This window comes from Balaenoptera musculus, chromosome X (genome assembly GCF_009873245.2).
Source record: "Balaenoptera musculus isolate JJ_BM4_2016_0621 chromosome X, mBalMus1.pri.v3, whole genome shotgun sequence".
Classification (NCBI taxonomy): domain Eukaryota; kingdom Metazoa; phylum Chordata; class Mammalia; order Artiodactyla; family Balaenopteridae; genus Balaenoptera; species Balaenoptera musculus.
The window spans coordinates 41,274,985-41,419,163 of record NC_045806.1 but is presented as its reverse complement, the minus strand read 5'-3'; the positions used below and the strand labels follow the sequence as shown (position 1 = coordinate 41,419,163).

Sequence of the window (144,179 nt, the reverse complement as noted above, 5' to 3'; positions counted from 1 at the left end):
CATGTGTCACCTATTTATCCCTTTCCTCCCTTACCCCGAACCCTAGGCAACCACTGATCTTTTATTGTCTCTATAGTAGTTTTGCCTTTTCCAAAATATCACATACTGGGAATCATACATTATGTAGCTTTTCAGACTGGCTTCTTTCACTTGGCAATGTGTGTTTAAAATTCATCTATATCTTTTCATGGCTCAGTTCTTCTTATCACTGAATCATATTCTATTATATGAATGTACTATGGTTTGTTTGCCTATTCACCTATAGAAAGACAGTTTGATTCCTTTTAGTTTTTGGCAGTTATGAATACAGATGCTAAAAACATCCACGTGCAGGGATTTTTTTTGTGTGGACATAAGTTTTCAACTCAATTGGGTAGTATGGTAAATCTATGTTTACCTTTGTAAGAAACTGCCAAACTGTCTTCCAAAGTGGCACCACTTTGCATTCCCACTAGCAATGAATGAGCATTCCTGTTGTTCTGCATTCTCACCAGTATTTGATGGTGTCAGTTTCTGGATTTTAGCCATTCTAATAGGTATGTAGTGGTATCTCACTATTGTTTTAATTTGCAATTCCCTAATAACATATGATGTTGAGTATCTTCTCATATGCTTATTTGTCAACTGTGTATTTTCTTTGTTCTTTATTCTGCTCAGATATTTTGCCCATTTTTAACTGAGGTGCTTGTTTTCTCATTGTTGAGGTTTAAGAGTTGTTAGTATATTTTAGATACAAGTCTTTTATCAGATATGTGTTTTGCAAATATTTTCTCTGAGTCTGTGGCTTGTCTCTTCATTCTCTTAACAGTGTCTTTTGCAGAGCAGAAGTTTTAAATTTTAACGAAGCCCAACAAAGATTTTTTCTTTCTTTTTTAAATATTTTATTTATTTATTATTTATTTATTTATTTATTTATTTATTTATGGCTGTGCCCGGTCTTCGTTGCGGCATGTGGTATCTTTAGTTGTGGCATGTGGGCTTCTTAGTTGTGGCATGCATGTGGGATCTAGTTCCCTGACCAGGGGTCAAACCCGGGTGCCCTGCATTGGGAGTGTGGAGTCTTACCCACTGGACCACCAGGGAAGTCCCCCATTTTTTCTTTCATGGATCATGCTTTCGGTATTATATTTTAAAACTCACTGCTAGGCCGAAGGTCACTTAGATTTTTCTCCCATGTTATCTTCTAGAGGTTTTATAGTTTTGCATTTTACACTTAGGTCTAAGGTCCATTTTGAGTTAATTTTTGTGAAAGGTATAAGGACTGTATCTAGATTTTTTTTTCATATTGATGTCCAATTGTTCCAGCACCATTTGTTGCAAAGACTATCCTTTCTCCGTTGAATTGCCTTTATTCCTTTTCCAAAGATCAATTGACTATATTTGTATGGGTTTATTTCTGGGATCTCTATCTATTCTGTTCCATTGACCAATTTGCCTATGCTTTCACTGATACCACACTATCTTAATTAATGTAGCTTTATATTAAGTCTTAAAGTTTGGGAGTCAGTCTTTGACTTTGTTCTTCTTCAGTATTGTGTTGGCTATTCTGGGTCTTTTGCCTCTCCATATAAACTTTAGAATCAGTTTGTCAATATCCACAAAATAACTTGCAGGGATTTTGATTAAGATTGTGTTGAATCTATAAATCAAGTTGCAGAGAATTGACATCTTAACAACATTGATTCTTCCAATCCATGAACACAGAATATCTCTTCATCTATTTATATTTTCTTTGATTTTTTCGTCAGAGTTTTGTAGTTTTCCTCATATACATTCTGTCCGTATGTATATTGTTAGGTTTATGCCTAAGTATTTTTTGATGTTAATGTAAATGGTATTGTGTTTCTAATTTCAAATACCAATTGTTCATTGCTGGTACATAGAAAAGCAATTGACTTTTATATGTTAATTTTTAAAAAAAATTATTAGCACCTTTAATTATTATTTATTTAGTTATTTATTTTTTTGGCTGTGTTGGGTCTTCATTTCTGTGCGAGGGCTTCCTCTAGTTGCGGCAAGCGGGGGCCACTCTTCATTGCGGTGCACGGGCCTCTCACTATCGTGGCCTCTCTTGTTGCGGAGCACAGGCTCCAGACGCGCAGGCTCAGTAGTTGTGGCTCACGGGCCTAGTTGCTCCACGGCATGTGGGATCTTCCCAGACCAAGGCTCGAACCCGTGTCCCCTGCATTAGCAGGCAGATTCTCAACCACTGCGCCACCAGGGAAGCCCTATATGTTAATTTTATATTCTGTGACCTTGTTTAACTGCTTATGAGTTCCAGGGTTTTTTTGTTGATTCTTTGGGATTTTCTACATAGATAATCATATCATCTGTGAACAAAGAGTTTATTTCATTTTTCCCAATCAGTATAACTTTTATTTCCTTTCCTTACTGCATTAGCTAGGACTTCCAGTACAAACTTGAAAAGGAGTAGTGAGAGGGGACATCCTTGCCTTGTTCTTGATCTTAATGGGAAAGTTCTAGTTTCTCACTCTTAAGTATGATGTTATCTGTAGGTTTTTGTAGATGTTCTTTATCAAGTTGAAGAAATACCCCTCTGTTCCTATCTTGCTGAGAGCTTTTATCATGAATGAGTGTTGGGTTTTGTCAAATGCTTTTTCTGCATCTAGCAATATGGTCATATGATTTTTCCTCTTAGGCTGTTGATGTGATGAATTACATTAATTGATTTTCAAATATTGAACCAGTCTTACATACCTGACATAAATCCTACTTGGTCATGGTGTATAATTCTTTCCTGGATTCAGTTTGCTAATATTTTGTTGAGGATATTAGCATGTATGTTTATGAGAGACATTGGTCTATAGTTTTCTTTTATTGTAATGTTTTTATTTGGTTTGGGTATTAGGGTAATGATGACCTCGCTGAATGAATTAGGAAGTATTCCCTCTGCTTCTATTTTCCTGAAGAGATGATAAAGAATTGATGTCATTTCTTCTTTAAATGTTTGGTGGAATTTGCCAGGGAAACCATTTGGGCTTGGTGCTTTCTGTTTTGGAGGGTTATTAATTATTGACTCAATTTCTTTAATAGAAAGAGCCTATTCAGATTATCTCACTTAGTGTGAGTTTTGGTAGATTGTGTTTTTTAAGGCATTTGTCCATTTCATCTAAGTTATCAAATTTGTGGGCATAGAGTGATTCATAACATTCCTTTATTACCCTTTTAATGTCCATGCGGTTGGTAGTGATGGTCCCTCTTTCATTCCTAATATTAGTAATTTGTTTCTTTTTTTCTTAGTTAGTCTGGCTAGAGATGTATCAATTTTTTTAATTAATTAATTTATTAATTAATTAATTTATTTATTTATGGCTGTGTTGGGTCTTCATTTCTGTGCAAGGGCTTTCTCTAGTTGCGGCAAGCAGGGGCCACTCTTCATTGCGGTGCGCGGGCCATTCACTATCGCGGCCTCTCTTGTTGCGGAGCACAGGCTCCAGACGTGCAGGCTCAGTAGTTGTGGCTCACGGGCCTAGTTGCTCCGCGGCATGTGGGATCTTCCCAGACCAGGGCTTGAACCCGTGTCCCCCGCATTAGCAGGCAGATTCTCAACCACTGCGCCACCAGGGAAGCCCAAGATGTATCAATTTTATTGATCTTTTCAAAGAACAAGGTTTTGGTTTTGTCATTTTTCTCTATTGCTTTACTGTTTTCAATCTCATTGAATTCTGCTCTAATTTTTATTATTCTTTTTCTTTTACTTGCTTTAGGTTTATATTGCTTTTCTTTGTCTAGTTTTTTAAGATGGAGGCTTAGTTTATTGATTTTAGATCTTTATTCTTCTCTAATATATGCATTTAATGTTATAAATTTCCCTCTAAGCACTGATTTTACAGCATCCCATAAATTTTGATAAGGTGTTTTTTTCATTTTCATTTAATTCAAAATATTTTAAAATTTCTCTTGAGAATTCTTTTTTTTGACCCATGTGTTATGTAGAAGTGTGTTTTTTAATTTGCAAATATTTTGTCGTTTTCTAGCTATCTCTGTTATTGGTTTCTATTTTAATCTGCTGTAGCCTGAGAGTATACTTTATATGATTTCTGTTCTTCTAAATTTGGTCAGGTGTGTTTTATGGCTCAGAACGTGGTCTATCTTGGTGAATGTTCTATGTGAGCTTGAGAAGAATGTATATTCTCCTGTAGCTTGATGAAGTAGTCTATAGATGTCAATTGGATCCAGTTGATTAATGATGTTCAACTATGTCCTTACTGATTTTCTGCCTGCTGGGTCAATTACTGGTAAAAGGGTATTAAAGTCTCAACTATAATAGTGGATTTGTCTATTTCTCCTTGCAGTTCTATCAGTTTTTACCTCATGTATCTTGATGCTCTGTTCTTAGGAGCATTCACAGTAAGGATATCTTCTCACAGAATTGACTCCTTTATCATTATGTAATGTCCCTCTTTGTCCCTGATAATTTTTTGTGCTCTGAAGTCAGTTTTGACGGAAATTAATATAGCTTCTTCACCTTTCTTTTGAATAGTGTTAGTTTGATTTATCTTTCTCCATCCCTTTACTTTTATTCTGTATGTATCTTTATATTTAAAATGAGTTTCTTTTAGACAACATATGGTGGAGTCTTGGTTTTTTTCATCCATTCTGACATTCTTTTAATTGGTATATTTAGACCATTCACGTAAAAATTATTATTGAAGTAGTTGGACTAATACCTACCATGTTTGTAATTTTTGTATTTGTTGCACTTGTTCTTTGTTTCTTTTTAAAAAATATTCCCCTCTTTTTTCTGCCTTCTCTGGTCTTAGTTGGGCATTTTTTATGATTCCATTCTCTCTCTTTCTTCACATATCAGTTATGCATCTTTTTAAAATTTTATTTTAGTGGTTACCTTAGAGTTTGCAATATACATTTACAACTAGTCCAAGTCCACTTTCAAATAAAGCTATAGTGCTTCACAGGTAGTGCAGGTACCTTATAATAGAGTATTTCCAATTTTTCCCTCCCATCCTTTATGGCATTGCTGCCATTCCTTTCACTTATTATTCATGCTTTAATCACCTAATACGTTGTTGCTATTATCACTTTGAATAGTTATCTATTAGATAATAATAAGAAAAATATTTTCTTTTGATTTCATTTATTCTTTCTCTGATGCTCTTCGTTTCTTTATATATATCCAAATTTGTGACCTATATAATTTTCCATCTCTCTGAAGAATTTCTTTTGACATTTCTTGCAAGTCAAGTCTACTGGCAACAAAGTCCCTCTGTTTTTGTTTACCTGATAAAGTTTATTTTTCCTTCACTTTTGAAGGACAATTTCATTGGATACAGAATTCTAGGTTAATGGGTTTTTTCTTTTGAGATTTTGAATATTTCACTCCACTCTCTTCTTGGTTGCATGGTTGATGATATGCCTAGGTATAAATGTTTTGGGGTATTTATCTTGCTTGGTAGTCTCTGAACTTCCTGGATTTGTGGTTTGGTTTATATCAATAAATTTGGGAAATTCTCAGCCATTATTATCTCAAATATTTCTTCAGCTTCTTTATTCTCCTTCTGATATTCCCATTACATTTATCTTACATCTTTCATAATCGACCTACAGTTATTGGATATTCTGTTCTGTTTTTCTCACTCTTTTTCTTCTCTTTGCATTTCAGTTTGGGAAGTTTCTACTGACATATCTTCAAGCTCACTGCTTCTTTCCTTGGTCCTGTCCAGTCTACTGATCAGTGCGTCAAAGGAATTCATTTCTATTACAATGTTTTTGATTTCTAACATTTCCTTTTGAGTCCTTCTACAGTTTTTATCTCTCTGCTTACATTACCTATCTGTCCTTTCATGTTGTCCACTTTTTCCATTAGAGTCCTTAGCATGTTATCAGAGCTATTTTAAATTCGTGGTCTGATCATTCCAAATCTATGCCATATTTGAGTCTAGTTCTGTTGCATGTTTTGTCTCTTCAGACCATGTTTCTTCTTGCCTTTTAGCATGCCTTGTAATTTTTTTGCTAAAAGCCATACAGATATAATGAGTAATTATACTCAGGAACTGAGGTAGACAGACCTTTAGTGTGAGGTTTTATGCTGACCTGGCTAGGAAGTAAGCTGTGTTTACAGTTTCTTGTAGCTTCAGGTTTCAGTGTCTTCAATTTCCTCTAGTGTCCTTGTTTTACCTCTCTTGTTGTCTTTGGGTTTCCCTAGAAACTTCTTCTTAAATGAAGACTAAGGCTCGAAGTTCTTTCAGCTTAATCCACTATTATTATACAGGAATGCTGTTTATGTGGTGGTTAGGTGTGGGAGGAAGAGAAACATTCTATAATCATATGATTAGGTCTCTGTCTTTTAGTGACCCGGTGCCCCTGGCCTGTGACATACACAAGTGTTTCTCAGCTCCCCACCCGCAACCCTTAGTCGAGACAGAAAACCTGGAGGGGACTGAAGTTGGGTAATTTCCCTTCCTCCAAGTTGGATAAGGCTCTGGCAAAGACTTTTCCATTGTGGGGTAGTTCTTTGCTATGGGACTAACATTATGGGAGAACATTCATGGGAGAACATTCTGGAATTATTTCTGAATGGTTACTTTTTGCCCTCCCCTGGCCAAACACAAATTATTTATTTGCTCCAGTGGCTTCTGCTTCAGGTAAACTGACTTGAATTCTCTGTATTCATGGGTCTCTCCAGTTTGGGGGGTGGAAGTTTGTCCTGTGACTTCAGTTCTCTGATGGATCTAAGAAAAGTCATTGATTTTCAGTTTGACCAACTTTTTTCTTGTTGTGAGTATGAGAGAGATGTCTTCCAGTTCTTACAGATTGGAACAGCTGTAGTTTTATTATGACTGAAATTCAGCAAAATATTATAGGTGACTAAATGTAATTGTCATTGCCCATATGTATTCTGTTGATGGATAGCTGATATTTGGATGAATACTAAAATATGAATTCACATAAAATGTTTAAATTATTACATGTACCTTCCATATAATTTTCCTTCATTTTAGCAAAAATACTAAAATCAAGATTTTGTGAAATTTTGGTTGTATTGATAGTAATGAACTAAAGGATTAAAAATAAAATGCAATTGAAATAAGTGTACAGAATTTTATGTATATTCCATCACAATATAAATTAAATGAAATAGAAAAAGAAAACTTTTTTTACATTTAAAATTATTTGCTTCAAAAATACTCAATATTAACTGTTAAAAGGAAAATGTAAATTATAACTGATAAATTATAAATAAAAAGCTTTAATGTGCATACAAATCTTGATTTCTAAATTTCATTCCCCATTAAAAGGAACCCGGGGAAGGGGAAACAAATGAAGTTGAAACATCTTGTTGTGCAATTAAGTAAGGATGTGCTCAAACAATGATGAAGACATGTCAAAAGGACACAAAAGCCAGCTTGCAGGGGCTCCCACGGGCCAAATATGGGATCATTTGAGCAAATATGGGATCATATGAGCATCAAAATAGATGCTCATCATAATAGATTATAACCATTTAAGTAAAATAAGAATCCATGAATCCATACTATATATATATATTATATAACATATATTATATATATATATATTATATATATATATATATATTTGTGTGTGTGTGTGTGTGTGTGTGTATATATATGTTATCTTAGTCAGTTTGGGCTGCTAAAGCAAAATACCACAGACTGGGTGGCTTACAAATAACAGAAATTTATCTCTCGCCATTCTGGAGACTGGAAGTCCAAGCATGGGTGCCAGCATGGTTGGGTTCTGGTGAAGGCCTTCTTCTGAGTTACAGACTGCCAACTTCTCTCTGTGTCTTCACTCGGTGGAAGTGAAGAAGGAGCTCTCCGGGGTCTCGTTTATTCCATTCATGAGGGCTCCACCCTCATGACCTAATCACCTCCTAAAGGCTCCACTTCCAATACAATCACATTGGGTGTTAGGTTTTCAACATATGAATTTAGGGGTATGCAAACATTCAATCTATACCAGGTGCCTTACATTAGAAAGCAATTGTTAAATGTAGGAAAATAATGACAGAGTTAGAAAATCATCATTTTCAACCATTCTTGATTTAGGTAAGAGTAATCAATGAATACTAAATGGGAGGGGAGGAGTTTGAGTCTACAAAATATCCTATTCATCATCAAAGTGTCTCCCTACAAGATGCTTATTAATTAGGAAGAGAGAAACAGTAACTTTATAATAGAGAAACCTGGCAATCATCACCTTACCCATGTGATCAAAGCTAATATTGCAACAAATATATTGTTCCAGATTAAATGTAACTAAAAAGAATTTGACAATTAAGGCAATATGTGATTCTGGATTGTATCCTGGACCAGGAAAAAATTGCTTTAAAAGGCATTATTAGGAAAATTGGCAAAGTTTGAATAAGGACTGAAGATTAGATAATATTCGTATCAATGTTAAATTTCCTGAATTTAATAATAGAATTGTGATTTTGTAAGAAAATGCCCTTGTTAATAGGATATACACTCTGAAGTATTTGATAAAATTTTAATATCTGTATTTATTCATATTATATTGAAAGTAAATATAAGATTTCAGGCAGGTTACTATTACTTACAGGAATAACTACATCAGTTTCCCTTTGCCCCAATCCTTCCCCCTTCTGGGGCAATGCATTCAGAGCCAGATGGACAGACCTGCAACATAGGAGTTGAACTCTAAGGGAGGCGCACCAAAATTAGGAATGTTGGAGCTTACATAGGAATAGGACAGCTGCGCAGCCACTTCCTTTCTGAGAGAGACAGGGAGAACCCATTGCACCATAGTCCCAGTCTTTCAGAATCCTCTGGAATGTAAACAACTGGCTCTGGGTTTCATCTCACTTTGAAATGTAAACACATACCTTTGGGATGCCAAATTTCTCCCTATGATTTCCTACTATCTATTCACCCTTTAGCTTCCAAGTCTTGTCTTTTAGCCCAAATTTCTTTTCTCAGAAAACCCTAACTATGCAGAAACATGGAAATATTTTCTTTACAGTCCCACAGTATTTAAGGGTAAATGGAAATCATGCCAAAATATTATATATACAAATGGAGGGGGTGGAAAGAGAGAAGGATAAAGCAAATGGGACAAAATGTTAACAAGTGAGGTATCTGGATGAAGGGTATACAAGAGTTCTTTGTACTATTCTTGCAAGTTTTCTGTTAAGTTTGAAATAATTTCAAAATAAACATTTAAAAATGTAAAATAGAAAGCAAACTTATGGTTACAAAAAGGGAAAGGGGGAGGAGGAGGGATAAATTAGGAGGTATGGATTAATGGATGTAAACTACAATACATAAAGTAGATAAGCAAGAAGGATTTACTGTATAGCACAGGGAACTATATTCAATACCTTGTAATAACCTGTAATGGAAAATAATCTGAAATATCTATATCTATATCTATATATATGTATATAACTGAATCATTTTGCTGTACACCTGATGTACATGTTGTAAATAAACTATACTTCGATTTTTAAAAAGTAAAATAAAATATGGTGGGAAAGAGAAGAAAGACCCCATATCGGAACTAGAGAATGCTTACAAACCTACTTATTCTATAAGTACAGTTCACTTACACATACATGGGACTTCCATGTCAGCAGGTTTGGCTCAAGTGTTTCCTGGTCCTTCCTTCCTGGTGCCCGCAGTTCAGCAAATGACCTGGTGGTATCTGCAAGGAGTTTGATAAGGGCACGCATCCAAGAATACTGAGGAAGCCAATGTCCAGAGGGCAGAAGCCAGTTGCAGTGGCGGGGAGAAGATCTCCCTGAAGAATAGAGAGTGAAATCTAAAAAGTAAAACAAATGAATACAGCAAAAGAGAAACAAGCTCACAGATATAGAGAACAAACTAGTGGTTACCAGTGGGGAGAGGGAAGGGGGGAGGTACAAGATAGGGGTAGGGGATTAAGAGGTACAAACTACTATGTATAAAATAAATAAGCAACAGATATATACTGTACAGCACAGGGAAATATAGCCATTATTTTACAATAACTTTAAATGGAGTATAATCTATAAAAATATTGAATCACTATGTTGTACACCTGAAACTAATAAAATATTGCAAATCAACTATACTTCAATTAAAAAAAAAAGAATAGTTGGAGAACTTAAGAATGAAGGAGGCCTAGCTAAGTCACAGTTGGAGTTGGGGAGATAGGGGACCTACCTAGAGGGGATAAGATAGTTCTAGTTTCCTGATAACAAGGGCTTGTGATCTAGATTAGTGAGGCAAACATTTTTTGTGGGTTTGATGGGGGAGCTGTTCAGGGTGTGAAAAGTGCTTGGCACATAAAAGGAATCTAAATATTCGTGGAATAAAGGAGTAAATGATCCTTTAATTCAAAATATACTTTAATGACAGAAAGTCATCAGACAGGGTTTTCCCGCCTCCTTGAAATCGAGATAAAAACAACAGCAGTTTTTAAACTTTGTTTCTGGAAAAGAGATCCATTCCTTCTTCAAATAAGTGGATTCTTCCACTTTTTTTTGCTGAAAGGATAAAAATGACCAATTAGAGAAAGGCTAAATGAATCATTTTCATGTACACCATTTTATACTGTTCTAAAAACTCTTTCAATAAAGATTGCTTAAAGTTGCTCCAAATGGTTTTGTTTTGTTTTGTGGTTTTTTTGTTTTGTTTTTTTGGCTGCATGGTGGGATCTTAGTTCCCCAACCAGGGACTGAACCTAGGCCCCTGCAGTGAAAGTGCTGAGTCCTAACCACTGGCCCACCAGGGAATTCCCAAAGTTGCTCCAAATGTTTTGAATCTTTTTGATAAGCATTTACTTCCTGTCTCTTGCTTTTTCATTCTTCTATATTTTCCCTTTTTGAGAATGGAGCATTCAAAACAAAAGAACTGCACAAACTGTAAAATCCGGGAAAAAAAAGAATGTAGCAAAATCAGCCATAATCTCTTCGTTAATAACCATTGTTTACCACAGTGACGTATTTCTTTTTAATGTATTTTTCCTGAGCATTTATGTTATATGTCTGTATATCTTTCAAATACATTTTTAAATTAAAATAGGAATCTTAGGGGAATAAAAGCTGCAATATAAAACACTTGCATGGCAATTCACATAATAGGGATACTTTTCCAAGCCGCTAGTTATTCTTAGAAACTATTTCTTCTGCCTCCTTGGTTAAATAAGGAAGTGCAGACACCATCTGTTGTTCCCTGAACAGCTGTAACTGGAAGCTGATAGTCCCGAGGGTGGTGTGTGGGAGGTAGGAGCCCTCATTCCTGATTCCCTAACTGGTGTCTGCAGTGTCTTCTATGTATGCCTGATTGTGGCTCAGAACACAGAGCCCTCTGCTGGGCTATGTGCAAAATTCCATCCAGGGAACTTTCTGGAAGGAAAAAAGCCAAGGAGAAGGTAGGGAAAACTTTTTCTGAGAACCAAAGAAAACAACTAAGTATACATTTGATTTTGTATACAATTTGGAAACTGCTTGGAAGATACAATATTTAGATCATGAAATTAGAAATCTCATTTTTCCTCTCCTTTTTGTTAGCAACACCTGAGATGTATTGCTGTGTTAAGTTTATTTATTTATTTTTTAACATCTTTATTGGAGTATAATTGCTTTACAATGGTGTGTTAGTTTCTGCTTTACAACAAAGTGAATCATATACACATATCCCAATATGTCCTCCCTCTTGCGTCTCCCTCCCACCCTCCCTATCCCACCCCTCTAGGTGGTCACAAAGCACCGAGCTGATCTCCCTGTGCTATGAGGCTGCTTCCCACTAGCTATCTATTTTACATTTGGTAGTGTATATACGTCCATGCCACTCTCTCACTTCGTCCCAGCTTACCCTTCTCCCTCCCCGTTTAAAAGTTAACTACTAGCATGGTGCATTTTATCATCACTCTGAAAAGCAAAACTATGTAATTTTCAACATGTATAACTTTATAGTCTTCAGAATCTTAATTACTTTTTAAAAATATTAAACTTCATATCCACCTGTGGGTGGTGTAAAAAAATTATGCTCCATGACTCAGCAGTTTTCTTTTCAGAATCACTTATCTCCAGCCACTTGCTGGAGCAGAGGATGTCATGAAAGCATTGGATTAGTGCTTTGAAACCCTTTGATAAGAATCTCTAGGCGTTATAAGTGTTGGTATAGGCTTACTCTTTGTTCCTCCTATAACCTAGTTAGTTAAGATATTAACAAAAGAGAAGAATACAAAAGAGAATACATTATAGATTTCCATATAATGAGATACTTACACATTCATTAAAACAAAGGCACTGATTTGGAAAGATGCCTTTATTTTATTGCCTAGTGAATAAAAATAAGTTGCAGAGCAATAAGCATTCACTGATCTCATTTTTTGTTAAAAAAAATGGCGTTGATATAAGAATAGCAAGATGTCCAGAAGCACACACAAACAATTATATTTTTAGGAGGCTTAATTTATCAATATTTTTTCTTTCATGACATCTGATTTGTCAATTATAAAAATATTCAGCCTTGTTTTTTTTGTTGTTGTTGTTTTTTAATTAATTAATTAATCTATTTTTGGCTGTGTTGGGTCCTCGTTCCCGTGCCAGGGCTTTCTCCAGTTGCGGCGAGCGGGGGCCACTCCTCATCGCGGTGCGCGGGCCTCTCACTGTTGCGGCCTCTGTTATTGGGGAGCACGGGCTCAAGACGCGCAGACTCAGTAGCTGTGGCTCACGGGCTTAGTTGCTCCGCGGCATGTGGGATCCTCCCAGACCAGGACTCGAGCCCGTGTTCCCTGCAGTGGCAGGCAGACTCTCAACCACTGCGCCACCAGGGAAGCCTCAGCCGTGTTTTAAATTAACACTTTCAAAGACTTTTTCTTTCCTTTAGTTTTCTTTTTTTTTTTTTTGTCTTTAACATTTAAAGCTTCAAACCAGATGGAATTTCTTTTTTGGTACAAGGAGAAGACAGATCTCAAGTTTTCATTTTTTTCCCCAAATAACTACTAGATACCCTAGAAGTATTGGAAATATTTCATGTATTTTTTATTTAAAAATCTGCAGTTTTATAAGTAGTGAGCTACGGAGAAAGAAAATGCCATAGAACAGGAAATTAAAATAATCACTACCAAAAGTAGAACTCTGTCAGGACATTACTTGAATAGGGAAAAGCCACAGCACCTGGAAATCATGATACATGCTATTTTGACATCAAAATCTCCAAGTTGGTAGGGAAGGAAAAGGTTTTCATTGCCTTCATCTTAAGTTTATAAGAGAAGAGTTGTTTAAAATGATTAATAGTACAAGTAAATTTTGTCTCTGGCTTTGAGCCAACAGAATGTAAGACAGCTAACTGAAATATATGTTTCTTTTATCCATTTGTTGGGTAAAACAATATTGCTGAACATACACCACTCACAAAAAATGGACTCAAAATGGATTAAAGACTTAATTTAAGACCTGAAACCATAGAACTCCTAGAAGAAAACATGGGGGAAAAGCTCCTTGACATTGTTCTGGGCAGCAATTTCCTGGATATGTCAGCACAAGCAACAAAGGTAAAAATAAATAAGTGGGACTATATCACAGAGAGGAAACCATCAACAGAATGAAAAAGCAACCTATGGAATGGGAGATGATATTTGCAAATCATTTATATGATAAGGGGTTAATATCCAAAATATATTAAAAACTCAAACAACTTAATAGCAAAACCTCCAAATGGGCAGAGGAAATGAATAGACAGTTTTCCAAAGACATACAAATGGCCAACAGGTACATGAAAAGATGCTCAACGTCACTAATCATGAGGGAAATGCAAACCAAAACCACAATGAGATATCACCTCACACCTGTTAGAATGGCTATCATCAAAAAGGCAAGAGATAACAAGTGTTGGTGAGGGTGTGGAGAAAAGGGAACCCCAGTGCACCATTGGTGGTAATGCAAATTGGTATAGCCACTATGGAAAACAGTGTGGAGTTTCCTCAAAAATTAAAAATAAAACTATCATATGATCCAGCAATCCCACTTCTGGGTATATATCCAAAGGAATGGAAATCAGGATCCTGTAGAGATAACTGAACTCTCATGTTCAATGCAGCATTATTCACAATAGCCAGGATATGGAAATAGCCTAAGTGTCTGCCAACAGATGAATGGTTAAAGAAGATACACACACACACACGCGCACACACGCACACACACAATGGAATATTATTCAGCCATGAGTAAGAAGGACTTTTTGTGATGACTTGGATGGACCTTGAGGGCATTATGTTAAATGAAATAAGCCAGACAGAGAAAGACAAATACTGAATGATATCACTTATATGTAGAATGTAAAAAAGCCAAACGCAGAAACAGAGAGTAGAGTGGTGGTTATCCAGAGCTGGGGGTAGAAAAATGGAGAAGTAGTGGTCAAAGGGCACAAACTTCAAGCTTTAAGATGAACAAGTTCTGGGGGTTCTAATATACAGCATGATGAATATAGCTAATGATACTGTTTCGTATACTTGAATGTTGCCTAGAAAGTTGATCTTAAATGTTCTCACCACAAAACAGAAATGGTAACTATGCGACAGGATGGAGGTGGTACCTAACACTATGTTATGTGCCAGTTGTTGACTGAAGAAAAAAGCACAACCTGAAAGTTGTGAGTTATGTGTTATTCAGGGACCTTACTGAGGACTATAGCCTGGGACGCAGCCTCTCAGATAGCTCAGAGGAACTGCCCCAAAGAGGTAAGGGAGGAGCCGGGATATATAGGAGTTTTTTGTTAGGGGGAAAAAAACATGTAATAGAACATCAAAAGATTACGATTAACCAGAAAAACAGACATCTCAAGTTAACTATTTTAGTGCTTTTCTATGTATGGGGAGATGCAAGAATCTAGATTCATTAAAATTATTCCTTAGATATGCATCTTAACTATCTAGGGCCACTGTCCTATTTTTCTCCATCCTGAATTCCCCTCAAGGCGCCCCGGTGGTGGTGGATGCAGTGGCTGATGGCTAGATGGCAGGCAACATTTGTTGTTTCCTGGAATGCCAGGTAACATTTTTTGTCTGCACAATTATATCTCAATAAAGCTGTTAAATAAATAAATAAATAAATAAATAAATTTTAAAATATTGCTGAACAGGTTTGAATCACTATGAAGATTAAACTGTGGATTGTATTCTCAGACACTTTAGCTACAGTTACTCATATGATATTGAATATACTAGTTACAAATCATTTTTATATGTACGATAAGGAAAACAATCCTTTTCTCATTAAATAGATTTCACAGTATTGGAAAATCTCCAGTATTGGATTAATAGCACAATGATACCACCTCCGGTTCTTTATGAGGTTCTATTCATGAGGCTGAGCATCTTTTATATGATTATTTGCCTCTTTTCTCAATTGCCTGCTTAAATTTCTTACTCTTTTTTCTATGTAGTTGTCCATCTTTTTTCTTAATGATATTTTATATTCTGGATACTAATCCTTTGTCCATTATATGCATAGAAAATATCTTTTCCTGGTCTGTGTCTTTTCTTTTCACTTTCTGATGGCGTGTGTCGATGAGAAATTAATCAGTCGATCTAAGAAAGAAATGGAAAATTTTATTCGAGCCAAATTTGAGGTTATAACCCAGGAAGAGCATCTCAGAAAGCCCTGAGAACTGTTCTGCCAGTTAGAAGTCACGGCACAGTTATATAAGTTTTTTGAGACAGAGGGTTGTACATCAAATGACGTATTACTGACAGTTTACATAATCCAGATCTAAGCAGCATCGTGGTGGGTCATGTATCCCTTACAAGATCAAGAAGGAATGTTATCTTTTAAGGAGTTGTCTTGTTGGTGCTGGGAGAATATTGCTCTTTATGGTTGAGCAGGTATTCCTGCCGATGGGGCAGGTCTGGTCAATGCATAATGCAGATACGCAATGCACAGTGGGGGAAGTGAGGAGGCCAAAGGGCAGAGAAGATTTTTTTGTTTAAATTTATCTTGTCTTGCCATAAAAATATGGCTTTTATTTCATATGTGTTTAGATGAATAATTTTATTTTGCTCTGTTTTAATAGTTTTTATGTGAAACTATCTCAAGCATACAGAAAAGTTCCAAGTACAATAAAAGTAATTTTTTTTCTGAACTGCTTGAAAGTATGTTGCCAACCTGATACCCCATCATCCCCGAATACTTCAGTGTTTTCTACAAACAAGGACCATCTCCTAGATAACCATAGGACAACCAACAAAATCAAGGAATTAACATCCCTACCATCTAATCCTCAGACCCCATTCAGGTTTCACCTATTGTCCCAACAGTGTTCATTATAGCAAAAGAATCCCATTGGGGATTATGTTTAGCCTTTAGTTTTCATATCTCTTTAGTATTCTGCGATCGGGAATAGTTCCTCAGTCTTTCTTTATCTTTCATAACCTTTTGAAGGGCAGTTATTTTGTAGAATGTCCCTCAATTTGGATTTGTCTGATGTTTTCTCATGATTAGACTCAGGTAATGAATCTGTCAGGGATAGCACAGAAGTGATGCTGTGTCCTGAGTGCATCCAATCAGATGGCACATAATGTAAATTTGCCCTGTAACCAATGATATTCATTATGATCACTTGATTAAGGTGGGTCTGCCAGCCTTCTCTACTGTAAAGTTACTCTCTTCCCCCTTTGTAGTTAACACGCAATTTATGGAGAGGCACTTTGAGATCATGTAAATATCCAGTTCCTCATCAAATTTTCAATGTATTCATTTATATCAGTATGGACTCATAATTCCCTATTTTATTCTGTGGGTTATAATCTTACTGTTATTTATTTTTATTTTAAAAATTTATATTATTTTTATTATACAAATTAGGATAAAGATGGAGGAGAATGAAGTAATAAAAAAAAGAACCCAGCAAATCTGAAGTCATTCAAATGATTACATAGATGTTAGTTATCCCCAGAGCATAAATAGTGAAATTCTCATGAGTTAAATATTCATGTGATATGATTTTATGGAATTATATTTTAAGATGTCAACCTAGTATTTCTTTAGCAATGTCAGAAGTTGAGCATATCCTTCCTAGAATAGAAATAATAAACCTTTGGGTGCTAACTATGTGTCAGTTGCTGTTCTAAGTGATTTGTGCATATTAATTCATCCACATTTTACAGTGAGGAAACTGAGGCACAGAGGAAGTGAGTAACTTAGCCAGGGCTGTAGATCTAGTATGTGGCAGAGTCAGGATTCTAGCCCAGGTAGTGTGGCTCTCGCCACCAAGTGCTTGCTTGTTCTTCTCTTCTGCCTCCGGAAAATTTCCTCCTTCTTTGCCTTATTCTCACTGCCCTCTGTCATTACATTAGATCATTACTACTTTGTAGCCATAATCTAAACCAGAGATACACAGCTATCATGTGTGAGCTGTGCATTTTTAAAAATGAAACTTTTTTACTTCGAGATCATTGTAGAATCACATGCAATTGTAAGAAATAATACACAGAGAACCTATATACCCTTTATCCAGTTTCACCTAATGGTAACACCTTCCAAAATGACAGTACAATATCATAACCAGGGAATGAACATTGATACAATCCACAGGATCTCTCCTGCTACCCTCTTACAACCACACCCACTACCCTTTCACCGTCCATCCCTTCCTCCATGACCCTAACCCCTGACATTAATTTGTTCTCTATCTCTATCATTTTCTCATTTCAAGACTGTTATATAAATGGAATCATATACTATATGACTTTTGGATTTGGCTTTTTTCACTCAGCACAATTCCCTGGAGATTCATTCAAGTTGTTGTGTGTATCAACATTTTGTTCCTTTTTTTTTTAATTAATTTTATTTTTGGCTGTGTTGGGTCTTCGTTTCTGTGCGAGGGCTTTCTCTAGTTGTGGCAAGCGGGAGCCACTCTTCATCGCGGTGCGCGGGCCTCTCACTATCGCGGCCTCTCTTGTTGTGGAGCACAGGCTCTAGATGCACAGGCTCAGTAGTTGTGGCTCACGGGCCTAGTTGCTCCGTGGCATGTGGGATCTTCCCAGACCAGGGCTCGAACCCGTGTCCCCTGCATTGGCAGGCAGATTCTCAACCACTGCACCACCAGGGAAGCCCCCTTTTTATTGCTGAATAGTATTCTAGAGTATGGATATACCACAGTTTGTTTTCCCATTTACCTGTTGAAAGACATCTGGTTTGTTTCCAGGTTTTCACTATAACTAATAAGGCTGCTATGAACATTCACGTACAGGTTTTTGTATGAACAGAAGTTTTCATTTGTCTGGGATAAATGCCCAAGAGTACAACTGTTGGGTCATTTGGCAATTGCATGTTTAGTTTATATGAAACTGCCAAACTTTTTCAAAGTGCTTGTACCATTTTACATTCCCACTTGCAATGTATGAGTAATGCAGTTTCTCTGCATACTCGACAGCATTTGGCATTATGATTTTGTATTTTAGCTATTCTGAGTGTGTAGTGATAGCTCATTGTAGTGATAGCTCATAGGTTTTAATTTTCATTTCCTTAACGGTTAATAATGTTGAATATCTTCTCATGTGGTTATTTGCCATTGTGTATCCTGTTCAGCAAAATGTCTCTTTATACCCTTTGCCCATTTTCTAAAGAAATTGTTTGTTTCTTTAATGCTGAGTTTTAAGAGTTCTTTATTCTAGCATATTATTGGATCGTGTTTTTTAATCCACTCTGCCAATCTCTTTTAATTGATGAATTTAGACCATTTATATTTGAGGTAACTATTCATATGTTAGAGTTTGTTTGCCATTTTAATAGTTATTTCCTGCTTGTCTCCTCTGTTTCTCATTCATTTTTCTTACCTTCCTGTGGGTTACTTGAGCATGTTTTGGATTCCATCTTCATTTATTTATAGTGTTTTGAGTGTACTGCTTTGTATAGATTTCTTTGAGTATATCTCTTTGTATAGATTTCTTAGTGGTTGCTCTAGGTAACCAGTAGATATGTAACTTATCTATTGGTATCAATGTTTACCACTCTGACCGAAGTGCAGAAACGTTATTTCCTTTACCCTCCCCACTTTAAAAATATAATTGTCTTAAATATCCCCTCTACATAAATTGAGGACCACATCAGATATTATCTACAAGAAACTCACTTCAAATACAATGGCATAAGTAGATTGAATATTAATCTTTAAAAAGGCAGCAGTGGCTCTATTAATATCAGATAAAGTAGACTTCAGAGTAAAAAAACAAAAACAAAAACAAAAAACAACCTTACTAGAAACAAAGAGGGACATTGCATAATGATAAAAGGATCAATCTACCGGTAAGACATGACAATCCTCAATGTGCACATTTCAAACAAAAGAGCCTCAAAATACCTACAGGCCTCCATGTAGGTGGGTGGGACACAGACGGACACCATCTCCTTACCTCTGTGTGTGGGTGTAAGCTCACTTGCCTTCTGGGCCCTGCTGACGTCAGAGGTGAGGGGAATGGGAAATCCTGATTAGACTAACGGGTACTGCCTTGTTTAGTCTGTGGATGCTGGGTGAGGCAGAGGCTCAGCACTGAGGGGTGGGGTGGAATACCAGCTCCCTGCTCTCCTGATGAAACATGGTAGCGTTGGGGGGGATGTTGATTTTTCCATTGGTGTTTGGCTGGTGTAGGGCTGGTATTATCTAAAAGGTTTTTCTGTTGTTAAGCCACCCTTTGCCCCGACCTTTGGCGAAACAGACTTTCTTTGTAGCTTTTTTTTTTTTTTTTGTCTGTGCCTGTTGGCAGTTCCAGATTGGAGACTTCTGGAGCCCCTTGTCCAGGATTTATGAGCGGCAATAAGGAAGCTGAGGAAATTCACTGCTGTGTTATTCCTCAAGTCCTGAGGTCCCTAGACCATCTATCTGCCTTCTTTCCACCTTCCAGAGTCTTCCTGTGCTTATTTGTTGTGTCGTGTACAGGGGGTTTTAGTTGTAAGAGGGAGGGTTTGCGAGGGACGGCCTACTCCCTCTTGACCGGAACTGGAAGTCGTTATTTATTTCGGGGCTCGAACTGTCCAAACTTGGCCCAGTGAGAGCCCCTTCAAGCTGCCTCCTGTATCATTCTGATATGTCCCCGTTATTCTCTGAGCAATTCACTACTTTCTGGCGCAAGATGGTCGAAGCACATCTTGTACTTTCCCTGCTCCAGCCATAGAATAAGCCATTTCTTTGAAGAACCCTGTATCCTTTAGCGGAGAGTGGTAGTACTCAGAAACCATTAACGATGGGGGCTAGCAGACACTTTCCTCATCCCTCCGGGACTCCAACACTCAGCTTTTCCCGAATGAAGATGTGTGAAGGACAAGGTAAGATGTACCTCTGATCACAGTAAATGCTCCTCTTGCAGCACCTGAGGTCCCCACCAGGCGCTCAGTCACTCTGGCTTTGGTCGCTAAGAAGGTATGAACTTGGCTTTAGGGGGATGAGCTTTGCACTTTGCCAACTACAGACAAAGCTGGAGAGTTCGGGAAAGATCTAAAGGCTGAACCAATGAACGCCTTAGTTTGCTGGGGGGTGGCGGAGGGCAGAGGGCGGGGACAGGTTACATATGCAAGGAGACTGCTCGAGGGATTGGTGCGTTGCGCCGGGTCAGGAGTTTGCAACCTGTCAAGCCACTGCCGGCTGTTGGGCCCAGAGGGATCTGACTGGGAGCAGCCAAGAACGCTGGCCCGGAACCTGCTCCCGCCGTGGGCGCCCTGTCGCCCTCTCCAGGATCTTCCCCTCTCTCGGCCCCTCTGCCATCCTTCTCTCCCAGCCTCTCGGTCTCCGGCTTCTCCGCCGGCTCTTTAGTCCTTTCCAGGTCGTCTCCTGCCCTTCCCGATTCCCTGCCCTTTCGAGACTATGGGCGCCTCTCATTGGTGCTGCTTGAGCCGCAGAGACAGGCTGGGACGCGCCTTCTCTGCACTTGTTCCCTCGGCAACAGGGGCGGGGTTTGTGGGACCTCAGGGAGCTGCGGGGACATTGAGTTAGTCCTTATCCTCTAGTTAATAAACGGGAGTGTATTGAGGGCTTACTAAGTGCCGGCCACCATGTAGGCAGCGGATACAAATCCGGTCCTTTAAGACCTCATGAAGTCTCATGTAATTACCCGCATTTTCTTTAAGCTTTATTAAAGGATAATTGATATATAAAATGCACATATTTAATGTACACATCTTGATGAGTTTGGATATATGCATACACCAGTGCTGCCATCACCACAAGCAAGGTACTAAACGTATCTATCACCTATAAAAGTTTCCTTGTGTTCTTTTGTGGGTTTTTTTTTTTCTTTTGGTGATAGGAACATTTAACATGAGATCTAGACTCAGTATATTTTAAAGTGTACAGTGCCTTATTGTTAATTACATATGGTGTATATGCTTAACTATATATTGGTACTGTGTTGTACAGATCTCTAGAATTTATTCGTCTTCCATAACTGAAACTTTATATCCATTGAGCAACAATTCCCCATTTTCCCCTCCTCTCAGCCCCCAGCAACCACCATTCTATTCTCTGCTTCTATGAGTTTGACTACTTTACATACCTCATATAAGTGGAGCCATGCCGTGTTTATACTTCTGCAACTGGCTTATTTCACTTAGCATAAATTCCTCTAGGTTCATCCATGTTCTTGCAAATGGCAGGATTTCCTTCTTTTTTAAGGCTGAATAATATTCCACTATATGCATATACCACATTCTCTTTATCCATTCATCTGTCATGAGTGTTTGGGTTGTTTCCATGTCTTCAGTACTGTGAATAATGCAGCAGTGAATATGAGAGTGCAGATATCTCTTTGAGATCCTGATTTCCATTCTTTTGGATATATACCCAGAAGTGGGATTGCTGGATAATATGGTAGTTGCTATTTTTAGTATTTTGAGAAACCTCCATACTGTTTTCCCTAGTGGATGCACCATTCTACACTCCCATCAACAGTGTACAAGGGTTTCAATTTCTCCACATCCTTGCTAGTACTTGTTTTCTTTTGTTTTGTTTGATAATAGTCATCCTGACAGGTGTGAGGTGATATCTCAGTGTGGTTTTGATTTGCATTTCCCTGATGATTAGTGATGTTGAGCACATTTTCAGGTACTATATATATATATATATATATATATATATATGGTGGCCATTTGTGTGTCTTCTTTGGAGAAATATCTATTAAAGTCCTTTGTCCATTTTAAAACCGGATTATTTGGGGTTTTCTTTAAAACATCTTTATTGAGATATACTTGACATACAATAAATTGCACATATTAGAGTGTACTATTTGCTAAGTTTGTTGTATACATCTGTGAAACCATCACCACAGTCAAGAGTGTGAACATATCCTTTGCCCCCAAATTTTCCTCTTGCCCCCTTTTTAATCACTACTTTCTGCTCCTCTCTGTTCCCACAATCCCCCAGGCAACCACTGACCTGCTTTCTGTCACCATAGATTAGCTTGCGTTTTTTAGAATTTTATATAAATGGAATCATACGATATGTACTCTTTTTTGCGTAACTTCTTTCATGCAACTCTATTATTTTGAGATTCACCGATGTCATTGTGTGTATCAGTATGAATTCCTTTGTACTGCTGATTAGTGTTCTGTTGTCTGGCACAGTTTGTTTATTCATTCACCGAGACGTTTGGGTTGTTACAAATAAAGTTGCTGTAAACATCTGTGTTCCAAACGGTATATAATAGTTTTATTACTCTGATCATTCTTGTGGGTTAACATGTAAGACTTAGCATTTGAAAGACAGTATCTAGTTTATTTACAACATCTATTTTAACACCATGCACAAATATTTTTTTGTAGAAGTTTTTTATGATGTTACAAATCAAGTTTAGGAACCTTTTACAAACAGCTCATTTTTGAAAGTCACTGGAGTCAATAACGTATAAGAATGATATTTTTGAAGTGAGGCATGGTAGGGGTGATAGAATCACTCCCAGGGCTCCTGGGACACTGAACTCTTGATTTTTCTTACACCTCTCTGAGTTGCTCATTCAACGTTTTATTCATCAAATAATTATTGGACAGCTACTCTGTACCAGACATTGTTCTAGGTAGTTGAGTAGATAGCAGTGAGCAAATCAGACAGAGTCCCTTTTCTCATGGATCTAACATTCCCATGGAAGGTAGCTCCTCCTTGGAATTATTATTATTATTATTATCTTTGCTGGTAATGTTTCTTTTTAAAAAATTTTTAAATTGAAGTATAGTTAATTTACAATGTTGTGTTAGTTTCAAGTGTACAGCAAAGTGATTCAGTTATATATATGTATATATATATATACATGTATATATACTTTTTCAGATTCTTTTCCATTGTAGGTTATTACAAGATATTGAGTATACTTGCCTGTGCTATACAGTAGGTCCTTATTGTTTACCTATTTAATATATGGTAGTTTGTATATGTTAATCCCAAACTCCTAATTTATCTCTCCCCAACCCCTCCTTGGAATTTTTTAATGAACTTCTCATACTAAGCACCGTCCTTATACCCTTATACATGGTGTTCCCTAGCCTTCTGTTCTTGACCCTCTATCTTTCCTCTGCTTTCCTTGGGCAATCACTTCCTTGCTCATTACTTTAAACTTCCACCTACATGCTTCTCACTACCAAATGTATGTCTCCAGCTCTGATCTCTCTTCTGCTTGACTGATGGGAACGTCCCACAGATCTTTCAAGCTTAATGTATCTAGCATGATCTTGTCACCTTACAGTCCAATCTTCTCTACTCCCCTTCCCCATCCTCCTCCTCTGGTACTAATACCCAAATAACCCTGAAATGGAAGTACTCCAAACCTGGAAATTGAACTCTCCTTCCCCTACATTTCATGAAACAGCAAGACTTGTGGATTTTACATCCACAAATGAATTCTGTCCTAGCCCCTCTATTTTGTCTGTCCTTCCGCAGTTCAAGTCCTAGGCTCCTAATCTATTCTCCCCTTTTGTTATGGGCTAAATTGTGTCCTTGCAAAATTTGTTTGTTGAAGTCCTAAGCCCCAGTACCTCAGGATGTGATCTTATTTGGAGGTAGGGTCTTTACAGAGGTAATCAAGTTTAAATGAGGTCATTAAGGTGGGCTCTAATCCAATATCATGTCCTTATAAAAAGGTATCCTTATAAGAAGGGGAGATTTGAACACAGAGACATGTACACAGGGAGAACACCATGTGAGGATAAAGCCAGAGATCAGGTTCATGCTTCTACAAACTAAGGAACGCCAAAGATTGCCAGCAAACTACCAGAAGCTGGGCAAGAGGCATGGAACAGATTCTCCCTCACAGCGCTCAGAAGGAACCAACCCTGCTGATACTTTGATCTTAGACTTCTAGCCTCTGAGACAATAAATTTCTGTTGATAAGCCACCCAGTTTGTGTTATTTTGTTACAGCAGCCCTAGCAAACTCATACACCCCTCTATTTTGGATCTCTGTCCTATTCACTGTAAACACTGCAGCCGGGAGGAATCAAATCTGAAGACAAATATTCCCATGTCATTCTCCCGCTAAAAGCCGTTCACTAGCTCTTCCTCATCTCCGAAAAGTTGTCCAAACTTCTTCAAGTGGAGTTCAAGGCTATTCATACTCTGACCCCTCCTAGCCCCAACTGCCCCATCTTTCAAGCCCTCTTGCTCTCCCACCTCAGCCTTAAGCATCTGCTTTTCGGGCTCTTCACCACCTACTATTGGTTCCTGCCCCTGGGCCTTTATCCCTGTGGTTCTTTCCGCCTGTGAATTCCTCCGTGTTTTCTTCTGTTGGTTCATTCTTATTCCTTCAGTACTTGGTATTTCCTTTCAGGGGAAAATGCTCCCCTTCCCCGTGCCTGATGCAAACCCCTGTCTTACTATAGTATTGAAATGATCTCGTTAGGAGCCCTGCTTTCCCATGAAGAGTGTCATCTGAAGGGTAAGGCATGTGTTAGCTTCATCTCCGTACTGTTGGGGCCCCACACAATTCCTGCATGATACCAAGTAGAAACTCATTAAAACTGAATTGAACAGAACTTAAAAAAAAAAAACCCAGTAGATACTCCAAAGATAAAGTGGCAAAGGGCCTGAACAAACAAGTATTAAGGTGACTTAAAGCTATGGGAAGGGCTTCCCGGTTGGAGCAGTGGTTAAGAATCCGCCTGCCAATGCAGGGGACTCGGGTTCGAGCCCTGGTCCAGGAAGATCCCACATGCTGCGGAGCAACTAAACCCGTGCGCCACAACTACTGAGCCTGCGCTCTAAAGCCCACAAGCTACAACTACTGAAGCCCGTGCACCTAGAGCCCGTGCCCTGCAACAGGAGAAGCCACCGCAATGAGAAGCCCGCGCACCGCAACTAGATAAAGCCCGCGCGCAGCAACGAAGACCCAGTGCAGCCAAAAATAAATAAGTAACTTAATTAATTAATTTTTTAAAAGCTATGGGAAAATGTTCACCTTACTTGGGAGCAAAGAAATTAAAATGAACACAATCAGAAAAAATCATTTTCAAATATTGAAGTAGCATTAATGAGAAATAATGATACTCAGCACTGAAGATGGAGTAGAATGCAGGTTGGAAGTAGAAAACAACTCACTTGGAAAGAAAGGAACATTTGCTTGACAGGTGAATAAGAAACCTTAAGGAGGGTTATGCCCTTGGGCCTAGTAATCCCTCTTCTATGGTTATAGAGCTAAAGGGAAAAAATGGAAAAAACAGGAAAATCTTTCCAGATGAAAGTGATTAGCTCCTGCTCTTTTTTTTTTTTAAAGTGCATTTTTCTCTTTTTTTTTAAAGTATTTATTTATTTATTTATTTTTGGCTGTGTTGGGTCTTCGTTTCTGTGCGAGGGCTTTCTCCAGTTGTGGCGAGCGGGGACCACTCTTCAACGCGGTGCGCGGGCCTCTCACTGTTGCGGCCTCTCCCGTGTGGAGCACAGGCTCCAGACGCACAGGCTCAGTAGTTGTGGCTCACGGGCTTAGTTGCTCCGCGGCATGTGGGATCCTCCCAGACCAGGGCTTGAACCCGTGTCCCCTGCACTGGTAGGCAGATTCTCAACCACTGCGCCACCAGGGAAGTCCCTAGCTCCTGCTCTTTACTGCCTCATCAGTGTTCACGTCCTAGTCTGGCCCTGGGCTAGGCCATGAAGAGAACACCTAGAGTGAGAATTAGACCAATGTGACACTCAGCCCTCTCTGTTGGCCAGTGGGTCAGGGAATATATGTGGAGTATGTGTGGGGGGGGTGTACTTTCTTTTGTTTTCTTTTTTAAAACATTTTATTTAAGTATAGCTGATTTACAACGCTGTATTAATTTCTACTGTAGAGCAAAGTGACTCAGTTATACATATACATATTTTCTTTTCCACATTCTTTTCCATTATGGTTCATCACAGGATATTGATTATAGTTCCCTGTGCTGTACACTAGGAAGGGGGGACCTTTCTTTTTATTTATTTATTTATTTAAATTAAGGAACTTATTTATTTATTTTTGGCTGCGTTGGGTCTTCGTTGCTGCCCGCGGGCTTCCTCTAGTTGTGGTGAGTGGGGACTATTCTTCATTGCAATGCGCGGGCTTCTCATTGTGGTGGCTTCTCTTGCTGCGGAGCACGGGCTCTAGGCGCGCGGGCTTCAGTAGTTGTGGTGTGTGGGCTCAGTAGCTGTGGCTCGTGGGCTCTAGAGCACAGGCTCAGTAGTTGCGGTGCGTGGGCTTAGTTGCTCCGCGGCATGTTGGATCTTCCCGGACCAGGGCTCGAACCCGTGTCCCCTGCATTGGCAGGCGGATTCTTAACAACTGCGCCACCAGGCAAGCCCGGGACCTTTCTTTTTGATTGGAGTAAGGAAGAACCAAGGAGAGAGGCCCAGGATGCAGCAGCTCATGTTACTACACTGAACCAGCTTCCCTAGTGAGAGCTGGGGAGGGGTCCCAAGTACCAGCTTGGCCTCGGGCTGTGGGGGCCGTGGTCGCTCTCAAGGGGGTCAGGAAGGTCCAGAGCCAGTTACAATGGAAGCCCTCCTGGAAGGGGGGGAGGTGTCACACCTGGGTCTTCTCCAAGCCACACTGGGCTCTGAACTCTGGGCATAGCAGCACCAGAAGCTTCCAGTTAGGCAGGATTTCCTCCCCTATCAACCTGGTACAATCTGCTGGACCATAGGAGAAGGAAGCAACCAACTTATGGGCACATTCCTCCTCCTGACAGAGACACCTGGCTTCTGGGAGTGGGCTCTCCAAGTGGGCGGGTGCTGACTTGGGGGCCTTAATCCCCCACCTTCCCCAGACAAGACCTGCCTCTTCCCATGCACTTCTCACCCATGTTCTCCTCAGATGCGGCCATGTTTGCCTTCGGCACAAGATGCTGACTCCTTCAGACTCCTTCAGCAGGAGGACAGATCTACTGGACCTCCAGTTCCTCGAGGAGAGAGCTGCTCTTTTTCCTGGTGTGTGCTTCCAGAACAAGTCACAGGGGGCTGGCATGCAGTAGACACTCAGTACATGATGCTAAAGAAATATCTCTGGGATATGGACCCTCACCCTCGAACACCCCCTCTTGCATTGTAAGCCATAATTTTGGAGTGGAAGGTGCCCTAGACTGGAAAGTGTTGGGGGGGGGGGATTATGGCGGGTCTCAGACAATCTCTGGTACTCCCTGCGCTTACACTCCACTGAAGAGATGCTGAGGTTAATTCCACTCCTGGGTATATATCCGAAAAAACCAAAAACACTAATTAGAAAGGAACATGCACCCCAGTGTTCATAGCAGCATTATCTACAATATCCAAGATATGGAAACAACCTAAATGCCCATCAACAGATGAATGGATAAAGAAGGTGGGGTACATATATACAATGGAATACTACTCAGCCATAAAAAAGAACAAAATTTTGCCATTTGCAGCAACATGGATGGACTTGGAAGGCATTATGCTAAGTGAAATAAGTCAGACAGAGAAAGACAAACACTGTGTGATATCACTTATATGTAGAATTTTAAAAATACAGGAAGCTAGTGAAGATAATAAAAGAGAAGCAGACACAGATATAGAGAACAAACTAGTGATTATCAGTGGGGAGAAGGAAGAGGGGAAGGACAAGATAGGGGTAGAGGATTAAGCGGTACCAACCATTAGGTATAAAATAAACTACAAGAGTATATTGTACAACATGGGGAATGTGGCCACTATCTTATAATAACTATAAATGGAGTATAAAAATTATAAATCACTACATTGTACACTTGTAACTTATATAATATTGTACATCAACTATACTTCAATAAAAAATAAACAATTTTTAAAAAGAGAGATGCTGAGGTTACTGAGGCATCGTGGGTGAATCCAGAGGAAGAGCTGGGCCAGAGACCTAAGAACCCCCCTCAGCCTCCATCTCCTCTGGCTGCCTTCTGAAAGATCTCCCCTCTCTTTGCTTCCCTCCTCCTTCTCTGGTTCCTCCTCTCCCTCTGTCTTTCTCTTTCCCTCTCTCTCCTCCTCCTTCTCTCTCTCTCTCCTCCTCTTTCTTCGTTCCTTCCATACTTTGTCTCTAGACCTCATTCATTCTTCAATCTTCCGCATCTCTCCTTTCCTCCCTCCCTCTTTTCTCTCCTCCTCCTCCTTTTTTTTTTCTTTTTCTTTTTTAGAGACAGGGGTCTGGGTGGCAGTTTCTATTTATTTATTTATTCATTTATTTATTTGGCTGTGTTGGGTCTTAGTTGCAGTATGTGGGATCTTTGTTGCTGCGTGCAGGATCTTTAGCTGCGGCATGCAAACCCTTAGTTGCGGCAAGTGGGATCTAGTTCCCTGACCAGGGATTGAATCCATGCCCCCTGCATTGCGGGCGCAGAGTCCTAGCCACTGGACCACGAGGGAAGTCCCCTCCTCCTTCTTCTTTACCCTCTTCTCTCTCTCTCCCCCTCCTCTCTTCCTTCCATACTTTGTCTCTAGACCCCATTCTTTCTCCTTCTCTATCCCTTCCTTCCTCCCATCCATGCATCCATCCTCCTTCCTTCCCTCCTTCTGGCCTAAGTGAAGGGATGAGCACTCCTTAGGCCCCCTGGGTAGCTCAAGTTTGCGTTGTTGTGTGAAAGAGCACGGTCAGGTTGGGAGGGCAAAGCTTGAGCTGGGAGATATGGCAGTCACTGCCTCCTGTTTCCCGACATCCACTTCACTCCCTGTGTTGTAAAACCTCATGCCAGAGTGAGACTTTTTCTGGGAAGAGGAGGTAGTTGGGAGGCTGCCAAGGTAGGGTGAGGGGCCACTGGGGCAGGAGGGTGAGGGTCTTGAGAACCTCTCAGAGAACAGGCAGAGGCTCCCACAGCAACCCTCACCCTTGGAGGGAGCCCTTGAATGGCAGAAGGGTGTGTCGGTCTGGCTCACTTGGTCGCCTCCCGTGCTCCCTCGCCTCCAGAAGCCCTCTCCAGAGCTGAGAAGGGCATGGCATCCCTCTGGAAACTTGCTGTAGTATCAGGAGCCAGGACAAGGCCTTCCTCCTGGCCTACACCCACAGAGAGCACCCATGGGCCTGCTTTCCGACAGAGTTTACCCCAGGGAGGGAAAAGGTGGCAACCCAGCACTTATTTGACACCTACTGTATGCTGGGCACCACGCTGGCTGCTTTTCTCTAGCCTAATTTCAAGTTCACAAGAAGCGTACAGGGGATGCGTGTACCTGCCTCCCCACACCTCTTGCCTTAAGTCTTCATCCCCTCTCACCTGGATTACGATTTTTACTTCCTAAACTGTTCTCTTTGCTTCCAGACTTTTGTTTCGTTTTATTTGTCTTTATAGATGAAGTTACAGCATTTCAAACTTTATTCGAACACACCAGTGGTGACAAAGGGCACCAACAAGTGACAGGCACGGTTGCTAATGTTGTGGTCAAAGGGCGGGAGGGAGCTCGAGAAAGCCTGTCGGTCCCTGCCCCTTCCTCCCCCTACACCTTGCTGTCACTTTTGACATCGGTTAAACACAGGCAAGGAACAGAAGCACTTTCAAGAAGGCTGGGCTCCACCTCATTACCAAGAAGACCTTCAGGTTCTGAGGAAAAGCAGAAATTAGAGAGGCCAACCTGCTGCCTGCCCTTGGCCTGCTCCATCCACCTACCACGGTTACCCAGGTCCTGGCTGGGACTTGGGACGGAGGAAAAGCCAGGAAGACACTCTCCACCTGGCAGTACTGGGAAGCTGGAGAGACTGTGGGTCAATGACCAGATGAGACTCCCAAACCAACAGGCGGAACTGTGGGTGGTTACCAAATTCTTCTGCGGGAAGAAGTCATTCAAGAAAGAATAGCAACTTGCTTCACACATGGCTGGGGTCAAATACCTTTGCAGAAACCCTAACCAATGACTCATCCACCCTCAGATTCCCGGAGCATTGAAATATTCACAAATTGTCATTGGGTTGCAGTGAGGGGGGAAAACTTGGCGAAAACCTGTCCTCTAAAGGCAGAAAGAGGGAATTCCCTCGCGGTCCCGTGGTTAGGACTCTGCGCTTTCACTGCCAAGGGCGCGGGTTCAATCCCTGGTTGGGGAAATAAGATCCCCGCAAGCCACGCGGCGTGGCCAAAAAATAAAATAAAATAAAATAATAAATAAAGGCAGAAAGATCATCTATGTCTGTTTCTCAGGGTACTGAGTTCAGGTCCCAGCACCAGTCCCAAAAGCTCACTTCCAATCTTGTTCCCCTGAGATGTCCCCTCCACACTGCCCCAACACAAGCCTGACACACTTCCTTTACCCCTCGCGTTGTCCTCCATGCTCTGGCGACTGTCCGCCTCACCTACCTCATCTGCTCTGGGGCAGATTTGGGCTGTGTGAGCTGGGACCTAGGGCCACCACGCACCTGCTTCCTTTACCAAGAGAACCCCGCCCCTCTTTGTTTAACTTGGCAAATCTCTGCTCACCATTCACAGCTTGGTTCTAAGGTGACTTCCGGGGAGTAACATTTTCTGGCCCCCTCCTGACCAGTTCTTCCCAGCTTCCGCTGTTCATGCTTCCTGACTGCACTTGGCTGTAATGTCATCTTCCTCCTTCGTCCTCTGACTTCCTTCTTATTCCCCTTTGTATCCCAACTGCCTGGGAGCTCTCCATATATTTGGTGAATGTGTGGATAGAAGGATAAATGGGAAAACGTGTGCTTTGTGAGGTCTGGTCACGTGCCTAAACTCTGCTATCTAAGCTGTGTGAATGAATCAGTATCCAGACTGGAATCCCTGGCCTCTAGTGTTTGCAGCTCTCCTCCCCACCTCTTCCTCCTGTTGAACTGGCTCTGCTTGGGAGGTCTGTGGGGTCCCTGGGGTAGCAGCTGGATGGGTTCTGGAATCAACCTTCATGTCTGGCTGCTGGGAGTCATCCCCTGCTTGGAGACCATTCCTAGCTGGCTTGGGTCAGACCATCTGGTCCCTGGTCTGGAAGTGCAGGAGCGATAGCCTGGTCCAAGCACAAGAGGCACACAGAGCCATGTAAGTGGGGATTCTGGGCGAGATGGGATGCTCACTGAATCCCACTTGGGACGACTAGAGACTGGGTTTGTGGAGGGTCGCTGAGGTCCCTCCTGGCCCCACGTGGATTGACTCAGCCTAGGGGCTGGATCAAGAGAAGGCCCTCAGGCCAGGGGCCCGGTTTGGATTTGAGGTTATTCTGAATCATAAAGGAGGGGAGTGTTGATTCCTGGCAGCTCGAGCTGTAGAGACCTGCAAAGGGCGTGGGGAGGTGGCAGCCTCTGTCCTCCACAAGCCCCTCCACTGGCTCCTGAACAGTTGTCCTGCTGTCTTGAAGTGCCACCATTGGGCATTTCCAGGGTTCTGGGCTACAGAGTTGTGACAAAGATTCTCCCCTTGACCAAACTCTGTTCAGGCGCCCCTGAACTTTTCAACTAGCCCTCGACTTTTGGGCTTCTGTGTTCCTCTCTGCATTGTCCAATTTTAGCAAGAATCCTGCTAAGTCAATTTAGCCAGAATTCCCCATTCTCCATATCTGATCACCCTGGATAGCTGATCCGGTTCCTCATCCTCCACCATCCCCCAGGTGATGTCTGATCCCTCACTGCCCTCAGCAAGCATCCTGTTAGATGGATTTAGCTAGAATCCCACCTTACCCCTGACATTCCCTCTTAGTAATTTTCCACCCACCGATACACTCCGCCCCGCCCCCTCCCGCCCCACTGCTCCTGGCGATAACTTCTCACTTGTCCATTCTGTACTCAGAATTCAACCTGGTTCTATATTGAGGTCTCTTTTCCCCTCTTGCAATAGTCCTGAATAAAATCTGTTTTTACCACTTTAACTACTGTCCAGCTCTGCTTTGTCTTTGAGAATGGCAGGTCTCCACCCCAGAGACCCCAGGCCCCCGACCCTTGTGTCCCACTTCCTCCGCCCGCAGGAGGGGACTGTGGGGGCCAGTGCTGTGCAGTCCCCATTGCACCCCGGTTCGGTCCTTGGTAGCACCTCCTCCTGGGACCACAGAGAGCGACAGACCGGGAACCGCAAGGAGGGGCCCCGAGCCCTGGGGGCAAGCGGCCACCGCTCAAGATGAATCCTCTCCCGCGCTGGGAGGGGCCTGGGCCCCGTCGCCAGTGGTCTCAGCCCGCCGGGGCCCCATGTCGGCCTGCTCATCCCCTTGGGGCTAAAGGCAGCAGCTAGTTCCGCAAGGGGCTCCTCGGGTTGGGAGCCCTAAAAAGCGGACGACTGGAGAGGGACAGCGGAGGGATGGATGAAAGAAAATCTGTGCAGAAGCAAAATGGAGGAGGCAGCGGCGAAGGGGAAGAGAACCAACAGCTGCAGCCCTTTGCAGGCTCACAACGCGAACGGCAGGGGGCGCCAGAGACCGCCCAAGGCCAAGGCCAAGGCCAAGTGCTACTGCGGCAAAGCGCCCGCCTTGTTCTCCGCAGTATGGGGGGCTGGCCTCCCCTTTCAGGTTCCTGGCCGCTCCGCCCCGATCCGCAGCCGCTGCCCTGGTGACTGTCGTGCGCACTGCGGCCTCCGCTCCCCCGGACCAGGGTTCTTAACGTGAAGGAATAACCCTCCTCTCTTCCTCTCCCCCTCCTCCCTCCCCCACACCCCGTCCATCTTCTCTTCCATCTTCTCTATGTTTATCTTCTTTTGTTATATAGATGATGCATTTATAGATAAATAGATAGAGGGGTGTGTGTGTGTGTGTGTGTGTGTGTGTGTGTGTGTGTGTAGATATTTATCCAAGCGTTATTTGTAAAAAGGGAAACATTTGAAATCACAGTTGGGGAATAATAAATTAAGGAAACCAAGGGTGGACAGTCTTTTTTCAAAATATTATGAAACCTTTAAAACTGTTGTTTATCAGGACCATGTAACATCATGGAAAAAATGATTTTCATATAATAGTAAAGTGAAAAATGCAAGATGCACATGAATCACCGTGTTAAAATGTTAACTATACACAGAAAGGGGATGACAACCAAAACTCCCCCCCAAATATGAATAATGGTTTTCTACAGGTATGGTAATGCTTTTCCAGATCTTTCACATTTGTAGAGTATGTATGAATTCATACAAAAAGAAAAGGAAGCCTTCTCTTTTTACAAATAAAGGAAGCAAGTTGCATCCGGCTCTGTGGCTGGGTAGGAGGGGGAGCCTGGGAAGGGCTTGAGTTGGGCAGAGGGCTCCTCAGTGATGCCTTGTCAGCTGTCCCCCAGGTCCTTGGATCTACCCCTACCCGTCTCTGCAACCGCCTTTTTCTGCTCCCCTTCCCCTGTGCCCAGGTAGCCCTACCTTAAGATCCCCACCTCCTACACACCCCAAACCCCAAATCTTACTTTGCAGGCTTCTTGAAATAGTCTCCTGTTAACATTTCTCTGCTCAAAATATTTAAGAATTTCTCAATTAATCTAATGAATTGAAGAAATTTATCCATGCCTGGCTTTGGAAGCACTCACATTTTGGCCCTGATTTAGGGTTTCCCACTAACTGCTTCCCCATCCGTATATGTATCAAAGGGGGCAGCTTTCCATTGCCCAATTCCTCCTCGCCTCATTGATGGTGCTCAGCAATCCATGCCCCTGGGCCCTGGGCCCTGAGACCTGATGGGCAGTGCAGAGCGCCTGTATGTGTTAACAGAGGCCTTTCTGTAATAGATGGGATTGAAGTAAAAAGACACACCAATAACGTGCCGAGTACACATGGGGGTTTAATACAGTCATCCTTGGATAACTTCAGGGGATTGGTTCCAGGACCTCCATGGATACCAAAATCCTCAGATGCTCAAGTCCCTTGTATAAAATTGCTTAGTGTTTGCATGTAACCTACACATATTCTCCCGCATACTTTAAATCATGTCTAGGTATTACTTATAATACCTAATATGATGTAAATGCTATGTAAATAGTTGCTAGAGTGGCAAATTCAAGTTTTGCTTTTTGGAACTTTCTGGAATATTTTGCCAAATATATATATATATATATGGCCACACCCCACAGCATGCAGGATGTTCGTTCCCTGACCAGGGATCAAACCCGTGCCTTCTGCAGTGGAAGCGCGGAGTCCTAACCACTGGACCGCCAGGGAAGTCCCTTGAGTATTTTCAATCTTTGGGAGAACCCACAGATACGGAGAGCCAACTATACATCTTTGTGGAATACAATACAGTATACATTAAATGGCCACCAGTATGTTAAAATATCAGCAAACTGACAAGCAAGGTTTTAAAATATACATTGAATTTTCAAAGTGTACAATACACATTATAGTCATTTTCTGGCACTGCCCAGGCTATAGCCCCTAAAAGTAAATTCCATTTGAGTATATCAGGCCTAGGATGGCAGGTGAGGAATTCGAATTCAGTCCTGACTCAATGCTCCCCACGCCGGTGCAGGAAGACAAACTTAGCATCTCCTGTCCAAATATGAAGGGGTGCTCAGTCTTCACCCTTCTAAACCACTGGGTCAGGCAAAGAGGGGTCTCGTGCTGTGCCCGGGACCTACAGCTCTGGCTGCAGTGGGGCTGAGCCAGAGCTCCTGACTGAGCATCTGGAATAGTCGCCTTTTTCCCCAAAGCACACTTGCCTCCTGGTCCTGCGCTTCCTGGGGGATGGGGCGGAAGCAGCCGCAAAATAAACTGGGGGAGTGGCGGTGAGAAACAGAAGCCATTCCTATTCGATTGCCCTCACTCCCCTTCTCCCTAGTCAGGTCCTCTCCTCCTGTGTTCTCTGCACCTGACACGTCCTTCTCTTCCAACTTGTCACTGTGACTGGAATAAATGGAGGCATGAGTCAGGACCTGGCAGTGCCGGAGGAGCTGGAAGGGAGGGGCTGCGTCTCCGGCGCTAACACTTCCTGTTACAAATTCGATCCCTGACTTCAACTGCTAGACAGGTGGCTGGGAGGAGGGGACCGAGTGGTCAAGAGTCAACATCGGTCATTTTTTCTCCTCCCCCCAACTTTCTTTGGCTGATATTTTTGCCCTCTGTCCCAGGTTGACCTGACACTCAGTTCCAATGTCCCAACCCCACCAGGACCTCTGTCCCCACCCTATCCACTGCATGCCAAATTCTGATCCAGAATATTATTAGGATGTGAAACATGTATCTCAGAACCTAGAACACATGGCATTTCTCTAATTGTTAAAGTTAAGATTGAAATGGCATTTTTGAGGCCCACCTGTTTAACAGAAGGAATCTAACATACATCTGATCATTGTTATGTCCTTTCCCATCCCTGTTTCTTATCATTTTTAATATAATGTAGGGTTTATGGTTCATACAGTTATCAATATACTATATAATAAATTTATATAATAATCATATTTTGATATTTGGTTTTATAACTGGATTTAGAATTTTATAAACCATGATTATGTCTAACCTGCTTCAGGCCTCATTGCCAGGCTCTGCCAGGACCAGCACTCTTCAGTAGAAAGATTTTGCAAGCCACATAAATAAATTTTCTTGTAGCCACTTTATAAAAAGTAAAAAGAAACGAGTGAAATTAATTTTAAGAATACATTTCATTTAACCCAATATATCCTAAATTATATCATTTCAACACGTAAACAATTGGAAGTTATTAATGAGATATTGTACATTCTTTTTTCATACTAAAATCATTGAAATCCCACATGTATTTTACACTTCTCAATTCCTGTGACTAGTGGCTACTGTATAAGACAGTGCAAGTCTATGAATTCCCCATTCTTTCGTAGGCAGGATGAGGAATCTTGCAGTAATGTAATGGGAAGATGAAGCACTGGCATATCGTTTTCAAGTGTGTCATCTTGGAGAATAAGCATGTCTAGTCATAGAGTCAAAAGAGTCACAATTTTTCTTTCATACAGTGTTTCGAAACAAAAAGAATAGCCACTGTATATGAACTAAGTCGACTATATCTAATTGTCCTATTACTCATCTTAATAACAATGACCACTTATTAAGCATTCGCCTCATGCCAGCTTATGTGTGTTTTATGGGCCTTCTGGAAGCACATTGTTAAGAACATGTGGCTCTGGAGACAGACTGCTTGTGGATTAATTTTTTTAATTGAAGTGTAGTTGATTTACAATGTCGTGTTAGTTTTGAGTGTACAGCAAAGTGATTCAGTTTTATATATATATATATATACATTCTTTTTCAGATTCTTTTCCCTTATAGGTTATTACAAAATATTGAGTATAGTTCCCTGTGCTATACAGTAGATCCTTGTTGATTTTCTATTTTATATATAGTAGTGTTTATGTGTTAATCCCAAATTCCTAATTTATCCCTCCCCCCCTTTCCCCTTTGGTAACCATTAGTTTGTTTTCTATGTCTGTGGGTCTGTTTCTGTTTTGTAAATAAGTTCATTTGTATCTTTTTTTTTCAGATTCCACATATAAGCTATATCATATGATATTTGTCTTCCTCTGTCTGACTTACTTCACTTAGTATGATAATCTCTAGGTCCATCCACGTCTCTGCAAATGGCATTATTTCATTCTTTTTTATGGCTGAGTAATATTCCATTGTATATATGTGCCACATCTTCTTTATTCATCTGTCACTGTGGATTAATTTCGATTCGATCATTTACTTGTGTAACTTTGAATAAGGACATTGACCACTCTAATTCCATTTTCTCACTTGTAATATGGGCACAATAATAATGCCCACTGCATGGTCGTTGTGAGGATTAAATGAGGTAATCCTTATCAAGCCCTCACCCCATTGCCTCACTCAGACAGCCCTTCAATGCATGTTCACCTGCTACTATTACTATCCTACTCAGTCCTTATGACAACCACATCAGGTAGGTATTATTACTTCTATTTGAGAAGTGAGGAAACTAGGATTAGGTAGCTTTTCCAAGGCTATAGAGGCTATTAGACAATGAAATTGGTTTTTAAACCTCTGTTACCCTGACCCAGAATCCAGGGTTTTAACTCCCATGTTACACCCTCATCTCAATTCTCCTCATGAGCTACATAACTAAGGAATTAGTTACGTATCATTTGGGATCCATTCAATAGAGGCTTCTTACAAGGTTTTAATATAAAAACTGAAGATAAATACGTAATTGCAGAACCTTTGGTGACCAAATGACTCCAGAAATTAAATAGAACAATTTTAAGTAATTTTTATTGGCAGGACTTTTGAAACATTTTTTTAAAAATGTGAATGGCTGTATAACTTTTTCTGTTCATTCATAAATTGATGTCTATTGATTATAAATAGTCAGAGTAAACAGAACAGCATAAAGCATTTTTAAAAGGCATCTGTATTCTCATTACCCTGATAAAAATCACCAGACTTTGCAGACTGACAACAGGGAAATAGACCAAGAGAGAGGGTACATATAGGGATGGAACTGAAGAGATTGTGTGTGTGTGTGTAGATATTTAAATATCTGGACCAGAGGATTCTGGAAACTGCTTTCCTGTGTGTCGTGGTTGGCCCTTCTCTGACTTGACCAGGTTTGGAGTTCGATTAAGTGGCAGCGGATGCTCAGAGCTATGGGATGAGCCTGGGGTGGGCAGCCCGTGGGAAGAGGGGGCAAGGCTGGAAGATGCACTGCAGAGGCCATTGGGAGGGACTGGGCTAGTCTGGGTCTGGCTGGGGAGCAAGTGACACCTGAGATCCCCACATGCACTTGCTGTCTGGGGACATCAGGTCCCTGTGAAGTCACCTGTGTTTCATGTGTTCACATTCCGAGTTCCTGGCAGGCAGCCCTTGGTTCAATCTGTCTCTCTCCCCTCCCCACTCTAAGCTATTGGCTAGTCCTTGAGGGATCCAGGTTTTCAGACCCATGGTACTATACACCTTCTGTGGCTTTTCTACCCCTGCCCACACTTTTGCCATTTTCTTAGTCCTCTTGAAGTACCCAGTTTGAGGGTGCCATCTGTGCTCTGCCAGGACCCTGACTGGCAGGATAGAAATATCCTAAAAGTATTTTTCTTATTCACATTCCCTTCGCATGTGCATATCTATTTTAGTATATTGTGTTGTCATGATGCAACTCTTTTTTCAGGTTCTACATTTTCTACTGCACTATTTAACGTATGTGTCCTGAAAGTGTGCCCTGTGTCAATGACGTGTACTGTCCCAAGGTGCTCTGGAGAGTACCATCCTCATGGCCTTAGCCTTGGAGGAAGTACCCAAGTCCTGCATGTGAGAGCAGCTGGCATGAGGAGAGGGCCTTTTGCTGGGACATCTCATAGGAGTTTCTGTTTCCCCCAGTCCTGTGGAGTTCCTGCAATCAAACCCCGCTGGCCTTCAAAGCCAGATTCTCTGGACGCTCCTCTTCCCTTTGCTGGACCCCCAGGCTGGGAAGCCTGATGTGGGGCTCAGGACTTTCACTCCTGTGGGAGCACTTCTGTGGTATAATTATTTTCCAGTTTTTGGGTAGCCCACCCGTTGGGTATGGGATTTGACTGTACCCTCCTACTGTCTCGTTGTGGCTTCTTCTTTGTCTACGGATGTCAGGTATCTTTTTTGGTAGTTTCCAGCGTTTTTTTGTCAATGGTTGTTCAGCAGTTAGCTGTGATTTTGGTGTTTTCGTAAGAAGGGGTGAGCTCACATCCTTCTACTCCGACATCTTAAGACAGTGTATCAGGACATCTCATAGGGGAACCACAAGATTATGGTCTCTTGGGAATTTCCTGGTGGTCCAGTGGTTAAGACTCCTCGCTTCCACTGCAGGGGGTGCCGGTTTAATGCCTGGTTGGGGAACTAAGATCTCACATGTCACGTGGTGTGGCCAAAAAAAAAAGAAAAAAAGATTATGGCCTCTTGTGTTCAGACTAGCTTTGAGAATTTCAGCGTGAGAATGAGGTGACGTCATCGGCTTCCATGTTTTAATTGGCATCTCTATACCAGCCATCACAAGATTTATGTTTTCAGCCCATTCCTTTTTTTCTCAGCTTCAGTCTCCTTGATACTGTTATTTAAATATTTTGCTGCTTTTACAGCAACATTAACCTCATCTAGCTACTAGGATGTAAGGCCCAGAGGGCAGGGTCTTTGTTTTGTTTGTTTGTTGTTTTACTCCTGTACAGTCAACACTTATGGTAGTCACTCAATAAAAATTTGAGGAATTTTGAAAAAATAAATATATTGTTCCTTTTAGCTAAACAGTATTAGAGTATGTTGCTATAACATAATTTACTTAAACAGAACTGTATATACAGGGTTTTCCATACTTAGGGCTCTATTGCGAATAATATTTTCATTAAATTTTATACCTATAGTTTTTAGTAATATTGAGTAATTTTTTTTTTTTTGGCTGCATTGGGTCTTCATTGCTGTGCGCGGGCTTTCTCTAGTTGCAGCGAGCGGGGGCTACTCTTCGTTGCAGTGCCATTGAGGTGGCTTCTTTTGTTGTGGAGCACAGGCTGTAGGCACGCAGGCTTCAGTAGTTGCAGCACGTGAGCTCAGTAGTTGTGGCTCACAGGCCCTAGAACACAGGCTCAGTAGTTGTGGCGCACGGGCTTAGTTTCTCCACAGCATGTGGGATCTTCCTGGACCAGGGATAGAACCCTGCATTGGCAGGTGGATTCTTAACGACTGCACCACCAGGGAAGTCCTGATATTGAGTAATTCTTTTTTTTTATTAATTAATTAATTTATTTTATGGCTGTGTTGTGTCTTCGGTTCTGTGTGAGGGCTTTCTCTAGTTGTGGCAAGCGGGGGCCACTCTTCATCACGGTGCGTGGGCCTTTCACTGTCGCGGCCTCTCTTGTTGCGGGGCACAGACTCCAGACGCGCAGGCTCAGTAGTTGTGGCTCACGGGCCCAGTTGCTCCGCGGCATGTGGGATCTTCCCGGACCAGGGCTCGAACCCGCGTCCCCTGCATTGGCAGGCAGATTCCTAACCACTGCGCCACCAGGGAAGCCCACAAGTGATTTTTAAAATATGTTTTAAAAATATTCTCATGAATATAATCAGCATACAATCTTCTTTGCTTCCTTTTCTTTGTCTTTTTTTGTAGCAGAAGGCTGGCTTGTCAAGCATTTGGGATGTCAGAGTAAATGTCCAACTACTTTGGAACCAAACAATAAACTAAAGACAAAACATTGCAGTTGAATATTTATTCTTAGATGTCTAAAAGGCATAATAAGATCTTTCCAAAATAAATTTCAGGCAGTTCATTCTTGAACATATAGATAACTTGCATCTTAGAGATTTGAGAAAGTTCATTAATATAACTGTGAAACTTATGGGTGGCAGGGAACAATGCAAAAATGTGCAGCCTCTTGTTACAAACCACAACTGTACTGGCAGTTTGTACTGTATGAGTACCCAGAAGAGAACTCCAGTATGTCTTCCTTACAGACTGACTAGATAAGCTGGTAGATTCTGATATTGAAAGGTATGTACAATATATTGATAAGGAAAACAAAACAAAAACGTTCCAATACCCAAGGCCACTGGCCAATATTAGCATCACAAAAAGAGATACAATGCAATATCATGTGTGTATGAACAGATGCAGTTAAAAATGCACAGCATCTCCGATAAAATATTCTTATCAAAATATCACACTGGAATCTGATCAAACCTCTAATACCTGTTTACAGGAAATTCAGAGGATAGAGGTATATATTGTAGGACACAATGGAGATACAGTGAGCTAAATCCACAATGTGAAATTCTAGGACAAGTGACAAGGATGCTTTGACAAGTAAAATATAAGAATAAAAAAGAGGGAGAGGAAGTGATATTGATGGAAAGATACTTAAGAGTCATAACAACCAAATGCTATGGAGACTACGTTAGATTCTCATTTGAATAATCCAGTTGTAAATAGAGACTTATGAGACAATCAGAGAAATTTGAACATTGATAATATTAAGGGACTTTGGTAAATTTTAAAATATTTAACCACAATAATGGTATTGTGGTTATGTTATTAAAAGAGAGTTTTTATGCTTTAAAGACACATAATATAGTATCTATCTATAAAATGATACGGTGTCTGGGACTTACTTTTGAATATTCCATTGGGGGAGTTGAATTACAGACAAAACAAATTTAGTTGTGTGTTGATAATTGTTGAAGCTGGGTGATAGAAACATCATGGCCATTTTACTAGTATTTTTCTTTTATATTGGATTGAAAATCTCTATAATAAAAATATTTACTTATTTATTAATAAAATAATAAACATGTTTGAAAGTAGGTTTGAAGATAATGCATAATAGCTGATTCACTTTATTGTACAGCAGAAACTAACACAATATTGTAAAGCAATTATACTCCAGTAAAGACTTAAAAAAAATAATGCATAATACTAGACATTTTTGGAAAATATTGGGTGTTTTGGCAAAACTGTAGGCTGGGAAGATATGTGCAAATAACATCAACAGTGATAGAGTCTGGGAGGTTGCTTTATGTAAATGGTCTTTCCTGTATTTTAATTGTTTGCAATAATTGGATATTAATTTTTATCATTAGAAATATCAAAAGAAGCAAATTAAGATATATTCCCAAGGATATTTAGTGCAAACCTTTGAAATGGTAAAGAGGGGGAAAATTCAATAAGGGAACTCCAATAGCAAAATAGGCAAGGAACATGATAGGCAGTTCACAAGCGAGATGATAAGAAACATATGAAGAGATATTTGAACTTACTAATATTTACAGAAATGCAAGTTAAAACAACGCTGATATATTATTTATACCCACGAGATTTTCATACACTGGAGAGCTAGGTCATGCCAAGTTTTGGCAGGCATGAGAGAGGACAGAGGAACTCCATGCCCAGTGGGTGACAGCAGCCCTTTGAGTGCCATGTGGCACTCCTTATTTAAGTATAAGTTAATCCTATGACTTAGAAATCTGAATCCTAGGCAAATATCCCTGAGCAAATCTTGTCCTCACAGTGAATATAGATGAGGACCTCTATTTGTTTGGAGGCAGCCTGAGTGTCTGACACTAGTGGACAAACACTGTGAAAGACTAGGTAGTATGGATGGATCTTGAAAACACACGCTTCACAAAACAGAAAGAGTCCAACTAACTGTATGACCAACACCATTTGCATTAATCTTTTAATTAATAAACTTTTTTTTTGCAGTTTTACGTTTGTAGAAAATTGATCACATCATACAGAGTTCCCATATACCCTGTCTCTCCGTGGCTCACGGTTTCCCCTGTCGACAAAAATTCAATTAACAGCTAAGTTAAAAAGAAAAAAGGGGTTTCCCTGGTGGCGCAGTGGTTGAGAGTCTGCCTGCCAATGCAGGGGACACGGGTTCGTGCCCTGGTCTGGGAAGATCCCACATGCCGTGGAGCAACTGGGCCCGTGAGCCACAATTACTGAGCCTGCGCGTCTGGAGCCTGTGCTCCGCAACAAGAGAGGCCGCGACAGTGAGAGGCCCGCGCACCGCGATGAAGAGTGGCCCCCGCTTGCCGCCAATGGAGAAAGCCCTCGCACAGAAACGAAGACCCAACACAGCCGAAAATAAATAAATAAATAAATAAATAAATAAATAAAAGAAAAAAGTGGGAATTTTATTCAAGCCAAGCTGAAGATTATAACCCGGGAAGCAGATTCTCAGAAATCTCTGAGGACTGTTCTGCCTGTTAGAAGTTGAAGGCATAGTCATACACATTTTTGAGACAAAGGATTGTACATCAAAATGAGATATTAATATTTTACATAAAGTTCACCAAGGTTACATAGTCCAGGTAAGCAAGTACAAAGCGAGCAGCAAGTCACCATGACCCCTTATAGAGTCGGGAAAGAATGCTATTCTTTTAAGAAGTTACATTGCTAGCTTCAGAAGAAAGGGAAAAAAAATGGATCTTTGAGGTCAAGCAGGCACTCCCATCTTTTAGGTGTTCTGGTTAATGTGTAACGCAGATGTACACTGCACATTAGGGAGGGAGGGAGGAGGCCCAAACAACACACAGAGGGAATTTGACGTTTAAGTTTTCTTGTCCTGCCTTTAAAGTATCAATTTAATTTCATCACCCCTGTTATTAACATCTTGCATTAGCGTGTTACGTTTGTTACAATTCATGAGCTAAGGCTGATACATTATTAACTAAAGTTACCTGGTTTACTTTAGGGTTTACCCTTTGTTTTGTGAAGTTCTATGGATTTGGACAAATGTATGATGATGTATCCAGCATTACAGTGTCATACAGAATAGTTTCACAGCCCTAAAAATCCCCTGTGCTCCACCTATTCGTCCTTCCGCCACCACATGAAACTCTGGCAACCACAGATCTTTTTACTATCTCTATAATTCTTAACATTTTTTATTGTGATAAAAAAACATAAAATTTACCATCTTAACCATTTTAAGTGTACAGCTCAGTAGTGTCAAGTACATTCACATTGTTGCACAACAGCTGTCAAGAACTTTTCCATCTTGCAAATTTGAAACTCTGTACCCATTAAACAGCAACTTCCTATTTCCCCCTCCCCCAGCCTCTGGTTAACCACATTTCTACTTTCTGTTTCTATGAATTTGACTAGTTAAGATACCTCATAAAAGTGGAATCAGGCAGTATTTGTCTTTGCACATTTTGTTGATCCATTCATCCATCAGTGGACATGTGGATTGGTTCTACTGCGTAGCTATTGTGAATAGTGCTGCTCTGAACACGGGTGTACATGTCTTTGTTGTTTTGCCTTTTCCAGAATGTCATATAGTTGTAATCATACAGTATGTAGCCTTTTCAGACTGGCTTCTTCCACTAAGCAATATGCATTTAAGGTTCCTCCGTGTCTTTTCATGGCTTGATAGCTCATTTCCTTTTATTGCTGAATGATATTCTATTGTGTGAATGTACCATAGTTTATTTATCCATTCACCTTTTGAAGGACATCTTGGTTGCTTCCAGTTTTCAGCAATTATGAATAAAGTTATTGTAAACATCCCTGTCTAAGTTTCAGTGTGGACATAAGTTTTCAGCTCATTTGGGTTAATATTAATACCTAGGAGCACAATTCCTGGGCCATATGGTAGCACTATATTTAGGTTTGCAAGAAACTGCCAAAATCTTCCAATGTGGCTGTACCATTTTGCATTCCCACCAGCAAATGAGAGTTCCTGTTGCTCCATATCCTCACCAGCATTTGATATTGTCAGTATTTTGGATGTTAGCCTTTCTGATAGGTATGTAATGGTATCCCACTGTTGCTTTAATTTGTAATTCCCTATGATGTTGAGCATCTTTTCATATGTGTATTTGCCATCTGTATATCTTCTTTGGTGATTAATATTCTGGGGAGGAATCAGTGATGGGAATATGTAGGGGGGGGTCAATGATTAATGGACTTTAGACTTCACTGTGCAAGAATCTATGCAGCTATTTGCTGTCTGTCAGGTCAGAGGTAGGAGTCCTTGGATATCAGGTTTTAGGTGCCTACTGGGTCGATGATTTGGGATCTGTTGATGTCAGGGGTTGGGGGGTCTGTAAGGGGTAGGAACATGGAGTTCTCTTAGAGCAACTGAGGGCCTGTGAGCGTTGCTGATTGAGGGAAATGTGTAGGTGAATGATTGGGAGGCCTACGGAAGTCAGTGATTGTGGTTGTCTGCAAGGTAGTGATTAGGGGGTGGTGTCTGGGTTGTGGATGCTCTGGGTGTCAATGGTTAGGGCCTATATGCCTAGTGACTGCAAGGTGACTTATGCTCTCTATGGTCTGTGTGGGGCCTTAGTCTTATGAAATTCACGCCTCTTAGTGATTCCTTGTCAGTAATTAAGGGGTTTGAGGGTCAAGCAAGTGGGTTTCCTGTGGGACATAGATGGAGGCAATTCTGGATCAGTATTTGTTAATCAACAGCAGTTTCTGGTATTGCTAAGCATGTGATGCAGTGATTAGGAGCCTTTGGAAATCAGCAGATGGAACATTTTTTGGTGGTTATTTACTGGGTGTATAGTGAGTCAGTGATTCACAGCCCAACAATGTCAATGATTACATCCCTAGGATTTAGTTATTGAGAAATAGAATGTGTAACCCCTGTTGGGGCCAAGGGCAAGCTGCCCCAAGATGTGCCTCAATGGCATACTGATTACTCTGAATTAAAGTTACTTGAGAAATGACTGATGCAAGAGGGATACTCTGACCCTTCTTTTTGTTTCCCTGAAAGCAGGAAATAAATCTCCCATGTGAAAGGTACATTCCCTGCATCTGGAGGTAGAAGAACCCCCTTATCACCAGAGACAGGGAATTTGGGCCAAGAAATCTATACAAACAAACCTCGTTATTTCTTTAGTTTACTACCCCAAGACCAGACTCTATTTAGATTCCTTACTAATTAAGCACCCCAAACCTAAGTTTCTTTGTCTTGTCAATTCATCCCAGAAATTCCTCAGAGAAATTTGTTTATTTGTCTAAAAAGTGTAAAAGCTGCCTATTTCAGCCACTTCTTAGGTCCTATTTCTATAAGACCTCTGAGTACGTGAATTAAAAGTTGTTTCTTTTTCTCCTGTTAATCTGTCTTATGTCCATTTTATTATTAGTCCAGCCACAAAAACTCAAGAGGTATAGGGGGAGAATTTCCCCCTCCCCGACACCCCCAAACATCTAGAACAGCTTCTCTGCTGTGGGGGACCATACTGTGCGTTGTAGGTGTTTAGCAGAATCCCTGGCGTCCTCACCCATTAGATGCCAATAGCGCCATCACTCTCTCATTGTAAAAACCAAAAAGTATTGCCAGACATTTGCCGAATGGCCCTTGGTGGTGTTGGGGGAAGCAAAATTGCCCCCTGTTGAGAGTCACTGGTCTAGAAATAAGGCCAAAGAATGGCACTGCATATAAAAGGTTAAACTCACCTAATAATGATAGAGAATCTCAGATTGGATAGACGAACAAAATACAGCTATGTCCAATTGAGAGCGGAGACACTTAATATGAAATGGAAAGCTTGAAAATAAAAAAATGGGGGACTTCCCTGGTGGTGCGGTGGTTAAGAATCCGCCTGCCAATGCGCGGGACACAGGTTCGAGCCCTGGTCCGGGAAGATCCCACATGCTGCAGAGCAACTAAGCCCGTGCGCCACAACTACTGAGCCTGCGCTCTAGAGCCTGCGAGCCACAACTACTGAGCCCACGTTCCACAACTACTGAAGCCCACACGCCTAGAGCCTGTGCTCCACAACAAGAGAAGCCACCGCAATGAGAAGCCCGCGCACCGCAGGGAAGAGTAGCCCACACTCGCCGCAACTGGAGAAAGCTCGCGTGCAGCAATGAAGACCCAAAGCAGCCTAAAATAAATAAATAAATAAATTTCTAAAAAAAGAAAAAATGGAAGAAGGTTGTTTGTTTGTTTGTTTTGTAAGCACACTGGGTCTGGTTATACAGTTCACTGTTGCCCTGCACATCCCAATTTGGGGAGGTGACTGGATTTCTAGAGGTTAAAGGTCATGGGAATTCAGTTCTGAACTACAGAGGAAGCTAACGGTGGGGCATAGTTGATTCAGAATGAATGTGTGGTTGATGGGAAAGTGTGGAGTCTTTTAGCAGATGGTTTGAGGATGTCTGTGAAGAGACAAGCATCCCTGCCCCAGGGAGGTTTTGGGCTGGTGGTAGGTAGCCTGCTTTCTTCTATTATTTTTGCTTATATAAAACTTAAGGCAGACTTTTGCTTCTGGCAGGATGGAGTAAGGAGGTTGACAAATCTTCTCCCCCAAAAGCAACTCTAAAAGCTGGGGGAAAAAATGGTCAAAACAACCATTTCAGTACTCTAGAATTCTACCGAACGCATTCTGTAAATTGTTTCATGCATCAAAACTGCTCAACACAGTGCAGTTTGGGTGGTTTTTTCCATTGTGGCTCCCTCCTCTGGCACTGTTGGCGCAGTAGTTCAACCAGGGCAGGGCAGCCCAGGAAAACAGCAAGCTTCATTGCAGCTGCTGGAGATGGCTAACAGGATTTGGAGCATGGTCAGTTTAAGTGGCTATCTCAGCAGCAAGCAAACCTAGGGGGCCAGCAGAGCCATTAGTAGGACCTTACAGCCTGTCTGGGGCAAGTAATGGACTGGTCTGCTGGGAATTTAGCAACATCTGGGTGATGAGACATCTACAGGGGGCTTGACAAACTATCTTAGGCAGACTGGAGCCTTTGCACGTGTGCAGCAGATATCAGAAAAGACCCCAACCCTATCCACTTATCTCTAGGTTACTGAGCCTGTGTATGCACGGAGGAGACACGAGCAAGCCCAGAGGGAAATAAAAGCCAGGGCAGACTTGTAAAAGGCCTGATGTTTGAATGTACGCTCTGGCAGCAAAGCAAGCCAAACATGGTTTGACATGTTTTTGCACAACCTCTGATCAATCTTTTGCTGAATACTGAGCTGTACAGACATGGGGGGGGGTGACCCCTAGAAAACCAGTCTTAATTATAAAAAAAAAATCTGAGCAGAGACATCAGTGGCTGCACAACTGCGGAGAAGACAGACTTCACAGATTTAACTCAGCTATAAAAAGTGGACAAAATGCATGGACCAGCTATTTGAGGGCTCTGAAAAGAGAGGCAGGAGGACTGGGGAGAAGACCAGAATCTGAGGTACCACTGAAGTGGTGGTGAGTTTACCATTTTTCTTCTTCCAGTATTCTCCAGCCTGAATTAAATGCAGGTTGAAACCGGAAGTGAGCACTGCACAGCAGAGAGAGAGGCAGGAGAAGTCCCTTAGTTTTGGCTTGAGCTTAATGCTCAGAGAGTGTGGAAATCCCCCACGATTTTTATTTTTATTTTATTTTCTCTGGTCTCCTGTGTCCAGGCCCCTAAGCACTTTCACGGTGGCATCGGCAGTGGCCAAAGACCTCTGAAGAGCCAAAACTAAGGGAGGGGAACCTTCCTCTCCAGTAGGTGGAGCTGTGGTCCCAGGAGGGTGGGGCCTCCCTGCCTCCCTCCCTCCCTCCCTAGAGGGAAGAACTGGGTAAAGCGACCCCCAAAAATAATTTATGAACTCCAGGGGTCAGTAAACTTTTCCTGGAAAGGTCCAGGCAGTAAATATTCTAGACTTTCTATACCACACAGTCTCTGTCGCAACTACCCAACTCAGCCATTATAGCAGGAAATCAACCAATGCATGAACAAACGAGTGTGGCTGGTTTGAATAAAACTTTATTTACAAAAACAGGCAGTTGGTGGGTTTTGGATCATGGGCTGTAGTTTGCTGGCCTCTGCCATAGAGGAAGGAAAATTTATGTGCACAGCAAAACCTGTCCACGAATGTTTATAGCAGCTCTATTCATAATTGTCCCAAACTGGAAACAGCCCAAATGTCCTTCAATGAGTGAATGTATAAACAAACTGTGATACATTCATACAAGGGAATATACAAACTATGCTGAGTATTGCTACTCAGCAATAAAAAAGAATGGACCATTGATACGTGTATCAACATGAATGATTCTCCAGGTATTACACTGAGTGAAAGAAGCCAGACTCAAAGATTACATACTATAACCTGAGCAAATTTTCCTGGTGATTCCATTTATATGGCATTTTGGTAAAAACATAACTATAGGGACAGAGAACAGATCAGTGGTTGCCAGCGGTTGGGATGAGGGGGAGGTTTGATTATAAAGGAACAGCATGAGGGAGTTTTTTGGGTCTTGAAACTGTTCTGTATACCGATTTCAGTGGTGGTTACATGAATCGATATATATGTTAAAACCCACTGAACTATACACTAAAACAAACCATTTATGCAAATTTTAAATTAATATTCTTCCATGTGGAAATAAAAATAGATTCCAGAAAGACTAAAGTGCTGACTATAAAAATGTTAGAAGATAATATAGAACATTATTAAATAATCTCAGATCTTAGATATAAAATACATATACCATAAAGGGAATATTGACAAATATTACTACACTTAAGTTTAAAATTCCTGCACAATAAAAGATCATAAATAACACTGAAAGATAAGCAACCAAAGAATAATGAAGATTAATATCCAGAATAAAGAATTCCAACCAATCAATAGGAAAAAAATTTTGAAAACCCAATAGAAAAATGGGTAAGTTATATGAATAGGCAGTTTATAGAAAAAGACACACAAATGTCCAATAAGCTTAGGAAATTTATGCTCAACCTTAGAGAGATGCAATAGTATTTAGAGACATGCAAATTTAAACAAATATAACTTTTGGTTTTGCTTGATCTAAAGGTCGATAGTATCCGACAATGAAGACAGAGTGTGTAATTGGCAAGGTCATCCACTCATAAACATAAACTGGTTCTGGTTTTTTGGAGGATAATTTGGAAGTTTTATTAAAATTAATACTGCCCCTTTGTCCTAGGAATTCTATTCCCAGAGATTCATTCTCCTAATAAAATATCCACATGTGTACCCATAGAATTATGTACCAGGGAATTTGCTGAGTGTTCCAGTGAAAAATGAGAAGTGAACTATAAGTTCACTGATAGCTTGAGATAAATATGGCTTAGAGAGGTTTCCATATCATATCAATTGGAGGTCTCTGTAAGCCATATTTATTTCAAGCTACATTTTTAATGGAAAAGCAATTTGCAGAAAAATAAGAATATTCCTATAAAAGGAAAAGCACAACTAAACTATATATTTTCCTATGTACAATGTATATGTAAATGCATAGAAAATAGTCTGGAGGGATATCCAGTAAACTGATCCATGGCAGTGACCTCTGGCATGGATTCTAGGATTGGAGTAGGTGGTCAAGTGTAGGAGAGTCATTCCTGATTGGAGCAGGTCAGAAAGCTGTAGGAGAGATTTCTTCAAACAGATGGAATGAATAACCTACTTTTATTATTTGAAAGAATGGACTCTAGCCAGACTATCTGGATTTGAATCTCACTGCCACCACTTACTTGCCTGTGCTTTGGGGTGATGTGAGATAACAGAAAATACGTGTTGGTCTCTGACCCCGGTTCCTGGCACAGGGCTCCTGAAACCCTTGTAATTTCCTAGGTGATAGGAAGGTCTTTTGTTCTAATGAGGTGACTCTAGGTGGGCTCCTGGATGGGGACTGGTCACCAGAAAGACCAAACCATGATTAAAAGCTTGGAATTTTCAGCCCTAACCCTCCATTCTCATGAGAAAAGAGAAGGGCTGGAAATGGAATTAATGATCGATCATGTCTATGTGATAAAGCTGCCATAAAATCCCAATAGTATGGGGTTCAGAGAGCTTCTTGGTTGTTGAACACATGGAGGAGATTTGGGGAGAGTGATGGGCCCTGAGAGGGCATGAAAGCTCTGTGCCCTTCCCACATACCTTGTCCTACACATCTCTTCCATCTAGATGTTCATTTGTATCCTTTTATAATCAATTAGTAAACAGTAAGTAAACTGTTTCTCTGAGTTCTGTGAGTCACTCTAGCAAATTAATCGAACTCAAGGAGGTGGTTATGGGAATCTGTGATTTATAGCCGATGGGTCAGAAGCACATGTGACAACATGGGGATTTTGACTGGCATCTAAAGTGGGGCAGGGGGTGGGGGGCAGTCTTGTGGGACTGAGTCCTTAACCTGTGGGATCCGACACTACCTTCAGGTAGATAGTATTAGAATTGGGTTAAATTGTAGGACACCCAGCTGGTGTCACAGAGGATTGTTTTGCGGGGGGAAAACCTCCACACATTTGGTGACCAGAGGTGTCAGAAGTGAAGTGTTCTGTGTGAGAATAAAGGAGACACGTGGGAGGAAGAGGACGGGGTTTTTCCCTTCACAGAAGAGGGACGACTGGGTGGTTTTTCTAACACAGTCGGTAAGTGGTAGAACTAAGTGCCAAATGAATCTGAAGGGTGAAGTGTGCTGCGTGAGAGTAAAGGGGACACACATGAGGGAGACTGTAGGTTTTTACCTATATAGGTGACTTTACTTAAATTTTCTGTGCTTCAGTCTCCCCAAGTATCAAAATGGGGAAACTCAGGTTACCTTTCTCATCAGGTGATCGTGGGGTATGTGTGGAGTACCCAGAGCAGTGCTGGTTACATAAGTTTTTGCTGTTATTATTATCACATAATATGTGGAATATGCTGATAAAATTTACACAGCTGGAAAGGATTCTGAGTTCAATCACTGGTAAGCATACAGAACACTAAGCCAGACAATTATTAGCTGTAGGAAAAACCAAAAGATGAGCAGGAAATAAAAATAATCAGACTACAACATGGCTCAGCTGTGAATAGTTTAATAGTCGAAATAATAAATACTGACCATAGATCTAAACAAATGACACAACCAATTTAGGAGTGTGGAACTTGGGAAGTGAAATGCATGAAAGATGGCTAGATCCTTATCTTCCATGGTGGAAAGACAAAAGATAATGCCTGTAAGAGAAAGAACTAGCAATATAGGTGTGTAATTTAGAGATGGGGAGGTAATGCAAAAGAATCAATAAATGAATTCAAGGTAGTCTCCCCTTTGAGGAGCTGGAAAAGGGCAGAGGAGTCAAGGAAATGCTTTTCTTTTTTTTCCTGGTAACCGGCCTTGTAGAAAGTTTTACTAAACGCAAGTGTAACTTTGATATAACACATAACTAATTTCTGTAAATCTGTAGCTGATTTAATTTCATTTTTTGCTAAGTCTTCTAGTTAGATCAAAGACAAATTTACAGTTTGAACTTGTCCTGGTGCTGATATTCTACCCTCTCCATATTTTCCCTGATCCTAAATTTTATTGTTATTTTTGCCATTTTGCTATACAGAATCTTAGAAAAATCCTAAAATTCAAAAAAAAAAGAAAGGCAATAATAAATCGATGAAGAAGTGATAAATCACAGGAACTTGTTCATTTCTGTCCATGTCATGTGACACCAGCCACATGGTGCTCACGCAGCAGGAGGATGGTGATCTGTCTCAGGGGCAGTGATTCCGGAATCTGCTGCTTCTGTGACCCATCTGCCCCTGCCCTGAGGCCCTGGTGACAGGTTAGGGCCATCTCCTCACTGAATTCCTGCCCCTAGAGCCCTCTCCCTCCTCACCTTACACACGCTGCCATATCCCTCTGCAGCCAGGGCTGGGGACCACTGGGGAGAGCTCCAGTTGGCTGGCATCTTCCTGCTGGGCTTCAGTCCCCAGGCTCTCTTGCTGACAGCTCCGTTCTTCCCAGGAGCCTGAGGCCAGGCAGGCTTGTGGACTCAACCAGAGCTTCTGGGGCCAGAAGGAAGATCCTGCAGCCTTCACTACAGGGTCTGGCCCAGGGGCTCCACAGAGACTCTGAGAAACCTGGAAGGACAGGGTCCACGTGGTCAGTCATTCAGCATTCACCCCACAGAATTTAACCATGGACTGGATAGCAGATGGTGTCAAGGAATTACTAACTTTGTTAGGTGTCATAATGGTTTTGTGGTTATGCTAAAGCAAATAATATTTATCTATTAAAGATATATACTAAAGTATTTATGGGTGAAACAATAATGCCTGGGATTTTCCTTAAAAATACTTAAGCAAGGGCAAGGTGTATTGGTGTCTGCAACTCACGTTGCAGTGCCTCAGTAGAGAAGATGGATGGGCCTGGGGCTTGGACCTCAGAAGGAGCAAGCAGCTGAGAGCTAGAGTCTTCAAAGCCAAGTTTGCGGCATCTCCCCAAATGTATACCCCACTCAGCCTTCATCAAATTTGAGAAACTAAGTGCACCTGTGGTTTGTTTGTCCCTGGCCCTGATGCCATGTGCCAAGGGCAGGCTTCTGGGGTGGTGGTGATGGTCACGGTCCATCTCATTCCCCAACAGTCTTCCCTGTGGGTACCAAAAGGTAGTATTAGATCTGTACTCCCTAACAGGAGTGAAGGCCAGTGTAACCACTGGCACGATCCAGAGTCCATGTGTTGCTCTGAAAAGTGGGCAGCTGGGGCAGGTGGGTGAGTAGTGCCAGGCTCTGCCTTTTACTGCCCCAGACTTTGGGCCTGTCCCTTCTCTTTGGTCTCTTTGGTCTCCTTGGCCAAAATTGAGGTGGTGAAAGCAGATGAGTTCTAGAGCATTCCCCACCCCCAAACTTCGGCAGCTTTCCCAGCCTTCCAGCAGATCCCAGACGAAGCCCAACAAAGGAGGAGTGATGAATCCTTTTTAAAGAAAGTGCATCTCGACCCACCTGCATGTGTGGACCCTTCAGAGCAGACACATCAAGAGGCCAGCTGGCATTCTGCAAGGGTGCTATTTCTTCACGCTCCTTCCAGATAGATCTTCGGGGGCAGCTTCAGAGTGGATGAAAATGAGCCTGTGCCTTCCTTCTCCCAGGTTGTGAATGACCCACCTCATTTATATACCCTGCATCCCCCTGACTGAGCAGGACCTTTGGCAGAATCCAGGTCTACCTGGGGCAGGTAGATGTGGTGCCAGCAAGGACGGTCAGAGCACCTGTTGGACCCCCAGCTTTGCCACCTAGTGGTTCTCTGGATTCTGGCTGGGCTGGAGCGCAGGAATTTCAGGTTGTGCCCTGGTTAAGAGAGACATGTTGAGCCCTAACACTAGGACTGCAAAGAGGAGTAAGATGTGCCCTGAGCCCCAGCGAAGCTTGTGGACTAGTGAGAGAGATGATCAAGGCGACAGGACAGTGCTGTGTTGGGAGCACAGCTGCAGGTTCCACCCAGCCCTCGGGGATGGGAGGCTCCTGGAGGGGAGGGAGCAGGGAGCTGCGGGGCAGGCCTCCCCCTCCGCTCACCCCACCGAGGACCCTATCAGGAGCAGCCCACCCACCAGGCTCAGGAAGGGTGGCTCAGTGAGGCTGTGCCTGGGGGTGCACAGGCACTCTCCCATGTCACCATCAAAACCTGCCATCTGGTGATGTCTGACGCTGGCAGGTGTGGGTCTGAAGGCCACACCTGGGCGTGGGGATGCAAAGTTCAGGACTTGTGGCTTGGAGGCCCCATGACCTGGCTTCTTGGCTCCTTCCACCTGCTCATCCTGCCGCCTTCCTGTTGTCCTCTCAGAGCTTGGGGTGCCTCCATCCTGAGCAGAGGGTGGGGTCTCTTACCAGGCTCTCCAGGTGGTTCTGGTACTCAACCCAGGGCAGCGACTGTGAGCCTCACCCTCACAGGACCCTGTGAGCAGAATAGAGCTGGGTCCAGGGGATCAGTGCACACAGCAGGGCTTGGGTTCGAATCGTGGCTCTGCCACTTGGCCACTGTGTGAGCTCCTCGCTGTGCTGATGTCTCTGGGTCTATTTCCCCATGTGTAAGATGACATAACGCACCTACCTATTGGGGCTGCCCCGAGGATGAAATGAGCCAACTCCCATAGCACTTGGCATTCCCCGGTGTGCCTTCAGTGTGTGTTTGCTGCTGCCGCTGTCTGCTGAAACATCTGACTCGGGTCTCTTCTCCCATTCCCAATGACGTGGGGTCCTTTACAGCTTACATCTACAATTTGTAATGTTTACAAGTATTAAATTCCCATCCACTCTCAAAAGAAAAAGATGGATTGGTGGATAGAGGGATGGAGAGATGTTAACTAATATAACAAAATGTTATACAGATAAAGCAAGCTACTGAAAAGTAAATATAGCAAAATGTCAATTGTAGGATCTAGACAATAGGTACATGGGTATTCATTGTACACTTCTTTGAACTTTTCTGGATGTTTGAAATTTTTCATAATAAAATGTTGGGGGAAAAACTCTAACAAAAAAGAGTTCACAGAATATATGAAACAAAAATGGCAAATTGATGATAATTGTTAGAGCTGTGTAACAGTTCATAGGTGCTCATTATGCCATTCTCTCTTATTTTGTGTATGTTTGATACTTTCCAAATTACCAGGATTTTACAAAATTTTACTGGGATGAAACTTGAGGACATTATGCTAAGTGAAATAATCCAGTCAAAAAGAAAAATACTGTGTGATTCCACTTATATGAGACACCTAGAGTAGTCAAATTCATAGAGACAGACAGTAGAAAGGTGGTTGCCAGGGGTTGGTTGCGGGGGGGAGTTGAGGCATTGGTGTTTAATGGGTACAGAGTTTTAGTTTTGCAAGATGAAAAAGTTCTGGAGATTGGCTGCACAATGATGTGAAAATACTTAACACTACTGAACTGTACATTTACAAATGGTTAAGATGGTAAATGTTGTGTGTATTTTACCACAATTAAACTTTTAAGAATTTTTTGATTTACTGGGCAACTATATTGTGGGGGCACTTGATCTAGGCCTAGAATTGAAATTTATTAAATTTACTCTAGATAAAATATGCAAAACTCAGTGAATATCGACTCTACATTTTAGTCAGTATGCAATCCTGGAAATACCGTGAAATTCTGAGTAAAATTAATAAATTGCAATTCCAGTTCTTCCTCTTTTTATGTGTGAGAATAGAAAGAAGTTATTTCATTTTCACTTACCTTACCTTAAAGATAAGTATGAAAATTCTTCTCGGTAAATCAAAGATATTTTTAGACAAAGAGTACAGAGAATTTACCATCAATGTTCTGGACTTGAGGAAAATATTCAACAAAATTCTCTAACCTTAGAATATAAATCTCAGAATAGGAGGAAAACAGTATCAAGCAATGACGTTTGCAACATAAGCATAAAATGGAAGATGACCGGGCATTCAGGATAAATATACTATAAGGGAAAACCCAATAATAGCCCAGGGCTTGCATATTGTTTTAAAGTAAAATAAAATATAGATACAAAAGGCCATATGACACAAAAGTATAGCTTAATGGGTTACAAGGCAAACACCCTTGTAACTGCTACTGAATTCAAGAACTTTGTCACTCATCCCAGAAGCCCCAACCAATTTCAACCCACCAACCATTACCCTGACTTTATAACAATTACTTTCTTGCATTTCTTTATCATTATATCACACAAGTGCACATCCTAAACATTGTAGTTTAGTCTTGCCCATTAAAAAGATTGTTAGGTTTTTAAAAATATTTATTTATTTTGGCCGTGCCGGGTCTTAGTTGTGGCATGTGGGCTTCTTAGTTGTGGCATGCATGTGGGATCTAGTTCCCCGACCAGGGATCAAACCCGGGCCCCCTGCATTGGGAGCATGGAGTCACACCCACTGGACCACCAGGGAAGTCCCAAATTGTTAGGTCTTTAACATCTCTTTTACTCTCAAGTTTCTCACTCAAGTCTGGATTTTCCACAGTCTAGATTTGAGTAGTTGCACACATGTGGTGCGGTGTATAGAAAACCTACATTACTCCTCCTACATATGTCTCCTGTACTCTCACACTACTGCCACACTCACAGTTCTGACCCCAGATATGTGGGGGTTTTTTCCCACACCAAGCAATTCTCTGCAACACCAGCCAGATGTCCTATAATTTAACTCAATTCTGACACTATCTACCTGGAGATAGTGTCAGATCCCACAGGTTAAGGGCTCAGTCCCAGGAGACTTCAGATGCCAGTCGCATGTCCAAGCTGCTGTGCCTCTGACCAACCAGCTATGGATTGGAGGTTCCCATGACCCCCTCCTCGGATTCGATTAATTTGCTAGAGCAGCTCACAGGAAACCAGTTTACTCACTGCTTACCAGTTTATTTTAAAAGGATATGATAAAAGATACAGATGAACAGCCAGATGGAAGAGATGTGTAGGGCAAGGTATGTGTCAAGGGGCGCTTCCCTGCCCTCTCCCAGCACCTACACACGTTCACCAGCCTGGAAGCTCTCTGAACCCCGTACTTTTGGGATTTTTATGGAGGCTTCATAACATAGGCATGATTAATCATTAACTCCATTTCCAGTCCCTTTCCCCTCTCTGGGGAATGCAGGGTAGGGCTGAAAATTCCAAGCTTCTAATCATGACTTGGTCTTTCTGGTGACCAGCTCCCATCCGGGAGCCTACCTAGAGTCACCTTATTAGAACAAAAGATACTGCTGTCACCGAGGAAATTCCAAAGGATTTAGGAGCTCTGTGTCAGGAACCAGGGTCAAAGACCAAATATTAGAACATAAGATGATCCTAGCGCTCTTATCACATAGGAAATTACAAGGATTTTTGGAACTCTGTGCCAGAAACTGGGGACAGAGACCAATATATATTTTTTTCTGTTATTTCACATGCAGTTCAGCATATTTCTCTGTATTCTGTTTCCTGCAAACTGACAGCTGAATGTGGAGGCCAGTCTGGTTCGAGTTTGATCTCTTTAGCAAGACTTCAGGTAGCGGCGTGTCCTCTCATCGGGGGCACATAATGTCTGATTGTCATTCTTTTTGTGATGTTAGCAGCTGAGATGCTCAAAGCCTAGATCCATTCAATGGTGGTTGCAAAATGGTGATATTCAAATTATAACAATTCTTTTTCATTTATTAGTTGCAATACATTTTATAGAGATTCTTTCACTCACCTGTCATTTGGTTACTGATGCTACAGTTCATATAGGAAAGGCAGGACAAATGCTTTATTCTTTTCCTTTTATTTACCAGTTTTCAAGAAAATGACTTGGTTCCCTATCATCCTCGAAAGGTTACTACTTTATTAAAGATCATTCTGTCCCATTTGTTTATTTTTGTTTTTCTTTCCCTTATTCTAGGAGGTGAGACAAAGAATTAATCTCCAAAATATACAAGCAGCTCATGCAGTTCAACATCACAAAAACAAACAACCCAATCCAAAAATGGGCAGAAAACCTAAATAGACATTTCTCCAAAGAAGACATACAGATGGGCAACAAACACATGAAAGGATGCTCAACATCACTAATCATTAGAGAAATGCAAATCAAAACTACAATGAGGTTTCACCTCACATGAGTCAGAATGGCCATCAACAAAAAGTCTACAAACAATAAATGCTGGAGAGGGTGTGGAGAAAAGGGAACCCTCCTGCACTGTTGGTGGGAATGTAAATTGATACAGCCACTATGGAGAACAGTATGGAGGGTCCTTAAAAAACAAAAAATAGAACTACCATATGACCCAGCAATCCCACTGCTGGGCATATATCCTGAGAAAACCATAATTCAAAAAGACACATGCACCCCAATGTTCATTGCAGCACTATTTACAATAGCCAGGACAAGGAAGCAACCTAAATGTCCATCAACAGAGGAATGGATAAAGAAGATGAGGCACATATATACAATGGAATATTACTCAGCCATAAAAAGGAATGAAATTGGGTCATTTGTAGAGACGTGGATGGACCTAGAGACTGTCATACAGAGTGAAGTAAGTCAGAAAGAGAAAAACAAATATCGTATATTAACACATGTATGTGGAATCTCGAAAAATGGTACAGATGAACCAGTTTGCAAGGCAGAAATAGAGACACAGATGTAGAGAACAAACGTATGGACACCAAGGGGGGAAAGTGGCGGGGTAGGGGTGGTGGTGTGATGAATTGGGAGATTGGGATTGACATATATACACTAATATGTATAAAATAGATAACGAATAAGAACCTGATGTATAAAAATAAAATTAAATTAAAAAAAAAGATGTGGCACATGTATACAATGGAATATTACTCAGCCATAAAAAGGAATGAAATTAAGTTATTTGTAGTGAGGTGGATGGACCTAGAATCTGTCATACAGAGTGAAGTAAGTCAGAAAGAGAAAAACAAATACCGTATGCTAACGCATATATATGAAATTTTAAAAAGTGGTACTGATGAAACTAGTGGCAGGGCAGGAATAAAGACGCAGACCTAGAGAACGGACTTGAGGGCACGGGGGGCGGGGAAGGGGAAGCTGGGACGAAGTGAGAGAGTGGCATGGACATATATACACTACCAAATGTAAAATAGATAGCTAGTGGGAAGCAGCCGCATAGCACAGGGAGATCAGCTCGGTGCTTTGTCACCACCTAGAGGGGTGGGATAGGGAGGGTGGGGGGGAGGCTCAAGAGGGAGGGGATATGGTGATATATGTATATGTATAGCTGATTCACTTTGTTATACAGCAGAAACTAACACCATTGTAAAGCATTTATACTCCAATAAAGATGTGAAGAAAAAAAAAGATCATTCTGAATTCACTAATTTAAACAGATTAGATGGGTTTCGGTCAAACTGCAATTATTATCTTCTCGAAGCTCAAATTGTCTCGTCTGTGGCCAGTGGGAGACTCCTGAAGCTGGCTCCCGGGTCCTTTGACCGTGACCCTAGTAGGCCTTGAACACTTCCTCACCATCTGTTATGATGACAAGATTCCAGGGTCATCTTCTACATTTCCAGTCCCAGCTGTTTCTCAAAGAAATGCTGGTTTCTTTTCATGAGAAATGTTGTTTCAAGGCCACAATCTGGGTGCCAGGGTTGCTCATTACTACTGAGTTGGTCACTGTTTCTAGGCCTCTTCAGCAGACAGATGCTAGAAAGGGCACACACACGTACACACACACACACACACACACACACACATTTTTTTTTTAAATAAACCATCTTGTGAGATCATACTGATATTTGCAATTTAAATTCAGGAATATAGGTTGGTTTCTTGGTTGTTTTTTGTTTGTTTTTACTTAAGCTCTTCTATTGTATCTGTCTCTCCTTTCTTCCACACCAAAAATATAGGTTCTCAAAGATAAAGAGGATGATAGAACTAGAATATCTCATAGTTATTCATGTACTCTATCCCACTGTGTTAGGGGTTCCCAGGGTCACCTCACATTTGATGACTTGCTAAAAGGACTGACAGGGTTGAGCATATAATTGTATTCACAGTTAAGTTTTATTACAGCAAAAGGATATGTGACAGAATAAATGGGCAAGGGGAAAAGACACAGGCAGAGTCTGAAGGATGCCATGCGCAGGCTTCCTTATGCTGTCTCCCTCCCTCTGTGGGTCGTATAGAGCTCGCTGTTCCCTAGCAACAAAAACACAGCCACACATGTGTGTTGTTTCTGCCCAGGAGGCCATTAGAGATTCAGTGCCCAAGGTTTTTACTGGAGGCTGTCGCTAGGCACTCTCTGCCTAGCATGCATCAAAATGCCAGCCTCTTAGAAGGAAAGCAGATGATGTAAACCATGCTGTTTGCATAACAGACTGGGCAAGTGAGCCATCCTTATCAATTCAGGAACAGTGGGGATGCTCCCCAAATGCAAGTTCCCAGCCAAGGGCCAACTTTGCAAGCAGGCCTTTCAAAGGATAGCGGTCTCAGGCCTGCTCTGTCAACTCCTTTCTGGCTAGTGCACCCTTTGGCCCTTGACCAAGACAACTGTACAGCAAAATTATCAGTAGGACCGCATGCAGCAGCATAAGACCAACCTGTGGTATAGCCTCAGTGATACCTTCTAGAGGTCTTAGATTTCACCAGTTAAAATAAATCCCATTAACCAAAAAGATCTATCTTAGAAAGCCAAGTGGCTTCCTAAATCTCTTTCTCTCTTTTTTTTTGGGGGGGGGCTGCGTTGGGTCTTCGTTGCTGCGCACGGGCTTTCTCTAGTTGTGGCGAGCAGGGGCTACTCTTCGTTGCAGTGCGTGGGCTTCTCATTGCGGTGGCTTCTCTTGTTGCAGAGCAAGGGCTCTAGGCGCGCGAGCTTCAGTAGTTGCAGCATGTGGGCCTTAGAGCGTGCGGGCTTCAGCAGTTGCGGCGCACGGGCTTAGTAGTTGTGGCTCGTGGCTCTAGAGCGCAGGCTCAGTAGTTGTGGCGCACGGGGCTTAGTTGCTCCGCGGCATGTGGGATCTTCCCGGACCAGGGATCAAACCCATGTCCCCTGCATTGGCAGGCAGATTCTTAACCACTGCGCCACCAGGGAAGTCCTTAAATTTCTATATGAACTTTTTCTGGCCTGGCTCGTGGCAATGATTCAGGCACAGCACCCTGTGCTCAATAAGCTGAAGCTGACCTGAAAGTTTTCCAGGCTGAGGTTGTGTAGGGATATTCAGGGCTCTCATGCAGGAACTGCACTCCCAGAGGGCACACGTCGCACCCCTGGAAACAAAGAGCTCACAATTGTTAGGTCACTCCGAACAGGATATACATCAGGGAGGCAGTGCAGCTCCCCGGGGTCCCAATGGGGCCTCCCACCCAGGGACCTTCCATCTAGAACTCCCTGTCCAATTTGAATAATTCATTTGAGGTCTTGGTCTCAGGACAGACATTAGTAAGACAGAACGAGCTAACAGGGTCCCCAGTGTGGACTCCCAACTTGGAGCCTCTCGCCCAGTCCAATCCAGATAACCCAGTTTAGTCCTTGGTTAGAGGGACTGCCTGAAGGCAGCCGGCTTCCATCATTTGGCCTATCCTGTTCATCCCTCTTGTGGACTACAGCTGGAGGTGCCCTGCGGGTAAAGTGCAGGAGCTGGGGCCACCCCTGTGGTCCCATAGTCTGAGCTCTGTCAGGTGTGAAGAGGAGACTCAGCAGACAGTCTGCATTCAAAGTGCTCACAGCAGCTTGGAAAGGAAACACCATGGGGCATCTTTCTTCAGGAAGAAGGGAAAGCTTCCAGGAGCAGTTCAGAAAAACAAAGCTCATTAACGCCCTCTCTACTCCCAGGCTTTTTCTATATTTCTCCACAGTTGTGACATCAGTGTGTCTCATTCAGTAATCATAATCTGACATTTCCCAATCACTCTCCTCCAGACCTTTTGTCTGGAAGGGTTCTATGCAAGAAGAAAACCCATTTCCCCAGGGAAACATTTTTATACAATTTAACCAGAAAGACACATCACTTTCAGGAATCCCTCAGGAAGAATCCTTAACTTTCCATTGTTTTTCAAAATGGGTTCACATAACCTCCCACTCCTTTAACCTTAAACATTTCCCCAGTGAGTAACCTAGATGAAAAACAATCCCTTGTTGGGAAAAGCTGCATTTAATAATCAAACGCCTTCTAAAGTGTGTGTAGCAAGAGAGAGATGAAGGAAGTAGAGTCAGGCTATCAGTTCATTGGTACAAACTGCAAATCTTTTTTTTTTTTTTATAAATTTATTTATTTATTTATTTATTATTTATTTTTGGCTGTGTTGGGTCTTCGTTTCTGTGCGAGGGCTTTCTCCAGTTGTGGCGAGTGGGGGCCACTCTTCATCACGGTGCGCGGGCCTCTCACTGTCACGGCCTCTCCCCTTGCGGAGCACAGGCTCCAGATGCGCAGGCTCAGTAGTTGTGGCACACGGGCTTAGTTGCTCCGTGGCATGTGGGATCTTCCCAGACCAGGGCTCGAACCCGTGTCCCCCGCACTGGCAGGCGGACTCTTAACCACTGCGCCACCAGGGAAGCCCTAAACTGCAAATCTTTTGGAAAGTGGAATACAGCAACTCAACAGCAGTGAGACATCGCCAAGCGGGGGCGCGAGTCCCATCTGTGGGGAGTTGGGGGGAGGGGTCACACTCCCTGTGCTGTCCTTGCAGCTTTCAACAGTAACCACAAGTTATTCCCACAATTATTCTCTGTACCAGAGATATGGAGCCCATGGGCAGCTCAGTTTCAGAGAACAAGCCCTTTCCCGTCAGCATTTGTATGATGATCAAATATCATATTCACTCAGCATCCATGATATTTTAGTAGACACCCACGGAGGCTGTCTGAAATAGACAACCATTCCAGAATCTGAGTTCTGTTCTTCGAGATGCGCTTTCAGTTCAGCACAGCTCACAGTGAGGCTGAAACAGCTGCAGAAGACAGTTTCAGGTTTCAACTTAGAGTCAGGCCTGGGGAATTAGGATCTGTGAATCCAGGACTTTTTAGAAGCCAGCGGCTTTTCTTCAGTAGCAGCAAAACCGAGATGAGGAAGGGCCAGACAACTGTGTTCTCAATCTAAGTGACAAACAAGTCTTTCTTAAAAGCACCCCCCCACACACCTTTTTTTTTAGTAGAAGTGGTTAGGATGAACATCATTATCTTTTTTTAAATTTTAAATTGAAGTATAGTAGATGTACAATATTATATGTTACTGTTGTACAGTATAGCGATTGACAATTTTTAAAGGTTATACTCCATTTATAGTTATTATAAAATATTGGCTATATTCCCTGTGTTGTACAATATATCCTTGTAGCTTATTTACACCTAATAGTTTTTATCTCTTATTCCCCTACATCTGTACTGCCCCTCCCCCCTTCCCTCTCCCCACTGGTAACCACTAATTTGTTCTCTATATCTGTGAGTCTTAAAAGCCCTTTTTAAAACTTGAAGTATAGTTGATTTACAATATTGTGTTAGTTTCAGGTGTACAGCAAAGCGATTCAGTTATACGTATACATATTTCTCAGATTATTTTCCATTATAGGTTATTACAATTTATTGAATATAGTTCCCTGTGCTATACAGTAGGTCCTTGTTGTTTATCTATTTTATATATAGTAGTGTGTATCTGCTAATCCCAAACTCCTAATTTATCCCTCCCCCACCCCTTTTCCCCTTTGGTAACCATAAGTTTGTTTTCTATGTCTGTGGGTCTGTTTCTGTTTTATATATAGATTCATTCCTATTATTTCTAAAAGCCTTTTTTATCTTGTCAGTTTTAGAGTCCAGACTCACTCAAAAATATGCATACTGGGCTGGAAAACCAGCGGCCTCTACAGGCCAGACAGTTCATTTCCACAAGAGTACACTAGCAAACTAAAAGCTGGATTTCAAATCTCCAAAAGTACATTTCCATCTGGAGATTGCATCTATTTTCATGTTGTCTCCCTTTTCCCAGAGGCTCCAATAGGTAAAAATCATTCATTACGGGGTCTTGTTCTCTTTTCAATAGTCAAATAGTTTAAATTGCAATCACAAAAAGCAAGGGAACCATGATCCACTAACACTTTTTGTTTTTCCTTTGCAGCTTTCCCTATCAGGATGATCTGTCTAGCACTGATGAAATGAAGCATATAACATTTTATATTAACTTTTATCATATGTCTGGATGCGATAGCCATAAATACAAAGTCTTTTAAAAATTCCCCTCTTGAACCTGGAATGTATTATGCTTAGTGAAATAAGTCAGACAAAAAAAGACAAATGCTATATATTATCACTTATATGTGGAATCTAAAGAATAAAACAAACGTGAATAGAACAAAAAAGAAGCAGACTCACAGATATGAAGAAGAAACTCGTGATTACCAGTGGGAAGAAGGAAGGGAGGAGGGGCAAGATAGGGGTAGGGGATTAAGAGGCACAAATTACTATGTATAAAATAAATAAGCTACAAGGATATATTGTACAACACAGGAAATATAGCCAATATCTTATAATAACTTTAAATGGAGAATAATCTATAAAAAATTTATTTTTAATTTTATTTATTTATTTATTTATGGCTGTGTTGAGTCTTCGTTTCTGTGCGAGGGCTTTCTCTAGTTGCGGCAAGCGGGGGCCACTCTTCATTGCGGTGCACAGGCCTCTCACTATCGCGGCCTCTCTTGTTGCGGAGCACAGGCTCCAGACGCGCAGGCTCAGTAGTTGTGGCTCACGGGCCTAGTTGCTCCGCGGCATGTGGGATCTTCCCAGACCAGGGCTCGAACCCGTGTCCCCTGCATTGGCAGGCAGACTCTCAACCACTGCGCCACCAGGGAAGCCCTATAAAAATTTTGAATCACTATGTTGTACCCCTGAAACTAATATAATACTGTAAATCAACTATACCTCAGTTTTTTAAAAAGTGGGAAAAGGAAATGATCAGACCACACACACACAAAAATCCCCTTTTTCCTTCAAACTGTAAAATCAGCATTTATGTGGTTAACATTACAGCTGCCTAGAGAGCCAGGCTGCAACTTAAGGAGGGGCTGCAGTGGAGCTGAGGCAGCTGCTAAGCTGAAGAAAAACTAGAGTAGCTTTTTATTGTTTATTTCACTCGGTTATTTTTTTTCTCCTGGTTTATCTAAAGCCTTGCTCCAGCCCTGGGACCTGATTTAGCTATTTTCCTTCCACTTGGAAGAGAGAGCAACACAAACTTTTAACATTTTTGGTACGCCCAAGGCCCGCCTTCAGGAATTTGGGGACACTTCCCCTCCTACCTGGAGGAGACAGCAACTACAAACTGATTTTTATTGTCTTTAGCTTATACAAAGCTCATTTGGGGAGAATATTAGGGCCCTTTCTCCTCCCGCTTGGAGGAGAGAACAAAAACCAAAGCCATCAGCTGAGCTGCTCTTTTTCCTCCTTTTAGCCAGCGTAGCCAAGAACAGCCAGGGGATGGAGCAAGCCAACTCCTATGGCTGGATTTATCATTCTTCAAATTCCAGAGGGAATTTGCTTCTCACAAGAGATGGCAGCTCAGTTGCTGCAGGTAACCCCATAGCCATCCAGTCACCAGGATTTTGTCACCCCCCCCATCCCTTTTTCTTTCTCCTTCCTAAGTAATGCTGTAGCCATATTTCAGTGAGTCAGTGTTGTTCTAATTGAGTCCCACTACTGCCACCACATCCGATGATTCGCTGTAAGAACTCATAGGACTGGGGATATAGTTGTATTTGCAGCTAAGGTTTACAACAGCAAATAGATATGTGGTAGAATCAGCAAAGGAAAAAGACACAGGAAGATGCCATGCACAGGTTTCCTTATGCTGTCTCTCTCCCACAAGGGGTCACACAGATCTTGCTCTTCCCTCAGCAACAAAAACAAGCAATACGTGTGTGCGTGATGGTTCTGCCCAGAGAAGCCAATTAGAGACTCACAGCCCAAGATCTTTACTGGGACTTAGTCACCAGGCACCCTCAGCTGAGTATGTACCAAAATTCCAGATCCCCAGAAGGAAAGCAGATGTTTGACATAAACCACACTGTTTGTACAAACAGTCTAGGCATAGTGAGCCACACTTTTCAGTTAGGGAATAGTGGAAACTTTCCTGAAATCCAAGTTCCCTGACTCCAGCTAAGGGCAAACCTTGTGAGCAGGTCTTTGGAGGGAGAGCAGTCTCAAGCCTGTGATGTTAACCCCTCTCTGGGCACACAGGCGTTATTCAGTCTCAGAATAACAAGACTAATACCACTACCACTGACATAATTACCAAGAATAGTTTATTTAATTAAAAAAATTTTATTGGAGTATAGTTGCTTTACAATGTTGTGTTAGTTTCTACTGTACAGCAAAGTGAATCAGCTATACATATACATATATCCCTTCTTTTTTGGATTTCCTTCCATTTAGGTCACCACAGAGCATTGAGTAGAGTTTCCTGTGCTATACAGTAGGTTCTCATTAGTTACCTATTTTATACGTAGTGTACGTGTCAATCCCAATCTCCCCATTCATCCCACCCCCTTTCCCCCCAAGAATAGTTTAAAAACATGAATATATTCTCACTATTCTCTCCCAATATTTTCATGGTTGTACTATATCTACATTACCTGAGCCATTACATTCTTTTTTTAAAATTAATTAATTTATTTATTTTTGGCTGAATTGGGTCTTTGTTGCTGCACCCGGGCTTTCTCTAGTCGTGGCGAGCAGGGACTACTCTTCGTTGCGGTGCGCGGGCTTCTCATTGCAGTGGCTTCTCTTGTTGCAGAGCATGGGCTCTAGGCGCACCGGCTTCAGTAGTTGTGGCACATGGGCTCAGTAGTTGTGGCTCGCGGGATCCAGAGTGCAGGCTCAGTAGTTGTGGAGCATGGGCTTAGTTGCTCTGCAGCAGGTGGGATCTTCCTGGACCAGGGATTGAACCCGTGTCGCCTGCATTGGCAGGCGGCTTCCCAACCACTGCGCCACCAGGGAAGTCCAGCCATTCCATTCTAAACTCTCCCTTTGAACTGTTACTTGGTCTTAATTCTTTTTTTTTTTAATATTTATTTATTTGGCTGTGTTTTTCTTCGTTGCGGACGTGGGATCTTTCCTTGCGGTGCACGGGCTCTTGCAGCATGCAGGCTTCTCTCTAGTTGTGGCATGCGGATTTTTTCTCTGTCTAGTTGTGGTGCGTGGCACGTGGGCTCCAGGGCACACGGGCTCAGTAGTTTTCGGCACACGGGCTCTCTTGTTGAGGCACTCGAGCTCAGCAGTTGTGGCATACGGGCTTAGTTGCCCCATGGCATATGGGATCTTAGTTCCCCAATCCCCAGTATTGCAAGGCAGATTCTTTACCACTGGGCCACCAGGGAGGTCCCTTATTTGGTCTTAATTCTTAGTTCAGTGTTTACCACTGGTCCTTAGGTCAAAAACTCTAATCATTTTGGTTTTCTGAAGTTTGTTCTTTAATAGATTTCTTGGGAAGAACATGTGAGGACAATATTCCTTGAGTTCTCGCATGTCGATAACATTTTGTCCGTGTCCTTTATGGTTGAAAGACAGTTTTTCTTGGTAAAAATTCTTGGCTCACATTTTCTTTTTTTTTCAAATTTATTTATTTAATTAATTTATTTTTGGCTGCATTGGGTGTTCGTTGCTGCATGCAGGCTTTCTCTAGTTGTGGCGAGCCGAGGCTACTCTTTGTTGCGGTGCGTGGGCTTCTCGTTGCGGTGGCTTCTCTTGTTGCAGAGCATGGGCTCTAGGTGCGCGAGCTTCAGTAGTTGTGGCATGCAGGCTCAGTAGTTGTGGCTCGCGGGCTCAGTAGTTGTGGCTCACGGGTTCTAGAGCACAGGCTCGGTAGTTGTGGTGCACGAGCTGAGTTGCTCCACTGCATGTGGGATCCTCCTGGACTAGGGCTTGAACCCGTGTCCCCTGCATTGGCAGGCAGATTCTTAACCACTGTGCCCCCAGGGAAGCCCCTTGGCTCACATTTTCTTTCCTTGTTCTATCTTAAACGTTACTCCACTTTTTTCTGGCATAAAGGGTTGCTATCAAAGTCTGATGACTATTTAATCTTCTTACCCTCATAAGTCACTTGCTCTTTTTGTCTAGATGCTCCAAAGATCTTTATCTTTAAAGTCAAATAATTTACGAGAATATGACTTGGTGGTGGTCATTCTGGGTGGATATTCTCAGGTACACGGTATACTCTTTCAAATAATTTTTTCTGTACCTCCCACCCCCCAGAGACACCAACTATGTATATATTAGGCAGCTTGATTTTATCCCACAGCTGATACTCTGTTCATTTTTCAGTCTTTTTTCCTTCTACATTTCAGTTTGGATAGTTTCTATCACTATGCCTTCAGATTCACTAATCTTTTTTTCTTCTGCAATGTCTAATCTGATGTTAATTCTAGCCATTCATTTTTCATTTCAGATACTGTAGTTTTTCATCTCTGTAAGTTTTATTTAGACCTTTAAAAAAACCTTCCATAAAAGCAGTAAGAATGAGCATTCCTGCCTCCTTACCAGCTTGAGGAGGAAAGCATTCACCATTTAGTATCACATTATGGATAGATTTTTCTGTGGATGCCCATTAGCAAGTTGAGTGAGCTTTCATCATTTTTAGTTTACTGGGTGTTTTTGTATCATAAATGTGTGATTTTGTAAAGTCTTTTTTAATATATCTTTTGATATGATCATGGTTTTCATTCTTTATTCTGTTAATATGGTGAATTATATTATATTAATTGGACTTTGGATGTGTAACTGACCTTGCATTCTTAGAATAAATCCCACCAGACCATGATTAAAAAAAGAAAAAAAACTTCCATGTCTCTACTTAATATGCATAATCTAGGATTTTGAACATTGGAATAGAGTTATAATGACTGTTTTAATGTTCTTCACTACTGATTCATAATCTGTGTCATTTCTGTGTCAATTTGATTTATTTTTCTCCAAATCATGTGTCCTATGTTTGCCTGGTTCACTGCATGCCTTGTTATTTTTTAAAATAATTTGTATTTATTTATTTACTTTTGGCCATGCGGCATGCGGGATCTTAGCTCCCAAACCAGGGATCGAACCTGTGCCCCTTGCAGTGGGAGTGCGGAGCCCTAACCACTGGACCACCAGGGAATTCCCCATGCCTGGTTATTTTTTACTCGATGAAAGACACTGTGAATTTTACCTTGCTTGGGGCTGGATATTTTTGTATTTCTTATAAATATTGTTAAGGTTTATTCTGGGTCACAGTTAATTTATCTGGGAATAGTTGGATTTTTTCAGGTCTTGCTTTTAAGCTTTATTAGGCAGGGCCAGAGCAACATCTAGTCTAGGGCGAATTTTGTCCCCACTACTGACCTTCTAAGTACTCTACTTGATTCTCTGTGAATTATGAGGTTTTCCACTCTATCTGGTGAGATCAGGAACTATTCCCAGTCCTCTGTGAACTCCAAGGATTATTCTCGCTAATCCTTTCTGGTGGTTCTTTACCCAGCCTTGTGTAGTTTCCTCATATCCATGAGCTGAGGAGTACTTAGTCAAAAACTCAAGCGGGACCCTCTGCAGATCTCTGTAGCTCTTTTCATCTCTATGTAGCTCTCTTCTCTCCAGCGAGCTGACTTGTGAACTCTAGCTTCCTTGGTCTCCTTGAACTCCCAGGTCAATCTCCTTAACTCAGGAAGAGTACTGGGCTCTGCCTGAATTCCCCCTGTCAGTGTTATGACTGGAAACTCTATCCAGGCTGAGGCGTTTGTAGAGCTCACTTCATTTGTTTCCCCTTTCTCAAGGATCACTGTTCTTCATTGCCAGATGTCCAATATCTTGAAGACCATTGTTTCATACACTTTTTCTCATTATTTTAGTTGTTTCAGATGGGATGGTAAATCTGGTCCCTGTTATTCCATCTTGGCCAGAAGCAGAAGGAAGTCTGGTGTTCTCTCTTAGTATGCAGTTTTAACTTTTTAAAAATTATTCTAGGAAGTTTTCCAGAACTATAGTTTTTCATATTTGTTTTGTTCGCTTGGTCTGGTTTTCTTTTTCAGGGACTTCTAATGGTATATGAATTGGATCTTCTTTTTCTACCTTCAATATTTGTCACTTGTTCTCAAATCTTTTTCTTTCCTTTCTTTCTTTCTTTCTTTCTTTCTTAAGAAACATTTTCCTCCTTTTTGCCTTCTATTTCCCTTAAGCCATCATGTGTTATGTTTATTTGCTTCATGTTCCCTATAGTTTAATCTTCTATTCTGAAATGACTTTTTCTTTTTTCTCCAAATATTTCCTGAGATCCATCATGTTATTTCTGAATTTTTCTAGTACTTATTTATGTTATTCTTTTATTGCCTTGCACCATTTTCTTAATGTCTTTTAGCTTGTTCAAAATAGCTGGCTCCGACTTCCCTGGTGGTGCAGTGGTTAAGAATACCGCTGCCAATGCAGGGGACACGGGTTCGATCCCTGGTCTGGGAAGATCCCACATGCCGCGGAGCAACTACGCCCGTGTGCCACAACTACGGAGCCTGCACTCTAGAGCCCACGCGCTGCAACTACTGAGCCCACGTACCTAGAACCTGTGCTCGGCAACAAGAGAAGCCACCACAATGAGAAGCCCGCGTACTGCAACGAAGAGTAACCCCTGTTCGCCTCAACTAGAGAAAGCCTGCGCACAGCAATGAAGACCCAACACAGCCAAAAATAAATAAAATTTTTTAAAAAATAGCTGGCTCAGGAATTCCCTGGCAGTCCAGTGGTTTGGGCTCTGCACTCTCACTGCCGAGGGCCTGGGTTCAATCCCTGGTTGGGGCTCACAAGAGGTGAGGCAAAAAAAAAAAAAAAAAAAAGCTGGCTATAGCTTTGATGTGTTCTGTAAGCGTGAGTTTCAATCATGCTTTCATTGTCTCTAAGGTTGATATTCTACCGCTTATTCTTTTATCCTTATAGCAACATTGTATGGGATTTGCCTTCTGTACATTTTTGTTGCTCTTCTTTATAAGAAATTAGTTTTCCTGAACTTTTGGAAGGAGGTGGGGTTCAGGGTAACTTCTCAAATGTCAGAGCTCCCTCTTCTGTTGTTTTTGCATAGTGCTAAAGATTATGGCAACTTGTTTCTGAGATTTCTTGACTCTATTCCCCTACTTTTACCTGGACATTCTCTTTCCTTATTGAGGTAGACCGAATAATGGCTCCCTAAAAGAAATCCATGTCCTAATCCCTGAAACCTGTGAATGTTACCATATGGCAAAAAAAAAAAAGGACTTTGCAGATGTGATTAAGGATTTTGAGATGAAATTATCCTGTATTCTCCAGGCGGGCCCTATGACAAGTATCTTATAAGGGAGGCAAAGGGAGATTACACAATTTGAAAAGAAGGAGATATGACCATGGAGGCAGAGATTGGAGTGATGGGGCCATAAGCCAAGGAATGCCAGCAGCCACCAGAAGCTGGAAGAGGAAAGGAATGGATTCTCCCTTAAAGCTTCCAGAGGGAGCATGACCCTGCCAACGCCTTGGTCTTGGCCCAGTGATACTGATTTGGAAATTCTGGCTGCCCAAACTGTGAGAGAATAAATTTCTGTTGTTTTAAGCCACTAAGTTTGTGGTAACTTGTTCCAGCAGCAATAGGAAACGAATGCAGAGTTTGGTAACAGAAGAGGGGTGTTGCTGTAACAAATACCTAAAAATGTGGAAGTGGCTTTGGAATAGTGTAGTTGAATAATATGTAGAGGCTGGAAGAATGTTAAGGAACATGACAGAAAAAGTCTCGATTGCCTAAAACAAACTGCTGGTTGAAACATAGATGCTGAAGGCACTGCTGGTGAAGGCTCAGAAGAGGTGAGGAATGCTGGCAACCTGTGGATAGAGCAGGACCTTGCTGAAACCTTGATTTTGGTCGTGATGCTGATTTCAGACTACTTACCTTCAGAACTGTGAGAGAATAAGTTACTGTTGTTTTAAACCACCAAGTTTGAGGCAGTTTGTTACAGCAGCCATAGGAAATGAATACACTTACTCTCTATTGTCCTAACCTGTTCAATTTTGATTTCACCTTCAGAAGTTTCTCCTCAGTGTAGATCCTTATCCTGGAAGAGAGCCCTAGTGGATCAATGTACAATAAAGGATTAACTCAGCAGGTCTGGGTTGTCCAAACCTTGCATGTCTCAAAGAAAGGTTTGGCCCTTGCCCAGCTCCTGGTAGACAACCTCTAAGCCCTTGACATAGCCCGCCTGTTAAGAATATCTTTGTTTACCTGAGTCCATGAGCCATGCCATAGAGTTTACTCTAAAACTGTAATTTATGGTGGAGGTCTTGGGCCATCCAGAATCAGCTCGAACTTTGGAGGGACCGAGTAACTAAGGTCAGCTCTACCCATGTGATTGACTCCAAATAAAAACTCTGACACCAAGACTCAGGTGAGCTTCCCTGGTTGGCAATATTTCTGTGTGTTACTCCACATCTTGTTGGGAGAATTAAGCACTGGCTAGATGACTCCTCTGGGAGAGGAGAATTGGAAGCTTGTTCCTGGTCCCTCCTGGACTCTGCCCCATGTGCTCTTTTCCATTGCTGATTTAAATCTCTATCCTTTTGTTGTAATAAACTATAACAATGAGTATAACCACTCTGCTAAGTTCTCTGTGTTCTTTTGGCGAATCATTGAACTTGAGGGTGGTCTTGGGAACCCCCAAGCACAGTCAGTCTTAAGAGTTCACAGGAATTAGGCTGCTCCAGCCCCCTCAGACTTTACTGCAGACCCCTTACATTCACTTGTTACTGGATAGGGTAAAACGCCTCTCAGTTTCAGCTACTGAATTCAAGTTGGCATACCATCCCTGTTGACTGTTTTGGCATTCTCCTTTTCTCAGGCCTGTCAAATGCCCCTTAATTCTCTCTGCTTTTTCCTACACAGGTAACTATACCATGCAGTTCTTGTGGCTACTGGTGACCTGTCCTCACCCACACATATTTTGAAATTCATAGATATTTTGGCTATTTATTGCTGTGGAACTAAACTGCACCAAAACTTAGTGGCTTAAAATAATAACCATTTTATTGCTCACGATTCTATCAGTTAAAAACTTGGGCAGGGCTCAGTGGGGATGGCTCCATTTCTTTCCCATATGATGTCTGAGGCAGCTAGAATGGGCTTGGAGGATCCAAGATGCTTTCAACACATGATTGGGACCTTGGTGCTAGTTTTCAGTTGGGGCCTCAGTTCTTATGCACATGGACTCTTTTTTAAAATGGTGTCTCAGAGCCTTGGTCTTCAGAAAGATAGGACTTTTTTACAGGGTGTCTAGGTTCCCCTCTCACTAAAGCAGAAGTTCAAGGCCTCTTAATGCCTATGCTCAGAAGCCCCAGAATGTCATTTCTACTGCATTTTATTGCTGAAACAGAACATAAGGCCAGCCCAGACACAAAGAATGAAAAAATATATTCCATATCTCAATAGGAGGAGTGGTAAGCACTAACAGGGATGGAAATATTGTTGGCAGTCATACCTGCAGAAAATCTACCATGCTGGGGATACTGTGTCCCCTAGTTTTGTTGTGAATGTTATCTATGGGTTTTGATGCTGCTGTCTGGTTGCTGTTTGCATGTTGGCATGAAGAGAGATTTAAAAACTGCTCAGCTGCCACCATATTCCCAGCATCCATTCTAATTTTTTAAAAATCATCTTAGAAAAGAATAGAAATTTTGGGTGAGTAAATGGTACATTCTCCTAAGAAATTAGGAGTAAATGAAAGTAGCGCATCTGTGTGTGTGTGTGTGTGTGTGTGTGTGTGTGTGTGTGTGTGTGATGGACCAATAGAGAAAATTTGAATCATGTTTATAAGTAATAGAAGGATAATCACCAGCAGAATTGATAAGCAGAGTTGAACTTCCAAATTACTAGGAGAGGAAGAAGAATGAACAGAAACTTGACAGAGATGGCAAATGTAAGGAAATTGAAAAGGAGTATCAACAACAAAGTAGAAAAGGGAAACAGTCTGATTGAAGACACAAAATTGAGCATATCATTAACAAATGAAATCGATTGGGTTCTCCTATACAAGACTGTGAAATAGGGTTTAAAAACAAGAGTTATGCATTGTTTCCTAATTGTACATTTGAAATAAAGAGGCAAAATTAAACACTATGTAAAGATACATCAGGTAAATGCAAGCAGAATAAAGGAGGCCAGATGATATAATTATCAGGTTAAACTCCAAGGCCAAAAGCATTCAACAGATTTTTAAAAAGAGACATTATGTAATAATAAAGTATACATTAGATGAAGATATAATATGTATAAACATTTATACAAACACCAATAACACCAGAAAAAATTCATAGAAAAGGAACAAAATTTTATTTATTTTGTTTATTTTTTGGCTGCATCGGCTCAGTAGTTACAGTGCGCGGGCTTAGTTGCCCCGCGGCATGTGGGATTTTAGCTACCCGACGAGGGATCGAACCGGCGTCCTCTGCGTTGCAAGACGGATTCTTAACCACCACGGTTAAGAATCCATAATTTATAAACTTTAAATTCATAATTTATAGTGGGAGGTTATACCTCGTTCAGAATATGATAGATCAAGCTAACAAAAATAATTAAAGGTAAGAAAGATATGAAAATTATAATCAATAAACTACATTTAAAAGACATAAAAAGAAATTTGTATCTTACAAGCAGACACTCTACTCCTATGTCCTTGCAACATTAAAAAAACATTTAATTGTTTAACTTTGCCTCAGAGAAATGATTGATATATGTTTTAAAAGTAGGGCTTTGGCAGATCACATTCTCTGATAAGAGCCAACAAAAACAGAAATAAATTAAATATTACCATAACACCTTAACCAGTTGAAAATTAAGAAACACTTTCCAAAATAAATCGGGACTAAATGGGTCTATAGAGTCCAGTTCGTAGAGAAAGATGGAAGTTTCCCAATTTATTTTTTAAAAGAGAATAATGTTAATACCAAAACTGAAATATATTGCTCGAAAAAGAAGGTAACTAGAGACAGTATTTCATGAATATGGCTAAACTTTTCTAAATAAAATATCTGCATATCAAATAAATCCAGATATGTCTTGGGAAAAAAAATACACCATAACCATTAAGATGATCCAGGAATGCTAGTATGGTTTAATATTTGTAAATCAATCGATATACTTCATTACACCAACACTTTAGAAAAGCCATGTAACACTGTTAATTGATATAAAAAAGTATGTGATACAATTCATTAGCCATTATATTAATAATAAAAACTCAAAATAGAAATAGAAGGAAATGACTTAAAATTGACAAAACCATTTTCCAAAAATTTCCAGAAAACTTTATACTAAATGGTAAAATGGATAAAATGATTTCCATTAAAAGTGACAACACCATAGGGATGCTCTCTATCACATCTATTACTCAATATTATTTTGAAGGTTCTATCTCAGCATTGTCTGATACAACTTTCCACAATGATGACGTGTTCTATATAGAGAGAGCTGCCTAATACAGTAGCAACTAACCATATGCTGCCACTGAGCACGTGAAATGTGGCTAGGTGACTAAGAAACTGAATTTTAAATTTTATGTAGCTTTAATAAATTTAAATTTAAATAGCCATGTAAGTTTAGTGGCTACCATATTGGATAGCTAATTCAGTGGGAAAAGAACTAATGACATCAAATAGCAGATAAAAAAGAATATTATCTAAATCTAATATGATTATACAATTAGAAAACCTAAGAGACTATACTAAGAAGCTACCAGCATTGGTAGGGAGTTTTGATAAGGAGCTGAATATAAGATAAAATTTTAAAAATAGGTCTTTCCTTACTATACTAGCAGTTAGCAGACAGGATTAGCAAAAATAAGTCTGAACAATAACAATAAAAATATTATAAATATCTAAGAATCAATTTAACCAAAAAAGATGATGGACTTTTATAAGAAGAAAACTATGAAATATCATTGAAGCATATAATACAAGACATAATCAGAGACAGATCGAATCCCTAGATACAAAGGCTTATTATAATAAAGAGCATTAACTCTCTCCAAACTATTAATATATTGGGCTGGCCAAAAAGTTCGTTCGGGTTACCCAACAATACAATTCCAATCAGAATAACAATAGTTTTGTTTTGTGGAGGGTTTTGTGGGGGTGCGTAGCATTCATTTTGAAACTTCATTAAATGATTCTAGGAACTTCAGAGTTCCTAGAAAAATAGATCCGCAAGAACAAAAATCCTTTGAAATCATATATAGAGACACAGAGTTCAGATCAAGCTAAATATATTTGTGACCTTATATGACAGAAGTGACATTTAATTCAGTGCCTATAGGGCAGTAACTTCCATAAACCGTGCCAGCTGATAATGTTGGATTTTACCTGAACCCTGTGATTCTGGTAAATAGTGAAGGTTAAGAAATTCCCTTACTCTTTTTTTTTTTGAATTTATTTAGTTTTGGCTGCGTTGGGTCTTCGTTGCTGTGTGCGGGCTTTCTCTAGTTGCGGCAAGTGGGGGCTACTCTTCGTTGTGGTGCGCGAGCTTCTCATTGTGGTGGCTCCTCTTGTTGCGGAGCACGGGCTCTAGGCACATGGGCTTCAGTAGTTGTGGCACTCGGGCTCAGTAGTTGTAGCTTGCGGGCTCTAGAGAACAGGCTCGGTAGTTGTGGCGCACGGGCTTAGTTGCTCCATGGCATGTGTGGGATCTTCCTGGACCAGGGATTGAACCTGTGTCCCCTGCATTGTCAGGCAGACTCTTAACCACTGCTCCACCAGGGAAATCCTCCCTTACTCTTTTGTGTTCTTGTGTGTTACTCTTTGCTTACTGCAAAGAACCTCCCTTCCCTATACGACTTTGGACTCACAGACGCCCCTTGTTTACCTGTGACATGGCCAGACACAGACCCCCCAAATTCTCATTCTTTTCCTTATAAACATTGATTAATCTCAAAAAAATGCTTGTTAGCCAAAATTTAGCCAAGCTTCTCTCCTTCCTACAGGTTCCTGAACTCTGCTTGCCCCCAAGCCTGAGCAAGCACAAAAAATGTGGAATGTACCCCTCTTCTCAGCTTGTCCTGGGAATCAGCTGACCACAGTGGGCACTTTCTTGTCAGACCCCACGGGTCATTCCCCTGCTTGTGCAGCTTCTCCTGCACAGATTCTGCTTATCTTGGCTTGCCTCCTCCTTACCCTATCTAAAAAAAAGCCTTTTTCTGTTTGGTTTTGAGATGCTTGCAGATTTCTGAGATGGGAATCTTCTCCCTATTGCAATAGTCTTTCTTTCTAATTAGTCTCTCCCTATCTAATTCTAGATTTGTTTTTATTTGATGCAGCAACAGTGAAGCTTGACCTTGATCTCATACCATATACCAGAGTAAATTTCAACTAGATTAAAGGTTAAAGTAGAAAAATTTAAAACAATAAAAATGAAATAAATGTTAAGACTATCTTTTTAGGACTACCTGGAATGGGGAAAGGGGACCATACAAGATAGGAAATACAGAAGCCAGAAAAGAAAACTTATTTTTGATGAAAGAATACATTTTTCTAATTACAGATCAAAGGACAACTACAAATGCAAAGGGCAAAAAGAGTTAGGGGGAAAATATTGCAATGCCACTAACTAACAAAGACTTAATAATATCCCTAGTGTACAAAGAGCTCCTACAAATTGATAAGAAAAAGACAAATCACTCCAAAGAAAATTGGACAAAGGATATGAAGATTTGCAGAAGAGAAAATCTAAATGGTCAACAAACAGAAAAAGATCTTCAGTTGTACAAGTGGTCAAGAAAATGCAAATTAAAGCAGTTAAATTAGCCCTCTGATTGGCAAAAATTAGAGCATCAACATTCAGTGCTAGAGAAGATTTGCCTTGATGGACTCATATTTTGCTAGTGGGAGTAGGAAATGTTAAAAATCTTTTGGGGAAGTTATTTGGCTGTATCTATTCAGCAACACAATAGTCTTACTTGTATTTAATAATAAAACTTAAAAATATAGGAAGCAAAAATTGACTGGTGAAATGAAACCCTGACTTATCAATACAGTGGGAAATCTCTCTCAGTAACTCAGGGAGCAAGCAGAAGAAAATCATCAGGAATGATATACACATTTAAAAAAATTTTTTATTGGAGTATAGTTGATTTACAGTGTTGTGTTAGTTTCAAGTGTATAGCAAAGAGGAACAATATACACATTTTAAACAGCCCAACTAACAAGCTTGAACCAATAAACATATACACTAAACCCAACTACTGGAAAATATATGGTTTTTTCAATCAAGAGATGAAACATTTTTGAAAACTGGGCCTGTACTTGAACCTTAAGGCAAATTTCAACAAATTTCAACTCCACATCATTCAGACAACATTCTCAGATCACAGTGCAATTAAGTTAGAAATCACTAACATCGAGATTAACTTTGTGTTTGAGGAAATGAAAAATGGTGTTAGGAACTGTAGAATTTTCTGCACTCCCTCTAAGTTCCTTCTTTAATCATTAAGTATGAGAACAGGATACAAAAGAATGAGATGGGCCAAATCAAAAACAGCTCCCTTCAGCAGCATTCCACCTGCGGACCAAAGCCCACCAAACTTGCAGCTGGCACTTGGCTGCTTTGGTTTCCTTCTATAAAATTCCTATCCCATATAAAACTCTCCATGCTCCAGGAGACACTGCGCAGGGCTGTTCTTGTCGCAGCAGCCTGAATAAAGTCACCATTCCCTTGACATTTGAGTCTCGGAGAATTTTTGCATGTTCGACTGCACTGGACTTCTAAATAATTCTTGGGTCAAACGGGGGAAAATTACAAATTAGCACTTGAAAGTGAACACTAATGAAAATGCAACAAATCAAAACTTGGATCTTTAGAAAAGAAGTTTAAACTTCATGCTTCTATAAGGAAACTGGGAAGGCTGATTACTCGAGTTTTTAAAAAATTGGATGACGTGCCCCACCACTGATGTCACAAGCCCCCCCCCGGCCCCCCCGCCCAGCTCAATGGCTCCCTGCACAGATGCTTGGTTTCTGGCGCTCAATCACCTCAGCTCCCTGCGCCCAGAGTGGTTAAACTCTCGCTGCGGGCGACTTCCGCTTCCTGGCCTAAATCTGACACGTACTATTCCCCCCGTGGCAACTACCCAGGGTCGGTGACAGCCAGAGCCGGGCGATGCCCCCAGCCGACGGGTGGACAGAGGCGCCGTCAGGTGGGCACGTAGCGGCGCCCCGGGCCCTGCCGCCGCGAGCCGCCTGCGCCGATCGGGGGCCGTTCCGCACCCCGAGAAGTGGAGCGGCGGCTGGGGCGGGGGCCGGCCAGTGTCTGGGCCGGTGCCTTGGAGGTGTCTTTCTAGCTAGGATGGGGGAGAGGGGCAAGGGGGGTTGCAACGCGCGAAGATGCCGCGACTCCCCGGGGATACGGCCTGAGGGCGGGGCCCCGAGCGCAGAGAAGGGAAGGCGCCAGGCCCGCGCCTCGGGGTAATGGTGGAGCATGCGGCGCAGGAGGGAGGAGTCCGGGATCCGCAGGCGGATCTGCTGGGCCCGATCGGCTCCCGGGAAACCCCACCGGGGAAGGTCTGGCGGGGGACCGCCGGCTCCGGCGCAGCAGAGATGCCCACCCTCCCAAGATGGCGACTCCCGGAGAGACACTCCCAAGGGGACAGCCATGTTAGTGGCCTGACGAAGTCACTAAAGAAAATCGGAAAGCCCGCCTCTCCTCCGACACACACAGACACGCACACGCACTGACACCTCGTGAGTGCACCCAGTGTAATTGGGGGCTAACGGCCGCTTCCGCGCCGACACTGAGCATGTGCAGTGCGAAGTCCAGAAACGTGGGAGTCCCACAGAGGCAGTTTCAATACTTCTGGTTCCGGGACTGAGTTTAACAGAGGCGGCGATTTAGGGCCAGTAGAACGTTGACATAATTATGGGGGTGTTACGACATGGCTTTCGGGCTCAGTGATGGTACTCTGTGGGGTGAGTGATGGGGCTTCTCTGGAGTCACTTATGAGGAGGTGCGTAGAGTGACAGGGGTTTGTGGGTGAATGGTGGGGGCAGTAGGGAAAGTAATAGGTAGTCTGTGGGGTGAGTATTGGGGGGTCTGTGGGGTCATAGTGATGCAGGGTCTATAGGGTGAGCAGGGGGCATCGGTGAGGTGAGCGATGAGGAGTCTGTGGGGTGAGTGATGAGGACCCTCGGAGGCCACTGATGGATGTGGGGTAAGTGACTGAGTCTGTGGGATAAGCGATGGAGGTTTGTGGGGTGAGTGGTCAGGCGTAAGTGCAGTGAGGAATGGGGACTGTGGTGTGAGTGATACAGTCTCGGAGGTGTGATGTGTGCTCTTTGGGGTTAGTGCTGGAGTTCCTGTGGGGCGAATGATGGGGGTTCTGTGGGGTGTCATAGGGGGTTAGTGGGGTAAGTGATGGAGGGGTCTGTGAGATGAATGATGGGAGTTCAGTGGGGTAAGTGATGAGGGTCTTTGAGGAGAGTAATGGGTGGTCTGTGGAGTGAATGATGGAGAGCTTGTGGAGTGAGTAATGGAGAGTGAATGAGTGAGTGAGTGATGGAGAATTTTTGAGGTGAGTGATGAGCGCCGCGGGATTAGTGTTGCAGAGTCTATGAGGTATATGATGGGGTTTATTGGGTGGATGGTCAAGGTTTCTGTGGTGTGAGTGATGGAGCTCTGTGGGATGAATGATAACGTTTCTTTGGGACTAGTGATAGTGATAGAGGGGCCTGTGGAATCAGATATCCTGCTTCATGGGGTCAGTGATAGGTGGTCTTAGGATTGAGATGGGATTGTTTCAAAAACCTACCTTTGACCTTCTTGGTCCTCCTGTATCTTTGTTTTCTGTGTCATTAGTTTCTGCCCTTGATTTCATTCTTTCTTTTCTTTGGGTTTTTTCTTTTATTCTTATTCTTAAATTCCTAAATTGAATGCTTATCTCATTAATATTCAATCATTTTCTTTTACAGTATAAGCATTAAGTTCATGATTTTTTCTCTAAGAACACTTTAGCTCCATGTCACAAGTGTTGATATGTAACATTTCCACCATAGTTTATTAATAGTGTTTTCTAATTTTTGTTGTGGTTTTCTCTCTGATCCCTTAGTTATTTAGTTATGAGATTTTGATTTCCCAAAAAGTTGTAATTTTTGTTATTGATTTCTAAATTATAGCCAGAGACTGTCATCTGAGTGATTATTAGGTGCAGGAATGGATGTTCCTTGAAGTGGATGGTATGTACTGAAATTTAAGTCCAAAACTTTTGTAAAATTGCAACTCCCACCAGCAACATATAAAAGGGCTCATTCCAAAATCATCTCCCACACTGAATGTTGCTGCACTTTTTAATTTCTGCCATTCTGAGGGCCAAACACAACAGTATGTAGCTTACCTTGATGTGCATTTTCCTGACAACTGGTGGCTGAATATCTTCTCATATTTATTGGCCTTTGAAATGTATTTTTAAACATTTTCATATCCTTTGCTCTTTTTTTTCTTTATGTAGTTTGTCTTACTAATTTGTGGATATTAACCTTCTGTCATTTATTGTAATTTTTTCCCTTTATCTCTCTTTTATCTTGATTTTTGAAAGGTGTATTCACATATAATTAGAAAAAATAATTATCTGATTAGGTAATTTTTCCTTAACAAGTTCTGAATATCGTGTCTTGCCTAGTGGGTTCTTCCTGCTTTGTGCTTAAATAAATATATGCCTTAAATTTAAATTTTTATTGTTTTAAAGTTAAATTGTAATCCAACTGGAAAATTCTGGTGTGTGGTGTGAGATGAGATCAAAGTTTCTATTTTCCATTTGGATAGAAAATTTGCCAGCACCAATCATTAAATAAACACCCTTTTCTAACTCAGTTAAATGCCACTTTTGTCACATAAATTCCCAAATGTATATCGTTCTATTTCTGAACTCTATTTTTTCTTCTGATATATGTATCTACTCCCTTTCAAAAAATTGTTTTGACTTTAGAAATACTTTTAATATTGAATAGTGCTAATCCCCTCACTGTTCCTTTTTTTTTTTTGGTTGTTTTCTTTAATCTTTTTTAGCATTTATTCTTCTATATGAATGTTAAAACCATTTTATTTCACTTCAAAAGCAACCATTAAAACTATATTTTTAAATTTTCTTCTTATAGATTCAGAACCTTTTTTGAAAAGTTCATTCTTAGATATTTTAAATTTGATATCATCACAGTGAATAGCACATTTCTCTATTTTCATAGAAAAAAATATATAAATTTTTTAATTTTTATTTCTTTTTTGTATTTTATTTCTTATCCAATCCAGCTATCACATTCTCATGTGAATTCCAGTTGCCTTTTATGGTCTCTTAGTTTTCCTAGATATAATATCATGTCACATCCAATTAACAATGATACTCTCTCTTCCTTTCAAATATTTATTCTGATTACTTCATCTTCTCCTATTGCATTAGCTAGAGCTTTCAGAACAATGTTGAGTGATACTTGATAGAGAGTATCCCTATCTTGTTGCTAATTTGAAAGTGAAGGGTATTCATTCATTCATTCAACAAACATTTGTTGAATACCTTCACCTTTCCAGATACGGGGTTTGAAATCCTGCATGGCCACTTATTAGCTACGTGATCTTTTTTTTTCCTAACAGCTTTATTGATATAATTCAGCTACCATAAACTTCACCATTTAAAGCTTACAATTCAATGGTTGTTAGTATATTCAAGGAGTTGTGCAAACCACCGTCATAATCCAATTTTAGAACATTTCATCACCCCAAAAGGAAACATCGTACTCATTCCTCATTCCCACCCCATACCTCCAGCTGCAGACAGCCACTAATTTACTTTCTGTTTCTATAAATTTGCCTATTCTAGACCTTTCATACACATGGAATCAAACAATATATGATCTTTGGTGACTATCTTCTTTCACTTGGCATGTTTTTAAGATTCATCCATGCTATAGCATGTATCAGTACTTCATTCTTTATTACTGAATAATATTCCTTTGTATGGATATACCACAGTTTGTTTATCCATTCATCAGCTGATGGACATTTGGGCTGTTTTCACTTTCTGGCTACTCTGAATAATGTTGATGTGAACATTTGTGTACAAGTTTTTGTGTAGACGTATGTTTTCATTTCTCTCAGAAGTGGAATTGCTAGATCGTATGGTACCTTTGAAGAACTGCCAAACTGTTTTTCAAAAAACCTGCACCATTTTACATTCCACAGCAATATATGAAGGTTCCAATGTGTCATATCCTCATCAACACTTAACAAGTCTTTTTTTTTATTCTAGCCATCTTAGTGGGTGTGAAGTGGTATCTCATTGTGGTTTTGATTTCTATTTCCCTAATGAATGTTGAGCAACTTTTCATGTTTGCAATGGACTAAATGTTTATGTGCCCCTCCCATTCTATGTTGAAATCCTAAACCGCAGTGTGATGGTATAAGGAGGTGAGGCCTTTGGGAGGTGATTAGGTCATGAGGGTGGCGCCCTCATGAATGGGATTAGTACCCTTATAAAAGAGACCTCAGAGAGCCCCCTTCCACCTTTTGCCATGTGAGGACACAACAAGAAGATAGCCATCTATGAATTGGGAGGCAGGTTCTCACCAGACACCCAACCTGCTGACGTTTGAGCTTGGATTTCCCAGCCTCCAGAACTGTATGAAATAAATGTTTGCTGTTTAAGCCACCCAGTTTATCGTAGTTCCTTACAGCAGCCTGAACACACTAAGACAATGTGTTTAATTGACCATTTGTATGTCTTCTCTGGAGAAATGTCGGTTCAAATTCTTTGCCTATTTTTTAATTGGATTATTTGTCTTTGTATCATTGAGTTGTAAGCATCCTTTATATATTCTGGATACAAGTCCCTGGTCAGATATGTGATTTGCATATATTTTCTCCCATTTTATGGGTGTCTTTTCACTTTCTTGGTGGTGACCTTGTAGCACAAAAGTTTTTAATTTTTATGAAGTTTAATTTATCTATTTTTGTTATTGTTGATTGTGCTTTTTTAAAAACATCTTTATTGGAGTATAATTGCTTTACATTATTGTGTTAGTTTCTGCTGTATAACAAAGTGAATCAGCTATACATATACATATATCCCCATATCCCCTCCCTCTTACGTCTCCCTCCCACCCTCCCTATCCAACCCCTCTAGGTGGACACAAAGCACCAAGCTGGTCTCCCTATGCTATTTGGCTGCTTCCCACTAGCTATCGATTTTACATTTGGTAGTGTATATATGTCCATGACACTCTCTCACTTCATCCCAGTTGCTTGTGCTTTTGATGTCATAGATGTTCCTTTCCCCATTGAATTGTACTGAAACCCTTATCTAAAATCAACTGACCATGAGTGTAAAGGCTTATTTCTGAACTCTCAATTCTATTTCATTCATCTATATGCCTCCTTTATGCCAGTACCATACTGTGTTGATTTATGTAGCTTTGTAGCAAGTTTTGAAATAGAGAAACGTGTGTCCTCCAACTATGTTCTTATTCAGTATTTTGGCTATTCACTGAATAGTGAATAGGTTAGTGAAGGTTCCTTGCATTTCTATCTGAATTTTAGGATCAGCTCGTTACCCTCTGCAAAAATGCCACTGGGATTTTGATAGAGATTGTGTTGAACCTGTACAACATTTAGGGGAATATTGCCATTTTAATGATATTAAGTCTTTTTATCTGGGCATTTTTTTTAGCATAATGTTTTCTGGTGATTTTGGGGGTAGTTGTTGTAATATTTACACAGTTCTTTAATGTTCCTATTTTAATTTGTATTTTTATTAGGGATAGCTCCTGAATTGTGTCAGGTGCTTTTTGATATTAACAGCCTTATGGTATTATTCTCTTTAATTGGTTGTTGTAATGAATTACATTGACGTGTAATGTGGCCGCATCTTTGCCTTCCTGGAAGAATTCTGTTTGGTCAAGGGGAATTTTTCTTATAAGATACATTTGGATTTGAATTAGTAATATTTTATTTAAAATTTTTGCCACTATAAGAAAACTGCTTATAGTTTTCTTTTCTTTTTTCTTTTTTTGTACTATATTTAACATGTGTTGGTATTAAGGTTATGGCAGTTTTTAAAAGGAATTCAGGAGATTTCTATCTTTTTTTTAAAAATATTTATTTATTTATTTATTTTTATGGCTGTGTTGGGTCTTCGTTTCTGTGCGAGGGCTTTCTCTAATTGTGGCAAGCGGGGGCCACTCTTCATCGAGATGCGCAGGCCTCTCACTATCGCGGCCTCTCTTGTTGCGGAGCACAGGCTCCAGACGCGCAGGCTCAGTAGTTGTGGCTCACGGGCTTAGTCGCTCCGCGGCATGTGGGATCTTCCCAGACCAGGGCTCAAACCCGTGTCCCCTGCATTAGCAGGCAGATTCTCAACCACTGCGCCACCAGGGAAGCCCTCTATCTTTTTATATGTTAAAATGGCATAGAAATTATCTTCTTTTTAAAGTTCAGCTATAAACACACTTAGAACTGGTGCCTTTTAAAATGGTAAATTTTAATTATTTTATTTTCTCTGATTACTGGTCTTTACAGATTTCTTCTTTTGGGGGGTTTAATTTTGGTGGTTTATGTTTGCTAGGGATTTTATATTTTCATAGAGCCACATATAATGCTTAAATTATTCTGGTCATTTCCACATCTGTGGTAGTAGTTCCTTTTTCATTCCTAAAATTGTGTGAATATATGTGTGATATGTAAGTGTGTGTGTGTGTGTACATGTATATTTCCTTCTCTTTTACCTTTATCAGGTTTCTCATGAATATTTTATTTTCTTTTTCTAATTTCTTAAGTTTAGCACTTAATTCATTTATCTTTGGCTTTTCTTTTTAAATATTAAAAACATTTTAGGCTAAAATATCCCTTAAATATAACTTTAGCCATGTCTCAAAATTAGGTATGAAGTTTATAATTTTATTATTGAATTTATCTTCAATTCTGCCATGTTTGTTTGTTTGTTTGTTTAATTATTTATTGGCTGCACCATGTGGCATGTGAGATCTTAGTTCACTGACCAGGGATCGAACCCACGCCCCCTACAATGGAAACATGGAGTCTTAACCACTGGACCGCCAGGGAAGTCCCAATCCTGCCATGTTTAGAGAATATTTCTTTTTCCCCCAGCTTTATTGAGACATACTTGACATATAACATTGTATAAGTTTAAGGTGTACAGTGTGTTGATTTGATACATTTGTATATTGCAAAATGATTATCACCATAGTGTTAGCTAACACTTCCATCATGTCACATAATTACCACTTTGTGTGTGTGTGTGATAAGAACATTTAAGATCTACTCTCTAGACAATATTCGAGCATATGATACAATATCATTAGCAAAAATCACCATGTTGTACCTTAGATTTTCAGAACTTGTTCATCTTATAACTGGAAGTTTGTACCCTTTGACCAACATCTCCCCATTTCCCCCACCCCCCAGCCCCTAGTAATCATCACTCTACTTAGAGAATATTTCTTTCTTTCTTTTTTTTAATTGAAGTATAGTTGATTTACAATGTTGTGTTAGTTTCAGGTGTACAGCAAAGTGATTCAGTTATATATATATTTTTTCAGATTATTTTCCATTATAGGTTATTACAAGATATTGTATATAGTTCCCTGTGCTATACAGTAAATTCTTATTATCTATTTTATGTGTAGTAGTTTGTATCTGTAGAGACTATTTCTTAATTGCAAACTAGTTTTGATCATTTGGTTATCTTTTTATTCTATATTTCTTTTTTTTTTTTTTTTTTTTTTTTTAAATAAGCATTTATTTTATTTTATAGCTACTTTATTTATTTATTTATTTATTTTTGGCTGTGTTGGGTCTTCGGTTCGTGCGAGGGCTTTCTCCAGTTACGGCAAGTGGGGGCCACTCTTCATCGCGGTGCGGGGACCGCTCTTCATCGCAGTGCGCGGGCCTTTCACTATCGCGGCCCCTCCCTTTGCGGGGCACAGGCTCCAGACGCGCAGGCTCAGTAGTTGTGGCTCCCGGGCCCAGCTGCTCCGTGGCATGTGGGATCTTCCCAGACCAGGGCTCGAACCCGTGTCCCCTGCATTAGCAGGCAGATTCTCAACCACTGCGCCACCAGGGAAGCCCTATATTTCTTTTTTATTGAAATATAATTGTCATATAACATTGTGTAAGTTTAAGGTATACAGTGTTTTGATTTGGTATGTTTATAAATTTATAAATTACGACATGATTACCACAGTAGCTTTAGCTAACACCTCCATCCTGTCACATAATTATCATTTCTTTTCTGTGGTGAGGATGTTTAAGACATAGTCTCTTAGCAATTTTGATTCTATATTTCTGATTTTTGTAGGATTGTTGTCAATATAGCCTGCCAAAACTCTAATTTTTAAGAAATATCAATATTTTTTTCTTTGAGTCCAAGTTACACAATTTAAAAAGTTTTTTTTAACTGTGCCATGAGTTTAAAAGAAGAGTATATTAATTGGACAGAATTAAATCTAGCATTGATTATATTTTTCAAATCCTCTTTACTTCTTTTTTGGTCTACTTGACCCATTATATTATAATAAAATCTCCCAGGGTAATTGTGATTTTTAAAAACTCTTTATTATGAAATAATTATAGATTCATACGAAGTTGCAAACATAAGACAGAGAAATCCCATGTACCCTTTACCCAGTTCCCCCCAGTAGTTACATCTTATAAAATCATAATACAGTATAAAAATTTAACATTGGTACAATGTGTGTGCCTAATTCCTTGTCATTTTGCCATGTGTGTAGATTCGTGTAATAACCACCACAATCAAGATACAGAGCTATTACCCTTTTTATACTTTTCACCCCCACCATCATCCCTAACCTTTGGCCACCAATAATCTGTTTTCCATCTCTATAATTTTGTTATTTTGAGAATGTTATATAAATGGAACCATGCAGTATGTGGCCTTTGAGATTTTTTTTTCACTCAACATAATGTCCTTGAAAACCATCCTTACAACTATCGTTGTAATGATAGTTCATTTCTTTTTATTGCTGAGTATTATTCCATATTATAGATGTACTACAGTTTGTTTAACTATTCATCTACTGAGGGACATTTTGGTTGTCCCCAGTTTGAGGCTATTACAAATAAACTTGCTATGAACAATTGTACATATTTTTGTGTACATGTAAGATTTCATTTCTCTAGAATGAATGCCCAGAAGTGCAATTGCTGGGTCACTTTTTTAAAGAAACTGCCAAACTGTTTTCCAGAGTGTCTGTACCACTTTACATTCCCGCTGACAACATATGAGAGATCATTTCTCTGCATTTTCTCCAGAATTTGGTATTGTCGCTATTTAAAACATTTTTAGCTGTTTTAATAGGTGTGCAGTGATTATATCATCATTGTCTTAATTTGCATTTCCTTAATGGCTAATGACATTGAACATCTTTTTAAAATTTTTTTTATTTTTATACACTTTTAAAAGTTTACTTTCCGCTTACAGTTATTACAAAATATTGGCTATATTCCCCGTGTTGTACAATACACCTTTGAGCCTATCTTACACCCAATAGTTTGTACCTCCCACTCTCAGACCCCTATATTGCCCCTCTTCCCCACACTGGTAACCACTAGTTTGTTCTCTATATCTGTGAGTCCACTGCTTTTTTGTTTTATTCATTAGTTCGTTGTATATTTTAGATTCCACATATAAGCAATGTCATACAGTATTTATCTTTCTCTGTCTGACTTATTTCACTTAGCATAATGCCCTCCAAGTTCATCCATGTTGCTGCAATGGCAAAATTTCATTATTTTTTATGGCTGAGTAGTATTCCATTATATATATATATCACATCTTCTTTATCTATTTTTTTTTTAATTTTTATTTATTTATTTTTGGCTGTGTTGGGTCTTCGTTTCTGTGCGAGGGGTTTCTCTAGTTGCAGAGAGTGGGAGCCACTCTTCATCGCGGTGCGCGGGTCTCTCACTCTTCATCGCGGTGCGCGGACCTCTCACTCTTCATCGCGGTGCGCGGGCCTCTCACTATTGCGGCCTCTCTTGTTGCGGAGCACAGGCTCCAGACGCGCAGGCTCAGTAGTTGTGGCTCACGGGCCTAGTTGCTCCGCGGCATGTGGGATCTTCCCAGACCAGGGCTTAAACCCGTGTCCTCTGCATTGGCAGGCAGATTCTCAACCACTGCACCACCAGGGAAGCCCCTTCTTTATCTATTCATCTGTTGATGGACACAGGTGGTTTCCATGTTTTGGCTACTGTGAATAGTGCTGCTATGAACATTGGGGTTTATGTATCTTTTCGAATTAGAGTTTTTGTTTTTTTCAGATATATATCCAGGAGTGGAATTGCTGGGTCATATGGTAGTTCTATTTTTAGTTTTCTGAGAAACCTCCGTACCATTTTCCACAGTGGCTACACCAGTTTACATTCCCACCAACAGTGTACAAGGGTTCCTTTTTCTCCACAAACTTGCCAACATTTGTTATTTGTAGACTTTTTGATAATAGCTCTTCTGACAGGTGTGAGGTGATATCTCATTGTGGTTTTGATTTGCATTTCCCTGATGATTAGTGATGCTGAGCATCTTTTCATGTGCCTGTTGGCCATCTGCCTTTCTTCTTTGGAAAAATGTCTATTCAGTTCTTCTGCTCATTTTTTAATTGGTTTTTTTGTTTTTTTGATGTTGAGTTGTACGAGCTGTTTATATATGTTGGATATTAATACCTTATCGGTCACCTCATTTGCAAATATTTTCTCCCATTCAGTAGGTTATCTTTTCGTTTTGTCGATGGCTTCCTTTACTGTACAAAAGCTTTGAACATCTTTTTAAACATTGACATTGAACATCCTTTAAAAATTTTTTTTACTTAAAATATATTTTGAGATATAGATTCACATGCAGTTGTAAAAAATGGTACAAAGTGATCCCTTGTGCACTTTGCCCAGTTTCCTCCAATGGTGACATTTTACAAAATTAAAGTATAATATGCCAACCAGAATTTTGACCTTGATACAATTCAACCATCTTATCCAGATTTCCCATTTTACTCATACATGTATGTGTATATGCGTGTACCAAGTTTTATACAATTTTATCACCTGTGTAGGTTTGTGTATCCATCACCATAGTCAAAATACTGAGCAGTTCCAACATCACAAGGATCCCTAGTGTTGCCCTTTTATAACCACACCTATTTCCCTCCTGTCTCCACTACCCTTGGAAACCACTAACCTGTGCTCCATGTCTAAAATTTTGTCATTTCAAAATTGTTATATTAATCAAATCATACAGTATATAAACTTTTGAGGTTGGCTTTTTTCACTTAGCATCATGTTCTTAAAAACCATCCAAGTAGCGTGAGTATCAACAGTTCATTCCTTTTTCTTGTTGAATAGCACTCCTTGGGGTGGATGTACCACAGTTTGTTTAACCAGTCGCTTGTTGAAGGACATCTGGACTGATTCCAGTTTTGAGCTATTACCAGTAAAGCTGCTATGAACATTCATGTACAGATTTTTTGTGTAAATATAAGCTTTCATGTCTCTGGGATAAATGCTCAAGAGTACTATTGCTGGGCCGTGTGGTAATTGCATGCTTAGTTTTATAAGAAACTACCAAACCGTTTCCCACCGGCAGTGTAGGAGAGATCCAGTTTTTCTGCAACCTCACCAGCATTTTGTGTTGTCACTATTTTTTATTTTAGCCATTCTGATATATGTATAGTGATATCTCATTTTAGTTTTCATTTTCATTTCCCTGATAAATAATACAGAACCCCTTTTCATATGCTTATTTGCCATCTGTATATCCTCTGGTGAAATGTTTGTTCATGCATTTTGCCTATTTTCTAATTGAATTGTTTGGATGATTTTACTGTTGAGTTTTGAGAGTTCTTTACATATTCTAGATACCAGTCTTTTGTCAGATATGTTGTCTTCAAGTATTTTTCCCAGTCAGTAGCTTGGCTTTTCATCCTCTTCATCCTTTCCAACCTCTGGTCTTTTTCAGAGCAAAAGTTTTTAAATTTTTGGCAAGACCCGGTTTATCAGTGTTTCCTTTTATGGATTATGCTTTTGGTGTCCAGTCTAAAAACTTTGTCATTCTCTGATTCTCTGACAGCAACTGAATGTCCAACAATTCAATTCAATTTTGACACTACCTACCTGGAGTTAGCATCAGATCCCATAAGTTAAAGGGCTCAATCCCACAAGACTGCCCCCACTTCAGATGCCAGTCACTGCAAGTCCCAGGCCACCCATACTTCTGATTTACCGGCTATAAATTGGGGGTTCCCAGGGCCTCTTCTTCAGGTTCAATAATTTGCTAGAATAGCTCACAGAGATCAGGAAAACACTATGTTTACCAGTTTATTGTAAAGGACACAACTCAGGAACAGCCAGATGGAAGAGATACACAGGGCAAGGTATTGGGGGAGAGGCATAGAGCTTCCATGCCCTCTCTGGACATGCCTTCCTCCCAGCACATCTGTGTTCAACCTGGAAGCTCTCCAAACCTCATCATTTAGGGATTTTTCTGGAGGGGTTTATATGGAGGTTCCATCATGTAGATCCCATTGATTAAATCATGGGCCATTGGTGATTGAACTCAATCTCCAGCTCCTCTCCCCTCCCTAGGAGGGAGGTGGTGGTGGGGGAGTGGGACTGAAAGTTTCAACCCTCTAATCAAGTCCTATAACCAAATGATTGGTTCCTTTGGCAACCAGCCCCCACCCTAAAGTTATCTAAGAACCCACCAAGAGTCCCTTCATCAGCATAAACTCAGGCATCGTTGGAAGGGGCTTGTAAGGAATAACAAACTAACAAAAGATGCTCTTATCACTCCTTTCACTTAAGAAATCTCAGGGCTTTTAAGAGATCTGTGCCAGGAACAAAAACCAAATATATATTTCTTATCATACCACACTCTGTCTAGCCCTAAATCCTAAAGATTTTCTCCTATGTTTTTTCTAAAAATTTTTATAGTTTTACATTTTACATTTAAGTCTGTGATCCATTTTGAGTTAATTTTTGTGTAAGGAGTGAGGTTTAGGTTGAGGTTCTTTTTGCCCTGAATGTACAGTTGTTCTAGCACCACTTACTTGTTTTGCATCTTTGTAAAAATATCAGTTGGCCATACTTATGTGGGGCTATTTCTGGATCCTCTATTCCGTTCCATTGATCTGTGTCTGTCCCTCTGCCAAAACCACAGTCTTGATTACTGTACCCATGCAGTAAGCCTTAATATCTATTAGAGTGATTCTCCCACTTTATTCTTCTTCAAGACTGGTTTAGCTATTCTAGGAGCTGTGCCTTTCCATATAGATGTTAGAATATGCTTGTCTGTGGATGTTGAACATATTCTCATGTGCTTATTTGCCCTCCATATATTCTCTTTGGTGAAATGTCTCTTCATGTCTTTTGCCCATTTTCTAATTGGGTTGTCTGTTTCTTCAATGTTGAATTTTGAGAGTTCTTATTATGTTATAGATATGAGTCTTTTGTCAAATAAGGGGTTTGTGAATATTTTCTCTCAGTCTGCAGCTTGTCATTTCATCCTCTTAAGAGTGTCTTTTATAGAGCCACAATTTTTAATTTTGATGAAGTCAAATTTATCTATTTTTTCTTTTAAAAGATTATGTTTTTGGTGTCATATCTAAGAACTCTTCACTAAGCCCTAAGTCCTGATGATTTTCTCTTCTGTTGTCTTCCAACAGTTTTATAGTTTTACATTTTACATATAAATCTATGATTCATTTTGGGTTAATTTTTTATAAAATGTGATATTAAGAATGAGATTCATTTTTGGGTTTTGTTTCATTTTTGTTTGTTTGTTTTTTGCTTATGAGTGTCCTATTACTCTAGCACCATTTGTTGAAAAGACATTGAATTGTTTTTGTACCTTTGTAAAAAAATTAGTTGACTATGCTTGTTTCTGGGTCCTCTATTCTGTTCCGTTAATCTATGTGCCTATCCCTTCATCTATACCACATTGTCTTGATTCCCATAGTTAAATAAAAAGTATTGAAATCAGGTAGATTTATTTCTCCCACTTTATTCTTTGTCAGAATTGTTTTAGCTATTCTAGATCCGTTGTCTTTCCACATAGATTTTAGAATAATTTTGCCTATATCTACAAAAAATTCTTGCTGAGATTTTGATAGAAATTATATTAAGTCTGTATATCAACTTGTGGAGAATTGGTATTTTTACTAAGTTGAGGCTACCAAGCCATAAACACAGTATCTCTCTCCATTTATTTAGATCTTTGTTGATTTCTTTCATCAACGTTTTGTAGTTTTCAGCATAGGAGCCCTCTACATGTTTTGTTACATTTACACCTAAATATTTCGTTTTCTGAGTGATGTAAAGTATTGTTTTTTGTTTTGGTTTTGGTTTTGGTTTAGTTTTGGTTTTGGTTTGTTTTTTTTGGCTGCGGGATCTTAGTTCCCAGACCAGGGATTGAACCCGTGCCCCCTGCCGTGGAAGTGTGGAGTCTTAACCACTGGACTGCCAGGGAAGTCCCTAAAGTATTATATTTTTAACTTGTTTCATTATGTTCATTTGCAGTGTGTAAAAATACACCTGATTTTTTGCTTGTTTGTTTCCAGGACAGAGTATGTCTTTATATTGTTGGAAAAGTCATATCCACCAGATACAATGGCTGTTTACATTGAAAGTTCTGCATCAACTTTAACAAAAACATAGACTCTGTCCATTTTCCCTATTTTAGATTACAAGCAGTCTTCTTAAATCGATTTTGAAAGAAGGCAGATAATAAATTAATTAATTAAAATTATTTAATTATACCCCACACGGAACACCATCCTCCTAGTACTTCACCATGATTTCATGTTGTTTCATTCCAGTGTGATTATTTTGCACTCTTCTTTAGGAATATTTCTGTCTGAGGATGACTTTGCTTGCATTTGGCTGTGTCCCAGGTTTCCTTCAGAACACATTGACAAACCGACTCTGGGGACACCTTATGATTCTGCAAGCCATTACAAGAAAATGCAACTGATTTTTGTGTGTTGTTCTTGTAACTGTAACCTTGCTGAAGCCACTTATTACTTCTAGAAGTTTTTGTGTAGGTTCCTAGGGATTTTCTGTGTAGACCACCATATCATCTGCAAATAGGGACAGTTTTATTTCTTCTTTTTCTATTTGTATGGCTTTTATTTGGTTTTCTTGCCTCATTGCACTGGATAGAACTTTTATTACTGTGTTGAATAAGAGTGGTGATTGTTGATGTCATGCCTTGTTCCTGATCTTAGGGGGCAAACATTCAGTCTCTGACTATTGAGTATGATGTTTCTTGTAGTTTTTGTGTTTTGTGGGGTTTTTTGTAGATTTTTTAAAATCTAGTTGGCAAAGTTTCCCTCTATTTCAAGTTTTCTGAGAGTTTTTATCATGAATGGGTGTTGGATTTTGTCAAAACCTTTTTCTGCATCAATTGATATGATCATATGATTTTTCTTGTTTAAGCTGATAATATGGTGGATTACATTGATTTTCAAATATTGAACTAGTCTTGTGTTCTTGGAATAAACTCCACTTGGTCATGGTGTATAATTCTTTTTATATATTGTTGAATTATATTTGCTGATATTTTGTTTAGAATTTTTGCATCTATGTTCATGAAGGTCTCCAGTTTTCTTTTGTTGGACTTTTTTGGGGGTAGGGTTAGATAATGAGATAATTCATCAAGACACATCCTATTTTCAAATACAGGTGATGACAAAATGTGCAAAATTTGCTGTGCAAACTACATATAAACCCAGCAGGAAAACATTAGCACATCAATAATGTATTTTTTGTACTCTTTGTCTAGTTTTGCTATCAGGTTTTATGGAATGAGTTAGGAAGAATTCCCTCTTCTATTTTCTGGGTGAGATAGTGTGGAGTTGGTGTTAATTCTTTTTGAAAAGTTTGTGGAAATCTCCATTGAAACCATTTGGGCCTAGAGACTTCTATTTCAGTTGTTTTTTTAATTGCAAATTCAATTTCCTTAACAATTATGAAGCTATTCAAATGAACTATTTCATATTGGAAGAGTTGTGGTAGTTTGTACTTTTTGAGGAATTAGACCATTTCATCTAACTTGTCAAATTTATGTGTGTAAAGTTGTTCATTGTATTTTTTAAATTATTCTTTTGATGTCTGCAGGGTCTGTAATGATATCCCCTATTTCATTTTTGATATTAGTCATTTGTGTCTTCTTTGATTTTTCCTTTGTCAGTCTTACTAGAGGTTTGTTTATTTTATTGTTCTTTTTTTGGAGAACCAGCTCTTTGTTTCATTGGTTTTCTCTATTGTTTCCCTGTTTTCAATTTCATTGATTTCTGCTTCTACTTTTATTATTTCCTTTCTTCTGCTGGCTTTGGGTTTACATTGCCCTTCTTTTTTAGTGTTTTGAAATGAGTTTAGATTATTGATTTAAGGCTTTTTCTCCTTTCAAATGTATACCTTTAGTGCTATAAATTTTCCTCACAACACTGCTTTAGCTTGTACACTGGTTATCAATCCCAGGGGAGGACTCTGAACACTTCTGCCCACGGCATCTTGGTATCAGTGTTACCAAGGAAAGCACAACACAGTCAAGCACTGGATGGAACAACACTTTACTCACACAGAGAAGAGACAGAGCAAGATCAGTTTCAATAGTGTGCATCAGTTCCTCATGGCTAGCGGGTCCTCCATCAGCCAAATGGCAAATTAGCATTGGAAAAGATGCTCAACTTCATTAGTTAGCAAAGGAATATAAACTAAAGTAAGATACTCCTCACACCTCTCTCATGCCACAGAGGAAGGACTCCCACCCCTCCCCCATGGAGGCTGAAAAATTGAAAGCTGGGGCTGTGCCTAGGGGTCACTGATGTACAAGCTTCAACAGAACAAAATAGCACACATTGAGTCTGAAATAGGGAAATATATTCCCACACAAGGCAATAAGCCCAACACAGGCTGTGTGGGCTCTTTATCCTTGGTAAGAAAGTGTTCCAGGCCCAAGGCCCATTCTTATATGGACAAGTGGGAGTTGAAAGACTGCATGCACAAGACTGCCTTTCACAACATAACAGTATCCCACAAATTTTGATATGTTGTATTTTCATTTTTGTTCAGTTCAATGTATTTTTAAAATTTCCCTTGAGACTTCCTCTTTGATTCTTGGATTATTTAGAAGTATGTTGTTAAGTTTCCAAGTGTTTGGAGATTCTCCTGTCTTTTTGTTATTAATTACTAGTTTGATTCCATTGTGGTTAGAGAACACACTACATATGATATCAACTCTTTTACATTTGTTGAGGTTTGTTGTATGATCTAGGATATGGTCTATATGGTATATGTTCCATGGGCACTTGAAAAGAATGTGTATTCTGCTATTGTTGGGTAGAATGCTCTATAAATGTTGCTTAGATCCTGTTGGTTGATGGTGCTCTTGATTTCTTTTATAACCTTGCTGATTTTCTGTCTAGTTGTTCTATCAATTGTTGAAGGAAGGGTATTGAAGTTTCCAACTAGTGAATTTGTCTATTTCTCCTTTCAGTTCTATCAAATTTTTCTTCACATATTTTGCCATTCAGTTGCTTGGTGCATATACATTCAGGATTGCTATATCTATTTTTTTTAACATCTTTATTGGAGTATAATTGCTTTATAATGGTGTGTTAGTTTCTGCTTTATAACAAAGTGAATCCGTTATACATATACATATGTTCCCATATCTCTTCCCTCTTGCATCTCCCTCCCTCCCACCCTCCCTATCCCACCCCTCTAGGTGGTCACAAAGCACAGAGCTGATCTCCCTGTGCTATGCGGTTGCTTCCCACTAGCTATCTATTTTACGTTTGGTAGTGTATATATGTCCATGCCACTCTCTCACTTTGTCACATCTTACCCTTCCCCCTCCCCATATCCTCAAGTCCATTCTCTAGTAGGTCTGTGTGGATTGCTATATCTTCTTGGTAGATTGACCCTTTTATCATTATGCAATGTCCCTATCTGTCCCTGGTAATTTTCTTTATTCTGAAGTCTACTCTATCCAATAAATCCAATCCTGCTTCCTTTTAATTAATGTTTACATGATATATCATTTCTATTCTTTTACTTTCAACCTACATATATCATTATATTTATAGTAAATTTCTTATAGACAGTATATAGTTGGGTCATGATTTTTTAAATCTAATCTGTCCATCTCTATCTTACAATTGGTATATTTACATTTATACTTTATGTAATTATATGTTAAGGTTTAAGTCTGTCATATTTTGTGTTTTCTGTTTATTCTCTCTATTTTTGTTTTTCTCTTTTCTTTTTCCTGCCCTTCTTTGGAGTATTTGAACATTTTAAAGAATTCCATTTTGATTTATTCATAGTGTTTTCAGGGGGGTCACTTTATATAGCTTTTTAACTGGATGTTCTATGTATCATGTAATATAAACACAACTTATCAAAATCTACTGGTATCATTTTACCACTTCCAGGGAAGCATGGAACCTTAATTACCTTATGTCGCTTTATCCTCCCGTGTTTAAATATTTCCTTTACATGCATTGAGCACCATATTAGATAGTGTTATAATTTTTGCTTCAACTGTCAAACATAATTTAGAAAACTTAGGAGAAAGAAAGTATATACCTACATATTTGCTCTTTCCGTATACTTTTTTCCTTACTGATGTCCCAAGTTTTCTTCCTTTAGAATTTCCTTTCTGTTTAAGGAACTTCCTTTAGCCATTGTTTTATGGTAGGTCTGCTGGCAAAAAATTCTCTTAGTTTTCCTTTATCTGAGGATGTCTTGATGTCTTCTTCATTCCTGAAGGATATTTTCAGTGGAGATAGGATCCTGGGCTGAAAGTTCAGCATTTGGAAAATGTTGTACCACTTCCTTCTGGTTTCCGATGAGAAATTTGCTATCATTCAAATTGTTTTTCTTTTATAGATAATGCATCATTTCTCTCCAGCTGCTTTCAGGATTTTTTCTTTCTCTTTAGTTTTCATAAGTTTGACTATGATGTGTCTTGGCATGGATTTTTATTGTTGTTTGTTGCTGTTGTTTTATCCTGTTTGTGTTTCATTCAGCTTCTGGAATATGTAAGTTGATGTCTTTTGCCAAATTTGCAATATTTTCAGCCATTACTTCTTCAAATACTTTTTCAGCCCCATACTCTTTCCTCTCCTCTTAGACACCAATGATTCGAATGTCAAATCTTTTGTTATAGTCTCACATGTCCCTCAGCTGTCTTCATTTTTTTTCCAGTTAATTTTCTCTCTGTAGTTGTTCAGATTGGTTTGTTTCTATTCTGTCTTCAAGTACACTGTTTCTTTTGTCCTCTCCATTCTGTCATTGAGTCCATCCACTGAGTTTCTTATTTCAGTTACTATATTTTTTAGTTCTAAAATTTCCATTTAGTTCTACTTTACATCCTCTGTTTCTTTGCTGAGATTTTCTATTGTCTCATTTGTGTTGTGTTTTTTCATAATTGCACAATGAAGCATTTTTATGATGGCTGCTCTAAAATCCTTGTCAGATAATTCCAACATCTATATTATCTCAATGTTGGCATCTGTTCATTGTCTTTTCTTTTTTTTTTAATTTTATTATTATTTTTAACATCTTTATTGGAGTATAATTGCTTTACAATGCTGTGTTTGTTTCTGCTTTGTAACAAAGTGAATCAGTTATACATACGCATATATCCCCATATCTCTTCCCTCTTGCGTCTCCCTCCCTCCCACCCTCCCTATCCCACGCCTCTAGGTGGTCACAAAGCACCGAGCTGATCTCCCTGTGTGATGTGGCTGCTTCCCACTAGCTATCGGTTTTACATTTGGTAGTGTATATATGTCCATGCCACTCTCCTACTTTGTCCCAGCTTACCCTTCCCCCTCCCCATGTCCTCAAGTCCATTCTCTAGTAGGTCTGCGTCTTTATTCCCGTCTTGCCCCTTGGTTCTTCATGACCATTTTTTCTTTCTTAGATTCCATATATATGTGTTAACATAAAGTATTTGTTTTTCTCTTTCTGACTTACTTCACTCTGTATGACAGACTCTAGGTTCATCCACCTCACTACAAATAACTCAGTTTCGTTTCTTTTTATGGCAGAGTAATATTCCATTGTATATATGTGCCACATCTTCTTTATCCATTCATCTGTCCATGGACACTTAGGTTGCTTCCATGTCCTGGCTATTGTAAATAGAGCTGCAGTGAACATTGTGGTACATGACTCTTTTTGAATTATGGTTTTCTCAGGGTATATGCCCAGTAGTGGGATTGCTGGGTCATATGGTAGTTCTATTTTTAGTTTTTTAAGGAGCCTCCATACTGTTCTCCATAGTGGCTGTATCAATTTACATTCCCACCAACAGTGCAAGAGGGTTCCCTTTTCTCCACACCCTCTCCAGCATTTATTGTTTGTAGATTTTTTGATGATGGCCATTCTGACCAGTGTGAGATGATATCATTGTAGTTTTGATTTGCATTTCTCTAATGATTAATGATGTTGAGCATTCTTTCATGTGTTTGTTTGCAATCTGTATATCTTCTTTGGAGAAGTGCCTATTTAGGTTTTCTCCCCATTTTTGGTTTGGGTTGTTTATTTTTTTGATATTGAGCTGCATGAGCTGCTTGTATATTTTCGAGATTAATCCTTTGTCAGTTGCTTCATTTTCAAATATTTTCTCCCATTCTGAGAATTGTCTTTTCGTCTTGTTTATGGTTTCCTTTGCTGTGCAAAAGCTTTTAAGTTTCATTAGGTTCCATTTGTTTATTTTTGGGTTTTTTTCCCAATTTCTCTAAGAGGTGGGTCTAAAAGGATCTTGCTGTGATTTATGTCATAGAGTGTTCTGCCTATGTTTTCCTCTAAGAGTTTTATAGTGTCTGGCCTTACATTTAGGTCTATAATCCATTTTGAGTTTATTTTTGTGTATGGTGTCAGGGAGTGTTCTAATTTCATTCTTTTACATGTAGCTGTCCAGTTTTCCCAGCACCACTTATTGAAGAGGCTGTCTTTTCTCCATTGTATATTCTTGCCTCCTTTATCAAAAATAAGGTGACCATATGTGCGTGGGTTTATCTCTGGGCTTTCTATCCTGTTCCATTGATCTATATTTCTGTTTTTGTGCCAGTACCATACTGTCTTGATTACTGTAGCTTCGTAGTATAGGCCAGCAAACCCCAAGGCTACAGATCTCAAAGTCCACTGCCTCAATTGTGGCATGATTCATTGTCTATTCAGGTATTCCACAGATGCAGGGTACATCAAGTTGATTGTGGAGATTTAATCCGCTGCTTCTGAGGCTGCTGGGAGAAATTTCCCTTTCTCTCCTTTGTTTGCACAGCTCCCGGGGTTCAGCTTTGGATTTGGACCCACCTCTGCGTGCAGGTCGCCTGAGGGCGTCTGTTCTTTGCTCAGACAGGACAGGGTTAAAGGAGCAGCTGATTCAGGGGCTCTGGCTCACTCAGGCTGGGGGGAGGGTGGGGTATGGAGGCGGGGCGAGCCTGTGGTGGCAGAGGCCAGCATGACGTTGCACCAGCCTGAGCGCGCTGTGCGTTCTCCCGGGGAAGTTGTCCCTGGATCACGGGACCCTGGCAGTGGCGGGCTGCACAGGCTCCCGGGAGGGGAGGTGTGGAGAGTGACCTGTGCTTGCACACAGGCTTCTTGGTGGCTGCAGCAGCAGCCTTAGCATCTCATGCCCGTCTCTGGGGTCCGTGCTGATAGCCACGGCTCGTGCCCGTCTCTGGAGCTCCTTTAAGAGGCACTCTGAATCCCCTCTCCTCGAGCACCAGGAAACAAAGAGGCAAGAAAAAGTCTCTTGCCTCTTCGGCAGCTCCAGACTTTTTCCTGAACTCCCTCCCGGCTAGCCGTGGCGCACTAGCCCCCTTCAGGCTGTGTTCACACCACCAACCCCAGTCCTCTCCCTGGGATCCGACCTCCGAAGCCCGAGCCTCAGCTCCCAGCCCCCGCCCGCCCCGGCGGGTGAGCAGACAAGCCTCTCGGGCTGGTGAGTGCTGGTTGGCACCGGTCCTCTGTGCGGGGATCTCTCTGCTTTGCCCTTTGCACCCCCGTTGCTGCGCTCTCCTCCGCGGCTCCGAAGCTCCCCCCTCTGCCACCCGCAGTCTCCGCCCACCCGCGAAGTGACTTCCTAGTGTGTGGAAACATTTCCTCCTTCACAGCTCCCTCCCACTGGTGCAGGTCCCGTCCCTATTCTTTTGTCTCTGTTATTTCTTTTTTCTTTTGCCCTACCCAGGTACGTGGGGAGTTTCTTGCCTTTTGGGAGGTCTGAGGTCTTCTGCCAGTGTTCAGTAGGTGTTCTGTAGGAGTTGTTCCACATGTAGATGTATTTCTGATGTATTTGTGGGGAGGAGGGTGATCTCCACGTCTTACTCTTCCTCCATCCTCATTGTCTTTTCTCATTCAAGTTGAGATTTTCCTGGTTCTTAGTAGGACACCTGATTTTTTTTTTCCTGAATACAAGTGAAGCTCATATGTATTCTTCCCCTTTTCTTAGCTTTGATGTTTTTCTTTCTTTTTAAAAATTTTTTAATTTTGTATTGGAGTATAGTTGATTTACAATGTTGTGTTAATTTCATTTGTACAGCAAAGTGATTCAGTTATAATTTACATATGTCTACTCTTTTTCAGATTCTTTTCCCATATAGGTTATTACAGTGTATTAAGTAGAGTTCCCTGTGCTATACAGTAGGTCCTTGTTGATTATCTATTTTATGTATAGTAGTGTGTATATGTTAATCCCAACCTCCTAATTTATCCCTCCCCCCACCTTTCCCCTTTCGTAACCATAAGTTCGTTTTCTATGTCTGTGAGTCTGTTTCTGTTTTGTATACAGAGTCATTTCAATTAATTTTTAGATTCCACATGTAAGTGATATCATATGTTATTTGTCTTTCTCCGTCTGACTTACTTCACTTAGTATGATAATCTCTAGGTCCATCCATGTTGTTGCAAATGACATTATTTCATTCTTTTTTATGGCTGAGTAATATTCCATTGTATATATGTACCACATCTTCTTTATCGATTCATCTGTCAATGGGCATTTAGGTTGCTTCCATGTCTTGGCTATTGTAAATAGTGCTGCAATGAACATTGGGGTGCCTGTATCTTTTTGAATTATGGTTTTCCGAGGGTATATGCCCAGTAGTGGAATTGCTGGGTCATATGGTAGTTCTATTTTTAGTTTTTTAAGGAACCTCCGTACTGTTCTCCATAGTAGCTGTACCAATTTACATTCCCACCAACAGTGTAGGAGGGTTCCTTTTCTCCACACCCTCTTCAGCATTTATTGTTTGTAGACTTTTTGATGATAGCCATTCTGACTGGTGTGAGGTGATACCTCATTGTAGTTTTGATCTGCATTTCTCTAATGACACTTGATTTTTTTTAGTATGTCCAGGACATTTTGGGTATTATATTATGAGGCTCTAGAATTTATTTGACTCTTATGTTTTATCAGGCTCTCTTTGACAGAGCTCTGTTTGGTGAAGGAAAATGTCACATCACAGGTGACATTTGTTACTGACAGGTGGGGTGGAAGTCCAGGTTCTCGCTTGCCCTTTTTTTTTTTTTTTTTTTTTTTGCTAGGGGGCTCCTTGTTATTGTTCAGTGAGGGTGGGGGTTCCAGCTCCCCACTAGGCTTCTGCTGATACCACCCTGCCTGGGAGGAGGTAGGCACCTCGTCACTGCTTCCCATGGTATCCACTGTTACCAACAGGTAGGGGAAGAGAAGGCAGCTGTTATTTCCCAGCAAGGAAAGAAAGATACAGCACCCTATTAGGCTTTCTCTGACACCACCCTGGCAGGGGGCTGGGGCCTGGGGGTGTCTTCTTACAGTCTGACAAGGGTAGAAGTGTAGGCTTGGATCCACTTGGCCTTGCTGTTAGTCGTGGGGCTGGGGCTGCAGTGTTTTCTGTGTTTGGCTTGAGTAGAGCCATCATTGTCTGAAAGTTTTCTATCTTGCTAGACTGCCCCTTTCCTGGTCCTTTGACTAGAGAGAGCAGGCTTTCTTGGGGCAGTTTTTGTCTGTACCCATTGGCCTTTCTGGGTTGTAGCTTCTCCAGCACCTAGTCTAGGATATATGAGGCTAAGGGATAACCCAGAGAACTCACTGCCATGTCATATTTTTAGGTCTCAGGATCCTTAGCCAGTCTGCCTTCTTCATTCCACCTTTCAGAGTTTTCCTATGTTTTCTAGATAATGTCCGGAGTTTTCAGTTGTATTTAGCAGGAAGAATAGATAAAATTATATCTACTTCATCTCCAGAAGAGGGAGTCCCCATAATTATGATTTTTAAGACTTCACGTTGTTCCATGCATTTGTGCTGGCTTTATTTGTATATGTTGAATGACCCTAAAGGTTTATGCAAGTTATCACTTCTTTATTGTATATTTTATATTAAAAGAGACCCCCTTTTTGTTAATCTATTGAGCACCTTGGACCTTAATTTCCACCTCAATAATTATATTTCTAGACCTACTTTCATTTTCTTGCATTTGTCTGGTGTATTATATATTTTTAAAATCTTTATTGAATTATAATACAGAAAAGTGCACACATTATGCATGTTTAGCTTGTTGATATTTTAACAGACTGAACAAACCTGCCCAACCAGCCACCTAGATCAAGAAATAAAACACTCCTAACACTCAAGAAGCCCTCCTGTGTTCCTTTCCAATCACTAACTTCCTCCCAAGGGGTATCAATATCCTAACTTTTAACAGTATGGATTAGTTTTACATGTTTTTGAAATTTATAGAAATGTAATCATACAGTATTGATTCATTGCTCTTTCAGGTCTGGCTTCTTTGGCCAATATAATGTTCATGAGATGAGATTTGTGCATGTTGTGTATAGCAGTTGTTGATTCTCGTTGCTGTGTATTAAGTCCTTGTATTAATAAAGGACAAGTTGTTTATCCATTCTAATGCTGATGGGCATTTGCATACTTTTCAGTTTTGAATAAAGCCACTGTGACCATCATCGTACCTGTCTTTTGGTAAACATATGTTCGCATTTCTCTTGAGTAAATGCTTCGATGGAATAGCTGGGTCATAGGATATAAAGCATATGTTCAGCTTTAACAAATACTACCAAACAGTTTTCCAAAGTGTTTGTAGTATTTTATGCTCCTAAAAAACAATTTATGAGTTTCAGTTGCTCTACAACCTCGCCAGCTCTTGGTTATTTTCAATCCTTTTCATTTAAGCCATTTCTGGTGGATGTGGAGGAGTATCTGTAGCTTATATTTTCTTGCTAACTTATGAATTTGAGCATCTTTTCCTATGCTTATTTGCCATTTGGATATCTTCTTTGTGAAGTTTCTGATCCTTGTGTTCTTCTTCTATCGTTCTTATTGATTTCTAGGAATTCTTAATATATTTGAGATATGAGTTGTTTGTCAGATACAGGTATTGCAATTATCTTCTCCCACTGTGGGATTTGCCTTTATGCTCTTAATTTTGTCTTCTCAGGAACAGAGGTCCTTACTTTTAATGCAATCCAACTTAATAATCTTTTACTCTACCAGATATCAAAGCTTAATATGAAGCACATTAATTAGGACAGTGTAGTACTGGTCCAAGAATAGACAAATAGACCAATGGAAATACAGAGTTTGGGAATGAACTTCTACATATATGGTCACAAGGCGACATGGAAAAAGGGTAATCTTTTTAATAAGTGGTACTGGATCATCTTGATACCAATATGGAAGAAATGAATCTTGACCCTAACACATACCACACACCAAATCCTTCCTGGGAAGACTATAGATCTAAATGTGAAAGATAAAACAGTAAAACTTTTAGAAGAAAACATTAAACATCTTTATGACCCTGAGGTAGGCAACGATTTCCTAACAAGGCATAATTAATGCTGACCATAATGGAAAGAGTAGTAAATAACATGGCGTACTTCTGTCCAGTGCTTCATTTCACATCTTTGTTTTTTTGTTTTAGATGTGTGGCAACTGTATTTTTTTTAACCCAATCCCATAGTCTTTATCTTTTACATCAGAATTCAGCTCATTCAATTTAGTTGAATTCTAATATATTTGATTTTATGCCTCCTATTATCTTATGTTTACTATTTATTTTATGTGGTTGATATTTCCTCACTTTCTCTTTTGCTGGTTTGGTCATGTTTCTCTTAATTCCCCTCTAATTTCTTATTATTTTGGAATTATAGTTTGGAGTTTTATCTTTATCAATTTCTGCTAGTAGTTGCCTTCACCTTCCTTACAAATGTGATTGTCTATATTTTCTCTATTTCTAAATCCAAATAATGTTGTAATATTATTTGCATCTAGTAAAAGAGATGCATAATTTTCCTCCTCCTCATTTCACTCAGTAAATTCCCCCAGGGTGTTAAATTTTTTTCCACTTATTAATAGTAATAATCTTATTTGTTCCAGATGCCCAATTACATACATTTTTCTTTACTCAGTTATAACTATATATCAATTGCAATAATCATTTCTCAAAATTGCTTTCCTCCAATTTTGAGGTTTCTGTTACTATTGAATTTACAGTTGGTTAGACTATCCCCTTGAGTATTCTCCTGAGATTCTAATATTGGCATATAATGTTATAAGTGCTTGTATGTCTAAAATTGTCTTTTGCTCTAATGGAAGCATGGTATTCAGCTAGAGTGGGTTTAAAATTCTTGGATTGCAGTCCCTTTCAATAATTTGTAGATGTTTTCTTCTAATATGGCTCCTATTGTTGCAAATAAATCTAGTGCCATTGTGATCCCTTTCCATTGTAAATAACATGTTGTTTCTGCCTGGAAGCATTTTAAGTTTTCTTTTTATTCTTTAAATTCAATACCAAACCAGATTTGGGATTGACTTGGTTCCTCTGGGAGCAAAGGATTAGGAGGATTTCTGTGGGGGTGCATCACGGAGTTAGAGTCCAATAGGATTAGATAATCCAGGGCCTATAGATGCTATTCATGTTGGGTCAGTGAGTGATAATCTTGGGAAATCCTTGAAGAAACATAATTAGAGACATATGTTGGTAAGTGATTGAGACCTCTGTAGAAATTCTTGAGGTTTTATAAGAGTTGGAGGTCTGAAGTCATGTAAAGTATCTGAAGTCATCAGTCAGTCCATGAGAGTTATTGATTGGGACACTGAGGTGGTGAAAGATTGATTGCAAGCCTGGGATTTTAAGTCTTTGGGAGACAGTTTTAGGAGCCCTATAGGAGTCATTGATTGGGACCTGTAGACATCGGTAATTGCAGGACTGTGTGAGTTAGTATGTGATGGACCGGAAGGTCTATATTTGAGGGGTTTATGGGAGTCATTGCCTCTACATATGGGCTGTGAGTTATGGAGTCCTATAGGAGGTCAGGTTTGGATCCAGGGGGCATTGAGCAGATTAATAGTTGATTTTCTATTGGGGTTGTGTTGCCTGTGTTGGTGATTATTTGAGGAACCTATGGAAACCAGTTGATGGCACCATTTGGGACACAGTTTTTGTCAAGCAGTGTAGGTTACCGATTTAGGAGCCTGTGCAGACATGCTGACTTTCAGGGCCAGATGGGAATTGGGAGAGAGGGGACAAAGTGTTTATGTTTTCATCTTTGGCAGAAGAGGGTGGGTGGGCTCTATAAGTTGCCCAGAATGTACACTGAATTATACAGACACTTGATTTATCACATGTGACATGTCATCCTTCAGCCAGAGCACTTTAAAGGCAGCAAGAAACAGAAATAATGTTTATTGTGATTCTTCCACATATAGAATACCATATGGCACAGTAGTTAAGAAAATGTACTTTGGAGCTAGGCAGACCTGGGTTTGAATCCCTGTCCTTCCCCCTAATCTAAGAGATCTTGGGGCAAATTTCCTAATATTTATGAACAGCTCTATCTGATGGTAAATGGGAATAATAGCAAAAGTAATACCTAGTTCATAGGATGAGTGTGAAAATTAAATGAGGTACCGAATAAAACATTCCTTGCACCTTATAATAACAGCAATATTTAATATCAATATTAAATTAAACCAGCGTGCTCCTGGTGCCAAATAGGAGTGCTTTTGAAGCATCATGTCATTTAACTCTAACAGCCCTATGAGATGGGTGTTTTCATCCTCAGTGTTAAGGTGAAGAAACTCAGACTAAAGTGACTTCGCCAGATTCCAGCTAGAATGCAGAAGAGCTGGAATTCAAACTCTCATTCGTTTTACACCAAATCTCATGAGTTTTTTTCCATATTGTATGCTAATACTTGGTGTTGATTACTGAACTTTTCTCTTCCACAGTATCCAGTGCTGTAAACTGTAATTTGGTGCCCCCAGGAAGCATTTTTGGGGTGAATGCTGAATGACTGACCACGTGGACACTGTCTTTCCAGGTTTCTTGGAGTCTCTGCGGAGCCCCTGGGCCAGACCCCGTAGTGAAGGCTGCAGGATCTTCCTTCCAGCCCCAGAAGCTCTGGTTGAGTCCACGGACCCGCCTGGCCTCAGGGTACTGGGAAGAGCGGAGTTGTCAGCAGGAGAGCCTGAGGGTTGAGGCTCAGCGGGACAATGCCAGCCAACCGGAGCTCTCCCCAGTGGTCCCCAGCCCTGGCTGCAGAGGGACGTGGCAGTGTGTGTGAGGTGAGGAGGGACAGGGCTCAAGGGGCAGGAGTTTATTCAGTGAGGAGATGGCCCCGACCTGTCAGTAGGGACTCAGGGCAGGGGCAAGTGTGTCACAGGAGGGGCAAATTCCAGACTTGGAGTCCCTGAGACAGGTCACCATCCTCCTGCTGCGTGAGCACCACGTGGCTGGTGTCCCACATCCAGAGCCCTTCCTGTTTCAGTGGAAAATGTGATGCAGCCGATGGAGGAAAGGTGGGATGGGAGGGTCAGCCCCACAGCCTAGAGGAGGGGGAGGCAGCTCCCTGCAGGGTGTCTGCAAGCGAGGTCTGGGTGGGGGTGACCACCGGCCCCAGCCAGGGAGACGCTACCCCCTGACGCCCAGCACAGGCCCTTCAGTCCTCACTGGCTCTGTGCACACACTCAGCTGATCCCTACCAGAGCCTGCTTTCCCCTGATCCTTGGGGATTTGCTGATTTCTCCTCTACCCTGATCTAGGGCAGAAAAATCCCTTTTCTTTGGAACTTAGAGAAAGGCAGGGTAGTAGGGTGACCACAGTGTCTAGGGCCCTTCTGCTTCTTCCTCCTCCTCTCAAAGATGAGTAAAGTGGCCTGAGAAGGTACATGACTTGTCCAGGCCTCTGGGATTGTGAGTGACATCAGTGGACTGGAAGCTTGTCTCCTGACCGTGTCTTCCACCCTCACCACACAATAGCCAAGACCAAGTTTCCCACTAAAAGTTCCCCTTGAGATTCTGTAAACAGAGGAACATGATGAGGGAGCCAGACCTTGCCCCACAGCTCCCTCTTTCCGACTGTCCTGTGGATGCTGTCACCTCTGGGGACAGGCTCGTTGTCACAGGGGCTCAGGGTCATGTGGTCATTAGGATAATATTAAACTTTAAAAAATTATTTTGATGTTTACTATTTCATAATTTCATTATTTCACAATATAATGTTAGAAAATACAGGTAAGCAAATACAAGAGACTAAAACATTACTTATAATTCCAACATTAGCCAAAGTTAATCATTGTTAACATTTAGCTATAGTTCCTTACAGTTTTTTTTCCCTTTGTATGTGCATGTATGTGGGTATACATGTGGGGCTGTGAGTGTACATATATACCACACACATATACATTATATAGCTCAAGTTTAAAAATGAAATCATAGTATTTGGTTGTCTCCTTTTTAACTTGGCAGTTTAATATAATTTTCTAGGCAGTAAATATTTTTCTTCACACACACATGATGCATAGCTTTATATCCTTTGGATAAACTATATTTAATTTAACCAATCCACTATATGTGAATTTAGGGTGTTCCAGGTTTTCTGTTGTGATAAAAACTGCTATGATGAAATTCTTACACTTAAATCTTTTTGCCCAAGTCACTGAAATTATATTTTGAGTCAAAGGTATAGGGACATTGAATGGTAAACAAATTGCTGCCTAACAGTAGGGCACTTCCACTCTTGGAAAATTGTCCTTGTCCAGGGTCTTCTCCATCATATCAGTCACAGACCCACAGGTTGGGGCCACAACAATGTGGTCCTCCCCAGTCCTTCTGCACATGGCCTCTTGCCCAGCCAATGTGTGGGAATTTCTAGACGAATGATTCTGATCTCTGCAAGGCACATTTCTCCACTCATGTCTTCCTTCCCAACCATAGACCTCTGCCCATTTGCAAGAAGAGATGGAAATGACCAAGACCCTGGTAAATATTATTTATTCACGTATTTATTTGTTAGGTTCTTAGTTTTTTCATTAGATGTCAGAGAGCAGGGAATGGGCAGAGATACCAAGGAACCAATAAAAATGTCCCCAGTGGTGAGGAACAGCCAGTTGGGCTAAGAAATAGTGGCTGAAGCTGGAAAACAGGCAGAGGGGTCAGTAAGAGAAAGAGGGATGAGGAATAGCCACAGGGAACAGCTGGAGGGACCATGTTGCACTTATTGGAAATAGAGGATAACCAAGGGGCCCAGGGGACAGGTGGGAAATCAGTGGAACAAACAGAGGAAATGGGAAACAAGAGCCAGAGGCCAGGGAGCAGCAGAGAGACCAAGAAACAGTAGTCGGGGCTGGAGAAGTGTTAATAGTGGGGAGCAAGGAAGAGCCAGAGGATATGAGAACAATTAGAAGGATCTCAAAATGGGAGGAGGGACCAGGAAATAGAGGAACCAGATATCAACCAAAGGGATCAGGGACCATCCAGAGGGACAAGGAAACAGAAGACTCAGCTAAAAGGAAAAAGCAAAAAGGTTTGGTGGGTAAGAGCCTGCCAGACAAGCCACTTCAAGAGGTGCCAGGAGTCAGAGGAGAATCTGAGGGGATGGGGAAAGGCGGAGATATTGGGGAACAGAAATGGGAAATGGGAAAGATGAGCCTGGGATAGGCAGCAGCCAGAGGAAGCAGGGACCAGCTGTTGAGGCTGTAGAACAGGTTGGAGGGGCAGGAAGGGGACAGACCCATGGGACAGTTGGAGAGACAAAAGGACCTCTGAGGATGAGGAGTAGCCAAGGGCACCAGGGGCAACAAGGAACAGTCGCTGAGGTTGGGGAATAGCCAGAGGGAACAGCAAAGTGGACATCAAAGGTATATCTGGTTTGGATAGCAGCCTGTCTGACCTGGGAACAACTAGAGGGACTAGAGAACAGCTGGAAGGCATAGTATCCATTCCCGAAGCCAGAGGCCCCATGTAGTGGGCACTGGGGTTAAGGGACAGTTGCAGAAGCCAGAGAGAGTCTGGGGAGCATCCATAGTTCCCTGAGATAGGGCACTAGGGGCTTCATGGGATGTGGAACTTCACTGCTACAACAGGGAAAGTCCTAGGCAAACTGGGACAGTTGGTCACCCTGCCCAAGAAACAGCCAAAGGAGCCAGTCAAAGGTCAGATGTAATGCAAGTGATGGAGAGGTGAAAGTACAGAACCCAGCTGTGGCACAAAGCACACAGTAGTATATGTTGATGATCAAGAGCCTAGGCTAGGAGCCAGGTAGACCAGCACTTCACAGAGAGTGGTCCATGGACCAGATGCAGAGCACCAGATGAGAGCATATTAGAAATGCATTCCAGGACTGCCCAAGGAGCAGGGAAGAATTGGGTCTACAAAGAAGTCAGAGGAGTCAAAGGGCAGTCAGTCTGTGTCAACTAGAAGGAATGAGAAAGCCTCATCAGGGCCAGGGAGCAGCCAGATGGACTGGGGCGCAACCAGAATGGTGCCACAGACTAAGGATCAGCTAGAGGAATAGCTGTCAAAGGGAACACGGGACAGTCAGAGACATCAGGGATCAGTCAGAGGGAAGAAGAAGCAGGAGGCATGAAACAATGGAACAAGGGACAATCAGAGGAAGCAATAAACAGAGGCATCAGGAAACAGACCAGGGGGCAGTCAGAAATAACAAGAAACATTTAGAAGGAACAGTAAACAGAGGGACCAAGGAAGAGTCAGATGGGGACCATGCAGAGGGAAGAAGAACCAGGAGAGGGAGCAGGGAGAAGTTAGGGGACAGGAGTAGGTAGGGTAAGCAGGGAAAGCCAGAGGGAGGAGCATGGGAGCAGGAAAGACTAGGGTACCCCCAGCCCCAGGCGAGGGCGCAGTGAGCTACACTGCATACTTTCAGGCAGCCTAGTAAGTGCCCTGGGAGCCCTCCTGCTAGGCTGGGATGGGGTTTAGAAGGGCAGGGTCATATCACAGGAGGTGATGGAGAAGTGTGCTGGAGCAGGAGTGAGAGCAGCCCTTGGGGACTGAGCCCCAAGCCAGCTGCAGAGTGGGACAGAGCAGATGGCCAGGGACAGAATGGGCAGTGAGTGGCCAGTCCTGGCAGCACAGCGTTCCCTGGGGGTGAGAGTGCAGAATGTTTTGGGACTGAGACATTGCTGTGTGGTTCACTGGCGAGCCGTCAAGAGCTGGAGTGGGGATCCTCACCTAGGATGGGGGAGTCCTTGTAAGCGTCCTGGTCGTGGCAGAGACACAGGCCATCCTCCATGGTAGAAATGGGCCATAAAACCAAACCTTTTTGTACGTGGCTGCTGAGGCTAGAATCTGGGTGGTTCTATATTAGCAACTTTGTATCCAAATCACTAGCTCCAAAATCCCTTTCCATCACATCACATAAGCCTGCCCAGCCAGGGTGGAGTCCAAAGTGTCTGTTTTGGTGGGGAAAGGGATCAGAGGGGACATCTGTGCCTGGCATGGTCTTTGTACCCTTTCCCTGTGTGACTCCCAGGGAGGGAGAGACAGATGAGGGTGGTCTTTTGTCCACCAGCTTGGGCTGTCAGAGTTGTTAAAATGTTTAACAATGTCTGAAAAAGTATATATATATATATATAATATCTGAATCACTTTGCTGTACATCTGAAACTAACACAACATTGTTAATTAACTGTGCTTCAATTTTTATTTTTATTTTATTTTTTATTTTTATTTTTAAATTTACTTATTTATCTGTTTTTGGCTGTGTTAGGTCTTTGTTGCTGTGCGCGGGCTTTCTCTAGTTGCGGCAAGCGGGAGCTACTCTTTGTTGTGGTGCACGGGCTCTCAGCACGTGGGCTCAGTAGTTGTGGCTCACAGGCTCTAGAGCACAGGCTCAGTAGTTGTGGTGCATGGGCTTAGTTGCTCTGCGGCACGTGGGATCTCCCCAGATCAGGGCTCGAACCTGTGTCCCCTGCTTTGGCAGGCAGATTCCCAACCACCGCGCCACCAGGGAAGCCTGCTTCAATTTTTAAAAATGGTAAAAAAAAGTTTTAAAAAAATGTTTACCAGTGCCAAATGATAGAATATTTTAATTTTCCCATACTGGTTGGCAAATAGCCACTCCTCCCCGCCACCTGAGGCTCCTCCCCTGTGTCACCTACACACCGGCCGGTCTGTCCTGGGGTCACCGGCAAGAGAGCAAGGATCAGGAGGATGGGCAGGCAGAATGAGAGCTTCCCTCAAGCCTGACCCCAGGGCTTTCCCTGGGTGAGTGCCCTTGCGCAGTGAAGGGGAGTAGGTCAGACATGCTGCTAGAGACTCAGGTGGAGGTCCTGCTCTCAGCAACCCTTGGGGCTGTGCTCAGGAGAGCTGGTGGATGGAGAAGTGCTGGGCACTGCCCAGTGCTTGCAGATCTGCCCCCGGAGCTGCTGGTGGTGGAGCAGGTACTGTGAGTTCCATGCCTGCTCTGTGCCCCTGAACACTCACTAATAAGGGCCCCCAAAGAACAAAGGTCTTTCAAGGAATAAAGGTTCCTCATTTCCTCACAGTTGAATCACTAGATCTTGTCTTTGATACTTAGTGCATTTTCTGTGTTGTTTAGGAAATCCTCACCTACCCCAAGGCCTAAACAAATATTTACCTATATTTTCTACTAAGAGTTTTAAAGCATTAATTCTTTTGAAACGTTTGATTCTTTTGCCCTTCACCCAAATCCACTAACTGTTAACATTTTGCCACATTTGCTTTCTCTTCTCAATTTATGTATATATGTATGTATGTATGTGTATACACACAGATATATTTAAAACTTTATTTTCTGAACCACTTGAGAGTAGTTTGCAGACATAATTCCCCTTTACCCTTAAATACTTAATGTGTATCTCTTAAGAACAAGGACATTCTCTTACATAATCACAGTACAGTTATCAAAATCAAGAAATTGCACATTGATCTAGTACTATCTAATATTTGATGTGTATTATCTAATTACCTAATGAGGCCAAAAACTCGGCCTCTGTGCACCAGTGCCAAATCGAATCTCAGAGACAGAGTTTTGGGTGAAGTAGAGAAGAGTAGCTTTATTGCTTTGCCAGACAAATGGGGACACAGTAGGCTCCTGCCCCAAAAAACTGTGTGTCCCAACTCGGAAGGATTTGATGAGGAGTTTTATAACAATGGTTCAAGGGCGGGCTTGCTGATAAGTATTAGAGTGTGTGCAGGGCCTGCACTCCTTTAATTTGGTCTCAGGTAATCTCTTGATGAGCTTCTCTGGTTCCTTTAATCTGGCCTCATGTGGTCTTCTCTGGAATGAGGAATGCTAACACCTTCCATTTGTTGGGGGTTTTAGTTCTTCAGAAGAACTCAGAGATATTGTTATGTGTATCCCTTTAGGGGGAACCAGGACCCTGCCCCAAGGCTGCACTATTGTTTCTTGGCTGCTCCTCCCTTGTCTCTGCATCCCCTCCCTTCCCTGATTAGCAACTGTTCAAATCTGCCCTTTGGAAGTCAGGGAAGGTCATGGAGGCTGGAATCTATTCCCTACAAACAAGAAATGGGGGACAGGGAGTTCCCTGGTGGTCCAGTGGTTAGGATTCCAGGCTTTCACTGCCAGGGCCCAGGTTCAATCCCTGGTCGGGGAACTGAGATCCCACAAGCCATGCAGCATAGCCAAATAAATAAATAAATAAAGACAAAAACCTTAAAAATAAAGAACAGGGGACAGAAAGGCTTCCATGCCCAGGAGCCCCACAGGGTCCTGCTCGGTTTCACTAACATACAATTTGTAAATAGTTTTCCCAGTTGTCACGGTAACATCCTTTATAGCATTTCCCCCTGATCCAGGATCCAATCCAGGCTCATGTATTATGTTTAGTTGTCATGTCCCTTTACCGTCTAATCTGAAACACTTTCCTTGACTTTCATGACACCATTTGGAAGAATGTCCCTCAATTTGGGTTTTTTCCCTGCTTCCTCATAATTAGATTCAGGTTTTTCATTTTTGTCAAATATCACAGAAATGATGCTGTGTTCTTCTCAGTGCCTCACGCTGGCAAGCATTCAATACCAATTTGTCCTTTATTGATAATGTTAACTTTGATTGCCTGGCTAAGATGGCATCTGTCAGGTACTGTAAAGTTACTATATTTCTCTTTGTAATTAACAACTAGGTTGTGGGGAGATACAATGAGACTATGTATACATTGAGACTATTTCTCATGCTTTTGTCCACTGATTGTAGCATCTAGCGATGATTCTTGCCTGTAACAATTAATTACGGTGCTACTTCCCTAATGGTGTTTTTCTAATTCCATCATTTCTTCTATATTGATTAGTTGGCATTCTCCTATAAGGAAAAACATTCCTTTCTCTGACTGCTGAAATGACAATTATATGCCAGGCACAATGAGCACACCTTGATTTACCATTTGTCACTAATAGGAACTAGAGCTTCTTGGAGATATGACTGACTCCAGGGTTGGAACAGAGAAAGTACAAAATGATTCTGGAAGAACTCATTGTGCTGGGAAGTAATGAAGCACTCAAAAGATGGGAACATGTCAAAATGACACAGGAACCACTTTGAAGGAGCTCCCTCTGGTCAAATCTGGGACAATTTGAGTAGCAAAAGAAATCATAATAGTAATAGATTATCATCTACTGAATAAAGTAGGAAGTGACCAGACCCTATAATAGGTAGGTAGGTACATAGGTAGGCAGATAGAGAGGAAGAAGTGAATGGCCCCCCCTTTTTTTTCTTTCTTCTTTTTTTTTTTTTTGGCTGTGCTGCACGGCTTGCGGGGTCTCAGTTCCCCGACCAGGGATTGAACCCTGGCCACAGCAGTGAAAGTGCTGAATCCTAACCACTGGACCACCAGGGAACTCCTGTGAGTGCTCCTTTTTAATAGCATCTTGATCTTTTTTGCTGTGTCCCCTACTCCAATCTTTCTGAGCATAATTTAGTAGTTTGTTAAAACTTTTTATTTGGAAATAATTATAAATTTATAGGAAGTTGCAAAGATGGTACAGAGAGGTCTCATGTAACTCTTTACCCAGTTTCCCCTAATGATTACATCCTGCATCACTAGAGTACAATTATCACAAACAGGAAATTGACATTTCTGCGGTGTGCATGTCGTTCTCTGCCATTTTACACATGTGTAGATTCCTGTACAATAATCCAGATACAGAACTATTCCATCACCACATAGGTCTCTACTGGTGTTGACATTTTACCAGTTAGAGTGAAGTGTAGAAAACTTAGCTCCCTTTAAGTCCCTTTACCCTCACCAATTACAATTGTCTTAAATATTTCCTGTACATACATGGAGATCCACATCATAAAAATGTTATACTTTTTACTTTGACCTTCAAATATAATTTAGAAAACTCAAGAGGAAAAGGAAAGTCTATTGTATTTACCCATATTTTTTCTCTTTCCATTTTTCTTCTTTCCTGATATTCCAAGACTTCTTTTACCATCTCCTTTCTGTTTAGAGAACTTCCTTTAAGCCATTCTTTTAGGGTAGGTCTGCTGACAACAGATTTTCTTAGTTCTCCTTCTTCTGAGAATATCTTGATTTCTCCTTCATTTCTTCTTTCTTAGTAACAGCTTTATTTAGATATAACTCACATACCATGGTTTACCCATTTAAAGTGTCCAATTCAGGGACTTCCCTGGTGGCGCAGTGGTTAAAAATCCACCTGCCAATGCAGGGGACACGGGTTCAAGCCCTGGTCCAGGAAGATCCCACGTGCCCCCGAGCAACATGAGCCACAACTACTGAGCCTGCGCTCTGGAGCCCACAAGCCACAACTGCTGAGCCCGTGTGCTACAACCACTGAAGCCCATGTGCCTAAAGCCCGTGCTCCACAACAAGAGAAAGCCCACGTGCACCAACAAAGACCCAACGCAGCCAAATATAAAAATAAATAAATAAATTTATTTTTAAAATAAAGTGTCCAATTCAATGTTTTTTGTATGTTTATGGATATGTGCAACCATCACTACAATCAATTTTAGAACATTTTCATCACCTCAAAAAGAAACCCCATACCCTTAAGCCATCACTCTGCCCCACCTCACCTCCCTGCCTCCTCCAACCCTAAGCAAACATTAATATGCTTTCTGTCTCTATAGACTTTACTATTCTGGACATTTCACATGAATGGAATCACATAATGTGTGATCTTTTTGTCTGGCTTCTTTCACTCAGCATAATGTTTTTAAGGAGCTCCCTCTGGCCAAACCTGGGGCAATTTGAGTAGCAAAAGAAATAATGATAGTAATAGGTTATAACCCACTGAATAAAGTAGGAAGTCACCAGTCCATAATAGGTCAGCAGGTATATATGTAGGTAGGCAAATAGATAGGGAAGAAGTGTAGCATGTACATGTAGTAACATGTATCAGTATTTCCTTCCTTTTCGTGGCTGAATAATATTCCATTGTGCAGGTGTATCACATTTTGTTTATTCATTTGTCAGCTGATGTACATTTGGGTTGTTTCCACCTTTTGGCTATTATAAGTAATGCTGCTGTAAACATTTGTGTACATGTTTTTATGCAGATATATATTTTCATTTATCTCAAGTATATATATATACACCTAGGAGTGGAATTGCTAGATCAAATGATAATCTATGTTTAATAATTTGAGGAACTGCCAGACTGTTTTCTAAAGCAGCTGCACCAGTTTACATTCCCACCAGCGGTGTATGTATGAAGTTTCCAATTTCTCCAAATCCTCACCAGCACTTGTTATTATCTGACTTTTTGATTCTAGCCATCCTAGTGAGTGTGAGGTAGTATCTCATTGTAGTTTTGATTTTCATTTCCCAGATAATTAATGATGTTAAGCATCTTTTCATGTACTTAATGGCCATGGCCGCTGCATTTCTTAAGGATAATTTTGCCAGATATGGAATTCAGGGTTGACAGTTCTTTTCTTTCTGCACTTGAAAAATGTTGTGCCACTTCCTTCTCTCCACCATGGTTTTGGGTGAGAAATCTGCTGTCACTTTAATTGTTTTTCCCCTATAGGTAAGGTGTCATTTCTCTCTTGCTGATTTCAAGATTTTTTCTTTGTCTTTAGTTTTCTGAAGTTTGACTATAATGTGTCTTCGTATAATTTCTTTGGTTTATCCTTTTGGGGTTTGCTCAGTTTCTTGAAACTCTAAGTTGATATCTTTTGCCAAATTTGAGAAATTTTCAGCTATAATTTCTTCAAATACTTTTCAGCCCCACACTTTCTCCTCTCTTTCTGGAACTCTGATGGCACGAATGCCAGATCTTTTATTATAGTCTCAGAGGTCCCTGAGGCTCTGCTCATTTTTTTTCCAGTCAATTTTCTTTCTGTTGTTCAGATTGGATCATTTCTATTGTTCTATCATCAAGTTCTCTAATTCTTTCCTCTGTCCTCTCTATTCTGCTATTGAGCTCTTCCACTGATATTAAAATTTTAGTTATTCTATTTTTCAGTTCTAAAATTTCCATTCTGTTCTTCTTTATATCTTTTTTTCTGAGACTTTCTATTTTTGCATTTAAGTATATTGAAGCATTTTTTTAAATTATTTATTTATTTATTTATTTATGGCTGTGTTGGGTCTTCGTTTCTGTGCGAGGGCCTTCTCTAGTTGCGGCAAGTGGGGGCCACTCTTCATCGTGGTGCGCGGGCCTCTCACCATCGCGGCCTCTCTTGTTGTGGAGCACAGGCTCCAGACGCGCAAGCTCAGTAGTTGTGGCACACGGGCTTAGTTGCTCCGCGGCATGTGGGATCTTCCCAGACCAGGGCTCGAACCTGTGTCCCCTGCATTGGTAGGCAGATTCTCAACCACTGCACCACCAGGGAAGCCCCCGCATTTTTTAAAAATAATAACAAAGTACTGTTAGAACAGGGACAAAATGTTCCCCTGATGACTCTAATGTGTAGCCAGGCTTTTTTTTTTTTAATATTTATTTATTTGTTTGATTGCTCCAGGTCTTAGTTGCAGCATGTGAGCTCCTTTGTTGCAGCTCACATGCTCCTTAGTTGTGACTCACCAGCTCCTTAGTTGTGGCATGTGAACTCTTAGTTGTGGCATGCCTGTGAGATCTAGTTCCCTGACCAGAGATCAAACCCAGGCCCCCTGCATTGGGAGCGTGGAGTCTTAACCACTGTGCCACCAGGGAAATCCCTGAAACATTTTTATAATGGCTGCTTTAAAATCCTTGATAATTCTAACATCTGTGTCATCTCAGTGTCAGTGTCAGTTGATTGTCTTTTCTCATTCCAGTTAAGATTTTCTTGCTTCTTCACATGATGCCTGATTTTCAGTTATGTCCTGGATATTTTGGGGACTCTGGATATTATTTAAATCTTGTGTTTAGCAGTCTCCCTCCAACACTGTTCTGCTAAAAAAGGAGAATCTCCTTCTTACTGCCAGGTGGAGGTGGAAGTTCAGGTCCCTAATTAGCCTCCTTTGACACCCCAGAGGGAACAAGCACCTTGTTGATCCTGGCTGGAGGTGGAATTTCATGCTCCCCACCAGACCACCTCTGACACCACCCTGGTGGGGAGACAAAAAGGTACCTCATTACTGTGTTGGGGGTAGAAGTTCAAGATCCCCACATAGCCTAAATTGACACTGTGTGGGAGGGGCCTCATTATCCCCAGGCAGGGATGAAAACCTAGGCTCCCCACTCAGCCTTTGCTGATGAGAATTGGGATGGGAGCTGCAGCTTTTTTCTGTGATGCTTGGCTGGAGTAGGGCAGTAATTATCTAAATTTTTCTCTCTTGCTACATTGGCCCTTTCCTGGTATTTTGGCTAGAGAGAGCAGGCTTTCTTGGGACTGTTTTTATCTGCACCAGTTGGCATTCTGGGTTGCCAGCTTCTCCACCACCCAGTCCAAGATATATGGGGTGAAAAGGAAACTCAGGGAAATCACTGCTGTGTCACTCCTCAGGTTCCAAGGTCCCTAGCCAGTTAGCCTCCTTCTCTCCAACTGACAGTCTTCTTATCCTTTTTTTTTATATATAATGTCCAGGGTTTCTAGCTACTTAGCAGGAGAAATAGGGAGAATTGTATCTATTCCACCTTGAACCCATTGGTAACTTTTAAACTTAATTTTTTAATAGGTAATACATTCACATGGTTCTTTCCCCCAGTCCCACAGATTTCCCTAACCAAGAAACCAGTCTTGATTAGTTGGTGGGTGGGTGGGTGGATGGGTGGTATATGCTTATAGATTATGCAAATAAAAGCAACTAAGAAAATATCCTTCATATTTTTCCACAAAGATAGTAGATACTGTTACTGTTATGCTGAACACTGATTTTTAAAATTACTGTTAATTTTAAACTTTTTTATCATGAAATATTACACACATTTTGAATAATGCTGCTGTAAATACTCTTGAACATGCCTCTTGTTGCGCATGACCACAGATTCCAATTGAGCATACTTCCATGGATGGAATCACTGTGTCCTTGTGTGTGCATGTTTCAACATTACCAGGTAAAGCGAAAAGGTTTTCCAATATGGTCGTCCAATTTACTGCTCCATTAGACATATGAGAGTTTTCATTGCACCATGTTCTCTTCAACACTTCATATTGCCATTCTTCAAAAAAATTTTTTATTGAGGTATAGTTGATTTATAATATTATATAAGTTTCAGGTGTACAACATAGTGATTCACAGTTTCTAAAGATTATACTCCATTTATAGTTATTATAAAATATTGGCTATATTCCCTGTGCTGTACAATATGTCCTTGTTGCTTATTTATTTTATGCATAGTAGTTTGTACCTCTTAATCCCCTACCCCTACCTCACCTCTCGCCCTTTTCCTCTCCCCACTGGTAACCACTAGTTTGTTCTCTATGTCTGTGAGTCTGTTCCTGTTTTTTGTTATATTCACTAGTTTGTTTTATTTTTTAGATTCCACATATAAGTGATATCATATAGTATTTGGCTTTGTCCATCTGACTTATTTCACTTAGCATAATACCCTCCAAGTCCACCCATGTTGTTGCAAATGGCAGAATTCCATTCTTTTTATGGCTGAGTAGTATTCCATTGTATATATGTACCACATCTTCTTTATCCATTCATCTGTTGATGGACATTTAGGTTGCTTCCATGTCTTGGCTATTGTAAATAGTGCTGCTTTGAACATTGGGGTGCATGTATCTTTTCAAATTAGCATTTTCGTTTTCTTTGGATATATACCCAGGGGTGGAATTGCTGAATCATATGGTAGTTCTGTTTTTAATGTTTTGAGGAACTGTTTACCACAGTGGCTGCACCAATTTACATTCCCAACAACAGTGTACAAGGGTACCTTTTTCTCCACATCCTTGATATTGCCAGTGTTTTTCATTGAAGACATTGTAGGGGTTGTGTAATGGTAACTCATTATGGTTTGAATATGCATTGCCTGGTTACTAAGGAAGTTAAGCCCTTTTTGTGTTTATTAATGCCTTGGATTTCCTCTTTTGTAAAATGCCTGTTCAGACCTTTTGCCCACTTTTCTACTGGTGATCTCTCTCTTTTAAAAAAAAATGGTTTGTAAGTGTTCTTTACATTCTCTAGATATGAGCCCTTTGTCAGTAATGTGTTGCAGATATCTTCTATTTGGTGGCTTTTCTTTTTTTTTCTTTTATAATGCTGTCTTTTCAATGAATAGAAGTTTTAAACTTCATTGGAGACAGACATCAATCTTTTTCTTTATGGTTAATGTTTTTTGCATCCTGTTTGAGAATTATTTTCATAATCCAAGATGATGAAGATATTCATCTCTACTATGGTTTTTTCTATGTTATCTTTTAAAGGCTTTATTGTTTGGCCTTTACCCCAGTACATTTCTTCCAAATGCCTTCCCCCTCTGTATCTTCTTATGTTGGTTGTCCAAGTTGTTTTATATTTTAGTCAATTCTATATTGCCATTGCCTGGCACATAATCAACCAGTAAATGTATTGTATGTAGTTCCTACGTTAACTCGAGGACTTAAAGAGAGCCTATTTTAATCCTCATTTTTGAAAAAAGAGGGACTGAATGAATAAATGAATGAATTTAATACACAGTGAATGTCAAGATACTTCCATGTGTTTTTCTCTCACAAAATAAAACGCAAAACTGGGTGCTGGGTGAAAACCCTACATGATACATTATGGTAAAAGTCATTAAAAACAACCTCCTATTCCTCTTCCTTCCATACTCCAGTGCTGACCATGTCACCTTGAACAGGACTGTGTTGTTACAGGTGTCATTCGAGGATGTGACTGTGGACTTCAGCAGGGAGGAGTGGCAGCACTTGGACCCTGCTCAGAGGCGCCTGTACCGGGATGTGACACTGGAGAACTATAGCCACCTGTGCTCAGTGGGTAAGCACAGCCATCCTATGTGCCCGCCAGGGGCCTCAGAGAGGCTGTTTCCATTCTCAGCTGCTGAGTGCTCTGCGACATCTGAAGTGTGTGATGGTGTCATCCTTGATTTGCCCGAGATTCTTCAGTCCTTTTTCACGTCTGTGATTATTACTCTACTCCCAGTGAAATGGGATTACTTTCCTGAAGAGCAAATGGAAGTGTCATTGAAAGGCCCCGAAATCCAATTAGCTGGACCCAATCCTGTATCATGTCCTGTTAACAGGGTACCAAGTTCCCAAACCAGAGGTCATCTTCAAGATGGAGCAAGGAGAGGGGCCATGGACGTTGGAGGAGGAAACCCCACATCAGAGCTGCTCAGGTGAGTGAGTGTGACCTAGGCAGATGGGGGACATGGAAATAGATCTCAGTTTCTCTAGAAGAGGCTGATACCTTTGAAAGGCTCTGAAGATATCCTATCTTGAAGGCTCTAAGCGTTTGGAGTTGCTTGGAGAGAGTTGACAGAGCCCCTCCAATATCTGAATGCTATCTCCAAGTATGACCCTTGCCAATATCCATTGTCTTCTTTGCTTGGCTTTTTTGACAAGAAAGCTGTCTCTAATCTCTGTACCCTGGATCACATACATACCACCCTGTCTTACCTAGGGACTTTTTATTCTTCCTACTTCACTCCCACCCCCTTATCTTAGGTTCTTTCCTTGTACATTAGGTATTTTAAATTTTCTTCCCTTTTATTCCAATTCCTCATATCCATCCCTTATGCCTCCTCCCACAGGCAACAGATCTAATGTGTTTGATCTTTGAATTTGTATGATATTCTCTTAAAGCCTGAAGTATTGGTTTATAAGTATGTATTTTTAGTGTATATAAATTATATTGTGCTACATGTCTTTTTTGTTAAACACTCTTTGTTTATACACTTTTAAAATTTATTTATTTTCCTTATTTTTTTGGCTGTGTCAGGTCTTAGTTGCAGCACACAGGATCTTCATTGAGGCATGCGGGATGTTTTGTTACGGCCCAAGGTCTCTTTGTTGGAGCGCTCATGCTTCTTTCTAGCTGTGGCTCGTGGGCTTCTCTCTAGTTGTGACGTTTGGGTTTTCTCTCTCTAGTTGTGGCACATGGGGTCCAGGGTGCACAGGCTCAGTAGTTGTGGTGCGTGGGCTTAGTTGCCCCACGGCCATGTGGGATCTTAGTTCCCCGACCAGGGATTGAACCCGCATCCCCTGCATTGGAAGGCAGATTCTTTACCACTGGACCACCAGGGAAGTCCCTGTGCTACATGTCTTAATTATGTTCCTTTTTTTTACTCACCCCTAAGGTCTGTCCATATTGCAGTGCTCATCTGGCTTCATTCCTTCAAATTGCTGCATAGTATTCCACAGTGTGCTAGCACCACATCTTATTGAACCATACACCCAGTGGTGGAACCTAGGTTTTCGTTAACTCCCATTTAAGACAAACAACTCTACAATGAATTTCTACACAAATGTTCTCTTACAGAGTGTGAGAATTTCTCAGGGATGTATATAGAAGAGAGGGTTTGCCTGATCATTGCATATTCTCATATTGAATTTGAGCACCACCGTATTCTTCTTGAATTGGCTGCACTAATCTACTCTCCCAGCAATAGGGCACAGGGTTCTTGCTTTCCTCGAGTTTCTGCCAACAATTAGTATTACCAGAGTTTCTCATTTTTGGGCTAACTATGGGTATAAAGTGGCATCTCATTTTTTATTTCTTATTTCTCCAATACCTAGTTTGAGCATTTCATTATTGACCTGTTGTGGTCTCTTTGAGTTTCTCTCCTATGAGTGACCTTGCTCATGTTCCCCTAGTTTTGATTTGTTTCCTGTCTGTTTCGTACTGATTTGCATCCAATTTATTATTTGCCCCCTTTTCCAGCCTTCTCCTCATTATCCCCATAAATGAGGTTGCCCTACGGACCCTGTCTACTGTTCACCAGTATTTTCTTCATATACATGCAAGGATTAATCCATCCTGAAATTCTGATGACTCTGTTTTTGATCTCTCCAGTCTGTTCTTCCCTGGTACTTTAGTACTACATTTAGCTACCCAGAAAGTTCCATTGAGATGTTTCTCTTGCTCCTCACTACATCAGAAATTGGAATCATTACCTCATGTATCAGAAACCCTTGTCACCTTCCAACTTTTCTCACATTTGTCAGTGTTTCTTAAATCTTTCTGTCATTTTTAAGTTAATCACTCTACAGTTCCTACTGCTTTTCCATTTCTGAGAATATCATTTTCAGTTCTCAGTTCATCTTCTTAGTTCCCAGTAATATCACCCAAAACCAGCTCCATATTTTCTTATGCCTGGATTATAATTTTTCTATTACTGATTGTATTTGTTGATTCCATTCTTTTTATTAGTTCACTTCAAAAGCTAACGATAAATTTCATTGCCTAAAATGTTCTATTTATCTTGACATTAGCTTTATGAAAAAACCTACAATTATTCCCCATGACTTAGCATGTGACAATTAAACTCTTCATTCAGAGAGGCAAACAACATGGCCATGTATTTCCAATTCAAACGTGTATCTGTATATTTTGTATAACCTATGCTCAAGTCCATTTTTAACATATTTTATGATTCTATGAGGTTTATTTATGTTAATAGTCCTATGAGTTTTGGGGAATTCCCTGGCGGTCCAGTGGTTAGGACCCAGCGCTTTCACTGCCGGGGCCTGGGTTTGATCCCTGGTCAGGGAACAAAAATCCTGTAAGCCACGTGGTGTGGCCATAATAATAATAATAATAATAATAATAATAATAACACTATGAGTTTTGACAAATGCATACAGTCATGTAACCACCACCACAATCAAGATATAGAACAAAAATTACCTCAGGTCCCTTTACTGTCACTTCTTCCCACCACTTCCAGACCTGGAAAATACTTATCTCTTTTCTGTCTCTATAGTTTTGCCTTTTCCAGAATGTCATATAAATGGAATCATACAGTATGAAGCTTTTTGAGCCTGGCTTCTTTCACTTAGCATAAAGCATTCAAAACTCATTCCTACTGTTGTGTTTTCCATAGTTTGTTCCTTTTTTATTGCTGAGTAGTATTCCATAGTAAGGATGTATCACAGTTTATCCATTCACCAGCTGAAGGATATTTGGATGGTTTCCAGTTTTGGTGTTTATGAATAAAGGTGCTATGTTTATATATTTGTTTCCATATTTTGTGTGATGATAAGATTTCATTCACTTGGGTAAATACCTAGGAGTCAGATTGCTGGGCTGTATGGTAAGTATATGTTTAACTTTATTAGAAACTGCCAAACTTTTCCAAAGTGGTTATACAATTTTAAATTCTAACCAGCTATGTATGAGAGTTCCAGTTGATTTTCATTCTCACCAGCACTTTGAATTGTCCATTTTAAAAACTTTTAGCCATTCTAATAGTAAGATAGTTGTATCTTACTGTGGTTTTATTTGGCATTTCCATAATATCTAATATTTGACATCTATATATCTTCTTTGGTGAAGTGTTTGTACAGATCTTTTGCCCAGTTTTCTATAGGGAACATTGTTTTCTTATTGTTGAGTTTTGAAAGTTCATTATATATTATGGACACAAGTTATTTATCAGATATGTGTTTTGTGAATTTTTTTATTTGCTTATCAGTGTCTTTCACGAGGCATTTAAAATTTTGACAAAGTCTAACTTATCTTTTTTCTTATTTTATGGATTGTGCTTTTGGTGTTGTATCTAAGAAATCTTTACCCGATCCAAGGTCTTCCCAAAAATTAGGTCTTACATTTAGTTCTGTGATGCATTTTGCATTAATTTTTATATATGATTTAAAGTATGGATCAGAGTTTTGTGTTTGTTCGTTTTTGCACATGGCTAGCCAATCATTTCAGCATCATTTATTTAAAAAAAAAAGCTATCCTCCTCTCAATTGAATTGCCTTTGCACCTTTATTGAAGATCAGTTGTCATATGTATGTGGGTCTCTTTCTGGACTCTTCATTCTGTTCCACTGATCTATTCATGTATCTTTACACCATTCCCACACTGTCTTGATTAGTGTAGCTATGTAATAAATTTGAAATCATGTCATATTAGTCCTCCAACTTTGTTCTTCTCTTTCAAATTGTTTTGGCTATTCTAAGTACTTTGTGTATCCATTTGAATTTTACAGTCAATTTTTCAATTTCTATGAAAGTGAATTTTGATTGTGATTACATTGAATCTATAAGTCAGTTTGGAGAGAATTAACATCTTAACATTATCAACTCTTCCAATCCAAATATATAAATGATTTGATAATTTATATATTGCAAACTGATTACCACCATAGCATTAGCCAACACCTCCATCCCATCACATAGTTACCATTTCTTTTTTGTGGTGAGAACATTTAAGGTCTACTCTCTAGGCAACATTCAAGTATATGACACAGTATCATTATCTATAGTCACCATGCTGCACATTAGATTCCCAGAACTTGTTCATCTTATAACTGGAAGTCTGTACCCTTTGACCAGTAGCTCTCCATTCCCTCCACCCTCCAGTCCCCGGGAACCACCACTCTACTCTCTGTTTCTCTGAGTTTGGCTTTCTTAGATTCCACATACAAGTGATAATACCATGCAGTATTTGTCTTTCTCTGACTTATTTCACTTAGCATGATGCCCTCAACGTTCAGACAAGTTGTAGCAAATGGCACAATGTCCTTCTTTCTCATGGCTGAATAATATTCCATTGTATATATATACCACATCTTTATCCATTCAGTGTGGACAGACACTTGGGATGTTTTCATATCTTGCTATTGTGAATAATGCTGCAATGAACATGGGAGTGCAGATATCTCTAAGAGATCCTGATTTCAATTCCTTTGGATATATACCCAGAAGTGGAATTGCTGGATCATACGATAGGTCTCTTTTGAATTTTTTGGGGAAACTCCATACTGTTTTCCATAGTAGCAGCACCAATTTACACTCCCACCAACAGTGCACAAGTGTTCCCTTTTCTCCACACCCTCATCAGCATTTGTTATCTCTTGTCTTTTTGATGAAAGCCATTCTAACAGGTGTGAGGTGATATCTCGTTGTGGTTTTGACTTGCATTTCCCTGGGGATTACTGATATCAAGCACCTTTTCATGTACCTGTTTGCCATTTGTATGTCTTCTTTGGAAAACTGTTCAATTCTTCTGCCCATTTTTAAATCGGTTTGTTTTTTGCTATTGAGCTGTATATGTTCCTTATATATTTTGCATATTAACTCCTTATCAGATATATGACTTGTAAATATCTTCTCCCATTCCATAGGTTGCCTTTTCATTTTGTTGATTGTTTCCTTTGTTGTGCATTTTTAATGTTTTCTTGATGTCTGCCATATGTGATAGTGTTCCCCTAATCTGACTCTTTATTCTGTGCTCTATCTATTTAGATGATACATTTTCACCTTGTGATCAGATTTCACTATTTCATGAAATGGCTCTTAATTACTCCAGAATATATGGCTCTTTCTTTTTTCTCATCCTCCATCCCACAGGAACTCCCAGAAAAACATAGGATTTTAGACTGTGTAGTAACTAAGGCTTTTTTTTTACCTCTAAGTTTTTAGAAAGCTCCCAGAATTAAGAGCCTATTTCTCAGATTCACAGACATAGAGAACATACTTGTGGTTGCCAAGTGAGGGAGGGGTGGACTGGGAGTTTGGGATTAACAGATGCAAACTATTATATGTAGAATGGATAAACAACAAGGTCCAACTGTATAGCACAGGGAACTATATTCAATATTCTGTGATAAACCATAATGAAAAAGAATTTTTAAAAAGATCCATTCTTACACTGAAAAAAAAGAGCCTGTTTCTTATTGTATAACTTGGGGCCTAATCAGGAGAGAGAAACCACATACTAATTTGAACATGGAAAGTTTAACAAAGAATTATTAGTGCCACTGCAATGAGAAGCCCATGCATCGCAACGAAGAGTAGCCCCCGCTCGCTGCAACTAGAGAAAGCCCACGTGCAGCAACGAAGACCCAATGCAGCCAAAAATAAATAAATAAATTTTTAAAAAAATAATTATTAGCTATTGTGGGATTGAGGTAACAAGGGATTAGCCAGTAAAAGTAAAGAGAACTCTAAAGAATAAAGGAATAGCAAATTAGTGTGGGAGAGTATCTCTAAGGCTGTGAAGGAACACCCAAGGAAGCGCCTCCCCTGCTTCCCAGGGATGAATCCAGACCTTATAGGGAGGGCATATCCATGGCTCATGGCATGGCAGCTGTCGTGCCACACTGGTTGAACTTACTGGAAATCTGCCCTCTGCGGTTCCAGAAAAAGCTGATCATAGGGAAGTGTCTCATTGCAAATATTCCACTACAAGCCATCTGAGAGAGGTGCCAGGGTAAACTGCTAGGTGCTGGGTGCTGCTGGCTGCAATGCACTGCAGAAGCTGGGTGCCTCGGAAGCTGCATGTGCATCAGGAGCCAGATGCTGCTGAAGCCACCACACTGCTGAAGCCTGGTAATAGACAAGCTGCCCTTGCTGGAGGAGCCTGCTGGGTGAGCTCACTAGAACCAGGAAGCAAAACCCCTTCCTCCAGTGTTTCCCCATCACCCTGTATTGACAAGGTTCAACATCATGCCAGATAGCAAAGGAAAAAAGACTCAGATCCATTTTTGTAGAGCGGGCAAGGAAGGGTGAATTGGGGGTTGAAAGACAAAAAATTGATAACTGTAACACTTATTCTTCAGTTTTCTGAAACCAAGCATGGAAAATATTTAGTAAACTTAAATTTATTGAATTTGGGGAGATAGGCAGAGGAGGATATTTTGCTCTCTTTCAGAAGGATCCTTCAAATATCTGATCAGAGGAATTCAAAAGACCATAGATTATATTTGGAAAGGGAAGATAATTGCATGAAATGTTAATAATTTCAGGCTTTATGTGTTAATTCTCTCTGTTATCACACAAAACTGTGCCAAATTTAGTATCAATATGAGTGGTACTGTGTCTGCTTTATACATTCATAGCAGATATAACCTCCCTAGAGGTGTACTAAAATTAGAGCCGATATCAAGGACAATACCTTTTGAATATGCACAGAGGAGCAAAGCAACAAGCTTAATGTAACTGTATCCTCTCTTACATAAGCATTCTCAGGTGAATGGGTGCATTCAACAAATCAACTCTGATCTTGTTGGGTCATTCAAGGACCATGTTCCAAGTTATTGCTCTGCCATCTCCTAGAGTATTGTTGTCAGCTGGGTGGTTGATGTTGGGTCATTGTTGAGTCCTCTGGGCTGGGGAAGGGAGAATGGGGGAGATTTGCCCACTGTCTTAAAGCCTGGCCTAGGAGTGGTACATATCACTTCTGCTCATATTCCACTGGTGAGGACAAAGTGAGACTGGTAAACGTAATGCCCAGCTATGTTCTATTACTATAAAAGAAGAGGTGAATAGATTTTGGTGGACAGCTTGCAGTTTCTACCATAGATGGTTTGCCCTCTCCTATTTGACACTTGTTGAAAGCATATATTTTTCTTATAGATATAGAGGAATTGGTATTTGAGGACTATAAATTTAACGTAGATGCTCGTAATGGTTCAGAGGGAAAAGCAAGAGGAAGCAGAGAGATTATTAATGTTTTAGACCTAATATGTAATAAGGACATGCATTCTGAAATATTTCTTCCATGCAGGCTTACCTTTAACAGACTTCAGTTTCTTCTTCTGGTTACTCTACTCACTGTCCTGACTTCCTACATAGTGGATATGGATTCCCAGGTTCAAATTCCATCTCTTATTTATTTAGCTATTTGATCTTCAGCAAGTTACATAACTTCTCTGTGCTTCTGTTTTTGCATCTGTGAAACATGATTGATAATGATAGCTACCTCTTAGGGTTTAGTGAAGATTAAATGAGCTACTTTGTGTAAAGCACTTGGAAGTGCCTGGTGCATCATAAGTGATATATAATTGTTTTGCATAGAGTAAGTGTTCTAGAAGAATTTCATATTACTACATTATTACTATTTTCATTATTGTCATAAGGACTCTTCCATTTCTCTGTTCATCCTGTCCAAACTCCATGTACCCTCTATTCTCTGATAATTGTTCTGGAGTCATTTTCATTTTTTTCTCTTTCTTTTTAGATGAGGATAATGGGCAAACCCAACAACAGAGAATTTCTGGAGAAGTTTCATTACACTGTGAGAAATTTGGTCAATCCATAGGAAAAGATTCATTGTGTTCCATTTTAGAAGAACTGTGGCAAGATAATGACCGGCTAGAGAGATATCAAGAAAACCAAAATAACCCTTTAAGTCATGTGAAAGTATTGATTAAGGAGAGGGGCTATGAATGTAAAAACATTGAAAAAATAATTCACGTGAGTACCAGGCTTGTTCCTTCCATTAAAAGACTCCATAACTATGACACAATTGGAAAGAGTTTGAAGCACACTTTAAATTTACATAATCATAATAAAAGCAATGCAACAAAGAACTTTGATAAGATTTTTAGAAATGGTAACAATTTTGCCCATAGCTCTTCCTTTACTAAGAATGAGAATGCTAATACAGGAGCAAACTCCTGTGAACTTAATCAATGTGAAAAACATCTTGGCCACAAACAAGTTCTCACCCACCGTCAGAAAATTCATACTGAAGAGAAACTTTATGTGTGTACTCAATACGTACAGACGTTCACCCAAAAGTCACATCTTTTTGAGCATCAGAGAATTCATGCTGGAGAAAAATCCCATGAATGCAACAAGCGTGAGAACGTCTTCACTCAGAAGCTGCAAACTGAGGTACCTCAAAGTGTTTACACAAGAGAGAAACCTTTTATATGTACTCAATGTGGGAAGGCCTTTACGCTCAGGTCAAACCTCATTACACATCAGAAAATTCATACTGGGCAGAAGCCCTATAAATGCAGTGAATGTGGAAAAGCCTTTTTCCACAGATCATATCTCTTTAGACATATGAGAATTCATACAGGAGAAAAACCTTATGAATGCAGTGAATGTGGAAGAGGCTTCTCCCAGAATTCTGACCTCAATATACATCAGAAAACTCATACTGGAGAGAAACACTATGCATGCAGTGAATGCGGGAAAGCCTTCACAAGAAAATCAGCACTCAGGATGCATCAAAGAATTCACACAGGAGAGAAACCTTATGTATGCACTGAATGTGGGAAGGCCTTCATCCAGAAATCCCATTTCAATACACATCAGAGAATTCATACTGGAGAAAAACCTTATGAATGCGGTGACTGTGGGAAATCGTTCATTAAGAAATCACAACTCCATGTGCATCAAAGAATTCATACAGGAGAAAAACCTTATATATGTACAGAATGTGGAAAGGTCTTTACTCATAGGACAAATCTCACTACACATCAGAAAACTCATACTGGAGAGAAACCGTATATGTGTGCCGAATGTGGAAAGGCTTTCAGTGATCAGTCAAATCTCATTAAACACCAGAAAACTCATACTGGAGAGAAACCCTATAAATGCAATGGCTGTGGAAAGGCCTTCATATGGAAGTCACGCCTTAAAATACATCAGAAATCTCATATTGGAGAGAGACACTATGAATGCAATGAATGTGGGAAAGCCTTTATCCAGAAATCAACACTCAGTGTGCATCAGAGAATCCATACAGGAGAGAAACCCTATGCTTGTCCTGAATGTGGGAAGGCCTTCATCCAGAAATCACACTTCATTGCACATCATAGAATTCATACTGGAGAGAAGCCTTATGAATGCAGTGACTGTGGAAAATGCTTCACGAAGAAGTCACAACTCCGGGTGCATCAGAAGATTCACACAGGAGAGAAACCCAATATATGTGCTGAATGTGGAAAGGCCTTCACTGACAGGTCAAATCTCATAACACACCAGAAAATCCATACTAGAGAGAAACCCTATAAATGCAGTGACTGTGGAAAAACCTTCACCTGGAAGTCACGCCTCACTATCCATCAGAAATCTCATACTGGAGAGAGACACTATGAATGCAGTAAATGTGGGAAAGCTTTCATCCAGAAAGCAACACTAAGTATGCATCAGATAATTCATACAGGGAAGAAACCTTATGCTTGTACAGAATGTCAGAAGGCCTTCACTGACAGGTCAAATCTCATTAAACACCAGAAAACTCATAGTGGAGAAAAACTCTATAAAGCCAGTGACTGAAAATGCCTTCAGCTGGAAATCACAACTGGATATGCATCAGCTGTCTCATAGTGGAGAGACGAGGAGTACCTGATGCATCAATCATTGTACAGGGGGAGTAGATATGACAGACTACAAACAGCCTAAGTGAACAGAGGGCAAACAAAGTCAAGTATCCTTCAGTCAGGTGGAATACAAGTTGATAAGCAATTATATGCATAGGGAGATACTTCGATAAAGCATTTGAGCAATAGCCCTGTTTGGTTTTATGATTCACACAGGTACTCTCAATCTCCTGCAAGTGGTAGAAATAGAGACCCCAGGAGATGACTTGTAATCGCCTGTGTTTCATTTTTTGGATAAAGGACTTTATAAATTCAGCACTGATTTGTCCTTCATACCTTGGGATGTAAAAGTCCTCAATACTGGCCAATTTTTTTTTCAAATTTCTAGGGTGGGGAGAAGAGTATTCATTGTTCAAACACCTCCAGGGCACTGAAGTCAAGGCAAAAACCAATTTGGGAATGTATAATAGATCTATGAGTAGAAGCCAGAAGTTTTTGTTATCATTGACATTTAAGACACAGAAAATATTGCCCTGAGGAACCGTTCTTTCTCTTCCCTTTGAGAAGTCACCATGGTATATTTTTAAAAAATTAAATACAATTTTTAAGCTTAAAGTCTGACTTTATGCATTGGCAAATTAAGCATAGCTCTAGCCTATGTTACAGGAATAGAGTTATTAAATGTTACACACACCTAAAGGTGGCAATTGTTCCCTCATTAATTCTATGCTGTGGCAGCAGGTGATTCGCACTCGAAAATGGTAGGCATACCTTCTAACCTGTACCCCAAAAGCTATCATTATATAAGCTGCAGACCATAAACTTCTTATCCCCTTAGTAACTGCCCCTAAGACAATGAAACTGAGCCACAGCACTCTGGACTTCCAGTCTCATCCACTGAAGCTTCTGCTTTCTTTGGGATTTCTGTTTGAAAAACAATGGTTAAGAAATTGGATTTCAATACATAAAACTTTGGTGGTTTTTCTTCCAATTTAGTTAATTTGATATATTCATTTTCTACATGCACATTAAGAGTAATTTTGTGTAGATTGCTATGGGATAAAGTCATGTTGCATTGTAGTTTTTTAGCCTAAGATATGATTATAGTTTATTATAGTTGAATAACTGGAAGACTTCTCTGAGAACACTGCTTTTTTTTAAAGCACTGATATATAAACGCTTTCTTGTTTTCAATTAAATGTTTTTTGGAATACTCATAAGAAAGGGGCTTTCTTTCTAGCATGTAATTTTATTTTGTTTTTAAACCTTTTTATTAAAGTATAATGCATACAGAAATTGCATATATCATAAGCATACAGCTCAATGAATTCTCACAAACTGAACACTGATCAAGAAACAGAACATGACCAGTACCCCAGAAAAACTCCCTGTGCTCCCTTCCAGGCCTTACTGTCCACCTACCCCGCCAGGTAAACACTACCCTGACTTAAATAGCTTTGTCTGCTTGGTATTTTATTATATAAATTGAGTCAAACAATTATATTTCATATGTTGGTAATATACGCAAGTGTCTATCTTCTTTCATTCACATTATAAATATGAGATTCGTCCATATTGTTAAATGTAGTTATGGATAATTCATTCTTATTGTCATGTTATATTCCATTCTGTGAATACTCTACAATATATTTATCCATTCTATTGTTAATGGACATTTGTGTTGTTTGCAGCTTGGGGCTATTGGGAATAGTGCTACTATAAATACTTTAGTACCTATCTATTGGTGAACATATTTATGAACTTCTGTTAGGTATATATCTAGGAGTTGAACTGCCAGGCTATATGGTGTCCATGCTCAGCTAGTTTATAAAACTAGTTTTCCAAAGTGGTTTTGCCAATATACACTCCCACCAGCACAGTATATGAGTTCTATTTGCTCCACATCCTTGTCAACACTTGGTATTTTCCATCATTTTTACTGTAGCCATTATGGTGGATGTACAGTGATATCTCAGTGTGATTTAATTTTTATTTCCTTATCCTCCAATCCCACCATCTTCCCAAGACAGTTGACTGATATCTTAGATCTGAAACCCAGGCATGGCTCTCATGTGACTGTACCATTTTACATCTCACCAGCAATAGTAAGCAATTAGTAACTTTAAATCTTTCCACACAAAAATGCCCAAAGCTTGATGGTTTAACTGCTTAATTGCATTAAACATTTGAGGAGAAATAATATCAACACTCCACAAAATCTTTCAGAAAATAGAGGAGGAAGGAACACTCCCCAACTCTATGAGGCCAGTATTACCCTGATACTTAAGCCATACAAACACATCACAAGAAAATAAAACTACAGACCAACATTCCTCATGAACATAGATGTAAAAATCTTCAACAAAATATTAGCAAATTGAATCCAGCAACATATAAAAGGATTATACATCATGCCCAAGTGGGGTTTATTCCAGTGATATAAGGCTGCTTCAACATTCAAAAATCAGTCAACGCAATCTACCATATTATATATACAAGGTAAAGAAGAAAGATCACATGATCTACAAATTCAATACAACTTTATCAAATTTCCAGCAGACTTTCTTCCCCAGAAATTGATAAGCTAATCCTAATATTTATATAGAAATAGAAAAGACCAAGATTAGCAAAGAGGAATTTGCCAAAAAGCAAAGTGGAAGGACAGTAACCTCCCAATTTCAAAACTATAAAACTACAGTAATCATGACAGTATGGTACTGGCATGGGGATAGAGACATAGATCAATGGAACAGAACAGAGAGTCTAGGAATAAACCCTGATACTTATGGTAAAAATATTTTTTACAAAAGTGTGAAGGCAATTCATTGGGGAAAGAAAAGTCTTTTCAACATTTGATGCAAGAATAATTACATATCCACATGCAAAAAGATGAATTTAAATCTTACTTCACACCATACTAAAAATTAACAAAAAATGATCAGATATGTAAATATAAAAGCTAAAACTATAAAAGTTTTAGCAGAAAACATAGGAGAAAAATCTCTGTGACCTTGTATTAGGCAAGGAATTCTTAAGTAGGACACCAAGAGCATGATCCATAAAGAAAAAATGATAAATTAGACTTCATTAAAATGAAAAAGGTTTAAACTTCAAAAGGTACCATTAATAAAATGAAAAGACAAAGCACAGACAGGGAGAAAACACTTGTAAATCATTTACCTGATAAAGAACTTGTATCCAGAATATATACAGAACACTTACAACTCAATAAAAAGAGGACAAGCAACCCAGTTTAAAATTAGGCTGAAGATTTGAAGAGATATTTCACCAAAAAATATATACAAATAAGCACATGAAGAGATGCCCAACATCATTAGTCAATAGAGAAATTCTAATTAAAACCACAATGAAATACCACTTTATATGTACTAAAATGGCTAAAATTAAAAAAAAAACAATTATAACAAATGTTGGCAAGGATATGGAGAATCAGGAACTTTCCTACATTTCTGGTGTGACTGCATTAAAATGGTATAGCCATTTTGGAGAAGTTTGGCAGTTTCTTAAAAAGTTGATCATAAATTTACCAGAGGACCCAGTACTGCCATTCCCATTATCGACCCAAAAGATATGTAATGTTTTCATGCAAACACTTACACTTGAATATTCATAACAGCATTATTCATACAAGACAAAAAGTGGAGACAATCCAAATGTCCATCAACCAGCAAGTAGATAAACAAAATGTGGTATATTCAGCAATAAAAAAGAACAAATACTAATAAATACTACAGCATGAACTGTTCAACTATGGATGAACTTCAAAAATATGCTAAGTGAAAGAAGTGAGACACAAAAGATCTAGGATTGTATTTGCCTATTTATATGAAATGTCCGCAAAAGTAAAATTTACAGAGATCTGTAGATTAGTGGTTGTCTGGGTGTGAGAATGGGAATCGTCATTAACTGTTAATTAGTACAAGGAATCTTATTGGGGTGATTAAAATGTTATAGAACTTGATTGTGATGATGGTTGCACAACTAGGTAAATTTAATAAAGGTCATTGAGGTGATCCTTAATTCCATTCCTGTTTAAACATCTGGGTTCCCTGCCATAACATCTATTGCCACCCATATCTAGAATGAAGTGTTGTCTTGGAGCCTGTTGTACATTTAAGAATAAACTTTTGTTTTTTTCAAAAAGGTCATTGAACTGTACAATTTAAATATGGATCCTAAATTATACCTCAATAAAGTTGTTTCTTTTTCAGAGTTGTTTTGACTATTCTAGGTCCTTTACATTTCCATATACATTGTAGAATAAGTTTGTTCATTTCAACAACAAAAAAAGCTGCTGTGATTTTTATTGAGGTTGGTTTGAATCTATAGATCAATTTGGGGAGAATTGAAATGTTAACAATATTGAGTTTTCTGACCCATAAATAAGGTATATCTCTCCATTTAATTTCTCTCAACAATATTTTGTAATTTTCAGTGTACAGGTCTTTCACATCTGACAAATTATTCCCTAAGTATTTCACATTTTGATGCTATTTTACTTGGTGTTGTCTTATTTCCACTTTATTGTGTAGTATTCATTTTTCATTTCAATTACTTATTGTTAATTACTAGTATATAGAAAAGCAATTGATGTTTGTATGCTTATCTTGGGCAGAAGTTGGAACAGTCCCCACACAAGACTGCCCTCACTTCTGACACCAGTTGCAAGTTCAAGGGTTCACCCTCAGTTTCAATAATTCAAATCCATCCTGTAAAGCCATTACATGCATTTTCATATTTTTATACCAATTTGATTACTCTTCCTCTCTGATCTACATCTATTTATACCTTATGATAAACTTGTGCGGAACTATTTAGCATAGAGATTAGCTGATGGTTAGCTAAATCCAATTCTTCCTCAAGCTAGTCATTTGCCATCAGTGTTATATCCTGAAAAGTCTTTAACTCAATTTCTCCATATACTTGACCATCAATATAAATATAGTCTTAGCAACAATGGCAGTGTTACACCATATCATAACATGATAGTAGATGTAATCTGCATACAACACCGTACGTATAGTCAACATAATATACTGTACATTTAAAATTTGTCAAGAGAGTAGATGTCTTGTTAAGTGTTCTTTCCAAAATAAAATACTCAAAAGATACTGGCACATTCATCTCCCAGAACAATATCACTCAGGTTTGCAGACTTCTATTTGACCTTCTCAGGTTCCAAAAGTAGGAGTAGTCTTGGCAACATATGGCTTCGTTCTTTCTGGCATTTGGTTTAATTGAGTTAAGAGGCAATATCACCTCTGACTCTGAGCCTTTCGGGCACCAATGTAATGGATTTCCCTTGTTGCATAACCTATTTATTCATTCTTTTACTCTCAGCTATATTCCTTCTTCTCTCCATTTATCATTGAATTTGACCCAAATTTTACCACCTTTGGAAGGGACAATAGGTTTGGCCACTGTGCTGGTCCAGATTGCCAGCAGCAATACCAGTCTAGCAAATGCTTCCCCTTCAGTCTACTCCCATTTATATAGGGTATCATCACAAGTACAGAACTAGTGGTCTATCTCAACCACTAGGTAATACAGCTGTATTCACTGTCAACCCCAAGTTTGCCAAGTTGGGTGAAGGCACAGTCTATCAATCACGTTATGCCTTTAGGAATTCTGATGCAAAAGTTTGAAAGTACAATTAAAGTTTCTTGCCTAGGAATCATCCCTGCTTCTGGCCCCTGCAATTGCAGCCCTGGTCCTGGGACCACTGAATCAGGTAGGAATAAAAGAACATTGAAGTGTTGTGGGGGGAAACTGTATAGTCGTACCAGCATCTTCTCCCACCTCCTCTTCCCCAGATTCTTCTGAAAAGTGAAGGAATCTATCTATTGGAGACACTCTCTTGGCCACCCTCATGTTGAGTGTGAGCACACACTGTGAAGACGTGTAAGTCAGCCCTGCATGCCCTTATCTCCCCCAGTTTTAGACAACAAATATTTCAGTTACCTGTTCTAAGTCTCTATCAAAGCACTACTCCTAGGATACCTCTTTGCTCATTGTTGGACACTATAGATTGTTATTGTGGACTGAATTGTGTTCCCTCAAAATTTATATTTGGAAGCCCTAACCCTCAATGAGGTTATATTTGGAGATGGGTCCTTCGAGGAGGTAATTAAAGTTAAATGAGGTCATAAGGGTAGAGCCCTAATCCAAAAGGACTAATATCCTTATGAAAAGAGGAAGCAACACCAGTGGTGTGCATGCACAGAGAAAATGCCATGTGAGGACACAGTGAGAAGGTGGTCATCTATAAATTGGGAAGAGAGGTCTCACCAGAAACCAACCCTATTGGCAGCTTGATCTTGGACTCTCAGTCTCCAGACTGTGAGGAAATAAATTTCTGTTGTTTAAGTCACCCAGTCTGTGGTATCTTGTTATGGTAGCCCAAGCAGACCAATATAGTTGTAAAGTGTGTTCCTTGGTCTGAAGAATGTAACTCGGTGGTCCAAATTGGTACAATATCTTCTGTTCTGGTCGTTTTATAGTACTCTGAGCATTTGCATCTCCCTCCAGGTACGCACAGCTCAGTTCAGTGTGTCTATTCCTGTCAGGACCCATTTGTAGCCTCTCCCAATTTGCTGAAAAACATTAATCTACACATCCAGGAGCTCAACAAACTCCAAGCAGGATAAATTCAAAAAGATCATTACCCAGACACATCATAGTAAAAATGCAGAAGGGTGGGGATTAACCAAGATGGTGGAGTAGAAGGACGTGCTCTCACTCCCTCTTGCGAGAGCACCAGAATCACAACTGGCTGCTGGACAATCATCGACAGGAAGACACTGGACTTCACCAAGGAGGATACCCCAAGTTCAAGGACAGAGGAGAAGCCACAGTGAGATGGTAGGAGGGGCGCAATCAGAATAAAATCAAATCCCATAACTGCTGGGTGGGTGACTCACAAACTGGCGAACACTTATACCACAGAAGTCCACCCGCTGGAGTGAAGGTTCTGAGCCCCACATCAGGCTTCCCAACCTGGGGGTCCGGCAACGGGAGGAGGAATTCCTAGAGAATCAGAGTTTGAAGCCTAGTGGGAATTGATTGCAGGACTTCGACAGGACTGGGGGAAACAGAGACCCCACTCTTGGAGGGCACACACGGAATAGTGTGCACATCAGGACCCGGGGGAAGGAGCAGTGACCCTGGGGGAGACTGAACCAGACCTACCTGCTAGTGTTGGAGGGTCTCCTGCAGAGGCGGGGGCTGGCTCTGTTTCACCGTGGGGACAAGGACACTGGCAGCGGAGGTCCTGGGAAGTACTCGTTGGCGTGAGCCCTCCCAGAGTCTGCCATTAGCCCCACCAAAGAGCCCAGGTAGGCTCCAGTGTTGCGTTGCCTCAGGCAAAACAACCAACAGGGAGGGAACCCAGCCCCACCCATCAACAGTCAAGTGGATTAAAGTTTTATGGAGCTCTGACCACCACAGCAACAGTCAGCTCTACCCACCACCAGAGCCTCCCATCAAGCCTCTTAGATAGCCTCAACCACCAGAGGGCAGACAGCAGAAGCAAGAAAAACTACAATCCTGCAGCCTGGGGAAAAAAAACCACATTTACAGAAAGATAGACAAGATGAAAAGGCAGAGGGCTATATACCAGATGAAGGAACAAGAAAAAACCCCAGAAAAACAACTAAATGAAGTGGAGATAGGCAACCTTCCAGAAAAAGAATTCAGAATAATGATAGTGAAGATGATCCAGGACCTCGGAATAAGAATGGAGGCAAAGATTGAGAAGATGCAAGAAATGATTAACAAAGACCTAGAAGAATTAAAGAACAAACAAACAGAGACGACCAATACAATAACTGAAATGAAAACTACACTAGAAGGAATCAATAGCAGAATAACTGAGGCAGAAGAACGGATAAGTGACCTGGAAGACAGAATGGTGGAATTCACTGCTGCAGAACAGACTAAAGAAAAAAGAATGAAAAGAAATGAAGACAGCCTAAGAGACCTCTGGGACAACATTAAATGCAACAACATTCACATTATAGGGGACCCAGAAGGAGAAGAGGGAGAGAAAGGACCCAAGAAAATATTTGAAGAGATTATAGTCGAAAACTTCCCTAACATGGGAAAGGAAATAGCCACCCAAGTCCAGGAAGCACAGAGAGTCCCATACAGGATAAACCCAAGGAGAAACACGCCAAGACACATAGTAATCAAAGTGGCAAAAATTAAAGACAAAGAAAAATTATTGAAAGCAGCAAGGGAAAAACGACAAATAACATACAAGGGAACTCCCATAAGGTTAACAGCTGATTTCTCAGCAGAAACTCTGCAAGCCAGAAGGGAGTGGCATGATATACTTAAAGTGATGAAAGGGAAGAACCTACAACCAAGATTACCCGGCAAGGATCTCATTTAGATTTGATGGAGAAATCAAAAGCTTTATAGACAAGCAAAAGCTAAGAGAATTCAGCACCACCAAACCAGCTCTACAACAAATGCTAAAGGAACTTCTCTAAGTGGGAAACACAAGAGAAGAAAAGGACCTACAAAAACAAACCCAAAACAATTAAGAAAATGGTCATAGGAACATACATATCGATAATTACCTTAAACGTGAATGGATTAAATGCTCCAACCAAAAGACACAGGCTTGCTGAATGGATACAAAAACAAGACCCATATATATGCTGTCTACAAGAGACCCACTTTAGACCTAGGGACACATACAGACTGAAAGTGAGGGGATGGAAAAAGATATTCCATGCAAATGGAAATCAAAAGAAAGCTGGAGTAGCTATACTCATATCAGATAAATAGACTTTAAAATAAAGAATGTTACAAGAGACAAGGAAGGACACTACATAATGATCAAGGGTTCAATCCAAGAAGAAGATATAACAATTATAAATATATATGCACGCAACATAGGAGCACCTCAATACATAAGGCAACTGCTAACAGCTATAAAAGAGGAAATTGACAGTAACACAATCATAGTGGGGGACTTTAACACCTCACTTACACCAATGGACAGATCATCCAAAATGAAAATAAATAAGGAAACAGAAGCTTTAAATGACACAATAGACCAGATAGATTTAATTGATATTTATAGGACATTCCATCCAAAAACAGCAGATTACACTTTCTTCTCAAGTGCGCACGGAACATTCTCCAGGATAGATCACATCTTGGGTCACAAATCAAGCCTCAGTAAATTTAAGAAAATTGAAATCATATCAAGCATCTTTTCTGGCCACAACGCTATGAGATTAGAAATGAATTACAGGGGAAAAAACGTAAAAAACACAAACACATGGAGGCTAAACAATACGTTACTAAATAACCAAGAGATCACTGAAGAAATCAAAGAGGAAATCAACAAATACCGAGAGAAAATGACAATGAAAACACGACGACCCAAAACCTATGGGATGCAGCAAAAGCAGTTCTAAGAGGGAAGTTTATAGCTATACAAGCCTACCTAAAGAAACAAGAAAAATCTCAAGTAAACAATCTAACCTTACACCTAGAGAAACTAGAGAAAGAAGAACAAACAAAACCCAAAGTTAGCAGAAGGAAAGAAATCATAAAGATCAGAGAAGAAATAAATGAAATAGAAACAAAGAAAACAATAGCAAAGGTCAATAAGACTAAAAGCTGGTTCTTTGAGAAGATAAACAAAATTGATAAGCCATTAGCCAGACTCATCAAGAAAAAGAGGGAGAGGACTCAAATCAATAAAATCAGAAATGAAAAAGGAGAGGTTACAACAGACACCGCAGAAATAAAAAGCATCCTAAGAGACTACTGCAAGCAACTCTATGCCAATAAAATGGACAACCTGGAAGAAATGGACAAATTCTTAGAAAGGTATAACCTTCCAAGACTGAACCAGGAAGAAATAGAAAATATGAACAGACCAATCACAAGTAATGAAATTGAAACTGTGATTAAAAATCTTCCAACAAACAAAAGTCCAGGACCAGATGGCTTCACAGGTGAATTCTATCAAACTTTTAGAGAAGAGCTAACACCTGTCCTTCTCAAACTCTTCCAAATAATTGCAGAGGAAGGAACACTCCCAAACTCATTCTATGAGGCCACCATCACCCTGATACCAAAACCAGACAAAGACACTACAAAAAAAGAAAATTACAGACCAATATCACTGATGAATATAGATGCAAAAATCCTCAACAAAATACTAGCAAACAGAATCCAACAACACATTAAAAGGATCATACACCACGATCAAGTGGGATATATCCCAGGGATGCAAGGATTCTTCAATATATGCAAATCAATCAATGTGATACACCATATTAACAAATTGAAGAATAAAAACCATATGATCGTCTCAATAGATGCAGAAAAAGCTTTTGACAAAATTCAACACCCACTTATGATAAAAACTCTCTAGAAAGTGGGCATAGAGGGAACCTACCTCAACATAATAAAGGCTATATATGACAAACCCACAGCAAACATCATTCTCAACGGTGAAAAACTGAAAGCATTTCCTCTAAGATCAGGAACGAGACAAGGATGTCCACTCTCACCACTATTATTCAACATAGTTCTGGAAGTCCTAGCCATGGCAATCAGAGAAGAAAAAGAAATAAAAGGGATACAAATTGGAAAAGAAGAAGTAAAACTGTCACTGTTTGCAGATGACATGATACTATACATAGAGAATCCTAAAACTGCCACCAGAAAACTGCTAGAGCTAATTAATGAATATGGTAAAGTTGCAGGATACAAAATTAATGCACAGAAATCTCTTGCATTCCTATACACTAATTATGAAAAACCTGAAAGGGAAATTAAGGAAACACTCCCATTTACCATTGCAACAAAAAGAATAAAATACCTAGGAATAAACCTACCTAGGGAAACAAAAGACCTGTATGCAGAAAACTATAAGACACTGATGAAAGAAATTAAAGATGATATCAACAGATGGAGAGATATACCATGTTCTAGGATTGGAAGAATCAACATTGTGAAAACGACTATACTACCCAAAGCAATCTACAGATTCAATGCAATCCCTATCAAATTACCAATGGCATTTTTTACAGAGCTAGAATAAATCATCTTAAAATTTGTATGGAGACACAAAAGACCCCAAATAGCCAAAGCAGTCTTGAGGGAAAAAAACGGAGCTGGAGGAATCAGACTCCCTGACTTCAGACTATACTGCAAAGCTACAGTAATCAAGACAATATGGTACTGGCACAAAAACAGAAACATAGATCAATGGAACAAGATAGAAAGCCCAGAGATAAACCCATGCACCTATGGTCAACTAATCTATGACAAAGGAGACAAAGATATACAATGGAGAAAAGACAGTCTCTTCAATAAGTGGTGCTGGGAAAACTGGACAGCTACATGTAAAAGAATAAAATTAGAATACTCCCTAACACCATACACAAAAATAAACTCAAAATGGATTAGAGACCTAAATGTAAGACTGGACACTATAAAACTCTTAGAGGAAAACATAGGAAGAACACTCTGACATAAATCACAGCAAGATCTTTTTTGATCCACCTCCTAGAGTAATGGAAATAAAAACAAAAATAAACAAATGGGACCTAATGAAACTTCAAAGCTTTTGCACAGCAAAGGAAACCATAAACAAGATGAAAAGACAACCCTCAGAATGGGAGAAAATATTTGTAAACGAATCAATGGACAAAGGATTAATCTCCAAAATATATAAACAGCTCATTCAGCTCAATATTAAAGAAACAAACACCCCAATCCAAAAATGGGCAGAAGACCTAAATAGACATTTCTCCAAAGAAGACATACAGACAGCCACGAAGCACATGAAAAGATGCTCAACATCACTAATTATTAGAGAAATGCAAATCAAAACTACAATGAGGTATCACCTCACACCAGTTAGAATGGGCATCAGCAGAAAATCGACAAACAACAAATGCTGGAGAGGGTGTGGAGAAAAGGGAACCCTCTTGCACTGTTGGTAGGAATGTAAATTGATACAGCCACTATGGAGAACAATATGGAGGTTCCTTAAAAAACTAAAAATAGAATTACCATATGACCCAGCAATCCCACTACTGGGCACATACCCAGAGAAAACTGTAATTCAAAAAGACACATGCACCTGAGTGTTCATTGCAGCACTATTTACAATAGCCAGGTCATGGAAACAACCTAAATGCCCATCAACAGACGAATGGATAAAGAAGTTGTGGTACATATAAACAATGGAACATTTCTCCGCCATAAAAAGGAACAAAATTGAGTCATTTGTTGAGACGTGGATGGATCTAGAGACTGTCATACAGAGTGAAGTAAGTCAGAAAGAGAAAAACACATATCATATATTAACGCATGTATGTGGAACCTAGAAAAAT

The 144,179-nt window shown here is 40.3% G+C and overlaps 2 protein-coding genes and 1 pseudogene across 5 annotated transcripts in view; 2 read left to right on the top strand and 1 right to left on the bottom strand.

Annotated features, from left to right (window-relative positions):
- The window catches only part of ARAF (A-Raf proto-oncogene, serine/threonine kinase), a 56,929-nt gene extending 24,417 nt beyond the window's left edge, over window positions 1–32,512 (bottom strand). The window contains exon 1 of the mRNA XM_036839267.1: window positions 32,471–32,512. Coding sequence (XP_036695162.1) covers window positions 32,471–32,512 — 42 coding nt within the window. The remainder of the gene's footprint in view (window positions 1–32,470) is intronic.
- Window positions 32,513–78,887: 46,375 nt separating this feature from the next.
- On the top strand, window positions 78,888–132,272 carry ZNF41 (zinc finger protein 41). Of its 4 annotated transcripts, none has more exons than XM_036840897.1 (5): window positions 78,888–79,056; window positions 107,256–107,499; window positions 121,418–121,538; window positions 121,804–121,899; window positions 129,690–132,272. In XM_036840897.1, exons 2-5 carry the CDS (start codon window positions 107,428–107,430, stop codon window positions 131,741–131,743), a joined length of 2,343 nt encoding a protein of 780 aa, XP_036696792.1. In that variant the 5' UTR covers window positions 78,888–79,056; window positions 107,256–107,427; the 3' UTR covers window positions 131,744–132,272. The 4 variants fall into 4 exon arrangements, with proteins under 4 accessions (XP_036696792.1, XP_036696795.1, XP_036696794.1 ...); XM_036840900.1 differs by having other exon boundaries at window positions 121,402–121,538; XM_036840899.1 differs by lacking the exon at window positions 78,888–79,056 and adding an exon at window positions 79,523–79,600.
- On the top strand, window positions 131,775–132,302 carry LOC118888275 (annotated as a pseudogene).
- The last annotated feature ends 11,877 nt before the right edge of the window (window positions 132,303–144,179 follow it).

Bases quoted from the DNA above. Each gene is read 5' to 3' on its own strand.
- ZNF41 (XM_036840897.1), top strand. From the start codon at position 107,428: ATGCCAGCCAACCGGAGCTCTCCCCAGTGGTCCCCAGCCCTGGCTGCA. The intron at 121,539-121,803 runs GTAAGCACAGCC...TCCTGTTAACAG, and splicing joins TAGCCACCTGTGCTCAGTGG to GGTACCAAGTTCCCAAACCA. The intron at 121,900-129,689 runs GTGAGTGAGTGT...CTTTCTTTTTAG, and splicing joins CCCACATCAGAGCTGCTCAG to ATGAGGATAATGGGCAAACC.